Source organism: Choloepus didactylus, chromosome 2, assembly GCF_015220235.1.
Source record: "Choloepus didactylus isolate mChoDid1 chromosome 2, mChoDid1.pri, whole genome shotgun sequence".
Taxonomy (NCBI): Eukaryota; Metazoa; Chordata; class Mammalia; order Pilosa; family Megalonychidae; genus Choloepus; species Choloepus didactylus.
Genome location: NC_051308.1, coordinates 123,966,650 through 124,110,828, shown reverse-complemented (window position 1 = coordinate 124,110,828; position 144,179 = coordinate 123,966,650). Strand labels below are relative to the sequence as shown.

At 41.6% G+C, this 144,179-nt stretch overlaps 1 protein-coding gene and 1 pseudogene across 2 annotated transcripts; one reads left to right on the top strand and one right to left on the bottom strand.

Annotated features, from left to right (window-relative positions):
• Nucleotides 1-30,525: 30,525 nt before the first annotated feature.
• On the bottom strand, nt 30,526-31,274 carry LOC119513205 (annotated as a pseudogene).
• A 63,071-nt stretch (nt 31,275-94,345) lies between these two features.
• Nucleotides 94,346-141,983, top strand: VANGL1 (VANGL planar cell polarity protein 1). 2 transcript variants are annotated; one of them, XM_037826289.1, is made up of 8 exons: nt 94,346-94,442; nt 104,451-104,654; nt 111,690-111,822; nt 115,665-116,272; nt 132,531-132,664; nt 134,109-134,241; nt 135,157-135,391; nt 139,338-141,983. In XM_037826289.1, the coding sequence occupies exons 2-8, from the start codon at nt 104,584-104,586 to the stop codon at nt 139,596-139,598; spliced, it is 1,575 nt and encodes a 524-aa protein (XP_037682217.1). In that variant the 5' UTR covers nt 94,346-94,442; nt 104,451-104,583; the 3' UTR covers nt 139,599-141,983. The 2 variants fall into 2 exon arrangements, with proteins under 2 accessions (XP_037682217.1, XP_037682218.1); XM_037826290.1 differs by lacking the exon at nt 94,346-94,442 and adding an exon at nt 94,959-95,144.
• The last annotated feature ends 2,196 nt before the right edge of the window (nt 141,984-144,179 follow it).

Here is a 144,179-nt window from a genome sequence, read left to right as displayed (position 1 = left end):
CAACTCCTGTATCTCATTTGAAGTGTAAGTTTATTCCTTTGACCAGGCCATATCTTCATTTTTTCTAGTGTGATTCATAACTTTTTGTTGTCTAGGCATCTGGTTTCCTTGATTACCCCAATCAGATTTTCCCAGACCAGACATGCCCAGGTCTCAGGAAGAGGGTGTAATCAGTATCAGGTTTCACTGAGGATGAGACCCAGAAGATTGTCAGACTTTCCTGTGAGGTCTCTAGATCCTCACTGTGCTTTTGCTATCCTGCCCAGCAGGTGGTGCTTGTCAGCCTGCAGCTCCCCCTCAGTATAAAGAGGTGCATTGCCTTTAATTCTCAGTAGACCCTGTCCCTGCCAGGGGCTGAGAGTGTCAGAAGTCAAGCTTAAGCTATTTCTCACCCCCCTTTCCCTGGGCCCTACAGTTTAAGTTCTCTGACGGAGGACAGCCAATTGAACTGGGCCCCACCTCCCCCTTTTCTTAGGGAAGATAAGCCCTTTAGGGATTTGTCTCCTATACTTGACTTCTTCCTTTGCCTCTCTAACTATCTTAACTCCACCCTTGCCTGGGTCAGCAATGACAATTGAAAATGCCTGAGCCTTTCTCAAATGAGAGGAAAAAAAGGAAAAATGAAAGAAATCCCCTTTTCAGAGCCAGTCCCCAGTCCCCCAGTTACCATTCAAGAACCAGAGTTGGTGCCTGGTTCTATGTGCCCCCTTTCTTGGGGAACAGCCCTTTTCCAGTATTCTGAGCTCAGCTGATTCCAAAAGCCTCTGTTTTTATTTACTTATGTTTTTTTTTCCATCAACCCCACCTCCTTTCTGACAGGAGAAACCTCCTTGTTCCAGATTTATCTGTGCTCATAGCTTGTATTCAGCAGTCCAAATTTGTTAATTAAAACCACAATTGGAGCTTGGTTGAGCTACCTTCCCTTCCTCCTAGTAGACTGCTTCTTTTTCCCCCAGGGAAGACTTCCAACTCAGCCTGCCATGCCAGTGGGGGAGGGGTGCCAGCTCCACAGTTTGGAAAGTTTTACCTACAGTTCTTAATACTGCAAACTCAGCCATTCTGTCCATTCCAGACTGGTGTACAATGTTTGTCTGGTCACAGAGTCCCCCAACATTTGTTCCAGACTATTTACTAGTTGTTCCTCTTCTCTTCTCTTTATAATCACCACATGATCCTCCAAAAGTGACTTTCTCACAGAAGATTTAACCCCCCTCCTTGGTGCTCCAGTGATACTACTGACGTACATCTATTGTTGTATATTCATTGTGTCCTTTGTTGATTTATTTGCTGGTCTCATCCGCTATCTGTAAACTTCTTAAGAGGAGAGATTATGTGTTATTGAACTATGACTCTCTAGTACTGAATATGCTTTTATTGAATGAATGAATGAATGAACAGCAACAATTAAGCAGTATTATAATTGAATAATTGAGTGTTTAAGGATGCACGCTTCAGGATCAATATATTTCAGTTCAAATCCAGTTCAACTGTTATTTACATGACCTTGGGCAAAGTTCTTAAAGCCCTCCTGCTCAGTTTCCTCTTCTGTACAATTAGGGTAATAAGAGAACTCCAAAGGTTCAATGTGACAATTAAATGAGATAATCTATATAAATCAATTAGCAAGTTACCTAGCACATAGTAAATACATAAATGTTTACTATCACTAACATTTTAAAACTAGGAATCAATTGCTTTTAAGATGTTCTAAAGTACTTTGTTAAAATGTAGATTGAATATTCTCCCTGAAAAAAATTTGTTAATTTACAGTACTTTCAATGCATTTTATTAATTATATTCAGTGTTGCTTACCTGAGGAGTTAAAACTTCATGTACAGCTGGAGAAAGTTCAGTTCAACCCTGGAATTATCACAACTTCCAAAGAAGAAGAGGTGAATTCATGAGAGGACCCTAGCCTGTTGGAGGTTCCAGATTCTGATGGCTGGAGATATCATCTTTCATTCAAGGAACTGATAGGAGGTGGGAGTGTTGCCACTTACTTACGTTTTATGCCATTTGCTGGGTCAAAAGCAAGATGATCAAAGTACACATTTAACTGCCCTTCAGAGCCCCACTAAATGTTTCAACCCTTGCTCCCCAGCACATTTCTGGGAACACCTCTCTTTCATTTATTGGAAAGGCAATGAAGAATGCAAAGTATTTTAATATTCATGAAAGCAACACAATGAATGCTTCAGAACACTCAAATAAAGCAGAGTATACTGTAAGACTAAACACAAATAATTTCTGACCTAGCCATATTTGGAACATCCAGGTAAAGAATACCCACCTTGAGCAAAAAGGAAAACTGGCTATTGAATTTTGAAAACCTGTTTTAGTCCCGGAAAGCTCATTTCAACAGATGATTAAACAATGTCACAAACTGAGTTGACAAACCACTGATCAGTTCAATTTCTTCTATTAATATCTTCACCTGCATGAACATTTACATTTGGACACAATCCAGCTGTTGTTGCTACCAGATGGTTTATAGATGCATGCTGAGACACTTCTGAAAAGTAACATCTGGAAATATTTGAATCACATTCTTCTTGCTATATTATCCTAGGGGAGTGTGGGTCTGAAAAAGAGAAAAATTCAAACCTTTAATTGATATTATGAAGGATGTGACATATGAAAGTTTTTCTGTTTCAATTAAAACTTCCAGAAGACAAAACAGAAATAAACCTATTTGAAGAAGTATTAATGCTGTGGATAAAAGAGTATCACCTTGAGAAACTGTATTATGAAAATATCATTCATGAGGATGTCATCTTTAAAACAAGTTTATGAAAATTCCCAACCACCTGTAAGGTATGCATTCAAAATTGTTTGTCCAGTAGTGATGACAGATTTGCACCAAACCTCTACATGTGTGTTTGCTCCAAGAGGCCTGCCTCCCTCCTGAGTTGTTTCAAGGTTTAAGGAGATAATATAATTCAAAGTGCTTTGTTTAATGAAGAGCACTTTCTAAACCATAAAGGGATACACTAGCACATGATTAGTACCTGCTAAAGACAAACTGCTTGGCCATAACTAACGAGGCAGCAAATAAAGAAAAGCAAAAGTAACTGGTATTTGCGATGTGACAGGAAAGCCAAGGTACCCAAGGTTTGCTGGCCAGACAGAACACTCTGAATCCCAGGAGCAAGCAAGCCTTACAGCCTCTGAAGCTGTAAACTGATAAGTTCCTATTGTTAAGCCTACCCATTGTGTGGTATTTGTCTTAGCAACCTGGCAAACTAAGACAATGCCCAAAATAGAATCTCGTTTATTACCTACCCTGGTGATATCCTAGAATTCCCATTTCAATAAATGATATTTGCTTAATAAAGCCAGAAACACATACACACAAAAGTGATTGGTCCATGCAGGTACGAAACAGCAACCCACTCTTTATCTTCAGACCAGTGCTCAAACCACCAAAGTTAAAAGTATTGGCTTGCATTAAAGACCTAAGGGTGGGGGCATTTTAGTTTTCTTCTGACTTTGAAATTATTCTATATAGAATGTTATCCTAATTCAGAGCTTCTTTCTCTATTTTTGGATTTCAGACTTTCTTAGGCCACAGATTATTACAGAGTCCATAGTTCTTTATGCAGAGCCAGCCATGAGGGTAGACTAGACATTTGCGTTTACTAAGTCCTGGAAAAACATTTATGAAATGAGTGAATGAATAATCCATCTCATTCATTTGTGTACTACCATACCTCAAATTATGTAAATGCCATTGTATTTCAGTTATCTATTGCTGAGTAACAAACCACTCCAAAACTTAATGGCTTTAAGAGACAGTATTTTATTATTTCTCAGACTCGTGTATATTGGTTGGGGCATTCTGCTGGATATGCCTGAGATTTATGCAATTCATCAGCTAGCAGGAGACTCAGATAGATCAGCTGGGATTGGGGTCCCTCAGCCCACGTGGTCTTTCATCCTCAAGAAGCCTAGACCAACTTCCTCACATCACAGTAGCCAGGTTCCAAGAAAGCAAACCCCTGTGAGCAAATGCTTACCAACTGCTACTTGTGTCAAGTTTATTGATGTCCCCTTGGTCAATGCAGGTCATACAGTCAAGCCCAGCATCACTGTGGAAAGGAAGTACACAAGGAGGTGTGATTCTTTGGGGACCAATCATGTAACAATCTGTAACATTGTGATTAATTAATTGTAAATTCATCTAAAAGCATTATTGAATCCATAATAGTGTTTGGTCATAATGTTTTCTCAATTGTTAGAATGTTCATTAAAACTTCCTACTCTTATGACACTCCATTGAACAGTTTGACATTTTAAAGGGATCCTTGTACTCAAAAGAGATTGGAACCTCTGCTAACTAAATGCACCATCTGCCAAGAATTTAAGATACATGGTGCTACTGATATGTTTGGGATGGGATTTGACATATTTGGGAAATATTGCTTTAATGTTTATTATGTTTTCCACTATACTGGGAGCATGAGTATTAAATGAGGAGTGTTTAAAAAGTGAATTCATTACTGCACCTTTGCTAGAGGAATAATAAAGATGGAGGAGTCTGTTCCTTCTCGCCCAGGGCAGACCATGTCTCCTAAATGCCTTAAGTCCAAACCTGGCTCCTATGGCTCTAATGTGGCAGAAATTAAGGATAAAGTACCAAAAGTCAGTCTTTGAAAAAAAGAGTGCATCATTGTGAAAAGCTGCAAATGACAAATATAAAACCTCTATGTTAGATTTTTTGACCGGGAAGAGAAGAGATCAAAGCTCAATTGGAGAAAGTTCTATGGTAGCCATGCACAGGCAGGCTGAAGCCTAAGAGTGGCAACAGCCCCAAACAAAGGTGGGAGTGCAGTTTTATAGCTTTTTGGGAGGGGCATTGGGGGAATAATTGTTGGTGGGTAAGATAGAGAAGTAAGGAGTTGAGTCAGGGGATTGGTTTGCTCAGGGTAGGATAAGGAGTTGACATCAGGGAGGTTATTATGTTCTGGAGAGTTTTTGTTTTTGTCCTTGCTCAGACTATTACGTTAGCTAAGAGTGGGTTTTATGTAAACAGTCATGTCCGTTGTGGGAGAGCTTCCTGGAATATTTGCTAGGGGTGTGTTGTGTATATGTTGAGGGTGGGGAGTTTTGCCTAACACTCTACTCAAAAATAATAGCTTTAATTATGAAAACAAGAATGTAAAATAATGTAATATAAAGTTTATTTATTTTAAATTCTAGATAATCTATAAAGAGCCAGAGAAGGACTATAAAATAAGAAAGGCATTAACCAGTAACAGAACAGGCAGGCAAAATAGTAGGTGAGTAAATGAGCACATTGACAAAGAGAATCTAGAGATCAGTTCATCCTGTTGATGGAGTGAATTCAAAATCAGAAACAAGTTTCTTGATGAGTTGGATTTTTTTCCATAATCACTGGTCATAATGAATTGATATTTTCTTGGAACAATCAACTAGCTGTGTAAGGAAACTCAGAAGGAATAGACCCAGAAGTAGGAGACCCTGTTTCTTTCCATGGGGGCCTCCCTACGGGGATCCACATAACATTGTGGTTAGAAGTCAATTCATTGGTTTGTGACCCACCTGCAACCAGGAAAGGCTGAATTTTGGCATGCTTCCACCAGAAAAGCAAAGTGGAGATCATTTCCTCAGTTTCTCCTTTATGGCTTAGCAAGCCTCTCTAGTCACCTCTTTGGCTCATAGTTCTTTTCATTAGTTTACAGAACATGTATTGAAAGGCAACTGTGTTCAAAGCTCTATGCTAGTTACTGGAGTCATACAGTGAAAACACATTTGGTTACAGGGGAAATATCCCCAAATAGCCACAGGACAAGTAGAAAGTAATGATAAATTTCACAAGTGGTAGAATAAAGGCCATGGTTGCCCAAAGGAAGGAGCTGTTCCACTCTCTCCTATATGCATGACCACTGCTTTCCAGCTTTCCTCAGGTGCCCCTTTTCCTCTTTTTCAGGATTCACCCTCCACCCCCTTCTCACTCACTATGCAATGTATCCATTCCTTTGTCTTTGACACCGCATTCCAGCTTGACCATTCATCTGAACTCCCAACCATATTTTCAACTACCTATGAGAGGTCATCGTTGAAGACTTCTAGGACTTCTCTCACTCAGTATGTCTAAAACTGAACTCATCATCCTTTCAACTTACTGCTCCTCCTATATACCCAGACTCCAAAAATAGCTATAAACTAGAAACCTTAAAATAATCTTTAATGCATCCTATCTCTGGATTACCAAATCAATACCTTGCCAAGTCCTATTGGTTTTATCCCTGAAACACCTCGTCTAATCCTCTTACCATCTAATGTCCTCATTATTCTTTCCCAGGACGTTTACACCAACCTCCTAACTGGATTCTTCCATCTCTTTCCAACGTTTCTTTTCTCTCTAAACCATCCTCCAGTGATTATGGAGTGGTTTTTAAATATATAAATCCAATCATGTCACTTCCCTACTTCAAAATATTCCATGGCTCATAATTGTTTCCAGAATAGAGTCCATATTTCTTAGTATGGCAGTGAAGACTTTCACGATTTGGTCTCCTTGCTGATACATTAACATGCCCCCACCACTCTCTCTCTCTCTTTCACACACACACACACACACACACACACACACACACACACACACCTCCACTCCTCCAAAAATCCTGACTTACGTCAAAGACTTGTAAATGGACAAAAGAGATCACTAGGTGTGTCTTCAGCGAAGTGCTGGCATTGCCTCCTGGGCCCTTCAAGCATGATGTGACTCTCTGGGGCTGTCTGTACACCTTTGACTGCCTTTGACTGACCAGGTTATTTTTACAACTTCTAAAGAATTAGAAGTTAAGTTGTGGGAAACTTATAGTAATGCAAATGTTTTCTTCCATGGCAATGCAAATTATTCGTCTCCATAGCTATGCAAATGAATTTTGTCCCATAGAGACTATAAACCTCTGTAAGTCTAATTCTGGATTTAAACTGATTTTAATATCTTACTGGTTCCCTCAGGAAATAAAGAGTTACAGAAAATCTTGGATATGTGTTCATTTTCAATTTCTCTGAGCATGATGAATTTGTCATTTGGAAAATACTATACAGTTTTGGAGGTTTTCTAATATGCTCATATAAGAAGACAGTTCTCTATTACCTACTTCCCAGTTTTCTCTATAAAACAGAAATTAATTACTTTATTTTAAACTAATAATAATATGGTTGGTTAAAACTATACTAAGAAGAGTAGTGAAGAAGAAAAACAACTCTTATGTGTTTTTGTTTCCAAGGAAAACAGAATATTTTTGTCCTAAAGTGTCTGTCTTTTCCAGTTAGTATAAGAAAGAACATAATAAAGGACAAAAGTTGAGGAAAGTGAATTTTATTTGCCTTGGTTTAAAACGTCAGAGTAGAAAAGAAATTAAGAAGTTTGTTAAAATTTTGGGAAATTTTGGTCAGTTTTGATTGGGCTTATTTTCTTGGTTTATTGATTAATGCCTTCATCTACAAAGTGAAAAGTTATTTTTTACCATCTATGTAATCTGCCTAGAGATCAAAGATTCTATACTTAGCAGAATAATTGTTTTCTGTGCTTTATGGTGACTTTATGATGTTCTCAATTATTAAAAAAAGAAGAGGAAGAAAGTTTCCTCACTTGTGAAAGCACTAAGGTTTCCAAAGAATTGTATTATTTTCTTCTTTGTTTATTTTTAAATATTGTATTGTAATTAGACTAAGATGGTAACCAAGTGCTGTTTCTCAAGCACCCACAAGCCTATCTTAATCAAGTGATCAAATCTCCTCTGACAACTCTTTTGGTTTTGCCTTCCCAAGATCACGTCCCAAGTTTAGAAAAAAATAAGATAAAATTTCCAGGATATTATTTAAACCTAAAACCATCTTTGCAATAACCCAGAGGGCCCATGAAATTTTTTAGAAACAATTAGGTTTGTATAGTACATGCCATATTTCTTAACTAGCTCATCATTATTGTAAGAGCTGCATATGAAGAATTACCAAATCAAAAAAACACTCAGCTTTTCCTGAATTGTCTGAATAGGTAAAATATTATTAATATAAATATTTCAAAAATGGTATGCTTTATGTGAAGACCCTGAAGACTTTTCAATGTTCTCACTGTCTATAATATGTTTTTACCCTTAAGGAACACATTTATCATACTCTGAATATACAGTTATGTACGCACCCAATAGAAAATATTATTTTTCTACATTCTGATATTGTTGGTTACTGTAATAAATTAACCTCAGCCTTTCAATCTTCATCATCTACAAATAATTTTTGTTTCACTCTGATGCTTGCCTGAAGGCTCTTCAATAAGCCATGAGCTAGAGTTTATGTTTTCAACCAAGAAGGGAGTCTCAGAGTTTCACAGAAAAGATTGAATCAGGCACTTTTAACTATTGACACTTCACAGAATAGATTCTTGAGTACAGTCTTTCAAGCTGCTATTGCTTAGAAAACTTTCAGACCATACCAGTGAAATGAGGAAAATTTAGTCTGGAAACAAACAGCCCCGTGAAGGCAAAACTGCTGATGGAAAACCCAGCAGAATAAAAACCAATTACATTGAACTAAGTAACCTTGATGGGAGAAATTTGATTGAGGCCTTTTGTTTGGAATGTCAGTGATGGTGTTTTAATTTTTTTCTTTTATCTTTAATGGATATTTAAGGAAGCCCTTTCTCTTCCTTCTTTCGCTATTCTAACTCAGTTTAGTAGATGTCATGTAAATGTAGTCATAACAAACCAAAAGCAGATCGAAACGGAAATTAAATTGAACTCCTGAAAGTAAACCCCATGGGACACTAGTTTGAATGCTCAATACAATTTATTTGCTTGCTTAATTGCAAGCTGCCAATACAACCAATGCACAAAAGTTAGTTCAAGGGCACTGTTCTGGTTTGCTAATGCTGCCGGAATGCAAAACACCAGAAATGGATTGTCTTTTATAAAGGGGGTTTATTTGGTTACAAAGTTACAGTCTTAAGGCCATGAAGTGTCCAAGGCAACAGGGTACCTTCACTGAAGGATGGCTGATGGTGTCCATAAACCTCTGTTAGCTGAGAAAGCACGTGGCTGTCGTCTGCTGTCTCTCAGGTTGCATTTCAAAATGGCGTTTTCCAAAATGTCAGTGTCAGCTTCCAACAGCTGTCTTCAAAATGTGTCTCTCAGCTGCAGCTAGCTATGAGCTCCTTCTGTCTGAGCTTTTATAGGGCTTCAGTGAACTAATCAAGGCCCACACTGAATGGGCAGAGCCACACCTCCATGGAAACATTCAATCAGAGGTCACACCCTAAACAAAGGTGTCACTCACAGTTGAGTGGCTTACATCTCCATGCAAACAATCAAAAAGTTCCAACCAAATCAACTATAATACATCTGCCCCCACAAGATTGCATTAAAGAATATAGCTTTATACATCCAAATTGGCACAGGCACCCAACACATTTAAAGACGGAGAATATCAGAGCCTCAAAAGTCCATCAGTCCCAGGCCATGGAGGAGAGGAGTGGGAAGAGATGGAAAAAGTAGGTGGTACTTTAACGAGTCAGGTCCAATGTGGCATTCCATGGAGGTTCCAAAGCCCAGAGTAGGAGGCTCTAGTCTGGTTGTAGTGCATCAGCTAGAATGGCAGCAAATCTCTCAGCAATCTATGGGCATTGGAACTGGAAGTGAGAACTAACAGGGGGTCAACTTGTCTCTTCCCTGAAGCTCACCAAAGCTGCATCTGCAATGGGTTTTATAGGAAATGCCCTTCTGACTAACATCAAGCCAGTCCATATCATACGCCGGCATAAATGTCTGGTGATCACTTGTTACAAAAACATGTTTTCTCAATTTGTATACATTCTGATTGTGGTCAACATGTTTACAACATTTTCGGGGATTCAACGTCATTAATAGTTCAACACATAACAGTAGTCTCAGCTTTTTTACTCAAAATGAAACAAACGCTGGCCAGTTCTCACTGGCGTTGCCCCTCATACCCTACTTCAGAAGCTTTTACTGAGTCTCATAACTTTCCTTAAACAATATGGTTATTTTCATGGTTAAGTAAAAATCTCTTTTTTTACCAGGAAATAAATGAAAAAATCAACTGTACAACCAAGGCCATAGCTGGAGTGCCATATTTGAGGAAGATGCTCATTTAATCAGATATTAGAAAAGGAACATATGTGAAGTTAATATCCTCTAGCAGGGAAATTTTGAAAGACTTTGAAAGGAGCAAGGAAGATTACTTGGTGTCCTTTGGTGTTTCATTCTCTTTGAGCTATTTTACAATTTTGTATGCTATAGAAAATTATTAATAATACAAACTATTCTTGTCTATGGAAATGCAAATTGTTTGGTGGAGATGCAATTGATTATTTCTCTGTGGATATTGATCAGTTTCTTATAAAGCAAATTTATTTCAGCATTCCAGATAGCCTATATTTGTATCTGTTCTTTGTCTTCTTCTTTGAAAAAGTTGTCTGTTTCTCTCATTTTGACTTTACATTTTATATAAAAAACAAGTTTATCTTTTAACAGTTTGGGAGGTTACCCACCAAGTTACCCAGATATACTGTATTCCCAGATAAGTGCCCCTCTTGGGCACCTTAAGCCCAGGTATATCTTTTCTTGGCTCCCAGAGGTGAATCCCAAACAGCAATAGAAATTTAACTTTCTAAGCCTCCATTTCTCTAGTCTTTTTCTTTTTTCCATTCATATATATATATATATATATATATATATATATATATATATACACACACACACACATATATTTGGTTTGGTTTTGCTTGTGGTCAACAAGTTATTCCCCATTGGAGGCAGCAGTGAATGGGAATTTGGTTCTGATTCACAATTTGGGTGATTTCCCTTGATGGATAATAGAAATCTATTCCCTGTTGGGACAGACAACAAATAATCTGGTTAGTCTTTTAGATATATATATATATATATTTTTTTTTTTTTAATTTACTTCTTCACTTTGATCTCAAATCAATTAAGCAGTTAGGGCACACTGGGAAGAACAATTCTTTGATATCTGGACTGTTGAATGTTTGTGTTTCTGCATTATTCTTGACTTGTAGCTGTTGTAGTCTAAAGCTAAAGTTCTCTGTGTGCCTGCATGTGTAAGTGTTTATAATTCAGAAAGGCCTTTATCTCTCATTATAGGAATGAGAAATGCTTTCCTTTCTTTGGAGGGAATTAATAAATTGAATATTAAAAAGTTTTAAATTAAAGGAACTCTGTTCTGATTGGCTTGTATAACTGGCTTAAAAAATTATATAAAAGTGGTTATATAAATCAAATATTCCTGAAATTCCCAGAAATAAGGAAATTGAACTTTTAATACTTAAAATATGCTAGACTAAGTTCTTCTTATAGAACTTAACTCAGAAACATTTTAAAAATGCAAGTTCACATAATTAAGCTGTAACTGGCAAATGAGACTAGTTTAAAAATTTGGGCTTAATAAAAAAGCTGTGTATTTCTTTAATATATCAGTGTTAGATATAATATCAGCATACATTTTATTCTACTTGAGTTTGTTTTTCCTAGTCTTATACAGATTTTGTGATCAAATAAGCTAACATTACTCCCATATAATATTTAAGACTATAAAAAGTACAAATTTGTGTTCAATTAAATTGAATCATTAACCTGACAAATTTGTTATTTCAACAATAATTATGTTTTGTAATATTAAGCTTGAAGAAAGTTTCCAAGAGCTTTAGGTAATTTAAAACTTTGGACTGTTAATTAAATTGAGTTAATCACTGGATAGGTAGATAATTGGTAGGTGAGAATATGGAAACATTGATTTTAAGCATGATTTTAAGTTTGTATATTTTTGCTTCTTATTTTTATATGCTATAGAGAGGGACATCTATGGGTCATATAAAGAAATTAGATGAGTTTGGCCTTTTTAAGAAGGTACAAAAGGGATGTGTATAGCTATAGAAAGATGAATTAGGCCTATTTTATGTTCATGAGCTAGGCTAATCCTCTAAAATGCTTTGTGTGATGGATAGTTCTCAGTTAACCACCTTGCCCATCACCACCACCACCAACCCCAGTTTTGTCAGTTACTTTGTTTATAGTAATAGATTTAACATGAATGAATGAAATTATATCAGGAGCAGTAGGGCTAGAGAAATACAACTGTATATGTACCTTTTATTTTCAAGGAAAAATCATGTTTTTGTCCTAAAGCATAGGTTTTTGGGTTTTTTTGGTCTCCAGACACTTTACACTTTTAGGATCCATTGAAAAAACACATACAAACATTTTAGTATAGCATAACAAGTTACCTCAAAACATAGTGGCTTAAAACAACAAACTTGTAGTATCTCACAGTTTTTGTGGGTCAGGAATTCTAGCAGAGCTTAGCATGATGCCTCTGACTCAAGGTCAAGCTGTAGGCCAGATGCTGCAGTCTTATATGAAGTCTCTACTAGGGAAGCATCTGCTTCCAAGCTCACTCACGTGGTTTTCAGATGGACTAAGTTCATCATGGACTGTTGGACAGAGGGCCTCAGTTTCTCACTGGCTGTTGGCCAAAAGCCTCCCTCAGCTTCCTGCCACATGGGCCTTTCCAAAGGGCAGCTCACAGCATAGCAGCTGGCTTCCTTCAGAGTGAGTGAGCCGGAGAGTGACCTGATCTTGGAAATGACATCCAATCACTTCTGCCATATTTTATTCATTGGAAGCAAGTCAATAAATCCTGCCCACACTCGAGGAGACGAGATTACAGGAAGGTGTGACTATCAAAACGCCTTAGAGGCTGTCTACCACAGAACTCGCGTGGGTTATAACTTTCAATATTATCCGTATTGCAAATTGATGGTGAGACATTTCTAATGCATTTATTTATTAATTGATTCATCTGAAGACAGCAATGATAAATGCATTTCAGCTTAATGTAAATAACATCTTAGTATTTTTATGAAAATAGTTTTGACCTCCTGGTCCCCTGAGAAAGATCTGTCTAAAAGAAAAATGCTAGTTTGTTCTAGAATATAAAAGAGTCGAATGAAGGACAAAACTTGGATAGTTAAATTTACTTAGTTCGGTTTAATATACACACATCTGAAAGCAAACTAAGAAATTTGTCAAAATTACAGCAAAATTCATTCAATGTTGATGGACTTCCTTCTTGGTTTCCTGATTAATGCGTTTGCCTACAATTTGAAAGATGATTCTTTAATCTGATTACTGTATTATCTATCTGGATAATAGACACCCAGTGTCTTACTAGAATCATTTTCTGAACTTTATGTTCACTTTATTAAAATCTTTATTATTTAAGAAATAACAAAACATAAAAGGTTCTATGCCTGCAAAAGAACTAAAGTTCTTTTTGATCCATATTACCTTCTATGTTTACTTTTAAATGCCTTATTGTAATTTTGATTAAATAGGTAACCAAGTACTGTTTCCCAGTTACCCATGATCCTATCTTAATCAAGTGTACACATCTCCTTTTACAACTTTTTAAAAAAATTTCACCTACTAAAAATTGGAGCCTAAATACAGGAAAAAATAAAACAAAACTTTCAGGATCTATTTCACAACTAAAAGTATCTTTCAAATTCCCTGGAAAATCACAAAGATTTGTTCTTTTACATTATAAAAGAGAGGTACTATAAATAATCAGGTTTATTTGGTATGCTTTTATTGTATGAGTTACACAAGAAGAGTTGTCAAATCAGAAAAGACACTCAGCTCCCCTAGGTTAAATTTGCATAGGTAAAACATTATTAATATAAATATTTCAGGAATTGTATATTTATGGGAAGTCAATGCCTTTGCTGCCTGTAATATGACTTTTCCCTAAGAGATAACACTGATCAAATCATGTATTGCCGAAGACATGCAGTGAGAAAATGTCACATGCAGTGAGACACTGTTTCAATGTACAGATTTTCGTAGAAAACCAGGAATATAGAATAAATAAAAAGCAACAAAAAAATTTTTTTTAAAAACTCTAATGTAATAGTTCTTCCTTTTCCTGTATGTATCAGAGTCCTGGAGATGCTTTGTCTGATATTAAGCGACAATAGTATCTGGTTATCAGTTACAATTTCACATATATTAAAATGTTTAATTGGCTACAACCTTACTTCTTTAATTTGCATATAGCATCTTCTAGGCCAGTAGTTTTCAAGTAGAGAGGCATATCAGACTCACTGAATTTTATAAAAATACAGCTATCTAGGCCTTACATCAGACTTACTAAGTCTTTTTACTTAATATTCTTGGAAAAAAATAGGTCTTGGAATTATTATATGGTAACCTCAAGACTTTTAATCTTTGCTTTATTTGTCATTGAAACAACCAGATTCCGTTGACAGTTGCATTTTTCATCTTACGAACCTTCATCAGACCAGGCACATTTGGAAATTAGCAGTTATTAATTAACTACAATCATTAGGTCTCTGTCATCTACATAGCTTTTTTTTTTTTTCCACTCAGAAACTTGCTTGAAGTCCCCGCTATAGCTTTTGGCAAGAATTTGTGCATTCAACCAAGAAAAGTCTCAGAGCCTTGCTTGTGGAAAGGATTGTACCAGGTACTACAAACTATTGACACCCAATGAATATTCCCTTAGGTATGTAACTGTGTAGCCATCCTGTCACCAATTAGCCCATTTCCCTTTACAGGATTTAATTGTAAATGTAATTTTAGCTCATTTGCACTCACTCACTTGTTATCTTACGTTTTATATCACTGCTGTAACCTGTAATAATCTATTTACCCCAGCTGGTTTTTTTTAGCTTAGTCTCTTTACTCTTTATCTTATGTTAATTAAATTATTTTCAACACTAATGTCAACTGTAACCTAATGCTTAAACTTCTTAGAACTATACTTACTCTTAAGGTAATTGAAAGATTTACAATCCTGTTGTAAACTCTAACATAATGTTTACACCAGCTCTTGTCAGTCTTCAGGCCTGTGCTTACACACTTCCAATTAACCATAACCAATCAATCAAAATCTGTCAATTTCACTATCTCCACCTCTCTTCACCTAAATCCCATAAAAACCCTAAACCCTTTTGGGTTAGGGAGACAGATCCGAGGCCTTATTTTGCCTCCTGTTTCCTTACACAGCACTCTGAAATAAACTGTCTCTTTGAAACCCCAGTGTTTTATGCACATCAGGCAGCAAACTCAGATCAGCAACAACTTGGCCACTCGGGTGCAACTGGAGAGTCTGACCACCCAAAGCACTGGCGCCCCGGCTGGACAGGTGAGCACGTAATCGAGTCTACGCGGCCACCTAGACCTGCTAGTCTACAGCTCAGAGCCAGGTCTGTCCTGCCCTGCCAGTGCCCCAGGCTCACTGGTGCTTTGAAGTCTGGACATATCACTGGGTGAGTAGGTCAAGGCAAAAGTAGATCAGGAAGATAGTTTGAGGTTTGAGGTTCCCAGATCAGGGTTCAAGACCCTAGGTCCTACTTCCAGAATGATCTCCCTTGCCCTGACCATTATACCTTTCTGTTTGCTGGGTACTGTTCTGACTCTGTTTTGGGATTAAACTTGTAATTTGCATATAGTTTATCTCTCGCAGACAGATACTTACTTAACAGTCTTTAAGTCTTTTGCTAGTTTGAAAATAATTGCCATATTTGAGTTAAAAAAATTGCCATATTTGAGTTAAATCTGTTACTGTAAATTAATATTTGATAATTATAAAAATGGGAGATGCTAGTAAGCATTCCATAGTCCAGCTCACTAGGTTACATTATTTAAAAAAATGGGAATTATTTGGGTACAAGACTATGAAAAAGAACCAAAAGATATTTTTTAAATACAGTATGGCCACAATATGATTTGGATTCATAAGAAAAGCAGCCTAAGAATGGTTCTATAAGTCATAAGACTATACTAAGTTAGTCATTTTGTAAAAGAGAGGAAAAATGGGGTGAAGTTACTTATGTTCAGTCATTTATCTCCCTCTCACAACACAAGGTGCTATAGAGAAAATGTTAAAATTCTTGCCTTAAAAGAGAAAAAGAAAGTCCTCCTCCCTGACTCAAATTTGGAAGACCAGCTAGACACCCTAATGAATTGCCCTTCTGCACCACTGCCTTACGTTCAACGGGCTGCAGGGGCCCCTGTTGAGGAGGTGTCCCCTGCACCTTGTCTACATCCCCCTTGACCAGAGGTAAAGGGGCAAGAAATAGAAATGGTCTCTCCTTCCTGCACCTGCCAGGGAACCCAATTCAGCTGGGCAAGCTCTCCTGCCCCAACATCAGTACCATCTTTGTCAAGCGCCTATTGGACCAGATGAACAGGGGGGCCCTCTGGGATGTCTGTGGGTCCACACCCTGTTCTCAACATCAGATCTGTTTAATTGGAAAAACAATAATCCTTCCTATAAAGGGATTCCAAGAAAACGGAGAATCTGGTTGCCTCAATATTTGCAACTCATAATCCCCACTGTGCTGATATACAAGCCCTGCTGAATCCCTTCCTAACAGGGGAAGAGAGAAGGATGATAATAGAAAAGGTGAAACAAGAAGCCTGTAAAGAACAAGAGGATCATCTCAATAATCGGATATATACCGGGGCAAACTTAGCAGTGCCTGTAGCAGACTTGGACTGGAACCCAAATAAGGTAGGGGACTGGGCCATTGGACCATTATAAAGAATGTATTATTAGAGGTCTGCAGAATGGAGTCCCTAAGCCAAGAAATTTACAAGTCTAGGATATAAAACAGGAAGCTAAAGAGAGCCCTTCAGCTTTTCTTAAAAGGGTATTCAATGTCTATCGGCAATATACAGATGTAGATCTTGAAAATCAAGAAAATACACACCTAATAAACATGGCATTTATAAGCCAGAGTTCCTCAGATATATGAAAGAAATTGCAGAAGTTAGACAGGGGCTCGGGCTGCCCACCTAGAAGTTAGCTGAGAGTGCCTTTAAAGCCTACAACGAAAGGACCAAGCCAAAGAAGACAGATACCTGAAGAGACAGGTAGTGTGCATTGGGGCCATGTTGGGCTGAAGGAATCCAGAATGGAGCATTGAGAAGGTAAGATCCTATGGCCCCCTACATGGGACAAAAAGCACTCCCCACCAGTTGGGAACACCAACCAGTGTACATACTGCAAGGATGGAAGAGGGGTTGTCCCAGCAACCTGGGGGTCTACCTATGCAGGAGGTTGTGCAGCCCAAGTTCCAAATGCCTCAATGACCTTGTGGACAATGACCTGGAATGGGGGTGGGAGGCAGAGACTCTTCTAGGAGAGACATCTCTCCTTCTGATCTCACCAGGAGCCTCAGGTAACCACACAGGTGGGAAAGCAGTTAATTGACTTTTGTGTTGATATAGGAGCAACATACTCGGTGCTAAATGAAAAGCCCAAGGCAATCATTAACCAATCAGTCACTATAACTGGAGTATCAGGTGAGAATACACACAAAATCTCTCTTAAAGCCTCTAGAATATTTAATTGGCACAAAAGATTTAAAACACAGCTTCCTGTATGTAACTGAATGCCCGGTTCCCCTACTGGGAAGGGATTTACTAACCAAATTGAATACACAGATAACTTTCTCCCCAGAGTGTCTGTCAGTAGAGGTGCCTCCTGGATGCCTGGGCCCTACAAGCTGCACTGTTGTTCATGGGAAAGACTGAAGAAGCCACCCCCATCCTGGAGGAAATCCTGAAAGCAGTAAAACCAGAAGCCTGGGCAGATGGAAAGCCAGGTCGGGCAAGAACAGCCAAGCTAGTTCACACAAAGCTGTGACAACCAGGCACAATTTGTCATGCCAAACAATATCCATTCAAACTAGAATCTAGGGAAGGAATTGAGCCACTAATTAAAATCTTCTTGAAATATAAATTAATACAGCCTTTTCAATGTCCATATAATATTCCAATATTGCCAGTGTGAAAGCCAGGAACTTTAAATGAATACTGATTTGTGCAAGATCTCCAAGTTATTAACCAAATTGTAGAATGTAGAACTACATTCATCCTATAGTTCCATATCCGTATACTTTACTCTACCCTATCTAGACATCTTTGCTGGTTCACAGCCTTAAATTTAAAAGATGCCTTTTATTGCATATCCCTCAGTCTAGAATCTCAAGGACTCCTCTCTTTTGAATGGGAAGATTCAGTTACCAATATAAAGCAACAATATTATTGGGCTGTTCTACCACAAGGATTTAAAAAGTCTCCCACAGATGAATCTGGACCCCGCATCGTGGGATTGAGAATATCTTCTTGACCAAAAGGGGGATGCAAAATGAAACAAAATAAAGTTTCAGTGGCTGAGAGATTTCAAATGGAGTCAAGAGGTCACTCTGGTGGACATTCTTATGCACTATATAGATAACACCTCTTAGGTTTTAATGTACTGGAATAGCTAGAAGTAAATACTTGAAACTATCAAATTCCAACTCAGTAGTCTGGACTCCTGAAGATGATTGTATAACAATGTAGTTTACAAGGGGTGACAGTGTGATTATGAAAACCTTGTGGATCACACTCCCTTTATGTAGTGTATGGATGGATGAGTAGGAAAATGGGGACAAAAACTAAATGAAAAATAGGGTGAGATGGGGGCGGTGATTTGGGTGTTCTTTTTTACTTTTATTTTTTATTCTTATTCTTTTTGATGCAGGGAAAATGTTCAGAAATAGATTGTAGTGATGAATGCATAACTATATGATGGTACTATGAACAGTTGATTGTACACCAGGGATGACTGTATGGTATGTGAATATATTTCAATAAAACTGAAAAAAAAAAAACCACTCCCACAATTTTTGGAGAGACCTTGGCTAGAGACTTAAGAGAACTACACCTACAAGAAAGGGTTTTGTTACAATATGTAGATGACACTTTAATTGCAAGTTTAATGAAAGAATCTGCAGATAAAAATAGAATTCAAACTTAAAACTTCTTCGCAGATTGGGGATATAAGGTTTCTAAAAAGAAGCCCCAGATTTCACAATCATCAGTAAAGTACTTAGGCTTTGAACTGTCAAAAGGACAAAGAAATTTATTACCTGATGGAAGAGAGGCCCTGGCGAGAAGGGTGGAGCCAGCCACTTAGAAAACAACTTAGGTAATTTCTAGGAATGGCAGGGCTTTGCCAAATTTGGATTCCAAACTTTGGGCTCATAGCTAAGCCATTACATGAGGCTCTGAAGGGATTAGATCAAGAGCCTTTAAATTGGACTGCTGAATGTAAAAATGTCTTCCAAATTATAAAGGACAAACTCGTGGCAGCTCCAACCTTTGGACTCTCGGACCTAAGAAAGCCCTTTGATCTTATTGCTCATGAAAGACAGGGAATCGGACCTGGTGTTCTCACCCAGAAATTAGGAAACACCAGGCATCCAGTAGCTTACTTTTCCAAACAGCTAGACAACACTGCCCGATACTACCCAAGGTTGGCCAGTATGCCTAAAGCAGTGGTGGCTACCTGTGATATTCTTAAAGAAGCTGAGAAATTCACCCTAGGACAGCCCACCACCATCCACACTCTGTGTTGTGTCTTACCACTGTTAACAACAGAAGGGTAGATACTGGTTTACAGCTGGCTGATTAGGAAAATACCAAGCTATCCTATTAGATAAGCCAAACATCACCTTAAGAGCTTCTTCCTGCTTAAATCCAGCCCCCTTACTCCCAAGCAGAGAAGGTGAACCCATACATGACTGCATTCAAATAATTGATGAAGTCTATTCCAGCTGTCCAGACCTCTTGGATCAGCCCCTGGAAAATCTGGACCTGGAGATGTATACTGAGGGAAGCAGCTTCATGGAACAAGGACTCTGGAGAGCTGGATATGAACTGGTAACTCTCCAGAGGTTGCTACAAAGTGAAGCTCTTCCATCAGGTACATCAGCACAACAAGCAGAACTTATGGCACTCACCAGGGCTTTACATTTAGGAAAGAAGCAGGGAATAAATATATATACGGACTCTAAATATGCATTATTATAGTTCATGCTCATGGAGCCATTTGGAAAGAAAAGGTATTGTTAACATCTGAAAGAAAAAAAATTAGGCATGCAGATATAATTCTGGCATGCAGATATAATAATATTACCTGAGGAAGTAGATATTATACACTGTTTGGTCATCAGAAGGGAGAGATGGACTTAATAGAGGAAAATTAGACATGCAGATACAATAATGTTACCTGAGGAAGTAGCTATAATGCACTATTTGGGTCATCAGAAGGGAGAGATGGACTTATTAAAGGGAAATAAGATTGCAGATCTTGTAGCTAAAGCAGTGGACAGGAAAGACTCCAAAGTTATCTTTTTCATTAGCTCTTTTACCACACATAGAATTTTAAAACTTTCCCTCCCCAATATTCGATGTATAATCTACTAAGAGCAAATGAATGGGGCTTTGCCTTAGAAGAGACAGAAGCCAATTATCAGTCTGACTTTCCTTATAATGAAACCAAGGAAGGATGGATTCATCATAAAGATGGTGTTATACTAATCCCAGAACACTTAATGCAAAGGGTCCTCACTTAGTTACATCAGAGCACACATTATGGAAGAGATGCTACCTATCAATGGCTAAAAATCTACATTATAGGACGAAAAATGCAGCGAACCATTCATAAGGTAAAGCAAAGTTGCTTAACCTGTGCCAAAAACAATCCTAAAATAGGCCTGCCTCCACCCACAAAAGGAGTCCAAGCAAAGAGGCATAACTCCTGGTGAGGACTGGCAAATAAACTTTACTAAGTCTAAGGGTCATGTAAACTACAAATATCTTCTAGTGTTTGTAGACACATTTACAGGATGGGTAGAAGCCATCCAGTGTAGAACAGAAAAAGCCTCTGAGGTAGCCAAAGTTCTCCTCATATTAATAATTTCCATATTTGGACTTCCATTCTCAGTACAAAGTGATAATGGTGGAGCATTTGTATAAAGGTTTCACAGGAATTACCAGGAGCTTTAGGCATCAACTGGAAACTACATGCATCTTGGAGGCCATAATCTATAGGCAAAACAGAGAAAATGAATCACACCTTAAAGAAAACCATAGCTAAGCTTTGCCAGGAAACAAAGCTCTCATGGGATAAGGTAATGCCGGTAGCTCTGATGGAGGAACGAGTAGCCCCCAGAAGTAAGCTCCTTTTGAGCCCCTTTGAAATGTTTTATGGGGGACTATTCCTTAAACAAGGAGGTATGCATTCCAGGACTGAAGAAGTCCAAGAGTTAGGAACAAAGACGTGCTCAGTCCTTAGGGGCCACTTGAGAGGCAATTCACCAATCTTTCTCGCTGATGTACACCCTACATCTCTTAAAACCTGGGGACTAGTTTCTTTTAAAGAAATGGCAATATCGACATCCATTAGATCAATTAGAAATCAGATGGGAGAGTCCATATGCAGTATTGCTGACAATTAACTCCTCAGTTTAAGCAATTGGGAGAAAAACCATGGGTGCACCATACCAGGATTAAATTAGCCCCTACTAACCCTCCTTCTGTTCCCAGACCTTTTTGCAGAAACACTACAGGAAACCAGATTGCCAAGAACAACTAAGAAAAATCTGATGAACCACTGGGAGACAAGTACCAACGTGAACTGTTAGAAGACTTAAAGCTCATCTTCCAGAAAACAGATAAGGGATAACTTGAAATAATTATAGTGATTGACCACCATATATATAGTATATTGCTATACCATACTTTAATAGCCTTAAATCTTTTACAAGTCAGGTAAAAGCATATATTACGCTGCTAAATATTTGGAATAATTACTTATTCCTTACTATCCTGTATTCCATTTTTTCTATTTTTTATATTCTTCTCTAACCAGCCAGATATTATTCCATCACAAGATAGTAACATCTTTCTTCAATGGACACATTCCTATGCTTCCTCAGTGAATCAGTCTAACTGTTGGGTATGTGGTTTGTCCTCACTATCTAGTTCTTCTGGCCTGCTCTGGTGGGTTTCACCACAACAGGAAATAGACAGGATAGCCTTAAAAATTTTACTCAAAGGATAACAAGTACATAACTCAATTCTCAGCACTACAGATATAACTAAAGCAGATCCAGGCACCTGGTCAGTTAATATGCACGTCCCAGAACACAGAATTAATCTTTCTTATGATGCAACTGTACAGATGGCTACTCAGCAAGCAGAATGCCTATTTGAATTTTCAAATTTAACTAGAAGGGAGAGGGAAGGACATTTACAACTATGAGGTGGCATGATATGGTTACCCCCTGGATATGGCCATTGAAGTCAGAAGGCTTCCTCTGCTGGGAGCAAAGAAATCATTCCCAACAACATAATCTGGGTAACACCAGGAAAATAGGCAGGATACCCTCTGAACTATTACACAAGAAAGTAATTGGTTTGGAACTGATTTGTTCAGGTGACCTGGCATTTACTGGGTAGCTCCAAATTGAACTCAATGGATATGTGGTACTAATCTGTGGCTGTGGTTGACCCCAGCTTGGATATGATGATGTACATTAGGTTTGCCATGGACCCAGGGAACCATTCACAGTAGTTCAGCCGCCATTGCCAACTTACCTTATTAAAAGCCAGGTGGGCACGATCAATATTTCATTGTTATGATCATCTTGCAGCCCTATTCGTTCCATTACTAGGCATTGAAGACATCATTAGTTGCCTTAAAGCCCTTAATAAATTTACTAGGCAATCCCTAAACAGTGGCCTCCATAGTATTTCTCTATTACACACAGAAGTTACTCTTATTTGAAAAGCTGTCCTCCAAAATCAAATGGCTTTAGATTTACTCACTGCTTCTCACAGAGGAACATGTGTTATAATAAAAACTGAATGCTGTACTTACATTCGAGATAAACCTGCTAACCTCACAATGATCTTAACACATATGAAAAAACAAATTAGTGCCATAGACACTTCCCTTCTTTCATTTAATTTCTTTGATTTATTCAGTTGGCTTCCTTTGGGAATTGGCTCTGGGTTCAGAACAATATTACAAATAGGGTTATCTATTCCCTTCTTAGTAATCAGTAGTATTCTTGTTTTTAAACTTTTTCTCTATATTTTATCTAAACTTTGTCAAAGTAAAAGGCCTAATATGATAACGTTGTCACAACTAATATCTGAACCGAAAGAACATGTACAATTACAAGCAAAGCAGGTTCATTCCTCTACCCCATAATGTCTACAACCCTTCTCAGCTTGAAGCAGTCAGAACAGTCCTCGCCTGAATCTCTCAAGATTGAGGAATGAGCAAGAATAATGGGGGATTGTAACCATGTAGCCACCATTGCCACTATTCACCCCATTTCCCTTCACAAGATTTTAATTGTAAATGTAATTTTAGTTTACTACCACCTGCTTACTTGTTATCGTATGTTTTATAACACTGCTGTAACCTGTAATGATCTAGTTGTCCCAGCTGGTTTTTGTTAGCTTAGTCTCTTTACTTGTTATCTTATGATAATTAAATTATTTTCAATACTACTGTACACTGTAACCTATCTCATGTTAATTAAATTATTTTCAACACTACCGTAAACTGTAACCTAATGCTTAAACTTCTTAGAACTATGCTTACTCTTAAGGTAATTGAATGATTTACAATCCTGTTGTAAACTGTAACATATGTTTACCCCAGCTCTTGTCAGGCTTCAGGCCTGTGCTTACACACTTCCAATTAACCATAAACAGTCAATCAATATCTGTCAATGTCACTAGCTCCACCTCCCTTTGACTAAGTCCCATAAAAACCCTAAACCCTTTTCACTTGGGGAGACAGATCTGAGGCCTTTTTTGCCTCCTTTTTCCTTACAGAGCACCCTGTAATGAACTCTTTTTTTGAAGCCGGTGGCATAGATTGGCTTTCTGCACATCAGGCAGTGAACTGGGATTGGCAATAGGTGCAAGTTTCTGTGCTGACATTGCTTAGATGACTTTCAGACCATAGCAGTGGACTAAGTCAGGGTTTCCAGGACTCATTTTCAGTCAGGAAACAAATGATCCAAGATCCAGCAGAACAAGAATTAATTCCATAGGACCAAACAGACTAAGGAAAGATATTTTATTGTGGTTAATTATTTGGAATATTGCTGATACTGTTTTAATGGTCAATTTGCCCTATATATAAGGAAGTTCTTTTGCTTCCTTCTTAAGCTATCTGTAATCCAAAACAATTTAATAAACTCTACTTTTATAAACCAAAGTAAAACATTTAAAAATGTTATCTGATTATCCCTGAGCCCTGAAGCAGAAATTCTGAATTCTGAGTCTCTTTATTTCTCATGACAATATTCTTATTTGCATTGGTTCTTACCAGGATATAACTTGACAAAGGATTGTGCAACCAAGGCCACAGCTGTAGTATCACATTTGAGAATGATCCTCATTGAATTAAGGAACAAGGACCCACTTTACTTACGGAGCTCTGTAACAACCCAGCTTAGCCCTGGGACCAAGAACACACCAGGCACAGAGTCAGACATGAGTTTAATAGGACTGATTTATAGGAGACAATTTGTTTCATGGCGGTGGTGGGCTGGGAAAGATGGAAGTTAGCCCTCTGCAAAAGCCAGGGGTGCTGGGGTGGTTTATAAAGGTTAGGACAAGGAGAGTGTGAAAACAGAGTTTCAGCAAGGGCTTATGACACAGGGTGTGGAGATTTGTTATCAACAGTGATCAGGGGAGGGGAGTTTCAATGCTTTGTTAACAATACATTTTCCCTTCCCTGGGGAAGTCTCATGACTTGTAACATCTGTCCAGGTCAAGTACACCACTACATGAAATCACTAAGGGAGAGAGCGGGCCTGAGCCCTGGGTCCCCACAAGCTCTTGCCTACAAAGACCTACCTGAAAAATGAGTCTGGTTCCTGGCTTATAGCATCCCATTCTCACGGGTGGAAAGGAAGGTCACTTCCTGGAAGGCCAGGAACCTTAGTAAATTCCAGAAACCTTGTAAAGAGAGGGATTTACTCAAATTATCCATCAGAAGAATCCCCTCACCAAACCCAAACATCCTTGCCAGCCCCACTCAAATACCTCCTCCTCAGGGCAGCTTTCTCCGACTCTGCCTCCAGACAAAACTCCCCTTCCAGGTTCTCAAACCACTCACAGGTCTTAATTATTCCAGCAGGCTGGGATAAAGCACTTGGCACAACACAGAAGCTAAAAACATTGTGACTGAATGAATAAATGAATGAATGAATGAAGAGATGCCTTATAGCTAAGAGGAGACAGTGTTTGAACTGAGATGTAAAGGGAAATCATATTTCAAAATCAGGGGTGTAGGTGGTCAGTTTGAGGCTCTTGACAATGCTACCTCTTATCCACAGTGGCCTTCTCTGGGGTCTGCTGCCAAGACCCTCTCTCCCCAGCCCCTCCCACCCCATACTCACCCGGTGTTTCCCTCAGGAAACGGGAATCTGAAACCCTGGTGTTAAAATCTTGGAAGACATCTGTCTGGAATCATCTACCCCTAATTCTAGTGTGAGCCAGCAAGTTACCTAACCTCTCTTGACCCTTCGTTTCCTTACCTATGGAGTGAGCAAAACAATATCCAAATTCTAGGGTGGCTGTTAGGCGTTAAGCAGATGATGTCTGTGAAACACAGCCCAGTTACTGGCACAAAGTAAATGGTAGCTATTATACTGTTATCATCATCACTTCCTCCCTCCAGGATTCCCAGTGTGCCTTACATTAGCAAGTTAATAAGCTGCCTGACCTAATGGTTCTCCCTTAATACATTTTTAATCCTTGATAGACGGCTGCATTTACAGGCCAAGGCTTTCGCCTCTGGAGATCAGGGTCCGCAGTTTGTAACTCCTCCCTAACTGGGTTTGTATGTTTCGGGGACTTTGAGGCTCTCCACATCTGAGGTCACTGCACCCAGCTGGGAGCTTGTTCCCTGAGAAGGTCTCTGCAGCGTCCCATTCATGTCCCGTGTTTGTGTGTTTTGGCAGCTACTGCTCAGGCCGGAGGAGCTGGGCTGTGAGGTCCGGCCCCCCATGGGTGGACCTCAGCCTCAGCCCTGTTAGTGAGGGAAGAGCTGGCCCACCCACCTAGAGGAAGCAGAGAGAAAGCTGGGCAGCCCCAAGCCTGAGGCCTAGGAGAGCAAACTCTGCTTCATGGCCAAACCAGAATTTACTTTATAGGCTTCTCCTAATCCAAGGAGTTCCCTTGGAGGGGAGGACAAGAGAGGGGATAAGAGGTAAAACATACACACACCAAGCACCTACTTCATTTTTAAATACTCTATGAACCTCTTGAGCAGAATTTGAGAAAGGCTTAGTCCCCTTACATTTTGGGAATCTTCTGCTATATTTTTAAGAAATGGGTAAATTTCAAAATGGGACTGTGGGAGCCTCGGGCCCCCAAGTGTCTTGAAGACTGCACACAGCAGTTTGCTTGACCCAGGACAGTTAAGGCTTGACCTATTATCCTTGTAATATCAGTCGCTAAATGTAATCTATGCCCGAAACTACCTCTTCCCTGAGACTCCCTGAGATACTGTTATCTGCAAGATAATCTATAATCCTCCCCTCCTCCCTGTTAATTACAATCAATCCCTCCCTACAATGCATGACCCAGCTCCCCACCTTATGCTCTCACACCCCTTGGAATGTCGAGCCCTTATAACCAGCTGATTCAGCCCCCCAAAGTGCAGAAATAGTCTCTGTGCTCTGAACACGCCACCATTCAGAGCAGCTCCTGAATCCACTCAGAGAAGCTCCTGAATTCAGGGCAACATGACTCGACTTCCCTACTCTATAGGTAAGCCTCATAATAAAAGCTCATGTCTCAGAACATGTCCGGGGCTTTCTTTAGTCCTTTGGCTACAAAAGCCCTCTTGGGCTGTGACAGGAACTTAAAAAAGGACAATTTGTAAATTTTGCATCAGTGCTTTCAACAATTAAAGAAGTATAACTGAACAACTACATCTGGAGATAAAATTGGAATAACATTTCAGGCTTTTTGTGACTTAGAGATCCAGGCCAACAGCCCCACCCCTACCCCCCGACTCTGCCACCCTCACTCCTTGCTCTTCCTGTGTAGTCTTCTCCAAGCAGGTTGGGTGAGGTGGGATGTATGCTTTGTGTCTGAGGGGAGCAGACTGTGATCATGTAAGGAAGTGAATGAGTTGTAGAAACTCAAGCTTGATGCTGGACAGGGAGAACACGGTTTCCTCCTGATGTGGGTGGACAGAGGACCAGCAAACTTGAGTCCTTCTTTCAACAGCCCTACCCAGCCTTGGAGCCAATCCAACCCATCTCCTGTTTTTCTGTAACTGGTCATTTCTTTGACCCTGAGACTACAGCCAAGTCTCCTCCTGAAGAGCAGATTTCTGTGCTTGGCCCTGTGCCCAGGAGTAGGGTCAGGTCCTGCCTGGGCTTGCTGGGGTACTCATTGGGCCCTGAGAATGTAAGGAGTGGGTCTGAGGAATGGGAAGGCACAGCAGAGAGGGAGAATGGATAGAACAACCATGAAGATCATTAAACAGACAATGAGGCTTCCCATTTCTGGAAGGGCAGAATTGAGGGCAAATGGTCTTTGTTTTAGAGGGAAGAGCTGGGGGCAACTTGGTTGGCCCAGCCCAATCTGGCCAGGCCAGAGCTGAGCTGTTGCTTCTCAGTTCCTGCAGCTGTCTTGGTCCAGAGAATACATCAAGGACCCTTGTTCATGTCCTGGGGCCTAGAGACCAGGCTGAGGGCTAGTTGGGTCAGCTCCAGACTAATCTCTGGCAGATCCTCCATTCCTGGGCATATAATGAGGACAACACAAGGAGAAGGACTCTTTGCCCAGGGTCTCCATGTCCCTCCTGGCTGAGACCAGGGTAACAGTGTCACTCATTAATTCATTTATCAAATTATCAGTGAGCATCTCTTCTGGGCAGTGGTTTGTATTTGGCACTTGCTCAGAAAGGCCACTCCCAGATTGAGAGAGACATGGAAGAAGAGCTCGGACTTTGCTGCCCAGTTTTCCTCTTCCATGCATAGCAAAAAGAAACTGGTTCCCCCCTCAGCATCATGTCGTCTGCATCCTATTTATCAAAACAGAGCAGGAAGGTGGAGCTCACTGGGGTCCAGCTGGAGGCTGAGGTATGAGAGACACCCATTTTTTCCCTTAGATTGGCAAGGCATGGAATGGCTAGGCCAGGCTCCCAGACTTCTAAGTCACAGAACCAAACAGGGAAACAAGGAAAGGGAAGAGAGGGAGAGATGCCTAACATGAATTAACACCTCTTATTCACTATACGAAATGGCTCTTTTGGTAGACCAAAAGAAATTAAATATCAGCAATTGCATATGGCACAATCTAACAAGTACTAAACACATTATTTCCTTGAATCTGCACAAACCCTGGGCATTAAGGAACCTTCCCAAAGTGTCTACAGTGAAGTAAATTTTAGAGCTGGGTATAGACCTTTCTGGCTCCAAAAGTCCAGTGCTTATCCATTACATCAATGATGAATTAACTGTGAAGGACTGAACATCAAAGTTAATCTTTCATGGCCCCAGCTTCTTATGCTGGATATTCTCTTCTTATTCTTCCAGGTTCCCTGTTCTGCCTTCCTCACCCTGCCTTCTGTCCCATGTCAAACTTCAAGACAGCATCAAAGGGCTCCCTCTCCCTCTGGATTCCCATTGGGTTTGGTGAATGGGAAGTATCATGGGAGATCCACGGAAACAGAGACAGATCAGAGGAAGCAGAGAGCATCCGAGGAAGGTAAGGTCACGATATTTATACTCCTGGCTCCCTCCTACAGCCACAGCTCTTCCTCCACTTGACCTTTTGGCCCAAGGCTGGTAATGGCTCTCTTCTCCCCTGTTGCTGGCACTACTGTGATTCATCAGCTCCTGTTGGTTTTCCCTAATCCTGCCCATTCCCTATTCCTTGTTCCTTGATGAAACTGCTCAGCTGTCTCATTTGGGTGTGCCCTCTCTTTCCTACTGGTCATGACCCATACACTCTCCATTTTCCCCCCTTTCTTCATCTTGTGGTGTTTCTGTCTTCCCTTTTCAGGTGCCCAGTGGCCTCCCAGGTCTTGTCTTCACCAGCCAAATCCCTTCCACCAACACTCCTCTGAGATAAGGAGCTCCGTCGGTCTTATACTGAAGGGCCCAGAAGATAAGGGTCCTTGACTGTTGAGACTTTTGAACAGTAGTGTTTTAAGAAGCTCTAACAGCTGAATGTGAACAGATGGGAGGGAGATCAAGGAGTCTGGAGGTGGAGGTGCAAGTTAAAGGCTGTGGACATGGTTCAAGTGTGAGGCACTGAAGGCCTAGGATGATGGTGGGGGAGTGGAAAGGATGGGAAGATTTCTTAGTGTGACTGTTAGTGCGAACGTTGACATTTTAGTCAGCTTCCTGTCTGTCTTTCCTTCCATGTGAGGAGGGGCTGGCAGAAATCCTCTGAGCCTTTTACAAGTGCAGTTCTACTCTAGAGGAGGAAACAGCAAAACTGGAGAATCAGTGCGAATCTGGCACCATCTAGTGGCTCTGATCCACCTGTCACCCTGTCCAATTCGTCCCTCTCCTCAGGCTGCCAGTTTGCCTTTGTAATAATGTGCACAGGTCCTCAGACTTTTTTGTGCATGAAAACCACCTGGAAGGCATGTTAAAAAATAAGGATAAATGAGCTCCAGACACTGAGGTATTAATTTCGTTTGTCTGAGGAGGAGATCCAGGAACGTGTTTTTCTAACCAGCCTCTCAGGTGATTGTGAGGTGGGGCTCTGGAGCACACCTTGAGAGACTATGAAGGATCGTATCTTCTAGGTGTCCTGTTCTGCATGGATAATTATGTACATGTGCATGGTTTTGAGAACCATGCTGACCACTCCTGAATCTTCATTTTCAGGCCAAATCTTCCAAGTTTCAGTCTGGATTTTTGACTTGTTGGTTGATACCTCTGGAAACAGACATGACAGATTCAACATGGTGTCTTCTGAATCCTTCATCTTAACACCTCATCTCCAAACCCAAATAAACATTGATTTCCTCTTTCAATTCTATTAGGCACAAAAACCTTCCCACTTACCAAACCAGATACCTGGGAATTACCCTTGAGTCTGCCTTCATCCATTCATTTATCCCTCACAAATCTGTAAGTCTGCCTCATAAATTTATGTCCTCTGTCCCTATTACTACTGTTAGTATTTAGGCTCCTACCCACTCTTTCACAAACAATTTGATAACCTCCTAACTGGTTTTACTGGTTCCCTCTTGCCCCTTCTTAAATCCATTCTTGATAGACCCACCATAGCGATACATTTGTTGTTTCTCTGTTTAAAACCCCTCAATAGTTTTCCATTTCCTAGAACAGAGGTTGGCAAAATTTTCTGTAAAAAGATACACAGTAAATATTTGGGCTTTGCGAGCCATATGATCTTTGTCACAGTTTCTCAATTCTGCCATTTCAGTGAAAGGAGGAAGGTACCAAATTACTTTATTTGAAGAATGGTGCAAGTGAGAGAACTTAGTGGATGTTGATGCAGCTCATAGAAAAGGTAAAGGTAAATCCAACTTGCATGCATGGTTGTGGTGACCACAGAAGCCTGAGGCTTAGCTTTCATCATCACTGTTTCCCAGGGTGTGCCTGTCAAATTGATATTCTGCCACACCAGAATCTGGGGCCCCCAACTTGCGCAAGTTGATTTCGTAGTCACATAATCCTTCGATGGATTTCACCTGCTCATTCAGGTAATAAGTTTCAATAAAGTCACCAAGTCGGGGCTCATTTCTGTCAGTGGCCAGTTTGTGTAGTTCCAGTGACCGATTCAGCCTTTTATCCAAGTATAATGCACACTCCATTGCTTTCAGCCTGCTCTCCCCATTATCACGTTCTGGTTTCCTGGTATCCTGAAGGAAGATTTGGCCACCTCATTAGTTCTGCAGCTTCATAAGCTTCTCTGCATGGTCTCTCTCTTCGTGGGATTGGTGAAGAAAATATTTGGCAAAGTTCTTCAAAGCCACATCATCACAGTCAAGGCAGTAAGACATGGACAGATGGATGTAAGGAGCATTGAGCTCCAGGTTGATCTGGCAGTTGATGGGGCTTCTCAGTCCTGGTGGTAGCTCTGGCATCCCTGTAAGGAGAGTGTGGTCATCATGGCAGGCGACTGAGGAGAGGCAACGGCATCTGGGTGGTGCTGGAGTGGCAGCAGGGGCATTGTGTGGTTAAAGGGTGATGTGAGGAGATGGTGAAGGGCTGGCTCAGAGCGACTGGCAGTCAGGGCAAGCACTGGGTTCTGTTCAAGCACTGGTGAAGCAGGAAACCACAGTGACTCTCCGAGATGTCTGGCCTCTGCCATTTTAGAACTAATAAATACAGTATTTGAAATAGCAAAACTCATTGAGTGGGCTTCTTTTGGTTTGGTAATGCTGCCAAATGCAATATACCAGAAATGGACTGGCTTTAACAATAGAGATTTATTAGCTTTCATATTTATAGTTCTAAGACTGTGAAAATGTCCCAGTTAAGGCATCAATAGGATGAGACCTTCTCTGAAGACTGGTTACCCATGAGCTTGGGCTCCTCTGTCAGATAGCAAGGCACATGACAACATCTACTAGTCCTTCTCTCTCAGGTTTCATTGCTTCCAGTTTCTGGCTTTAGTGGCTTTTCTCTCAGCTTCTCTGGGGCTTTTTCTGTGTGCTTCACTTAATTTCATGTCATTGTGTTTTATCCTCTTATAAATGACTCCCATAAGAGGATTAAGATCCACTCTGGCGCGTGTCTCACTGCAATAGCCTAATCCAAAGGTCCCACTTACAATAGATCTGTACCCACAGGAATATACTAAATATACTAAAAGAATATGATCTTTTCTGGGGTACACATAGCCTTCAAACTACCACAGGGCTTAATAAGAGAATGGAGATATCAGAGGAAAGAATCAGTGAATTTGAAGAAATTATCCAATCTGAAGAACACAGAGTAACAGTTTTATAAAATGAATAGGCCTCATCTACTTTTGTAACAAAAATCATAGAAGGTCTAACATTTGTGTCATTGCAGTGGCTAAAAACTTTCCAAATCTGGTGAAAGACAAAATACTCAGTGATTCCAAAACTGGATAAACTCAATAAAAACCTGCCCAGACACCTCATTATCAAGTTACTGAAAAATAAAGTTAAATAAACAAACTTGAAAACAACCAGGTGAAAATGACACATTATATATAGGGGGACAATGACAAATTTCTATGAATTTTTTCATCAAAAACCTTGAAGGTAAAAGTCTATGGAGAGGAGGTGGGGCAAGATGGTGGCATGGGGAGGTGTGTAATTTCGTTAGTCCTCCAGAGCAGCTAGTAAACAGCCAGGCACAACTAGTAAATAGTCTGGAACAACTGTTTGGGGGACATCTGTGACTGGACACACATCATACACCAGTTTGGAATGGGTGAAAGGGTATAGAAGTGTAAGTAAAGTCCCCAAACTGCAGAGGCTGGCACTCACCCCCCTGCACCCCCTCCCCACACACACACCCACTGGCATGGCAGGCTGAGCTGGAGCACTTCCCTGTAGGAAAAAGAAGCGGTATCTGCTGGGAGCAAGGGAAGGTACCTCAATCTTTTAATCACAATTTTAATTATCAAATTTGGACTACTGAAAACGAGCTCTGAGCACAGATAAACCTTCTAATTGCAATTTTTTTTTTTTTTTAGGATCTCATTGACTTTATTATTGAATGTTATAAATTTGAATTTATAAATGGATATGTCTGTTTTGTGTGTTGGGCTTTTACATAATATTTTCTTTGAAAAAAGTTCTGCTAAAAATGACTGAAAGGAAGCATAAAACAAACAAAATCCTAGGACACTGATAGGCTATAATTCTTGTCTGTTCCAGAATTACACTAGCTGACAAGAGTAGGACAGTATATTGAGACTTTCTGTTTGAATCCATTCCACAAATATTTGTTGAACATAGAGGAATAGCATGTGATGCTCAAGGTAAGATAACAAATAGCTTTCAAAAAATTTAAAGTTCAGTCAAGCATGAGGGTATGACAGTGGGAGAAGGAGAACAAAGAGGGTAGTAATATTAAAACTATGTTTCACCTTTAGTTAAGGCAACATAGATAAGATTTTTTTTGGACACAGTGCTCATGAATCAAATAAAAATGACTTTCATTTGAATTTGTATTGTGCGATATGCAGAATATGACAAAGGAAACCATTTTTCTTTAAATATCACAGAATAATTTACATATAATAAAATATCCATTTTAACTGTTCAGTTTGATGAATTTGACATATTTGTGCATAAATGCAGCCATCACTGCAATCAAGATATAGAACTTTTTCATCACCCCAAAATGTTCCCTTGTGCCCCTTTCCTGTCAGTCACCCATATCCAGGCAACCATTGGTCTGGTCTCTGTCACTGTAGATTAGTTTTGTATATTTCAGAATTTCATATAAATGGAATCATACAACATGTTTTCCTTTGTGTTTGGTTTCTTGATCTTGGTATAATGTTTTTGAGATTCATTCATGCTATTGTGGTTATTAGTAGTGCATTCTTTTTTTATTGCTGAGTAGTATTCCATTGCAGAAATAATATAATTGTCTTATCCATTTATTCATTGACACTGAGTTGTATCCTGTTTTGGGTTCTTATGAATAAAACTGCTATAAACATTCACGTGTAGTTCTTTATGTAGATATATGTTTTTGTTTCAAATATCTAGCAATGCGATTGTTGAGGAATTGCTAAATCATTTTCCAAAGTGGTTAACCCATTTTATATTCCCACCAGCAGTTTATGAGAGTTTCAGTTGCTTCACATCCTTGTCAACACTTGATATGGTCAGTCTTTTTAATTTTTGCTAAATGGAGGGATAACAGTATCTTGTGATTTTAATTTGCATTTCCCTAATGCTTAAAAATATTGAATATCTTTTCAGGTATTTGTTGGCCATTGGTATATCTTCTTTGGTGAAGTGTCTCTTCATATTTTTGCCCATCCTAAAAATTGGATTATCTAGTTATAATTGAGTTTTGAGTGTTTTTTATGTATTCTTGAACAAGTCCTTTATCATGTACATGTATTGAAAGTGTTTCCTTATAGTTTGCAGCTTTTATTTTTAATTTCTTCATGGTGTTAAGTTTTAAATTTTGATGAATTCCAGTTTATCAGTTTCTTGTGTCTTATGTAAGAAATTTTTGTCTACCCCAAAGACAAGAAGATTTTCCTCCTATATTTTCTTCTAGATATTTTATATGTCTAACTTCTTTGTATAAGTCCATGATCCATTTTGAGGAAATTTTTATGAATAGTGTGAGGTGAGGGTTTAGGTTCATATTTTTTTATTTTATTTTATTTTGAAATAAATTCAAAGTTATAGGAACAGTTGCAAAAACAATACTAACCCCATACAAAGAATTCCATCATACCCTGACCCCCTTCCCCCAATAGCTCAATCCACCAACCTTAACATGCTGTCACATCGCTATTTCTTTCCCTCCCTCCCTATCATCCATCATCTATTGCTCTGTCTTCTGAACATATGAGAGCTAGCTGCACACATCCTTGAACATACACTATAATTCATGTATACACTTCCCATGAACAAGAACATTCTTTTATGCAATCCCATTAAGCGCAGCTAAGAAGTACAACAGGTTCAACAATGATAACAAAGATTACATTCTATATTTCCTTTACCTTATGTCTCACTGTGACCCTTTGAGCCACCTGTCCTCTATCCTCTAATTCCATCCAAGTTCATCCTTGGCATTCAATCATCTATTTAGACTGTCTCTTTTTTTTTTCAGTTGTGGGAACATATATACAACCTAAATCTTCCCATTCCACCCCCTCCCTAGCCTTCCATTAGTGGGATTAATCACCTTTAGAATGTTGTAATGCTCTTTCTCACCATCCATTACTAGAAATTTCCCTTCACCTCAAACAGCAACTCCACCCTCATTTCTTAACTCCCCATTGCACCGTCCCCCATTTCTCTTAACCCGAACTTTACAATTCATCTCTATGGTAACATTTCTGATGGTTTCTTTGTGTTTGCTGTGGGGGTTAAAATTAACCTCTTACATCCATAACAATCTTGTTTTTATTTGATACCACCTCCACTTCAATAGGACACATAAACTATGTTCCTATACTCCTCCATTCCCCTACCTTTAAATAGTTGTCTAAAATTACATATTTTACATTGAGTTCAAAACCACTGATTTGTCATTAGGGTTTGTGTAATTTATATCATGTAAGAAGCAAATGGAGTTACAGTTCAAAAATTATTGACTTCTATTTGTATTCCATTGTGGTTGGAGAATGTGCTTTGAGTATATTCAATTTTTTTTTTTTTTTAATTTCTTGAGGCTTGTTTTATGTCCCAGCTTATGGTCCCTTCTGGAGAAAGATCCATGATCACTAGAGAAAAATGAGTGTCCTGGTGCTTTGGGATGTAAGGTACTATATATTTCTGTTAAAATTCTCTACATCTCTTTCTTCTTTCTGTTGTTTCTCTGTTGGTAGGGTTCCCTTTAGAATCTGAAGTAGGGCAGGGCTTTTACTGGCAAACTCTCTCAGGATTTGTTTGTCTGTGAAAAATTTAAGCTCTCCCCCGAATTTGAAGGAGTTTTGCTGGATAAAGTATTCTTGGTTGGAAATTTTTCTCTCTCAGTATTTTAAATATGTCATGCCACTGCCTTCTCATCTCCATGGTGGCCGCTGAGTAGTCACAACTTAGTCTTATGTTGTTTCCTTTGTATGTGGTGAATTGCTTTTCTCTTGCTCCTTGTCTTCAGTATTTGAGAGTCTGATCAGAATATGTCTTGCAGTGGGTTTATTTGGATTTATTCTATTTGGAGTTCGCTGGGCATTTATGCTTTGTGTATTTATATTGTGTAGAAGTTTGGGGAAGTTTTCCCCAACAATTTCTTTGAATACTCTTTCTAGACCTTTACCCTTCTCTTCCCCTTCTGGGACACCAATGAGTCTTAAGTTTGGACATTTTATTTTATCTATAGTTTCCCAGAGACCCATTTCAATTTTTTCAATTTTTTTCTCCATTCTTTCTTTTGTTCTTTCATTTTCTGTTCTGTGGACTTCTAGGACACTGAGATGTTGTTTAGCTTCCTCTAGTCTTGTATTGTGAATATCCAGAGTCTTTTTAATTTGGCCAATAGTTTCTTTTATTTCCATAAGATCTTCTATTTTTTTATTTAGCCTTGTAATGTCTTCTTTATGCTCTTCTAGGGTCTTCTTTATGTAGCTTATATCCTGGGCCATGGTCTTCTTGATGTCCTTTAAATCCTTTGCCATGCTTTCGTTCCTCAATTGTAATTCTTTGATTAATTCTGCGACGAACTTCATTTCTTCTGATAACTTGATTTGTGTGTTTGGAGTTGGATTCTCCATATCATCTGGTTTTATTATATGCATTGAGATTTTCTGTTGTTTTTGGCCTCTTGGCATTTGCTCTGCTTGACAGGGTTCTTTTAATTTGTAAAAAAAAAAAAGAAAAAAACCTATCTAATTTTTCAGAAACAATGTTTGGTGACATACACTTTCTCTAACTAACCAGCAGATGGCGTCTGTGAGTCACCTATACCTCTCAAGTCAGTTCTCCACCTTGTCCCCGCATTATATGGGGAAACGATTCTTGTGGGGTCCAGCCAGAGAACTCAGCCTGGGTGTGTTGCTGGAGCCATCCACCCTGAATGCAGGGTGCTTGTATGGGTGGCCAGGGAGGAAGGACAGCCTCAATATTCAAATAACCCCGGTTCCTGGAGATTCAAGGCCGCTGCAAGAGTCCAAGCCTTCATTTCATTTCAGCCCCAGCCCCTCTCTCTCGATGTCCCACAAACCACCGGACTTGGCGTAGTGTCTCCAGGATCTCCGAGCAGGTCCCACCACCCAGCCACGATCCTCCAGGACCTCTGCTGAGGTAATGCTGCGCTACATCATCAGTGCATGCTGTCCCTCAAGGGAAGCCCTGGGCCACCGAGCCCAGCCAGCTCGCTTTCAGCCTTGTGCAAAAATGGCCGAACGGGGCGTCTTCATACCCCTCTCCTCGCACAGTTCCTTCTTCCCAGCTCTGGGACAACTGGCGGGGCTCTGGGCTGTGGGCACGGCCCCAGGCAGGAGTTTATCCAGCCCTCCTGGGAGAGAGCTGCTAGCCGCAGGGATTCTTTCAGCTTCTGGCTCTCCGCTCCGTTCCCGCGGCCCCAGGGATATCTGCAGTGGGCTATCTTCCAGGCCAGTCACCAAGAGGCTGGCCCAGCCCCCTCTTGCTGTGTTTTACTGCGTGTTTCCAATGATCGCACCTGCAGCTGATCGCACCTGCAGCCGCTCCTGGGTTTTCCCCTTTTTTCTTTTTTTTTTTTTAATTAAAAGAGCCCGTTGGTCTCCAGATGCCAAACCCTGGCTTCCCCAGATCACCACGCAGCTGTGGGACTTCCATCCAGCTTACTCACTCGTTTCAGAATGCAGACTCTCAGTTTCACCAAGGATACAGCCCCTGGGAACTAGCAGATCTCGTCCAGCTGGCACATCGCTGTAACCGGTATTCTGGGTCACTCTCTGGTCCTTATCTAGTGTTGTCCACGGAGGTGTTCCTTAGCCCTGTCTCACCTAGCCTCCATCTTGGTTTCTCTGTCCTAATTGCAATTTTAATTAACAAATTTGGACTACTGAATACAAACTCTAGCACAGATACACCTGGAGCAAGCAGGAAAGGAAGCCTGAGGTCTCTCTCAGCAGAGAGGAGGCAAGATTGATGGAAAAAAAATAACTAAATAAAAACAGAGGAGTTTGGAGTCAGTTGAGCCCTGAAAAAGTGCTATGCCCAAGAAAAGGGACACATAGATGCGGTACCAACTCCAGTTCTTGACCGGTGAAACTGGGAGGCTGGGGATTGGCTCTGAAAGGGGATTTTTTTCTTCTCTCTTTTTTTAAACCATTCTAAGTCACTCATTAAAGAAAGCCTCAGACATTTTCATTTGTCAGCGATTATCCAGGCAAGGGTAGAGTTAACATAGGTCTGAGAGACAAAGTAAGGAGCCAAGTGAAGGAGATAATTCCTTGAAGGGCTTACAAACAGACTGAGAGAGTTTGTGAACAAGAGACCTACTCTACAAGAAATACTAAAGGGAGCACTACAGACAGATACGAAAAGACAGGAGAGTGAGGTTTGGAGAAGAATATAGAAATGAATATTATCAGTAAGGATAAAAAGAGAGAGAGAGGGAAAAAAATAAAATAACATCGAACATAGGGGGCAGGGCAAGATGGCAGAGTGGTGAGGTGTGGGTTTTAGTTACTCCTCTGGGTCAGCTGTTAGACAGCCAGGAACTGTGTGGAACAGATACCTCAGGGGAACTGGAGTTTGGACATGCATCATACAACACTCTCCAGTGCGTGGAACAGCTGAAATCAGTGAAATCTGTAAGTTCTCATGGCCCGGGGGCCTGCACCCCTCCCTGCCAGGCACAAAAGAGTGTTTTGCTGCTGGTTTCCCAAGGGAAAAGGGGCCGTCATCGGTGCTGGGACCCAGGAGGGAGAACTGCAGTTGCAGAACTGATTAACAAACTCAGACTGCTGAACAAAAATTCCAGCCATAGATAAACTGATACCAGACACTAGAGAATCTGGGAGCAGTCACCCTGGCAGAGAGGAGATAGGGCTAGCAAAAACAGCAAAAAACAAAAACAAAAACAGAGACTTTGGAGTTGGGGGTGAACATAATATGGAAAAGGGCTGGGCTTACACAGAATCAGGCACATATACAAACCTAGGGGCCAGGGCCCTTCTATGAAAAGTCAATTTTTCAGGGTTTTTTTTTTTTGCACCTCAATTGCTCTGCAACTCCTTATCTTTTTGCATTTGAATAGACCATCAGAACTGCAAGACTGGAATTAAAGGGCTTTTCTTTAAATAGTCTATACTGGGCCTTTCTTTTTCTTTTTTCTTTTTCTCTTTTTTAAAATATAACTATTCTAATCAGCCCATTACAGAAAGCATCTGCAAGAGGAGAGCTAAGATAGCTCTGAGAGACAAAACAATAAGTCTAGTGGGGGAGACAATTCACTAAAGTCCATAATTTCCTCAAGAGAAGGGAGGTATGGTCCAGCTCCAGTAGCAGCCCCCCTTCAGGGAGCTCAGACCCCAGGGGCTGGAATTCAGAAACCAACTTCAGCCAACCATGCCCCCAACAGGGTCGGGGTCACCATGAGAACTAAAGGCTCCAGACCTACTTACACTGGTGGGGGAGCTGCAGGTTGGCAAGTGCCACCTGCTGGACAGGATAGGAAAAGCACAGAATCTAAAGGCTTCACAGGAGGGTCTCATTCTCAAGGAAACTCCATACCCTCCTCCTGAAACCTGGGTCTCTCTGGACTTGGAAAACCTGACTGGGGTTGACCATATCTGTGGAGACCCTCACATAAAAAGGCTACATAGAGGCAGGGCAAGAAACAGAAAAACAAGAGGTAAAAAACTCAGATCAACTAAATAGAACCTAAGTTAGAGGCCTAGAATAAGCTGAAATGAACACCAAAGATTGGAGAACAAAGATAGCCAACAAGAAAACCCTAGGCAAAAGAGTGAAAACAAGCTTCAGAATAAACTAATCAAGAAAGTCAGATGCCTAGACAGCTTAAGATAATGAGACATACTAGGAAACACAAAAATATGGACCAATCAAAGGAACAAACTAATATTTCAACTGAGATACAGGAGTTGAGGCAACTAATGCTAAATCAATTCAATCAACTGAAGGAAGATCAAACAAATCTTCTAAATCAACTCAAAAATCAAGTCAATGAACTGAGGAAAGATATAACAAAAAGGTGAAGGATATAAGGAAGACACTGGATGACCATAAAGAAGAATTCATAAAGTTGACAAAACAAATGACAGAACTTATGGGAATGCAGGGCATAATGGAGGCGATGAAGAAGACAATAAAGGGATACAACAGTATATTTGAACAAACAGAAGAAAGGATCAGTGAATTGGAAGACAAGACATTTGAATTCATACACACAAAAGAACAGATGATAAAAAGAATGGAAAAATACAAGCAGGGTCTTAGGGACCTGAGTAACAACATGAAGTACACAAATATTTGTGTTATGGGTGTCCCAGAGGGAGAAGAGAGGTGAAAAGGGAAAGAAAGAATAATAGAAGAAATAGTAACTGAAAATTTCCCAACTCTTATGAAAGACAGAAAATTGCAGATTCAAGAAGTACAGCATACCCCAAACAGAATGGATTCCAATAGACCTATTCCAAGACACTTACTGATCAGACTGTCCAAAGTCAAAGACAAAGAAAGAATTCTGAAAGCAGCAAGAGAAAAGCAATCCATCACATACAAGGGAAGCTTCATAAGACTATGTACAGATTTCTTCACAGAAACCAAGGGGCAAGAAGATAGTGGCATGATATATTTAAGAAACTGAAAGAAAAAAACTGCCAACCAAGAATTCTATATCCAGCAAAACTGTCCTTCAAAAATGAGGAAGAGATTAAAATATTTTCAGACAAACAGACACTGAGAGATTTTGTGAATAAGAGACCAGCACTACAAGAAATACTAAAGGGAGTGCTACAGGCTGACAGGAAAAGACAGGAGAGAGAGGTTTGGAGAAGTGTGCAGATATGAAGAATATCAGGAAGGGTAAAAGGTGACAGAGGAAAAAATGAGACACAGCTTATAAAATCCAAAAGACAAAATGGTAGAAGAAAGTACTGCTCTTACAGTAATAACACTAAATGTTAATGGATTAAACTCCCCAATAAAAAGACATAGATTGGCAGAATAGATTAAAATACAGGATCCATCTATATGCTGTCTACAAGAAACTCACTTTAGACACAAGGACAAAAATAGGCTGAAAGTGAAAGGTTGGAAAAAGATATTTCATGCAAACAGCAACCAGAAAAAAAGCAGGAGTAGCTATAATAATATCAGACTAATTAGACTTCAAAAGCAAAACAATTAAAAGAGACAAAGGACACTATATATTAATAAAAGAGTCAATTCATCAAGAAAACATAAAAATAATAAATATTTATGCATCAAGCCAGAGTGCCCCAAAATTTATGAGGCAAACACTGAGAACACTGAAAGAAGAAGTAGATCCCTCTACAATAATAGTTGAAGACTTCAATACACTGCTCTCATCAATGGATAGAACATCTAGACTGAGGATCAATAAGGAAATGGAGTTGTTGAATTGTATAATAAGTGAACTAGATGTAACAGACATTTATAGAATACTACACCCCACAACAGCAGGATACACATTTTTCTCAAGTGTTTATGGAACATTCTCTAGGATAGACCACATGTTGGGTTACAAAGCAAGTCTCAACAAATTTAAACATATTGGTATTATAAAAAACACTTCTGGGATCATAAAGGAACAAAGTTGGAAATAAATAACAGGCAGAGGATTGTAAAATTCACAAAGAAATGGAGGCTAAACAACACACTGTTAGAAAACCAGTGGTAAAGGAAGAAATTACAAAAGAAATTAGTAAATACCTCAAGGCAAATGACGATGAACACACAACATGTCAAAACTTATGGGATGCAGCAAAGGCAGTGCTGAGAGGGAAATTTATTGTCCTAAACACCTATATTAAAAGTGAAGAGAGAGCAAAAACTGAGGACATAACTGTCCACCTGGAGGAACTAGAGAAAGAACAGCGAACTAACCCCAAAGCAAACAGAAGGAAAGAAATAACAAAGATTAGAGCAGAAATAAAATGAAATTGAGAACAGGAAAACAATAGAGAATCAACAAAATCAGAAGTTGGCTCTTTGAGATAATCAACAAAATTAATGGACCCCTAGCTAAGCTGAGAGAGAGAGAGACAGAGAGAGACAGAGAGAGACAGAGAGAGACAGAGAGAGCGAGAGCAAAAATACAAATAAATGCAATTCGAAATGGGAAAGGAATCATAACTACTGACCCAGCAAAAATAAAGGAGATAATCAGAAGATACCACAAACAACTATATGCTAATAAACCAGACAACTTAGATGAAATGGACAACTTCCTAGAAAAGCATAAACAACCAACATTGACTTGAGAAGAAATAGACAACTTCAACAAACCAATCACAAGTAAAGAGACTGAGTCAGTCATCAAAAAGCTCCCAAAAAAGAAAAGCCCAGGACCAGATGACTTCACATGTGAATTCTACCAAGCATTCAAGAAAGAATTAGTACCAGTCCTGCTCAAACTCTTCAAAAAAATTGAAGAGGAGGGAAAGCTACCCAACTCATTCTATGAAGCCAACATCACCTTAATACCAAAATCAGACAAAGGTACTACAAAAAAAGAAAATTATAGACCAATCTCTTTAATGAATATAGATGCAAAAATCCTCAATAAAATACTCGCAAATGGAATCCAGCAGCACATTAAAAGAATTATACACTATGACCAGGTGGGATTTATTCCAGGTGTGCAAGGCTGGTTCAACACAAGAAAATCAATTAATATAATACATGACATTAATAAATCAAAGCAGAAGAACAACATGATCATCTCGATTGATGCAGAACAGGCATTTGACAAAATTCAACATCCTTTTTTGAGGAAAACAATTCAAAGGATAAGAACAGAAGGGAATTTTATCGATATTATAAAGGCAATATATGAAAAACCCACAGCTAACATCTTACTCAATGGGGAGAGACTGAAAACTTTCCCTCTAAGATCAGGAACAAGACAGGGATGCCCACTGTCACCATTGTTATTCGACATTGTTCTGGAAGTTCTAGCTAGAGTAATTTGGCAAGAAAAAGAAATAAAAGGCATCCAAATTGCAGAGGAAGAAGTAAAACTTTCACTCTTTGTAGATGACATGATTCTATATGTAGAAAATCCAGAAAAATCTACAACAAAGCTTTTAGAACTAATCAACCAGTACAGCAAAAAGGCAGGCTACAAGATCAGCATGAAAATCTGTAGTGTTCTTATACACAAGTAATGTGCAACAAGAGGAAGAAATCAAGGAAAGAATTCCATTTACAATAGCAACCAAAAGAATCAAGTATTTAGGAATAAACTTAACAAAGGCCACAAAAGACCTGTACAAAGAAAACTATGAAACTGCTAAAAGAAATCAAACAGGACCTAAAAAAAAAAAAAAAAAAAAATGGAAGAGCATACCGTGTTCATTGATTGGAAGACTAGATATAATTAAAATGTCAATTCTACCTAAACTGATTTATAGATTCAATGCAATACATATCAAAATCTCAACAACTCACTTTGCAGAAACTGAAAAACCAATAACCAAATTTATTTGGAAGGGCAAGGTGCCCAGAATAGCCAAAAATATCTTGAGAAAGAGGAATAAAGTGGGAGGTCTCATACTACCTGACTCTGAAGCATATTACAAAGTTACAGAGCTCAAAACAGCATGATACTGGCTTTAGATATACTGACCAATGGAATAGAATTGAGTGTTCAGAAATAGACTCTCAAATCTATGGACAATTGATTTTTGATAAGGCAGTTAAGTCAAAACAACTGGGACAGAGCAGCCTCTTCAATAAATGGTGTTTGGAGAACTGGATATCCATTTCCAAAGGAATGAAAGAGGACCCATATCTCACACCTTATACAAAAATTAACTCAAAATGGATTAAAGACTTAAACATTAGCACTAAGACCATAAGACTTAGAAGAAAACGTAGGGCAATTTCTTAAAGATCTTGTGATAGGAGGTGGTTTCCTAGACCTTACACCCAAAGTGCGAGCAACCAAGAACAAATAGACAAATGGGATCTCTTCAAAATTAAACACTTTTGTACATCAAAGGACTTTGTCAGAAAGGTGAAAAGGCAGCGTACACAATGAGAGACAGTATTTGGGAGCCACATATCACATAAGGGTTTAATATCCCAAATATATAAAGCAATCCTACAACTCAACAACAGAATGACAAACAACCCAATTTAAAAATGGACAAAAGACATGAACAGACACTTTTCTGTAGAGGAAATACAAATGGCTCAAAAACATATGAAAAAAATGCTCAACTTCGCTGGCTATTAAGGAAATGCAAATCCAAAGCACAATGAGATATCATCTCACACCTACCAGAATGGTCATCATCCAAAAAACAGAAAATTACAAGTGCTGGAGAGGATGTGGAGAAAGAGGCACACTTATTCACTGTCGGTGGGAATGTAGAATGGTGCAACCACTCTGGAAGGCAGTGTGGCAGTTCCTCAGGAATCTAAGTATAGATTTGCCATATAACCCAGCTATTCCATTACCAGGTATATACTCAGAGGAACTGAAAGTTAAGACACAAACGGACATTTGTAAACCAATGTTTATCAAGGCATTATTCACAATAGCCAAGAAATGGAAACAGCCCAAATGCCCATAATGGACAAGTGGATAAACAAACTGCAGTTTCCACATGATGGAATATTACACAGTTATAAGACAGAACAAAGACACAAAACATAAAATAATGTGGATGAACCTTGAGGACATTACACTGAGTGAAGTTAGTCAGAAACAAAGGGACAAATACCGTATAGTCTCACTAATATGATCTAACACTAATGCGCAAACTTTGAGAGTTAAAAGCTGATAACACCAGCTACCAGGAGCTAGAAAGAGAGTAGAAATTGGGCATTTGATGCTGAAGGACTACAGAATGTTCAGCAAGATTGATTGCTTAGATCCAGAAATAGATAGCATAATACTGTGTGATGGTAGCACAATATTGTAACTACACTGAACAAAGATGTCCATGAGTAAAGCTGAAAGAGGTGGGCTAGAGGCATGAATGACACCTGAGGTAAAGATTGAAGATAAAGACTGGGACTCTTTAACTTAGCAAAAACTGGAATGGTCAACGATTGTGGCTAAATGTGCAAATATAAAACTGTCCTTGCATGTGGGAAAACAAGGAATGTCAACCATGCAGAGTGTTGGAAAGGGGATGGTATTGGGGCAAAAATATAATCAAAGCAAACTGGAGTCTATGGTCAATAGTAACTGTAATATGCTTCTATTAAATGTAACAAAGGCAATATACCAAAGCTAAATGTGTATGAGAGGGGTGAGGGATATGGGATTCTTGGTAGTGGTGTTTTTGTCTGACCCTACTATTGTATTGCATGATATTTTATTTTTCTTTTTATTATCTTTTTTTTTATTCATTAAAAAAATCTTTTTTTTTCCCATAGTAATCAGTATGTTCAAATGCTGACTGGTGATAATCGCACAACTGTATGATGATACCGTGAACAACTGATTGTACACTGTGGATAATTAAATGGTATGTGAATATAGCTCTACAAAATTGTATGGAAAAATATAAACAGGGATAAAGTCCTGGAGAAAACATGGAGAAAGGGATGTATATATTTACTATTGGTTAGGAGGCAGAATGGTATAGCCTTTCTGGAGGACAGTGGGGTGGTTCCACATGAAGCTAAGTAAGTGGGTGCCTTAAGGTCCTGCAACATCATTAGGGGGCATTTACTTGGAGGATCTGAGAGCAGGGACATGAATGGACATTGCACACTGGTGTTTATGGAAAGAGTATGCATGATTTACAATGGGTGGAGGTGGCCTAAAGGTACATCGACTGAGAAACAGAGTGGTGGACTGTTGTGTGTGCACACAGTGGAATACTGAGGAACTGTGAGAAGGAGTGAAGCTGTAAGGCATGCAGCGAGGTGAATGGAAGCCATAGATAGCACTTTAAGTGAACTAGGCCAGAAACAAAGGCAAACACTGTAATGCCTCACCAATATGGACTAACTACAATGTGAAAATTCAGAATTGAACCTTAGAGCACAGCTTATCAGGGGATCACTTATTGTAATGGTCCCTAGATTGTAAGCTCTTACAGCAGTCACATCTATTCCCGAATTGTAATGGTTACTTCCAAACTTTGAGATGCTGAACCCTTACTGTATAACCTGTTTGGTCTCTGGAACATTGGGTATCTCTGTGACATCTGAAACTCAGAGCTAGAGCTCGGCAGATATGAATGTCAGCATTAGTGCATACAGCAACTGTTAAAAAAGCTGAAAAAGAGTCCAGACTTCAACTGGAGATATGAATGAAGCAGATGTGATTGGGACTGGGGCAATTGGGCCAAAGGGTAAGGGACAATATTGACTGGTGTTTTAAAACTTCAAATCCCATGTGAGACCAAGGGCAGAGATGTTTGGTTGGTGCAAGATCTACATTTCCTAAACAATTTAACTCATACAGTTTGTTCAAATACTATAATTACATGGAACTTTTAACACAAAGTGAGACCTGGTAGGTTTGCACAGGTTAGTGTGAAATAGTGACACTTCCCAAGTAATTTGGACAGAGAATAAAAATATACATATGCAGGACCCCCCTGAGGAGCTGGGGGGAAAAGCAGACGTATTTGGCTTCCTAGCCTGGAATGTTGATGATGTTCTCACAAACACTGAGGACTGGTGGTTTGATGTACCAAACCCTCTATCATGGGACTTGCCCTTATGAAGCTCATGACTGCAAAGGAGAGGCTAAACCTGCTTATAATTGTGCCTAAGAGTCTCCCCCTGAGTGCCTCTTTGTTGCTCAGATGTGGCCCTCTCTCTCTAGCTAAGCCAACTCTCAGGTGAACTCGCTGCCGTCCTAACTACATGGGATCTGACACCCAGTGTTGTAAATCTCCTGGCAATGTGGGATACGACTCTTGAGGATGAATCTGAACCCAACATCATGGGATTGAGAACATCTTTTTGACCAAAACGGGGATGTGAAATGAAATGAAGTTTCAGTGGCTGAGAGATTCCAAATGGAGTGGAGAGGTCACTCTGGTGGACGTTCTTATGCACTATATAGACAACCCTTTTTAGGTTTTAATGGATTGGAATAGCTAGAAGTAAATACCTGAAACTATTAAACTGCAACCCAGTAGCCTTGACTCTTGAAGACAATCATATAGTAACGTAGCTTACAAGGGGTGACAGTGTGATTGTGAAAGCCTTGTGGATCACACTCCCTTTATCCAGTGTATGGATGTATGAATAGAAAAAATGGGGATGAAAAACTAAATGAAAAATAGGGTGAGGGGCATGATTTGGGTGTTCTTTTTTACTTTTTTTTTTTTATTCTTATTTTCACTTTTTCTGGTGTAAGGAAAAATGTTCAAAAAATAGATTGGGGTGATGAATGCACAACTATATGATGGTATGGTGAACAATCAATTGTACTCTTCGGATGATTGCATGGTATATGGATATATCTCAATAAAATTGAATTAAAAAAATAACATAGGACATATAAAATCCAAAAGACAAAATGGTAAATGGTAGCACAATATTGTAAGTAAACTGAACAAAGCTGAGTGTGAGTAGGGTTGGAAGAGGAAGGCTAGGGATATGTATGACACCAGAAGGAAAGACAGACAATAAGGACTGGGACTATATAACTTAGCAAAACCTAGAGTGGACAATGATGGTGATTAAATGTACAAATAATAGTATGTTTTTACATGAAGAAGAACAAATTAATGTCAACATTGTAATGTGTTAAAAAGGGATGATGTATGGGAAAATATAATCAATGCAAATTAGTCTATAGTTAACAGTAAACATTGTAATAGACTTCCATGAAATGTAACAAAGGCAATATACAAAAACTAGATATCAGTAAGAGGGGGATATAAGGTAGGGGTATGGGATTCTCAGTGTTATTGATGCTGTTTCTTCTTTTTATTTTATTTATTTATTTTTTTGTTGTTGTTCAACGTTTTCTTTTCCTCTTCTTCTTTCTTTTCAGAAGAAATGGAAATGTTCCTCATATAGATTGTGGTGGTGAATGCATAACCATGTGATTATACTAGAAACCATTGATTGCTTACTTAGGATGGATTGTATGGTGTGTGAATAAAGTTGTTTAAAAAATAAACAGAAAGATACAAGTGCTGGAGAAAATGTAGAGAGAGGGATGTACCTATTCATTGTTGGTAGGGAAGTAGAACAGTGCAGCCTCTCTGGAGGGCAGTGTGGTGGTTCCACAGGAGGCCAAGTATAGGTTTGCCATATGATCCTGAAATCCCATTATTAGGTATACATTTGAAGAACTGTAAACTGTAAACGAACAGACATTTGCATGTTGCTGTTTATGGCAGCAGTATTCACAATTTGCAATGGATGGAGGTGTCCTAAGGGACACTGATGAATGGAATGACGAACCGTGGTGTATACATACAATGGAATATTGAGTGGCTGCAAGAAGGAATGAAGTTCTGAGGAATGCAACTAGATGAATGAAACTTGAGGATATTATGTGGAGTGAAATAAGCAGAAATGAAAGGACAAATATTGTAAGGTCTCACTAATATAAACTAACTATAATGAGCAAATGCGGACAATTGAATTAGAGAGCATAGGTTATCAGGAGATAGAACATGGACAGAGATCGGGCAACTGTTGATGCAGGAGTACAGAGTGTTCAATAAGGCTTACTGTAAAGGTTCCTAGATTGTAAGCTCTTACAACAGTCACACCTATACCTGAGTTTAACTGTTATTTAAGAGATGTTGGAGGTGGGGCAAGATGGCGGACTGGTGAGCTGTATGTTTTAGTTACTCCTCCAGGAAAGTAGGTAGAAAGCCAGGAACTGCATGGACTGGACACCACAGAGCAATCTGACTTTGGGCATACTTCATACAACACTCATGAAAACGTGGAACTGCTGAGAGCAACGAAATCTGTAAGTTTTTGCGGCCAGGGGAACCTGCGCCCCTCCCTGCCAGGCTCAGTCCCGTGGGAGGAGGGGCTGTCAGCTCCGGGAAGGAGAAGGGAGAACTGCAGTGGCAGCCCTTATCAGAAACTCATTCTACTGATCCAAACTCCAACCATATATAGACTGAGACCAGACACCAGAGAATCTGAGAGCAGCCAGCCCAGCAGAGAGGAGACAGGCATAGAAAAAAAACAACACGAAAAACTCCAAAATAAAAGCGGAGGATTTTTGGAGTTCTGGTGAACATAGAAAGGGGAACGGCAGAGCTCAGGCCCTGAGGTGCATATGCAAATCCTGAAGAAAAGCTGATCTCTCTGCCCTGTGGACCTTTCCTTAATGGCCCTGGTTGCTTTGTCTCTTAGCATTTCAATAACCCATTAGATCTCTGAGGAGGGCCCTTTTTTTTTTTTTTTTTTAATCCTTTTTTCTTTTTCTAAAACAATTACTCCAAGAAGCCCAATACAGAAAGCTTCAAAGACTTGCAATTTGGGCAGGTCAAGTCAAGAGCAGAACTAAGAGAGCTCTGAGACAAAAGGCAATAATCCAGTGGCAGAGAAAATTCACTAAACACCACAACTTCCCAAGAAAAGGGCGGTGTCCGCTCACAGCTATCATCCTGGTGGACAGGAAACACTCCTGCCCATTGCCAGCCCCATAGCCCAGAGCTGCCCCACACAACCCAGTGTGACGGAAGTGCTTCAAATAACAGGCACACACCACAAAACTGGGCGTGGACATTAGCCTTCCCTGCAACCTCAGCTGATTGTCCCAGAGTTGGGAAGGTGGAGCAGTGTGAATTAACAAAGCCCCATTCAGCCATCATTTCAGCACACTGGGAGCCTCCCTACACAGCCCAGCAGCCCAGAACCGCCCTGGGGGGACGGCACTCACCTGTGACATAGCACAGTCATCCCTCAACAGAGGACCCAGGGTGCACAGCCTGGAAGAGGGGCCCACTTGCAAGTCTCAGGAGCCATACGCCAATACCAAGGACTTGTGGGTCAGTGGCAGAGACAAACTGTGGCAGGACTGAACTGAAGGATTAGACTATTGCAGCAGCTTTAAAACTCTAGGATCACCAGGGAGATTTGATTGTTAGGGCCAACCCCCCTCCCTGACTGCCCAGAAACACGCCCCATATACAGGGCAGGCAACACCAACTACACACGCAAGCTTGGTACACCAATTGGACCCCACAAGACTCACTCTCCCACTCACCAAAAAGGCTAAGCAAGGGAGAACTGGCTTGTGGAGAACAGGTGGCTCGTGGACGCCACCTGCTGGTTAGTTAGAGAAAGTGTACTCCACAAAGCTGTAGATCTGATAAATTAGAGATAAGGACTCCAATTGGTCTACAAATCCTAAAAGAACCCTATCAAGTTCAGCAAATGCCACGAGGCCAAAAACAACAGAAAATTATAAAGCATATGAAAAAACCAGACGATATGGATAACCCAAGCCCAAGCACCCAAATGAAAAGACCAGAAGAGACACAGCACCTAGAGCAGCTACTCAAAGAACTAAAGATGAACAATGAGACCATAGTACGGGATACAAAGGAAATCAAGAAGACCCTAGAAGAGCATAAAGAAGACATTGCAAGACTAAATTAAAAAATGGATGATCTTATGGAAATTAAAGAAACTGTTGACCAAATTAAAAAGATTCTGGACACTCATAGTACAAGACTAGAGGAAGTTGAACAACGAATCAGTGACCTGGAAGATGACAGAATGGAAAATGAAAGCATAAAAGAAAGAATGGGGAAAAAAATTGAAAAAATCAAAATGGACCTCAGGGATATGATAGATAATATGAAACGTCCGAATATAAGACTCACTGGTGTCCCAGAAGGGGAAGAAAAGGGTAAAGGTCTAGGAAGAGTATTCAAAGAAATTGTTGGGGAAAACTTCCCAAATCTTCTAAACAACAAAAAATCCACAAATCATAAATGCTCAGTGAACTCCAAATAGAATAAATCCAAATAAACCCACTCTGAGACATATACTGATCAAACTGTCAAACACAGAAGAGAAGGAGCAAGTTCTGAAAGCAGCAAGAGAAAAGCAATTCACCACATACAAAGGAAACAGCATAAGACTAAGTAGTGACTACTCAGCAGCCACCATGGAGGCAAGAAGGCAGTGGCACGATATATTTAAAATTCTGAGTGAGAAAAATTTCCAGCCAAGAATACTTTATCCAGCAAAGCTCTCCTTCAAATTTGAGGGAGACCTTAAATTTTTCACAGACAAGCAAATGCTGAGAAAATTTGCTAACAAGAGACCTGCCCTACTGGAGATACTCAAGGGAGCCCTACAGACAGAGAAACAAAGAAAGGACAGAGAGACTTGGAGAAAGGTTCAGTACTAAAGAGATTTGGTATGGGTACAATAAAGGATATTAATAGACAGAGGGGAAAAATATGACAAACATAAACCAAAGGATAAGATGGCTGATTCAAGAAATGCCTTCACGGTTATAACGTTGAATGTAAATGGATTAAACTCCCCAATTAAAAGATATAGACTCGCAGAATGGATCAAAAAAAAATGAACCATCAATATGTTGCATACAAGAGACTCATCTTAGACACAGGGACACAAAGAAACTGAAAGTGAAAGGATGGAAAAAAATATTTCATGCAAGCTACAGCCAAAAGAAAGCAGGTGTAGCAATATTAATCTCAGATAAAATAGACTTCAAATGCAGGGATGTTTTGAGAGACAAAGAAGGCCACTACATACTAATAAAAGGGGCAATTCAGCAAGAAGAAATAACAATCGTAAATGTCTATGCACCCAATCAAGGTGCCACAAAATACATGAGAGAAACACTGGCAAAACTAAAGGAAGCAATTGATGTTTCCACAATAATTGTGGGAGACTTCAACACAGCACTCTCTCCAATAGATAGATCAACCAGACAGAAGACCAATAAGGAAATTGAAAACCTAAACAATCCGATAAATGAATTAGATTTAACAGACATATACAGGACATTACATCCCAAATCACCAGGATACACATACTTTTCTAGTGCTCACGGAACTTTCTCCAGAATAGATCATATGCTGGGACATAAAACAAGCCTCAATAAATTTAAAAAGATTGAAATTATTCAAAGCACATTCTCTGACCACAATGGAATACAATTAGAAGTCAATAACCATCAGAGACTTAGAAAATTCACAAATACCTGGAGGTTAAACAACACACTCGTAAACAATCAGTGGGTTAAAGAAGAAATAGCAAGAGAAATTGCTAAATATATAGAGACGAATGAAAATGAGAACACAACATACCAAAACCTATGGGATTCAGCAAAAGCAGTGCTAAGGGGGAAATTTATAGCACTAAATGCATATATTAAAAAGGAAGAAAGAGCCAAAATCAAAGAACTAATGGATCAACTGAAGAAGCTAGAAAATGAACAGCAAACCAATCCTAAACCAAGTAGAAGAAAAGAAATAACAAGGATTAAAGCAGTAATAAATGACATAGAGAACAAAAAAACAATAGAGAGGATAAATATCACCAAAAGTTGGTTCTTTGAGAAGATCAACAAGATTGACAAGTCCCTAGCTAGACTGACAAAATCAAAAAGACAGAAGACCCATATAAACAAAATAATGAATGCAAAAGGTGACATAATTGCAGATCCTGAAGAAATTAAAAAAATTATAAGAGGATATTATGAACAACTGTATGGCAACAAACTGGATAATGTAGAAGAAATGGACAATTTCCTGGAAACATATGAACAACCTAGGCTGACCAGAGAAGAAATAGAAGACCTCAACCAACCCATCACAAGCAAAGAGATCCAATCAGTCATCAAAAATCTTCCCACAAATAAATGCCCAGGGCCAGATGGCTTCACAGGGGAATTCTACCAAACTTTCCAGAAAGAACTGACACCAATCTTACTCAAACTCTTTCAAAACATTGAAGAAAATGGAACACTACCTAACTCATTTTATGAAGCTAACATCAATCTAATACCAAAACCAGGCAAAGATGCTACAAAAAAGGAAAACTACCGGCCAATCTCCCTAATGAATATAGATGCAAAAATCCTCAACAAAATACTTGCAAATCGAATCCAAAGACACATTAAAAAAATCATACACCATGACCAAGTGGGGTTCATTCCAGGCATGCAAAGATGATTCAACATAAGAAAATCAATCAATGTATTACAACACATTAACAAGTCAAAAGGGAAAAATCAATTGATCATCTCAATAGATGCTGAAAAGGCATTTGACAAAATCCAACATCTGTTTTTGATAAAAACACTTCAAAAGGTAGGAATTGAAGGAAACTGCCTCAATATGATAAAGAGCATATATGAAAAACCCACAGCCACCATAGTACTCAATGGTGAGAGACTGAAAGCCTTCCCTCCAAGATCAGGAACAAGACAAGGATGCCCACTGTCACCACTGTTATTCAACATTGTGCTGGAAGTGCTAGCCAGGGCAATCCGGCAAGACAAAGAAATAAAAGGCATCCAAATTGGAAAAGAAGAAGTAAAACTGTCATTGTTTGCAGATGATATGATCTTATATCTGGAAAACCCTGAGAAATCGACGATACAGCTACTAGAGCTAATAAACAAATTTAGCAAAGTAGCGGGATACAAGGTTAATGCACATAAGTCAGTAATGTTTCTATATGCTAGAAATGAACAAACTGAAGAGACACTCAAGAAAAAGATACCATTTTCAATAGCAACTAAAAAAATCAAGTACCTAGGAATAAACTTAACCAAAGATGTAAAAGACCTATACAAAGAAAACTACATAACTCTACTAAAAGAAATAGAAGGGGACCTTAAAAGATGGAAAAATATTCCATGTTCATGGATAGGAAGACTAAATGTCATTAAGATGTCAATTCTACCCAAACTCATCTACAGATTCAATGCAATCCCAATCAAAATTCCAACAACCTACTTTGCAGACTTGGAAAAGCTAGTTATCAAATTTATTTGGAAAGGGAAGATGCCTCGAATTGCCAAAGACACTCTAAAAAAGAAAAACGTAGTGGGAGGACTTACACTCCCTGACTTTGAAGCTTATTACAAAGCCACAGTTGCCAAAACAGCATGGTACTGGCACAAAGATAGACATATAGATCAATGGAATCGAATTGAGAATTCAGAGATAGACCCTCAGATCTATGGCCGACTGATCTTTGATAAGGCCCCCAAAGTCACTGAACTGAGTCATAATGATCTTTTCAACAAATGGGGCTGGGAGAGTTGGATATCCATATCCAAAAGAATGAAAGAGGACCCCTACCTCACCCCCTACACAAAAATTAACTCAAAATGGACCAAAGATCTCAATATAAAAGAAAGTACCATAAAACTCCTAGAAGATAATGTAGGAAAACATCTTCAAGACCTTGTATTAGGCGGCCACTTCCTAGACTTTACACCCAAAGCACAAGCAACAAAAGAAAAAACAGATAAATGGGAACTCCTCAAGCTTAGAAGTTTCTGCACCTCAAAGGAATTTCTCAAAAAGGTAAAGAGGCAGCCAACTCAATGGGAAAAAATTTTTGGAAACCATGTATCTGACAAAAGACTGATCTCTTGCATATATAAAGAAATCCTACAACTCAATGACAATAGTACAGACAGCCCAATTATAAAATGGGCAAAAGATATGAAAAGACAGTTCTCTGAAGAGGAAATACAAATGGCCAAGAAACACATGAAAAAATGTTCAGCTTCACTAGCTATTAGAGAGATGCAAATTAAGACCACAATGAGATACCATCTAACACTGGTTAGAATGGCTGCCATTAAACAAACAGGAAACTACAAATGCTGGAGGGGATGTGGAGAAATTGGAACTCTTATTCATTGTTGGTGGGACTGTATAATGGTTCAGCCACTCTGGAAGTCAGTCTGGCAGTTCCTTAGAAAACTAGATATAGAGTTACCATTCGATCCAGCGATTGTATATACCCGGAAGATCGGAAAGCAGTGACACGAACAGATATCTGCACGCCAATATTCATAGCAGCATTATTCACAATTGCCAAGAGATGGAAACAACCCAAATGTCCTTCAACAGATGAGTGGATAAATAAAATGTGGTATATACACACGATGGAATACTACGCGGCAGTAAGAAGGAACGATCTCGTGAAACATATGACAACATGGATGAACCTTGAAGACATAATGCTGAGCGAAATAAGCCAGGCACAAAAAGAGAAATATTATATGCTACCACTAATGTGAACTTTGAAAAATGTAAAACAAATAGTTTATAATGTAGAATGTAGGGGAACTAGCAGTAGAGAGCAATTAAAGAAGGGGGAACAATAATCCAAGAAGAACAGATAAGCTATTTAATGTTCTGGGGATGCCCAGGAATGACTATGGTCTGTTAATTTCTGATGGATATAGTAGGAACAAGTTCACAGAAATGTTGCTATATTATGTAACTTTCTTGAGGTAAAGTAGGAACATGTTGGAAGTTAAGCAGTTATCTTAGGTTAGTTGTCTTTTTCTTACTCCCTTGTTATGGTCTCTTTGAAATGTTCTTTTATTGTATGTTTGTTTTCTTTTTAACTTTTTTTTCATACAGTTGATTTAAAAAAAGAAGGGAAAATTAAAAAAAGAAAAAGAAAAACAAGGAAAAAAAAGATGTAGTGCCCCCTTGAGGAGCCTGTGGAGAATGCAGGGGTATTCGCCTACCCCACCTCGATGATTGCTAACATGACCACAGACATAGAGGACTGGTGGTTTGATGGGCTGAGTCCTCTACCATAGGTTTTACCCTTGGGAAGACGGTTGCTGCAAAGGAGAGGCTAGGCCTCCCTATGGTTGTGCCTAAGAGCCTCCTCCCGAATGCCTCTTTGTTGCTCAGATGTGGCCCTCTCTCTCTGGCTAAGCCAACTTGAAAGGTGAAATCACTGCCCTCCCCCCTACGCGGGATCAGACACCCAGGGGAGTGAATCTCCCTGGCAACGTGGAATATGACTCCCGGGGAGGAATGTAGACCCGGCATCGTGGGACGGAGAACATCTTCTTGACCAAAAGGGCGATGTGAAAGGAAATGAAATAAGCTTCAGTGGCAGAGAGATTCCAAAACGAGCCGAGAGGTCACTCTGGTGGGCACTCTTACGCACACTTTAGACAAGCCTTTTTAGGTTCTAAAGAATTGGGGTAGCTGGTGGTGGATACCTGAAACTATCAAACTACAACCCAGAACCCATGAATCTCGAAGACAGTTGTATAAAAATGTAGCTTATGAGGGGTGACAATGGGATTGGGAAAGCCATAAGGACCACACTCCACTTTGTCTAGTTTATGGATGGATGAGTAGAAAAATAGGGGAAGGAAACAAACAGACAAAGGTACACAGTGTTCTTTCTTACTTCAATTGCTCTTTTTCACTCTAATTATTACTCTTGTTATTTTTGTGTGTGTGCTAATGAAGGTGTCAGGGATTGATTTAGGTGATGAATGTACAACTATGTAATGGTACTGTAAACAATTGAAAGTACGATTTGTTTTGTATGACTGCGTGGTATGTGAATATATCTCAATAAAATGAAGATAAAAAAATTAAAAAAAAAGGGATGTTTATTTGGTGCAAAATTTTTATTCTCTGTAGCACACTAATTTTACCTGTATGGTCATTTAAACAACATAATTACATGGAACCTAGAATAGGGACTGAAAACTTGTTATTCTGTACAGGTTAATGTAATATCCTGATGCATCCTAGAGTATTCTGAGCAGAAAATAAAAAAATGTATTTGCAAAGTCCCATTGAGGGACTGGGGAAAAATGTGGAAATACTAAACTTCTCCACCAGGGGAGTTACTGATATTCTCACAAGCATTAGGGACTCCCGATTTAGCAAGTCAAGCCCTCAATCTTGAGGCTTGCCCTTATGAAATGTATTTCTGCAATGACACAGCAAAGCCAACTTATAATTATGCCTAACAGTCACCCCCAGAGAACCTCTTTTGTTGCTTAGATGTGGCCTCTCTCTCTGTCAGCCTACTCTGCAAATAAATTCACTACCCTCCCTGTGACATGGGACATGACTCCCAGGGGTGAGCCTGGACCCAGCATCCTGTGATTGACAATGCCTTCTTTTTTTTTTTAACAAGAACATTCTTTTATGCAATCCCATTAAGTGCAGCTAAGAAGTACAACCGGTTCAACAATGATACAAAGATTACATTCTATATTTCCTTTACCTTATGTCTCAACTGTGTCCCTTTGAGCCACCTGTCCTCTATCCTCTAATTCCATCCAAGTTCATCCTTGGTATTCAATCATCTATTTAGACTGTCTTTTTTTTTTTTTTTTTTTTGTGGGAACATATATACAGCCTAAATCTTCCCATTCCATCCCCTCCCTAGCCTTCCATTACTGGGATTAATCACCTTTAGAATGTTGTAATGCTCTTTCCCACCATCCCTTACTAGAAATTTCCCTTCACCTCAAACAGCAACTCCACCCTCATTTCTTACCTCCCCATTGCCCCTTCCTCCATTTCTCTTAACCCGAACTCTACAATTCATCTCTATGGTTACATTCTCTGATAGTTTCTTTGTGTTTGCTGTGGGGGTTAAAATTAACCTCTTAAATCCGTATCAATCTTGTTTTTCTTTGATACCACCTCCACTTCAATAGGACACATAAACTATGTTCCTATACTCCTCCATTCCCCTACCTTTATATAGTTGTCTAAAATTACATATTTTACATTGAGTTCAAAACCACTGATTTGTCATTAGGGTTTGTGTAATTTATATCATGTAGGAAGTAAATAGTGGAGTTACAGTTCAAAAATTATTGACTTCTATTTGTATTCCACTGTGGCCGGAGAACGTGCCCTGAGTATATTCAATTTTTCTTTTTTTTTTTTAATTTCTTCAGGCTTATTTTATGTCCCAGCTTATGCTCCCTTCTGGAGAAAGATCTGTGATCACTAGAGAAAAATGAGTGTCCTGGTGCTTTGGGATGTAAGGTACTATATATTTCTGTTAAAATTCTCTACATCTCTTTCTTCTTTCTGTTGTTTCTCTGTTGGTAGGGTTCCCTTTAGAATCTGAAGTAGGGCAGGTCTTTTATTGGCAAAGTCTCTCAGGATTTGTTTGTCTGTGAAAAATTTAAGCTCTCCCTCAAATTTGAAGGAGAGTTTTGCTGGATAAAGTATTCTTGGTTGGAAATTTTTCTCTCTCAGTATTTTAAATATGTCATGCCACTGCCTTCTCATCTCCATGTTGGCCGCTGAGTAGTCACAACTTAGTCTTATGTTGTTTCCTTTGTATGTGGTGAATTGCTTTTCTCTTGCTGCTTTCAGAACTTGTTCTTTCTCTTCAGTATTTGAGAGTCTGATCAGAATATGTCTCAGAGTGGGTTTATTTGGATTTATCCTATTTGGAGTTCGATGGGCATTTATGCTTTGTGTATTTATATTGTGTAGAAGTTTGGGGAAGTTTTCCCCAACAATTTCTTTGAATACTCTTTCTAGACCTTTACCCTTCTCTTCCCCTTCTGGGACACCAATGAGTCTTAAGTTTGGACGTTTTGTTTTATCTATCATTTCCCTGAGATCCATTTCAATTTTTTTTATTTTTTTCTCCATTCTTTCTTTTGCCCTTTCATTTTCTGTTTTGTGGACTTCTAGGACACTGAGATGTTGTTCAGCATCCTCTAGTCTTGTATTGTGATTATCCAGAGTCTTTTTAATTTGGCCAACAGTTTCTTTTCTTTCCATAAGATCTTCTAATTTTTTATTTAGCCTTGCAATGTCTTCTTTATGCTCTTCTAGGGTCTTCTTTATGTAGCTTATATCCTGGGCCATGGTCTTCTTGATGTCCTTTAAATCCTTTGCCAAGCTTTCGTTCCTCGATTGTGTTTCTTTAATTCTGCGAGGAACTTTGTTTCTTCAAATAACTTGATTTGTGTGTTTGGAGTTGGATTCTCCATATCATCTGGTTTTATCATATGCATTGAGATTTTCTGTTGTTTTTGGCCTCTTGGCATTTGCTCTGCTTGACAGGGTTCTTTTAATTTGTTAAAAAAAAAAAAAAACCTATCTAATTTTTCAGAAACACTGTTTGGTGACATACACTTTCTCTAACTAACCAGCAGATGGCGTCTGTGAGACACTTACACCTCTCAAGTCAGTTCTCCACCTCTCGTGGAGTCCAGCCAGAGAACTCAGCCTGGGTGTGTTGCTGGAGCCGTCCGCCCTGAATGTGGGGCGCTTGTACGGGTGGTCAGGGAGGAAGGACAGCCTCAATATTTAAATCCCCCCGGTTCCTGGAGATTCAAGGCCACCGCAAGAGACCAAGCCTTCATTTTATTTCTGCCCCAGCCCCTGCCCCTCTTTCTCGATGTCCCACAAACTTGGCGTAGTGTCTCTGGGATCTCCGAGCAGGTCCCCCTGCCCAGCCGCACTCCTCCAGGACCACTGCTGAGAGAATGCTGTGCTACGTCATCAGCGCATGCCGTCCCTCAAGGGAAGCCCTGGGCTGCCGGGCCCAGCCGGCTCGCTTTCAGCCTTATGCACAAATGGCCAAATGGAGCGTCTCCTCACCCTCCTCCTCGCACAGTTCCTCCTTCCCAGCTCTGGGACAACTGGTGGGGCTCTGGGCTGTGGGCAGGGCCCCAGGCAGGGGGTTATCCAGCCCTCCCAGGAGCGAACTGCTAGCCACGGGGATTCTTTCGGTTTCTGGCTCTCCGCTCCGTTCCCCCGGCCCCAGGGATATCTGCAGTGGGCTATCTTCCAGGCCAGTCACCGAGAGGCCAGCCCAGCCCCCTCTTGCTGTGTTTTATTGCATGTTTCCCACGATCGCACCTGCAGCCGCTTGCACCTGCAGCCGCTCCTGGGTTTTCCCCTTTTTTCTTTTTTTTTTTTTTTCCCAGACTCCAAACCCTGGCTTCCCCGGATCGCCGCGCGGCTGCGGGACTTCCAGCCGGCTTACTCACTCATTTCAGAATGCAGACTCTCAGTTTCACCAAGTATACAGCCCCTGGGAACTAGCAAATCTCATTCAGCTGGCACATTGCTGTAATCGGTATTCTGGATCACTCTCTGGTCCTTATCTAGTGTTTTCCACGGAGGTGTTCCTTAGCCCTGTCTCACCTAGCCGCCATCTTCTCTTGGTTCTGACAATGCCTTCTTGACCAAAATGGGAAAAAGAAATGAAACAAACCAAAGTTTTACTGGCTGAGACACTTCAAATATAGTCGAGAGGTCACTCTGGAGGTTATTCTTATGTATTATATAAATATTCCTTTTTAATTTCTAGTGTATTAGAATAGCTAGATGGAAATACCTGAATCTATTGAACTGTAATCCAGTAGACCTGATTCTTGATGATGACTGTATAACTATGTAGCTTTTATCATGTGACCGTGTGATTGTGAAAACCTTGTGACTGACACCCCCTTTGTTCAGTGTATGGCAGATGAATAATAAAATAAAGAAAAAAACATATATAAGTAATAGGGGCAGGGATATGGGGTATGAGATGTTTGGGGAGTTTTATTTTTATTTTTTTCTTTATTTTTGGAGTAATGAAAATGTACTAAAACTGATTGTGGCAATGAATGCACAACTATGTGATGATACTGTGAACCCCTGATTATATACTTTGGATGGATTATATGGTGTGTGACTATTTCTCTGTAAAATTGCATTTAAAAAAAACTTATAGAATTGTAAGGAAAATTGGTAAATCTTCAACATTCCTGTTGGATTGAATAGTGTCGCCCCAAAATTCAATCCACCAGATCCCCAGAATGCAACCTTCTTTGGAAACAGTCACTGCATATAAAATTAAGGTATGGATCAAGATGGGGGTTAGATTAGTTTAGGGTGGGCCCTAAATCAAATGAGTGTGTCCTTAGAAAAGAAGACAAAAGAATGTAAGGAAGAAGGCCACGTGAAGTTACGCTGGTACAAGCCAAATAATGTTAGGAGACATCAGGAGCTGGAAAAGGCCAGGAAGGATCCTCCTTTAGAGGCTCTTGAGGGAGTGAAACCCTACGGATACCTTGATTTTGGACTTCCAGCCTTTAGAATTATAAGAGAATAAATTTCTATTGTCTCAAGCAACCAAGTTTGTGATAATTTGTTATGGTGGCCCTAGGAAACTAATACAACTCCCTCTCAGTAACTGATAGAATAAATAGGAAGAAAATTAGCAAAGATATAGAAAACCTTAATAACTATCAAAACAACTTGAAATCGATTGAAATTTATAGAACACTCCACATAACAAAAGCACAATATACATTCTTTTTAAGTGCATGTGGATGTTCCACCAAGATAGACCATATTCTGGGTCATAAAACATACCTTAGCAAATTAAAAGAAGCAAAATCATGCAAAATATATTCTCTGACAAGAGTGGAATTAAATTAGAAATTAATAACAGAAAGATGTGTTGGAGTGAGTGGCTACCATGGTCTATCATGGGAACACAGGTTCAGGGCATAATGGAAAGTTCAGCAAATGAGTCCTTTATTGTACAGAATAGAGTCCAGTAAGGGAAAATCTCCTTATTACTTTCATAGTATAAAGAGTCCAAAAGAGCAGGGGAGGCTGAAAACGCTCCTCGTTAGGATCAATAGATAGCAGCTCTGCACAACCCACTTTGTATTGGAGAAGAGAGACCAATCTATACTGCTTGAGTGTGGTTTTTATTCACTTGCGGGGGAGGGGACCCTGCGACTGAGAATTCCTGTTCTCATAAGCATCTGAAGCTGCTTGTTTCCATTTCAGGTTTAAGATCTGGCCTGGCCTTATCATTAGATTTAACATCTCTCCCAGTCTGTGGAATGGCACACAATAGAAAACAATGTGGGGACAGCAGAAAACCAGATAATGGCCACTTAGCCCGTGTTTGTGACTTCCCTAGAGAAGGAAGTGACGGTAGGTGAGGTCTGGGCGAAAGCCCCTTAACAGATGACTGTGACTACCCTAACAGATATTGAGAAAATCTCCAAATATTTGTAAATTAAGTGACAAATTTCCAGATAACCCATGTATCATAGAGGAAGTCACAAGAGAAATTAATTAGAAAATATTTTGAACTAAATTAATATGAAATTACAACATAACAAATTTGTGGGATCCAGCTAAAGGAGTCCTCAGAGGGCAAGTAATTGCATTCCAAGTTTATATTAGATAAGAAGAAAGGTTTCAGATTTGAAGCTTTCACTTCAAAATATTAGAAAATGAAGAGCAAATTAAATATAAAGCATCAAAGAAACGATATAATAAAGAGCAAAAGGCATTACTAATAACAGGAACAAAAGAGGGGACATCACTATTGACTCTACCTAAATTTAAAAGCGTAATAAGAGAATACTAAAAAGACTTTATGCCAATACATTCTACAAAACTTAGATAAAATGGATCAATTCCTTAGAAGACACAAATTACCAAAGCCTATTCAAGAAGACATACATAACCTAAGTAATCCTATATCAACATAGAAAACACGAGGCCCAGATTGTTTCATTGGCAAGTCTATAAATATTTAAGGAGGTAATAATACCAATTCTATACAATCTCTTTCAGAAAATAGAAGAGAAGGACACACTTTTCAACTCATTTCATGAGGCCAGGATTACTCTGGTCCAAAACTAGATAGTAAGAAAAACAAAATAAAACTATAGACCAATAATAATCCTTATGAAAATGGATGCAAAAATTCTTAACAAAATGTTACCAAATTTAATCCATCCATAAACAAAAAGACAATATATCATGACCTAAATGTTTGAACTAAAACTATAAAACTATGAGAAGAAACCAGTTGTAAATTTTTATGACCTTGGATTAGGCAATGGTTTCTTAGATATGACAACAAAAACACAGCAAAAAGAAAAGAAAAAAAATAGATAAATAGGACTTCATCAAAATTTTAAAATTTTGTGCTTCAAAGTACACTATCAATAAAGTGAAAAGACAAGCCACAGAATGGGACAAAATGTTTGCAAATCATCTGATAAGGTTCTAGTATCCAGAATATATAAAGAACAACCCAACATAAAAGACAATGTAAAAAATGGGCAAAGGATTTGTATACTCCAAAGAAGATATAAGGAATGACCAATAAGCATATGAAAAGATGCTCAACATCATTAGTCAAGAGGAAAATGCAAATCAATCCATGAGATACCACTTTGCACCCACTAGGATGGCTTTAATGAGAGAGAATAGCAAGTGTTACTGAGGATGTAGAGAAATTGGAGCCCTAAAACATTGCTGGTGTAAAATGGTGTAAAATGCTACACTCACTGTGGAAAACAGTTGGGAATTCCTCAATAAATTAAATATGAGTTAGCATATGACCCAGCAATTCCACTCCTAGGTGTATACCCAAGAGAAATTAAAACACATATTCATACAAAAACTTGTAGCACTATTCATAATAGTCAGAAGAGGAAAGAATTCAAATGTCCATCAACCAATGAATGGATAAAAAATGTGGTATATACATGCAATGTAATACGCTACCATAAAAAGAAATGCACTAATACTGCTACAATGTAGATGAACCTTGAAAACATTACGCTAAGTAAAAGAAGCCAGTCACAAAAGACCACATACTGAATGATTCCATTTATATGAAAGTTTCAGAATAGGAAAATCCATAGAAACAGAAAGCAGACTAATGATTATGATGGTTGGGGGGTAAAGGGGAACAGGGAGTGACTGCTAACAGGTATGGGGTTTCTTTTGAGGATGATGAAAATGTTTCTAAATTTGATTGCAATGATGGTTGCAAAACCTTGTGAATGTAATAGAAACCACTGAACAGTTTTTTTTTACTATGTTTCAAAAAAAATCATAATCAAGGAGAGTTTATCCAGGGAATGCCAGGTGGTTGAACATTTGACTATCAATCAACATTATTCACCATTATTAACATACTAAAAATGAGCCATCTCAATAGATACAGTAAAATCATTTGACAATATTCAACATAAATTCATGATTAAAACAATAACCTCTAGGAATAGAAGGAAACTTCCTCAACCTGAAAAGGGCACCTACAAAAATATCCTACCAGTAACATTAAACTTGATGAAAGACTGAATGTTTCCCCCCCAAGACTGAGCAAAAGGCAAAGATGTCCGTTCTTGTCATTCCTAATCAACATCATACTGGACATACTAGCCAGTGCCATAATTCAAAGAAAAGAAATAAAAGCCATATTGTTTAGAAAGAAAGAAAGAAATACAACTGTTTCATGTTTGCCATTGACGTGTTTGTCCACACAGAAAATCCCAAGAAGCCCACAAAAAGTTCATAGAATTAATAAACGATTTTAGCAAGGTTGCAAAATACAAGATCAATGGACAAAAATAAATTTTATTTCCACACACTAGCATTGGATGAGAGGAAAATTTTTAAGTACCATGTACTGTGGCATCAAAAACATGAAATACGTAGATATAAACCTAATAAAATATGTTCAAATTCTGTATGCTGAAAATTTCAAAGCACCAATGGAAATAATCCAAAAAGACTTAAATAAATGGAGAAATATAACATGACCATAGGCTAGAAGGTTCAATATTCTTAAGATTGATGTACGGATTCAATGCAATCCTCAAATTGGTATATGGATTCAATGCAATGTCAATATAAATCCTAGCGTTCTACTTCTCATGGAGAGGCAAGAGAACTAGAGTAGTCAAAATAATTTTGAAAAAGAAGGTTGGAGAACTCACACTACATAATTTCAAGACTTACTGTAAAGCTACAGAAAATAAGTAATGTGGTTTGGCAAAAGGATAGAAACAAATATCAATGGAAGAGAAGCGAGTCCAGAAATAGACCCACACAAATATATAAATTGGTGCTTGACAAATGTAAAAAGACAATTCAAAGGAGAAAGGACTGGCTTCTCAATAATGGTCCTGGAATAACTGGACATCCACATGCAAAAACATAAACCTTGACCTATAACTCATGTCGTATACAAAATTAATTGAAAATCAATATTAAATTTAAATGTGAAACCTAAAAATATAAAACTTTTAGAAAACAGGAGAAAATCTTCATGACCTAGGATTAGGCAAAATGTTCTAAGACATGACCCCAAAATCGCAATCCATTTAAAAAAATTGATAAATTAGACTTCATTGAAATTAAAAATTTTGTTCTGTGAAAGACACTGATAAGAAAATGAGAAATAAGCTACAGACTGGAAGAAAGTATTTGCAATTCACATATCTGGCAAAGTACTTGTAATCCAAAATATATAAAGAGCTATCAAACCTCAATAGTAAGAAAACAAACTACCAGTTTAAAAAAGAATGGAACTTATATTTCTTTCAGTATAGTGATCCATATATCTTGATTGGTCCACCCAATCAAGATATATGGATAAAAAATGTTGGATAAAACTTTTAAAGTCATTGTTAAATGAATCAATGAACTTGGGGGTGAAAGAAGGATAAGAAGTCCTCAAAGCCTCCAAACTAGGTTAAAACCAGGAATCTTGAATTTAGTGAACCACTGAAACTGGTCTTTAAACTGAAGGCATCTGATGGACCAAGGTAAAATAAGCTTTGACTGTCTTTGTATTTTCTTTTCATGGGGGCAAAAGAAAGGAGACAAAACTTAGGGCCCATTTAAGAAAATCTAATAGGAGCCCCTTTATCCTACATAAAGCTGGGGATATAGTGGGCTTTGCCTTCAGTGAATCAGTGAAATAGAAAAAAATTCATCACCCTACTTCACCTGACAAAGGTAAACAAACAAAAAAAATTGTTGCCTTAATATTTGGCGCTTTATAGGAAAAAAGAGAATTTTTAACCACAAGCTGTTCTCTCAGGGGTATGAAGCTCAAATCCATACTTACATCCAGAGAACTTACTGGGGTCTCTAAAAAATCTCAAGCTAAGTATTTAGTTTAAGGTGGTCCTGGGTTGGTAGTACTCTGAGGCACATGATAGAAGCAAATTTATATCTTCTCTGGAGACATTCATTTTTAATTCAAAGATCTCCCAGAGATAAAATACAAGAACAAGTGCAAAAGGAAATCAGTTTCCAAAAAAGTGGGAACTAGCAGAATTAATAAAAGAATTAGAATGTCAGAGCATTCAGATATCATAATTATACAATATAGACATAAAATAAATATGCTTAATGTAGTTAAAGGAATTAAGAAGGGAGTTAAAATTCCAGGAAATAAACAAAAGACTAAAAATTAAAAACAGACCTGAAAAAGAACCAAATATTATTTCTAGAAACAAAAAAATAGCAACAGCAAAAATCTAAAAATTAGTGAAAATACAAAGACTGATTAGAAAGAGTTGATGAATGAATTTATGAACTAGAAGATAGAGTTGAAGAAATTATCCAAAGTGTATCATGAGAGGCAAAACTAAGGAAAATGAAACAAACAGACCAAAAAGCTTACGCATCATGGAAAAGACAGTGAGAAGTTAGACTAACATAAGACTAATTGAAGTTTCTTAAGGAGAGGACAAAGAGAAGCATGGAAGAGTAAAGTTTCTAGATATCTACCATAATGAGGAAAAGAGGGAATAACTTCTAAATAGTAGAGCAAAAATATGGAATAAGAAATTTATTTAATTCATCCCAAAGAAGCCAAGAAAGAAGAAAAAATAATGAAAAGTTGAGATAAACAAAAAGCGAAACATAATACGGCAGAAATAAATCCATCTATCAGTAACCATGAAAAATGTGAATAGCCTTAAAACTCCAGCTAAAAGACAAAAGTTGTGATGCTAGATTTTTTTAAATTAACTTATGTGTTGAGAGACATAGCTGAGAACTAAGGATACTGAAAAACTAAGTGATAAGGATGAAAAAAGTTATGGCAGACAAATATTAACCAAAGAAAGTGATGCCACTATATATCAAAATCAGCAAAATAGACTTTAAGGCAAATACTATTATCAGAGATAAAGAGATTGCCACATAAAGATCAATGGTTTACTTTACCAGACATAAATAAGAAATATAAACTTAGATACATAGTTTCAATCTATGAAAAGAAAAATTGACAAAGCTACAGGGAGAAATCCATTATAAATCCATTTAATGAAGTTTATCACACTTTCTCAGTGACTAATGGATCAGTTCTGATCAAAACTCAGTAAGGACACGGGAAGAGTTGAACAACACAACTAACTGTTAAAGAACACACTCTGTCCTCAAGCATACACACAACCAATTTTTTTAAATGCTGGTTTTTAAAATCCATGTATTTGAAAACTTAGAAACACTTTTCTATAACTCATGAGTCCAAAAAATCATATTGGAAATTACATATTACTTGTGCTCTGGGAGACAAACCTTGTGTGCGTCTCAGTTTCCCCACATCTTTCTTTCTCTTTCTTGGTCCGTGGCCCACTCACACCGATTAATGAAGTAACTCCCTGTGGATTACGGGGTCTGGCTCCCAGAGCAACCAGTGAAGGACCTGATGAAACACCCTGGAAATGTAGGGTAATGAGTTTCCCCTGGGGTGAATCTTGACTAATGGAAAACGGAAGTTGAAAGAGTACTCCTTCTTTCTCTCTCCTGCAGACTACACTGAGGTGAGGTTCCTCCTTGCAACATTTCTGGAGAAATCCAACACACGGAGTGCTCAGAGCTGCTGAACGAGTGCCTTTTCATGACCACTGGGAAGAAGTACATGGCATAATAAGGCATTGAATCACATTTCATTGTTTGTTCCTTTTCCTCACTTCTTTTTCTCTCACCTTCACAATTCTGGGCTTTTACTTTTCAGGTTACACGTTAACATCTTAATCTTTGCCTCGGGTTTTGCTTTATATAGGATTTGGGCTAAGGCAACTTAAAAGTGAATAATAATGAAAACATACATATAAAAACTTTTGGAATGCAGCTAAAACTATTTAAGAGGGAACATTATGCTTTAAATATTTATGTCAGAAAATAAGAAAGCCTGAAAATTAATACATTAACTATCTAATTAACAAGTTAGAGAAAGAATAATAGAATAAATCCAAATAAAATAGAAGGAAGGATATAATGAAGTTAGAGAAGATGTTAAATGATAAGCAAAGATATAGACCAAAAAATTCAAAAATCAGTTCTTTGAAAATCAAATACTTCAGAAAAACCTATGATAGAATGATCAAGGAAAAAATAGAAAAGGCACAAATAACCCAAATTAGTAATGAAGAGAGGGGAAAACTATAGCAAAGAATTTTTTTAATAACCAAATACTTTTAATAAACTCTATGCCAATAAATTTGAAAGCTTAGGTAAAAAGGACAATTTCCTAGCTACAACTTCAAAACTGACTGAAAAAGAAATAGGAAACCTGAATAGACGTTAAGTTAGTACACTTGGTTCCCACAGGATAATGGCAGCCACCCAAAGCCAAATCTTTACAGACATTCTCCAAAAGCAATACAGAACAATAAGAGTAAGATTTCCCTAACCCACACCTATCCCAGAAGACAATTTACATATGAGGGAGTAAACATATGCAGTGAACAGAGCCAGCTTTAGAACCCACTCTGGAGTCAAGAATCAAGCAGAAATTTGTGGAAGCGATGTGCAAAAAGATCCTAGCAGTGGCAGAAGACAGATAACCTCAACCAGAGTACAGCAGCAGAACAAGAGGTTTCCATCCTGAGTACAGAAATGCTAACAATTAGTTTGAGACCAAGTAGATCAAAGAAAGCAAAACAAAGAGGTTTAGAAATTATGTGAGCCTTGAAGTAGCAGATTTAGGAAGGTACCACTTCAGGGGAAGAAGGAGGTAAACTGGAAAGAGAAAGCACCCCTTGGAGGCTTGATAATGAAAGCAAAGAAGGAAGAAAGCATCTAAAATTTGATACCCTCAGAAACAGTATCAGAATCAGAATGCTTGCCAGTGTGCACATGCACACATGCGTACACACACATTTATTAAAGAAACTGAACTTCATTGTAACAACAGAAGAGGGCACTGTTGATTCAAGAAATCCAGTAACCAGAGGTCTTAGCCTGGGTTCTCAGGAAAGCAGAGCCTGAGACAGGGCTTGCCAGCAAATGATTTTGAGAAGTGATCTCAAGGAACAGGAATGAGGAACTGACAAAAGGTTAAGAGGTGGGAGGGAAAACCAAACCAAGGGTGCATTAGTGAGCTGATTATTGCAGTGGGCAACTGGGATTGCACCTTGCTGGAGACCTTCTATAGAACCATGTAGAATGCAGAATTGTCTGCCCTAGGGTTAGAAGAGGGTAGTATTTAAACCACTGGCTCCCTCTCCCATTTGTTAATGTGCCAGCCATGGTGGTGTGCTGCTCAGATCTCCCTTCAAGAAAGAACTTGCCATTTCACTGCAAGGAGTGCACTTAGCCGAAAGCCTCTGGCTGTGCTTCCTTCTGGACCCTGCCTCAGCTTTCCAGACTAAGTTATGCTCGTTTGGGGCAGCACCCAGTAAGCCAGGGAGTATGGTGGGGGTCCTGGGGCCTTGCCATTTCTGCCAAACATGGGACTCTCCTCTCTTTGTTCCAGAGATTCCTGTTGGGTCAAGACTGTCAGGTCTGCGTGGCCATCCCAGGCGCTCCCTCCCTGTCCAATCCTGTTTTTCTTCTTTCTTTTCACAGGTGTCAAATCTGCATTGTGGTTTGAAGGTTTTTCCTACTCAGTTCGGTTCCTCCCTTTTTATCTTTCATAGCAGTTATTCTCCCAATAAACCACTTACACACCTAATTCCATCTCAGCATCTGCTTTCTGGAGGGCTAGTTCCCCTGCCCTTCCAGGCTGGCGCATGCCTCAGAATGGCTGAGTGGGTTCATGCAGGTGTATCCCATCGCAGGGCCACAGAAACCCCAGGGAAGAAAGCTAGAGATGTGCAATGCCACTGAGGCAAGATGCCGTCAGTTTATACCTGTGCCCAGCTGGATGCCACAGCAATGTCTAGAGTAAAACGGTAAGCTAAGATGTGATGCCAGATTTAAGAGTTATCTGATAGAACCAACCACCCATTGCACTACTCAGATTCATGCCTGACAGTAATTCCAAACAGTTTCAGAGCCTTCAAGGTTGTGGTCAAACTTCATGCTCAAGATTTAGCAAAATAAACTGGAGCAACTGGTCCCAAAGCTAGACTTTCCAGTCAACCATGTCCCTCCTGTTCAGCCAGCACTGCAGTGGGTCTAGATTGCTTGCCTGGTGGGGTGATTCGGACCATCATCTCAGAGGGGTCAGAGCCCTTATTGGGCCATGGTTATCACTAGGCATGAATAAGATACCTCAGGAAATCCCCTGGGTTCCAGATGCACATCCTTCCACCTCCACTGTGTAGCAGCAACCCTAGTACCTCATGCTTACGAAGGCTAATCATCCCTATCATATTGCAACTCCTCTCTTTGCCTTCTGCTCCACTGGCATGAGGATGCCAAGATGACCAGGCCATAGCTATAGCTTCATTTTCAAATGAACCCTTCCAATGTTCCCTGGTAGAATACACAAACCCTCACCCACTCTCCTCTAGGCAGAATAGTAAAATGTCCGTCACCCCTTTTTGCAAATAGAATATATCCCCTATTTTCTAAAAGAGGCATTCTGTAGTCTTCTCATATTTGGCTTGGAAGCAAGGGATCCCTCTATATGGGGGAGAGGAGGAGAAACCTTGCAACTTTCTCCACACCTATTGCTTCCCTTTTATGATCTCCCTCCTTCTCCACAGACTCACTCTTTCCCTTTATAGGTTGGAGGTGAGTGGGGATCTCTGGACCAGTTCGGCCACCTCTTAGCAAGTCCCATGGGGATGTGTCCAGTGCCTTTTTTTAGAATGTGGTGGTATTTTTCACCTATCCTTTTTAGCTTTGAGCCTTCAACAGAAATTCTGAGACCACCAGAAATGTCCAACTCAAAATGAAAAGATGTTCAAACTCACTGTGGTCATAGAAATGGAAATTAAAGCAATCATGAAACGACACTTTTCACTGGCAAATTTGGCAGAAACTAAAAAGCAATAATAATCAATGTTGGCCAAGACCTGGAACAACTCTGCAGAGGACTATGATCATGTGGTTGTAATATTTTTCTTTTCTTTTTTGTCATATGGGGAATGGAGGCTTTTGCACAAGGAAAACACTAATTACAGTTAATTCTGTTTTTAAAAACCTAACACGAAATATATTAAAGTTGTAATTTTTAAAAGTTTATTTTAGCCTTTAAGTTCAATCTACAAATCTTTTTGTTCTGTTTACAAATCTAGCAATTAAAAAGAATTTAAAACCTCACTTCTACTTTCTCTTTGATCAACGTTTAAAGTTTAGCAGATTAAATCCTTCTTAAACATTTACACTACTTGTTTTATAATTAATCATATTCCTTAGACATTTGAACCTACAATCACATATTTAATATATCGGATTCTTTCAGACAATTCAAAGTCCTGTTGTGACAGACTTAACAAGCAAAATTATTTTCAGTAATTAAGCTACTTGTGTAAATCAATAAATCAAACTTGTCAATGCTGTAAATCAAATTCTCTTACCCATTTCAAATATCATTAAAATAGAAAAGTAGACAAAGCACACACAAAGCAGTGCAATGATGTCAAGACTTGTAACAACTTAAATAAACACAGCCCACCCAAAAGAACCAATTTGGCATTCATTTTTTCACCCCCTCTATACTTATTTGTATACCTGTCTCAGGTTATAAATTGCTTCCCCAACCAGGGGAAATCAAATTACCATCTCACAGAATAATCCTATCCAAGACACAGGTTGAAAAGTTGCCTAATTTTACTGCCTGCCCCTTCTCTCTCTGGTACCTGCTTGCCTGTCTCATCACTCACCTTTGCTATGATCCTGTGTGGACACAGGTGGGGGTGATGAGCAAGGGGCAATCACACACGTAACCAGGCCTATTCCCAACCACAGGCTGATGAAACTAGGGCCCTTAGGTTTACATATCCTCATAGTTATAATCTCACCTCCCCTCCACACCAAAGGCTCTGGGAAAACGCCCTGCCAGCCCCTTTCTCTAGAATGCATCTTCACACTTAGATTGACACACTTCCATGGCAGGTTTCCTCTTTATAAAATTTCACTTGGTTCAAAAATAAGTCCTGGATGGCTTGACATGCTGAGCCCTCTGTCTTGGGGCTTGCCCCTATGAACCTTGTTACTGCAAAGGAGAGGCTAAACCTGCTTATAATTGTGCCTAAGAGTCTCCCCCTGAGCGCCTCTTTGTTGCTCAGATGTGGCCCTCTCTCTCTAGCTAAGCCACCTTGACAGGTGATCTCACTGCCCTCCCACTCGCATCCCCCATGTGCAACCTGACTCCCAGGGCGGTAAATCTCCCTGGCAATGCAGGATATGACTCCCAGGGATGAATCTGGACCTGACATTGTGGGATTGAGAACATCTTCTTGACCAAAAGGGAGAGGCTAAATGAAATGAAATAAAGCTTCAGTGGCTGAGAGATTTCAAATGGAGTTGAGAGGTCACTCTGGTGAACATTTTTACACACTATATAGATAACAGTTTTTAGGTTTTAATGTATTAGAACAGCTAGAAGTAAATACCTGAAACTACCAAACTCCAACCCAGTAGACTGGACTCTTGAAGACGATTGTATAACAATGTAGATTACAAGGGGTGACAGTGTGATTGTGAAAACTTTGTGGATTACACTCCCTTTGTCTAGTATATGGATGGATGAGTAAAAAATGGGGACAAAAACTAAATGAAAAATAGGGTGGAATGGAGGGGATGATTTGGGTGTTCTTTTTTACTTTTATTTTTTATTCTTATTCTTTCTGGTGTAAAGAAAATGTTCAAAAATAGATTGGGGTGATGAATGCACAACTATATGATGGTACTGTGAACAGTTGATTGTATACCATGGATGATTGTATGGTATGTGAATACATCTCAATAAAACTGAATTAAAAAAAAAAAGAACCAAGTCCTTTTAGGCTTAGCCAGAGAATACCAGGGTAGTGATAGCACTTCCATTAATGAACTTCTGGGAAGATTCACTTCAAAGTTGGCCATGTTTAAAATGCTTGCCCTTACCCCCACCCCCCACAACCCTCATAAATTTTTGTCATATCATATAGCACAGCAGTCAATTGCCCTCTTTTCCCTGTTCACCCCAGGTGGAGTCACAGATACCCTCCTAGTTCCCCCACTCTCCTGCCTGCCATCTGGGGGGCCGGGAGTATATCTTATTTACGTGGACCCAAATCTTGGCCACCAGGCATGGGCCTACACAGACTCAATGAACAACATGATGCTACTGCTGCCCTCTGGTCCATCCACAGATCTTCACTGTCACCAAAACATTCCCCTAAAACACTGAAACCCTCCCCTAACCCCAAGCCTCCTTAGCTGGGACCCTCCCCACCTACATCAGTGTTTCTTCAAGGGTGGCTCATGGATCACTTGAGATGCTTGTGAAAATGCAGAGCCCCAGGTCACAACCCAGAACTACTGAGTCTCTGGGGATGGATATAGGAATCTGCAAGCTTAGTAGGGGATCCTTAGGCCCACTAGAGTTTGAGAACTTGCCCTCTACCATGCTTGTCTGTGCCTTCCCTTGGAACAATGGAGGCTGCATCCTTTTCCCTGCTGTGAATGGACTGGAGCTAGGGCTCTCTTGACCTGCTGATTATGGGCTTCACCTCTTGTCTGCATGATCTTGCAGTGAGCCACCCATGGATATAATGCCCAAGCAGTCCTACTTAATCCCAGCATGCCCTGTATCCATGCCTTGACTTACATGTTTGCTTAATTTGTCTAAGGAATATGATTACTTAAAAAACAAGTAGCTCTCTGCCCCTCAGCTCCTATCCCTTTCACTAATAACAAGGCTGCTGAAATGCCGGGGTTGACTATAGGCTTGGCAGGTCCTACTGCTGAGATCTGAGATCTCTACCCAGCATCATGCTTATACCCAACCCCAAGGTGATGAGAGCCGTTGGGCCTGAGAGTGGCTCTGTCTGTCCAGGCCTGAAGAGAAGCATGGCTGCAGGCCAGTGTCTGACCCAACTGGGGAGATGGTCCACAGGCCACGGCTGCTTGTTCAAGGCCCTCCATGGGCTCAGAGCCTTTACACAGGGCAGCTTTGTTTACACAAACTACATTTCCAAGCCCGGGCAAAATGATTTAATAGAAAATCCCACCTTTTCTACTGCTTTTTGAAATTTTAACTTGAAGATCCCACCCTCATTTCAAACTCAGCTCACCAAAAGACAAATATTTTCAGACATAGAAGAGACTTTTTTCTTTGTTACTGGTTTTGAGCAATTTAATTTTGATGGTCTTGGTGTAGTTTTCTTCATGATTCTTATGCTTGGAATTCATTGAGTTTCTTGGATCTCGGTCATTTTTTTAATTTAATGATCACTGTGTTCCATAAGTCCCCCTTTTGACAACTTGAAATGCTAATGACACTCTTGAATATCTCTCTTGGATAAGTGAAGTTTCCACCTTATTAGGACAGTCTCTGAGGGACCATGAATCATAGACTAGTTGGTTTCTGGCCAAAGAACCACTTCTACAGTTAGCTGTAGAATGGAAGCATTTGCTGAATTGTACAGCTGTGACTGTGATGCTTTTACAGGTAGGGAGACAGCCCCCCTTAGGAAAGGCAGTGGATTCTCTCAGGAGCTGAAGTGTTTGGGTTTGAACTGCAAAATGAACAGGCTAGAGGAGGGGCAAGATGGTGGCATAGAGAGGAGTGGAATTTAGTTAATCCCCTGGATCAACTAATAAACAACCAGGAACAACTAGTAAATAATTTGGAATAACTGCTGGAAGACAACTGTGAGTGTCCACAGATTGTATAACAACCTGGATTGGGAGAAATGCCTGAGACTGCAGCATAAAATCTAAGTAAAATCTGTGGAACTGCACCAAGAGCCCCTCTCTCACAGCAGTCTGAGCTGAAAAACCTCGCTGTGGTAGAAACTAGCAGCACTCTCCGAGCGGAGTGAGCGAATACAGCTCAGCTGAGCTCCAACTGGGGTTTTAATTAACTAATGCTGAATACAAGCTACAAACCCCCAACAAGCAGACAGAGGCTTTTAGTGACAACTGACCTCAAAAAACCAGAAGACTCATCTGACCAGGGAGGGGGGGCTCAGAAGACCAGGTGTTACCTCTGGCTGACACATGAATCTGGAGGGCTGTATACTGGCTCCAAAAGGGGGCTTTCTGTCCCTTTTTCTCTCTCTCAACCTGAGGGGCTCAAAAGAGAGAGAGAGCCACAGCCATTTTCAGTTTGCAGCACTCTGACCCAGACAGGGGAGGAGATAACAGAATGAGAGCAATGACAATTCAAATGCAGATGAAAACTCCCAAGGGGGTTTATCTTCTCTAAGAATAAGGAGGTGGGGCCCAGCTTTCCCTTCAGAACCAGACTCCAGAGCCTGGGAGGAAACAGCCAAAACAGAATCTGAAGTGTCCCATCTCCTTACACCAGTTGGAAGTGACAGGCTGACAGGTGCCACCTGCTAGGCAGGTTAGGAAAAACACGGTAACTGGAAACCTCACAGGAAAGTCTGTCATTCCTCTAAGATACACCCTGAATATAACCCCATTCTGAGACCTGAACCCTTTCTGATCTGGGAAAATCTGACTGGGGTAACCAAAGAAACTAGATGCCTAGACAACAGAAAACTACAATCTATACTAGGAAAAACAAAGATATGGCCCAGACAAAGGAACAAACTTACACCTCAATCAAGATAGAGTTGAGATATTGTTTCACTTTAATGAAACAATCTAGTAAAGATTTTCAAAGAAATATGCTAAATGAAATAAAAAACCAAATCAATGAGTTCAGGGAAGATATAACAAAAGAGATGAAGGCTATAAAGAAAACACTGAGAGAACATAAGGTAGAAATTGAAAGTTTGAAAAAACAACAGGCAGAATCTATGGAAATGAAAGCCACAACACAAGAAATGAAAAACATAAAGGAAACATATAACAGCAGCTCTCAAGAGGCAGAAGAAAACACTCAGGAACTGGAGAACAAGACAGCTGAAATCCTACACACAAAAGAACAGATACGGAAAAGAATGGAAAAATATGAACAACATCTCAGTGAATTGAAGGATAACATGAAAGACATGAATGTACATGTCATGGGTATCCCAGAAGGAGAAGAGAAGGGAAAGGGGGCAGAAGCAATAATAGAGGAAATAATCAATTAAAATTTCCCATCTCTTATGAAAGACATAAAATTACAGATCCAAGAAGCACAGCGTACCCCAAACAGAATAGATAGTGTGCCGGTTTGAGTGTATTGTGTCCCCCAAATGCCATTATCTTTGTGGTTTTGTGTGGGGCAGGCGTTTTGGTGATGGTTGGATTTGCTTGGAATGTGCCCCACCCAGCTGTGGGCAATGATTCTGATGAGATGTTCTCATGGAGGTGTGGCCCCGCCCATTCAGGGTGGGCCTTGATCGGTGGAGCTACATAAATGAGCTGACTCGGGGGAGGAAGAGAGTGCAGCTGGGAGTGATGTTTTGAAGAGGAGCAAGCTTGCTAGAGAGGAACGTCCTGGGAGAAAGCCGTTTTGAGGCCGGAGCTTTGGAGCAGATGCCAGCTGCCTTCCTAGCTAACAGAGGTTTTCCGGAGGCCATTGGCCATCCTCCGGTGAGGGTACCCGATTGCTGATGTGTTGCCTTGGACGCTTTGTGGCCTTAAGACTGTAACTGTGTAGCGAAATAAATCCCCGTTTTATAAAAGCCAATCCATCTCTGGTGTTTTGCATTCTGCAGCATTAGCAAACTAAGACAGATAGGAATAGACCTACGCCAAGACACTTAATAATCAGATTATCAAACATCAAAGACAAAGAGAATCCTGAAAGCAGCAAGATAAAAGCAATCCATAACATAAAAAGGAAGCTTGATAAGACTATGTGTGGATTTCTCAGTAGAAACCATGGAAGCAAGAAGGCAGTGGTGTGATATATTTAAGATACTGAAAGAGAAAAACCACCAACCAAGAATCCTATATTTGGCAAAACTGTCCTTCAAATATAAGGGAGAATTTAAAATATTCTCTGACAAACAATGAGAGAGTTTGTGAACAAGATACCTGCTCTATAGGAAACACTAAAGGGAGCACAACAGACAGATAGGAAAAGACAGGAGTGAGAGGTTTGGAACACAATTTGGGCAATGGTAGCACAGCAATATAAGTACACTGAACAAAGATGACTGTGAGTCTGGTTGAAAGAGGAAGGTTAGGAGCATGTGGTACACCAGAAGGAAAGAGGAAAGATAAAGACTGGGACTTTACAATTCAATGAAACCTAGCATGCTCAACAATTGTGACAAAATGTACAAATATGTTTTTGCATAAGGGAGAACAAATGAATGTCAACCTTGCAAGGTGTTAAAAATGGGGTAGTATTGGGGAAAAAATACAATCAATGCAAACTAGAGACTATAATTAACAGAAACTTTGTATTATGTTTCCTTTAATGTAACAAAGGCAATATACCAAAGCTAAATGCTTATAAGAGGGTGACATAAGGGAGGGGTATAGGACTCCTGGTATTGGTGATGTTGTCTGACTCTTATTCTACTTTAGTTTAATTCTGTCTTTCCTTTCATTGCTTTTTAGCTGTCATGTTTTTTTCTTTCTTTATTTTTCTTTTGTCTCTCTACCTTCTTTGACTCTTCCTCCTTCTTTGTGGAAGAAATAGAGATGTCCTTATATAGACAGTGGTGATGGTGGTGAATGGACAAACATGAAACTATACCGGGAATCACTGATTGTTTACTTAGGATGGAAAGTATGGTGGGTGAACAAAACTGTCTTAAAAAAAAAAAAATGAGTTGATGAAGAAACCTTGAGGGCACTATATTGAGTGAAATAAGTCAGACATATAAGGACAAATATTGCATGGCCTCACTGATATGAACTAGTTATAACATGACATGAAATATAAGTTAACAGGATATAGAATGAGGCTAAAGAATGGGGAGCAGTTGCTTATCATGAGCAAAATGTTCAACTAGGTTGAACCTAAGTATTTGGAAGTGGACAGAGGTGATGATAGCACATTATTGTGAAAATAACTAACAACGCTGAATGGTGCGTGAATGTGGTGGAAAGGGTAAACTCAGAGTCACATATGTCACCAGAAGGAAAGTTGTAGTTTAAAAGATGGGAATGTATAAAACAGTGAATCTTGTGGTGGACAATGTCCATGATTAACTGTACAAATATTAGAAATCTTTTTCATGAACTAGAACAAGTATATGACACTATAACTAGAAGCTAACAATAGAGGGGTATACAAACTATGTACTGCAGTTCACGGTATTTTAAAATTCTTTCATCAATAGTAACAAATGTACTCTACCGATACTATGAGCCAATAATGGAGGGGGGGTGGTTAGGGGTAGGGGAGGAATTGAGTTTTCTTTTTTGTCTTTATTTCTTTTCTGGAGTAATGAAAATGTCCTAAAAATTGAAAAAAATTGTGGTGATGGATGCACAGCTGTATGATTGTACTGTGTGCAACTTATTGTGCACTTTGGGTCTTTAGATAATTGTATGGTATGTGAACAATCTCAATAAAATTAAATTAGAAAAAATAAATAAGCATCTTAATCTAAAATCTTTAATTATCTGTAGAATCATACTGAATTTCTCACTTTCCAGCTCATAGATCTATACATCTCATCCTCCAGATATCTTATTCTGTTCTCTTCACCTAGCCCAGAGTTTGTCCACATGTGACTCAACCTACTATTGCCCTTGCTGTGTCTCTGGTTTCAACTCTCTCTTGGATGGACAAATTACCGTAGGCATTCATAGCTCACACAGACTCTTTCTCCTACGTTCTCAATGCTGTTTGCCACATCATTCTCCACTGCTTAACTCAAAACGAAAGAAAGGCCAAATATGGAATTCAAAAATTACTGCGTGGATTTGATCTCTTCTTCTTTATCTAGAAAAGGGCATCACAGAAGCATCAAAAACAAATAGACCGCGAAAGACCTTACCTTAATAAAACTATTCATCAGTGTGACTCACAGAGCTCATTTTTCTGGTTTCTGAAGATTACTCTTGGGGTTCAAGACAGATTCATAAAGAAATATGTACAAACTGAGATAGACTATCTTGGCGTGAATAATCACGCAGATGCACTTCAGCTTATATTAAAATGGAAATAACATTGTCCTACCTAGCAGAAACAGTTTATAAATTTTTCTGTCTTTGAAGTCTAAAATGTTAATCTCTAAAATATAGACAGATAAGGGTATCTGGATAGGTGTAGACTAGTTTCTTCTTTCATGGAATCAATAATTTCTGCTATGAAAAAACTTGAATGAACCCAATGCTAAGCCGCGCCATGGCCTTTCTTGAACCATTTCAGAACATTGTCAAGGGCTCACACTACTTCCTAGAATCCTAATTAATGTCTTTCTATGGTTTTAGTTTTTCATTGTAGTGTTTGATGACATTTTAATTGTTTTTGTATAACTTTTGAAAATTTTATCTCACTGTCTATTCATTGTTACCCTTTTTATTACTAGTATTTTTATCTTCATTTTCATAGTTTTTCATTGCAATTTTTACTCAATATTTTTAATCTATAAATCTTATTCTCATTTTAAAATCCTACCTACATAAATATTTGTAACATTTTATGAGATATATTTTTCTTGCATGTTCTCAAAGGACATCCCAAGGACACCAGCCTGATTTATGTGGCAGGTGTATCTCCATAGTGAAGGTGTAGCATTGGGTACCATGGCTTAAGGAGACATTAAAACTATCCAACAAAATCTCTGTGTTTTCCAAAAAAACACAAAAATGAATAGGCTACACAGCTGCTGGGTTGTTGGCTGGGCTCCTGCAGAGTGAGTCTGGGAAGCCAACTCTCGGAGTGGCCCTGGGCAGTGCTGTGAAGCCCATTTTTGCCCTCTTCCCTTCTGAAAGGCAGAGTCCCACAACCACCCCCTTTATTATCTGCCTTCATGACTTCTAAACCTCAGGATCTTACCACTACTTCCCGAGGTGGACAACTGATAGGTGAACTCACACAAGTTATTAATAGTTTGACCTGTTACCTCTTCTTCTAAGCTTACCTGAATCTTCTAAGTATATCTGAACCTGACAGAACCATAGTATGTCAGGGCTGGAAAGACCTTAGACTATCTAGTCCAACTCATTCCCTTTGTGGACAAAGAAACAAGCTCAAAACAGGAGAGTGGCCTGCAAAAGAAGCATGCTGGGAGGTGGTGGAAACTGTTCAGAGCCAGATTCCTTATTTCCAGAGCCTTCTCTACACCATCCTAAAACCATACCTAACAGAAAAAGAATTAAAGTCCTCACACATTGCCCTAACTCACTCCATCCATTTTTACCCCCAACCTTCACCTATCCCCTGCATGCCACACTCATGTCCATCTGTCTGCTTGACAGCTCCTCTGGGTGTCAAACCTAACATGTCCGAAACTAACTGGAATCCCACCCCCTCTCCAAACTTGCTCTTCTCACAGTCTTCTTTACATCACTAAATGATGAGTCTGTCCTTCCATTTGCTCATGTCAAACAATTTGGTCATCCTTGCCCTTTCTTTCTAGCAGCACATCCTGGAAGCTCCATTTTCAATCCACAATCTGACCTCTTCTTGCCAGGCCCACGCTGTTACAAGTATGAGCAAAGCCAGCTTTTCCTTATATTGCAATTGCTTTCTAAACAGTTTCCCTGCTTCTAAGCTTGCCCTCCCTGCAGTTTGTACTGCCCAGGGCACCCAGGGTGGAAGTGAGACCACGCCAGTCCTCCCTCACAGGTCTCTGAGCCATCTCAGGGTTAAAGCCGTGGTTCTCGCCATGGCCTACGAGGCCTGCAGGACATGCTCCAGACCCATCTTCCAACCCTCAGCTCCCACCTCCTCCCAGTCACTCCCTGCTTCCACTCAGCTCCAGCCACCCTGGCCTCAACACCTACCCTCGCTGTTCTTCATACTAGTCAAGCACGCTACAGGCTTACGATCTTTGCATTCACGCTTGGCTCTTCCACAAACTCTCAACCCCCAGATCTCTAATGCTCCATATTCCTTGCTTCCTACAGGTCCCTGCTTGAACATCACTTCATGAAAGAGGCCATCTTGACCACCCGCATAAAATTGTAATGGTGACTCTTCCCCCATGTTCCCTTCCCTTGCTTTTTCGTTCTCCAGAACACTTACCATCTGATACACTCTGTATTTACTTCTTTAGTTATTCATTTTCTATCACTCTGCTTTAGCATATGAGCTCCATGAAGGTGGGAGATTTGCTTTGTTCCCCACTGAATCTCCAGCATGGGGAACAGCACCTGGCACCTAGTAGCTGCTCAATAAGTATCTGGCGAATGAACAAACAGATGAATGGTTCTTGTGTAGACACCGCAAGAGACATTTCACATGCATTAGCTCATTTAATCCTCAAAACAGACCTTTAAGATGAGTATCATGAGCCTCATTTTGTGGATGAGGAAATGAAAGTTCAGAAGGTTTAAAAACTAAAATCAATAGGTTCACAGTGCTCATGGCAGGATTTTGAAAGCAATTTTAACTGACTCTAAGGCCGTGCTAGTAACATAAAACCGATCCAAAGGAATCAGACAGACTACCCTTCTTAGACAAATTTGCACTTGCATTTTAAAAGACACAAGATGAAGAACATGATAACTGTATCCCTGACGGTGGACTTCCACAAGCTCTGACACTAGATTTTCCCCAGGCCTTGCACATCACATAGGTGCCTCTATCCTCTCTCTGCTCACTCTGTCTGCAGCCTTTGGAGCCTCATTATGCCCCGTCTGTCCAGCCAGCCCGGGAGAGCATTCCTCTCAACTCCTGGCCACACGTTCCTGGCCGATTCCTGTACTACATTACAGGCATCCTGGGGCAGTGAGAAGTGCTCTTGATCTGTACTGGGAACACCTGGATTCGAGGCTGTGCTCTCCCACGTACTCACGGGACTCACCAGGTGACTGGTCAAGACAAGCGATTCCTGTATGCTTGGCCTTGCTCAGCCCATCTCACAGTGGTGATGAGGTGCCAAGAAGGACACCTGGGCAAATGCATGGCCAAGGGTGTCCCCATGGGTGCAGTTATCACCTGCTTTGGTAATTCTGTCTCACTTGTAGCTAGACACTTGCATCATACCTGAAACATCAGTGCTGATAGACACGGCGTGTGTTAGACACGGCGTGTCTCTCCAGGGTTGCTCTCAAACTGTCATAAAATTAGCAATTTGATTTTTGTCTGCCTGGCTTCCCCTTTGAGTGCCCTCTGGGGTTGTCTCACACCCTCCTGCCACTCACACCCGCACCCCTTCTTTCATTTCACACACACTAAGCATGCAGTCATTCACTCTACCTCCCTCCTTTTCTCAGTCTCGTACTAAGTTTTTCTAGTTACTTTTTTCAGTTCATTTACATGCTTCTGTCTCTCAGTCACACACACACACACACACACACACACACACACACACACAAATCTGCAGCTTTTTTCCCCACCCTCAACTTTGAACAGGCATAACTGTCGGGGAGAGGACAGCCTTCTTGGGGCAAAGCAGGGCATTACAGGTTAGGGGGATGCCCTGAATAAGGCCACCCTGGCAAGGTCCATAGGACCAGATGCTGGAGACAAGACATTAGTCCTTGGTCCTGTGTGCAATGGGGAGCAGCGGCAGAGGCTCTCATCATGGTCAATTTATAGGCTGTCCTTTCCCCATCGTGTGGGTAAATTCCTGGCCAGTGATCTTTCAGAAAGTGACACAGTCAGGTTTTTTGCTCTTGGTAGATCCCCAGATCCTTTCCTCTGACAGAGGTGTGAATGATTGTGACCCTCACCCCCACCCCCGGAAGTCTCCATCTCCCATGCTCTCTCACCTCCCAGGACCCCCAGGCTTTCTGCCTGACTCTTTCACTGCCCCCATTCCAATTAAGACCTCGAGTCTTTCCTATAGCTTGGGGTCCCAGTTTCACCATCTACCAGTTGAGGAATGCAATCTCTCTAAGATCTTAGTTTCTTGAGTGTAAAATGGGAAACTCACCTCTCTGTCACTGAGAAAAAAAGAGATTTCAATGATAAGAAAATGGGGCTTCCTTTTAGGATGAAGAAAGCTGGAAAGAATGCTGTTCCCACCCTAACAATGAGTAAAAGCTGGATAAGCTACAAAATTATAACTTTTATGGAGCCCATGAGAGATCTGAGGTCACAAGGCAACCAAGTGAACCAAATTACAAAGAAGGACAAGGCTATCCAAGGCAAGATGGAATACACAAACCGTCTCTCCTTTGGCACAGCATGGAAGAAATGGCTGCCAAACAAGCAAGAAGAAACAAACTAAAATGTTAAATTAAGGCCAAGTGTGAGCTAGCACGTCAGTTTGTAACAGCTGGGGGTCCAAACATAGGAATTTGTCAAGGTTTTTTCTTTCAGTACTTTAAAGATGGTACTCTGCTGTCTTCATGCTTGCATTGTTTCTGGCCAAAAAAAAATTGCTGTTTTTCTCATCTTTGTTCCTCTAGATGTAATGTGTCTTTTCACTGGCTGCTTTTAAGATTTTTTTTTCTTTGTTACAGGTTTTGAGCAATTTAATTTTGATGGGTCTTCGTGTAGTTTTCTTCATGATTCTTGTGCTTGGAATTCATTGAGTTTCTTGGATCTGAGGGTTTATAGTTTCTACCATATTTGGAAGATTGGGAGACATTATTTATTCATTTTTTCTGTCCCCCCTCACTCCCCGCCCTTCCAGGAGACTCATAGGACATTTACAGTCTGCTTGAAGTTGCCCACAGTTCACTAATGTTCTGTTCACTTTTTGTTTTTCTTTTTACTCTTTGTGTTTCAGTTGGATACTCTATCTATCTTGCCCATGTCTTCAAGTTCACTATTTTTTTTCTTCTGCAATGTCTAATCCTTTGTTAATTGTATCTGGTGGATTTTTTTTATTTCAAACATTGTAATTTTCATCTCTAGAATCTTGATCTGGAGTTGTTTTACATCTTTCATTGCTCTATTTAACATGTTTAATCTTTCCTCTAGCTTTGTAAACATACGAATAGAGTTAAATTGCTGTTTAATGTCTTATTTTTACTAATTCTATCATCTGTATCAGTTCAATTGATAGATTTTTCTCCTTCTTATACATCATATTTTCTTTCATATTTTCTTTCTTCTTTATATGCCTAACAATTTTTTATTAGATGCCAGTCATTGTACATTTACTTTGTTGGATCTTGGATATTTTTGTATTCTATAAATATTCTTGAGCCTTGTTCTAGAACACAAAGTACAGTTTGACACTTGCAGGCCTTGCTTTTCAGCTTTATTTGGCATGACCAGAGAAGTGTTTAATCTAGGGCTTTTTTTTTTTTTTTCCTGACCCATTACTGAGACAAACCCTTTCTGATTACACCATCCCATGGATTATGAGATTTTCCAATCTGGTTTGTTGTAACAGGTATTAATAACTTCCTTGTGTAAGTTATAGATATTGTTCCTCTAATCGATTCAGATAATTCTTTATTTACACATATGCACTGAGCAGTACTCAGCTGAATACTTGAGGAGGAACCTCTGTAGAATTCTAGAGTTCTTTTTACCTGCAGCTCCCTCACCTGTAGTACCCAGCCCTGCAAACTCTACTCTTCTTTACCTCCCTGAACCCGTAACTCTATCTCTCATCAATGCAAGGAGACTTCCAGGCTCTACTTGGGTTCCCCTTCCCTGCACCACAGACTGAAATCTCTCTCAAGGCAGTAAGCTGGAGCAACTGTAGGGCTCACATAATGTTTCCTGTCTTCTGTTGCCTGACGTCCAATTTCTTGAATCATGTGGTTTCATGTATCTTGTCCTAATTTTAATTATTGCAGGTGGGAGAGTAAATCCTGCCCTGTGACTCTATTTTAGTCCTGGGGTTTTTAAAAAGCATTTAAAACAAAGTACATGTTTGAATATTTTATTATGGAACTTAAAATGTAAAAATCATTCTAAGTTCAGAACTTAAAGACACTTTTCTTTATAATTAAAAGATGGAATTTTATGTCCTGAAATTTGTAATTTATTTGTCTTTCAAATTTTCACATGGCAGAGGGAACACAACATTGCAAAGAAATAATTTTTTGAAGAAAGAGAATGGTAGGAAAAAAAAGAAAAGAAAAGAGGCAGGGAAGCAAAGTAGAAATAAAGAAGCAATATAAACAAATCCATCTTGGTTATCTATGGCCAACGTGGTAGAAAAGTTCCAGGCTAGGAAGCAGAAAATCTGGGTTTAGCCTCAGTTTCATGACCTTGGGAAAATCACTTAACCTTTTTGAGTTTCTATTAAATATCTACTTCATAGTGTTACCAGGAAAATAGCATTCAATAAGATAATAGATAAAAAATGAGTATCACAATGCCTGACACATACTAAGAACACAATAAATAGTTTCTTCTCTCTGGCCATTTATATAGTTCACGTATAAATGTAATAGAGAGGCTGATCCCTAAGTTGGGTTAACGGTGTTGCCCTACTATGCCCAGGCTTGGCCCAGCCACCACTGCAACAACCCTTCCACAGCATCTATAGAGACTGCTAATGCCTCGAGAGAGGGGGTGGATCTGCTCATGGGCCAGAAGCCAAGGCCTTCTTTCCAAGCCAGAAACAGCCTGAGCCCAGATGAGCAGCGCCAGAGGCTGGTTTACCCTTGGGAAATAATGCCACCTGGTGTTAGTCCAAGTAATTAGTTTAACGCTGTATGTGGTGTGTTATTCAAGTGTTTCTCATAAATAGTTAATGAATTACTGATGACGGCTCAACAGATTAAAAAAACAACATTAAAGAAGAAACTTCCAGGTCCCAGAAGGTATTATTAACCTAGTACGTCCCCGCCCATGAGCGGCCCCAAGTGGGATCCTTTGCACTGCCCAGGCTAGTGCAATCAAAATGACCTAGAAGTTTCAAGGCCATGTGTACTGGCCATTGTCTTCATCAGGCTCTCTGCCCCTCAGCTTCTATCCCTTTCACTGATAACAAGGCTGCCAAAATGCCGGGGTTGACTGTAGGCTTGGCAGGCCCTACTCTTGAGACCTGAGATCTCTACCTGGCGTTATGCTTGATGAGAGCCGTTGGGCCTGAGAGTGGCTCTGTCTGTCCAGGCCTGCAGAGAAGCATGGCTGGAGGCCAGTGTCTGACTCAACTGGGGAGATGGTCCACAGGCCACGGCTGCATGTTCAGGCCCTCCATGCGCTCAGGGCTTTTACACAGAGTAGCTTTGTTTACACAAACTACATTTCCAAGCTCGGGCAAAATGATTTAATACAAAACCTCACCTTTTCTACTGCTTTTTGAAATTTTAACTTTTAGATCCCACCCTCATTTCAAACTCAGCTCACCAAAAGATATTTTCAGACATAGAACAGACTTACGGAGATCACTATGTCTAGCATCTGTAAAAGGGCTTCAGGGTCTGTGAACTCATTCAAACCGTAAGCAAAAAAATGGGGGAATATGAAAGTTTTGTGGTTTCTATCCCAGCTGCAATTAGATTTTCAAAGGGTCCCCCTGAGAAGCCATCAGGGTAGCCACCTCTTCCTCTCCCTTGTCTGACTCCATTTCCTGGCCTCCCAATTTCTGCCAGAGGCTCTTACCTCCTACTTTACAGAGAGTGTTCTAGTTTGCTAATGCTGCCATTAAGCAAAACACCAGAGATGGATTGGCTTTTATAAAAGGGGGTTTATTTGGTTACACAGTTACAGTCTTAAGGCCATAAAGTGTCCAAGGTAACACATCAGCAATCGGTACCTTCACTGGAGGATGGCCACTGGCGTCCGGAAAACCTCTGTTAGCTGGGAAGGCATGTGGCTGGCATCTGCTCCAAAGTTCTGGTTTCAAAATGGCTTTCTCCCAGGATGTTGCTCTCTAGGCTGCAGTTCCTCAAAAATGTCACTCTTAGTTGCTCTTGGGGTGTTTTGTCCTCTCTTAGCTTCTCCAGAGCAAGAGTCTGCTTTCAATGGCCATCTTCAAACTGTCTCTCATCTACAGCTACTCTCTCATCTACTGTGCATTCTTCAAAGTGTCCCTCTTGGCTGTAGCTCCTCTTCAAAATGTCACTCACAGCTGCACTGAGTTCCTTCTGTTTGTCAGCTTATTTATATGGCTCCGGTGATTTAATTTAGACCCACCCTGAATGGGTGGGGCACACCGCCATGGAAATTATCCAATCAGAGTCATCACCCACAGTTGGGTGGGGCTCTTCTGCACGAAAACACTCAAAGAATTACAATTTAATCAACACTGATACGTCTGCCCACACAAGATTACATCGAAGATAATGGCATTTGGGGGGACATAATACATTCAAACCAGCACAGAGAGTAAGATTTTCAAGAACACCCTAGACCCCTCATGACTCCCTCTGCCCATACCTATGCTTACTCTTCCACCTGTGTTCTTGATTACCCTTCTCCTTGTCCTCCAAATAATCCCTTCTTTTGAACTTCTCTCCTTCCGGTTTCTTCTCCCTGATCTATAAACAGGCTTAAGGGTTTCGTATGTCAAAACAAAATGTTGGCAGCTATCTTACCTCTGTATGTCCCTGTCTTATCTCCTTGTCTCACACAGTCTGCATTTCTCTCCTACTCTTGCTCTGTTTTCTACTGCATCGTCAGCTATATGCAAACTCCCCAAACTATATTTACCGTAATTGTCTATTTCCCCCTGGGTTCTAGACCTGCACTTCCAAAAAGCAGTATCGTTTATGGATTAAAGATGTGGAATCTGTGGTCAGCCAACCTGTGTTCAAAGCCTGGCCCCATTGCTAGTGTATAGAATCCCAATTGTTTTGTGTGTGTCGATTTTATACCCTGCCACTTTGCTAAATTCATTTATGAGCTCTAATAGCTTTCTTGTGGATTCCTTCGGATTCTTTCTATATAAAATCATGTCCTCTGCAAATATAGTTTTATTTCTTCCTTTCCAATTTGGATACATTTTGTTTCTTTTTCTTGCCTAATTTCTCTGGCAAGAACTTCTAGTACAATGTTGAATAGCAGTGGTCAACGCAAGCATCCTTGACTTGTTCCAGATCTTAAAATCTCTAAGTCTTTCACATTGAGTATGATGTTAGCTGTGGATTTTTCATAAATAGCCTTTATCATGTTAAGAAAGTTCCCTTCTATTCCTACTTTTCTGAGTATTTTTATTTTTATCAAGAAAGCCTGCTGGATTTTGTTGAATGCTTCTTTTGCATCTCTTGAAATAAGGATGTGGTTTTTATTCCTTTGTTCTATTTATTTAATGTATTACATTGATTGACTTTCATATGTTGAAACACCCTCGCATTCCTGAGATGAATCCCACTTGGTCATGGTGTATAATATTCTTAATATGCCATTGGATTAGGTTTGCAAGTATTTTGTTAAGGATTTTTCCATCTATATTCATAAGGGAAATTGATCTGGAATTTCTTTATTGGTGATGTCTCCACCAGGCTTTGGTATCAGAGGAATACTGTCCTCACTGAATACATTTGGAAGTGTTCCCTCCTCATGAAGTCTTTGGAGGAGTTTGAGAGGGCTTGGTTTTCTTCTTTAAATATTTGGGAGAATTCCCAGTAAAGCCATCTGGTCCTGGACTTTCCTCTGATAGAAGATTTTTCATTATTGATTCAATCCCTGTACTTGTCATAGGTTTCTTGATGTTTTCTATTTCTTCTTGAGTCAATTTGGGTAATTACTGTATTTCTATGAATTTTTCCATTTCTTCTAGCTTATCTGGTTTGCTGGTGTATAGTTGTTCATAATATTCTCTTATAATCCTTTTTATTTCTGTAAGGTCAGTAGTGATATCATCATTTTCCTTTCTGATTTTATTATTTGCATCTTTCCTCTTTTTTCTTTGTCAGTCTAGCTAAAGGTTTATCATTTTTTTTCTTTTTTTCAAGAACAAAATTTTTATTTTGCTTATCCTCTCAAATGGTTTTCTATTCTCTATTTCATTTTTCTCTGTTCTAATCTTAATTATTTATTTGCTTCTGATAACTTTGGATTTACTTGGCTGTTGTTTTTCTAGTTCCTGGCACATACAGGAGCTCAATAAATGTGGACTATGATTGTCTTCACCTGCATGACCCACAGGTACTGTTATAGTCTAAAGTGTCAACTTAGTCAGGCTGTAATACCTGGTCATTTAATCATACACTAACCTAGGTGTTGCTGTGCGGGTATTTTGAGGGTGTGGTTAATATCTACAATCAGTTGACTTTAAGCAAAGGAGATTACCCTTGATAATATGGGCGGACATTATACAATCAGTTGAAGGCTGAAAGAACAAAATCTGAGGTTTCCTAAAGAAGAGGAAATTCTTCCTCAAGATAGAAGCATAAAATCCTGTCTGAGTATCCAGCCTGCTAGCCTGCCCTAGAGATTTTGGACTTGCCAGCCCCCACAATCACGTGCCAATCACTTAAAATAAATTTCTTTATATTTCTCCTATTTGCTCTGTTTCTCTGGAGAACCCTGACTGATACGGTAACTTATACTCAAAGTACCTAAAACTGAACCTACCTTTCCTCCTTGAACTTCTTCTTCCCCGTGGCTCCCCATTTGAGGGACTGTTTGCCTAGGACAGGTCATCACCTCCGGCTCCCTATGTCTTACCAGCCTCCAGTTTGGTCTCCCTGCCTTTACTCTTTTCTCCCATCAATCTACTCTCCTCACTGCAGTCAGATGGATCTTCAAATCCGTAAGTCTGTTCAACTTATTCCTCCCCATAAAAACCCAGCAGTGGCTCCCCATTGCCTGACAGATGTGATCCAAACTTCTAAGCCTGCCATCTAAGGCCCCCAGGGTTCTGGCCTCTGTTTGCCCTTCTTTTCCATCCCTTTCTCACCCACCCCAGTCCTGCTTCCTCCCTTTATGATTTCTCCATACTAAATTGCCAGCAGGCCTCCAAAGAGCCATCCTGCTTCAACACTCTGTGCCTTGCTTCCTTCCCTTCCTGATAACAACATCATCAGCATTTTAGTCCCCTATCCTTCCCCTCTGCAGTTCTACAGCAGACTCCTGTGTAAAACTCCGCCTCCCCCAGATCAGCAGTACTGCACACCACCATCAGATCCGCCTTCCTGGACATACTTGGTCACACTTCTGGGCCTTTGCACAGAATGCTTCCTCCCACTTTGCCAGCCAAGCATCCATCCTTCAAGTTCTGGTGTCAGGGTCATGGCCCAGGTGAAGCTATGCGCTTCCCAAGGCAGAGCTGGCCCTGCTTTCCGTGCTCCCAGGGTGTTCCCTTCCTGCCTCTGGTCTCTGTCACAGAGCTCTCACATTCGCAGGGCTTTGTTTTCATAGCTGTCTCGGCCAGCAGCGCTAGAGCTCCTCTACACCTCCCTCCCCTCCCTGCACTCCCTATCTCCTTTCCTGCTGTATTTTCTCCATAGCTCTCCTCATCATCTGACACACTATACATGCCACTCATTTGTCCATTTCCCCACTAGAATATAAACTCTACGAGGGTGGAAACTTTTGCCTGTTTTGATGTATCCCCAGACCCTGGAATAGTGGCTGGCACATGGTAAGTGCTCAATAAATATTTGTTGAGTAAATTGTTGAATCACCAATGAATGCTACATTATCTAGCTTTTATTCCTAGTAGCTAGCACATTGCCTGGCAGGTAGTTGCCCCAATTATATGTTTTTGAATGAATGAGTCATGTTGCTAGCCTGTTCAAAAAAGGTTCAAACACCAGTGGTGGATTCATCATCCCCTCCCTCCTGATCCAAATCACTCAATTTTGAGTCTCCCATGTCTTGGCATGAACCCTTATCTTGAGCCTAACTTTTTTTGTCACTGCCCTTGACCATCCTACCAGGCACTGCTCTCTCCACACCCTTGACCACACTCCAAATGGAAACACTATTTACCCATGCATCCAACACATATTTATTAAAGCACTTGCAAAAGGCTAGTCACTGTTCCAGCTACTGTCCATCTATGCCATTTCCTCAAGGTGAGGACAAGCTGCCCCTCCCTCAGGAAGCTTTTCCTGACTATCCAGGCCTGTGTGAATCTCTCCTTGGGTACCAACAGCCCACATCTTAGCACCTCATCCCTACTTTATTAACCAATACACATACATTACGCATAGGTAGATTTTCTGGAAAGTGACCATTTAAAGAATCAGCACTTTCTAACATTTCAAACATTTTGGATGGAAATCTTTCTAACATGTATTTCACATTCCCCCTGTCTTCTTAAATAAGAGTACTGTATACAGAATATCTACCTAACCTTGAACAACACAGGATCATCCTTATGGACAGTATTATTCTGTGCTGTGACAGCATGCACAGGAATTAATCCTCACAATAACCCATCCCCTTGGCAGTCCCTGAGGTCTCCCTGAGCAAACTTATCTCTTTGAATGTGTTTTTTCCAGTCTGGAGTGCGTTTAGGAGTCAGACGATGAAGCTTATTAGAACTGTATGTAAACTAAGAGTGAACAGTGAAAGTGAGAACCTGAGAGATTCTCTTATTTTAAAAACCTGTAAACTTCAAAGACTGGACTTTGTACAATCTATTTTGTTGATCAGAGGCCTTTTTCACTTAACTCCTTTTGTTTTTTGGGTGTATCAGAATTCTTGAGACTGGATAAGTGACTTCTTAAAAAGTGTGCCCTTAGAACATTTTTTTTTAATTCATTTTTATTGAGATATATTCACATACCATGCAGTCAAATATTCAGTTGTTCACAGTACCATTATATAGTTGTGTGATCATCACCAAAATTAATTTTTGAACATTTTCATTACCTCACACACAAAAATAATAAGAATAAAAATTAAAGTGAAAAAGAACAATTAAAGTAAAAAAACACTGGGACACTGGGTGCCTCCCCCTCCCCCATTTTTCTACTCATTCATCCATACACTGGACAAAGGGGAGTGTCATCCATACGGCTTTCCCAATCACACTGTCACCCCTCATAAGCTACATTTTTATACAATCGTCTTCAAGATTCAGCCCTTAGTACACTTAACATCTTTTATATTGTTTTTTGTTATAGCTAACTTTATATGCATATCTCATATCTTTTCAATTAGATTGTATCTTGCTAATATTATTTACTTCCCAAGGGCAAGAAGTATTTTATAGTCATCCATTCATTTGCTAAGTATTTTCTAAAGAAACTACTATGTGGAAAGTTCTGGGATAGAAAAAAAGATAAATGAGACATATACATGATTGAAGAGAAAGGTACAAATAACCAATACCAGGTAAGAAAGTGAGCAGAAAAATCCAGAGTGCTACAGGAACTCAAATGGAGGGAAGAGACTATTTTCTGATTGGGAAAACTGGGAAGGCTTCACATAAGAGGTGGCATTTGAGTTGGGTCTTGGTAGACAGGAAGAATTTTGGTGCATACCAGCTCAGGATTTGGGAAAGCTGTGAGAGTGGGTAGGGAAAGAGAAACATCTGCATGCATTTATGGAGAGTACAGTCATACTGGAGTCTTGGGAGGACCCAAAACATAGTCTCCCAGTCCCCAAATTCAGTTTGGAACAAATGGGTGAGACAAATGAGTGGCAGATGGAGCCCACAATATTACCTTTATTACTAATCAAGGGTAAGCTGGAGAACTGACTTCATGTGAGAGTCAATGGGGTTTACTAACTGAACCCCAGAATGAGACTGGACACCTCCATGACAGGCAACGTGGCTCAGGGAGGCCTCTAGGTTCTACAGACTGTCATTTAGTTCTTGAGAAGTTTTTCAATGCTTACTTTTTAAGCTTGAATTCTTAACATTGTTGGATAGAAACAAACAGGAAATGGCATTTAAAGGTGAATTTATTATTCTAAAATAGAGTTTATTTTGCACCACCCATCTTTCCCACAATGCGCATGGTAAGGTAGCTATACAAAATAAACTAAAGTGCGTTAGAATCACTTTGCATGAAGAGTCACCAAGGATCATCTGTTCATTACCTTGGAGCTATTCAGCAGCATCATAACTAGAATTGGAAATCCCTGGCCTATTTTAACTTGGATCTACATTTCAAAGATGAAAGACATGTTTTTGTAAAGCTCTACATTTTTCCATGTTAAGAATCGGTTCCTTGACTCTGTTGGAGAGACAACTGGCTTGATGTGCAGGAAGCTGGGTACCTGCATCAGCAGCATCTGTCCTCTGGATCTGGGCACTTGTGGTCAGCTGAGAGGTCTGGGGATGGGGACAGGGTGGGGCAGAGGGACCTGGGGTGGGGGTCAGGACACCGGCCACATTAAGTATATGAGCATCCTCTGCAGGAAATGTGATATGTGGGGGAGAAAATGGGAGGTAGAAGGAATGAGGAAGAAATGGTGCCAGGGAGTGAAGGCTTCTTGAAGCTGAAGTCCAATGACTAAGACTAGTTCAGGATGGCAATGCCTTTCCCCACCCCAAGTGCCCATAGTATTCCAGTATAAAAACCTAATGAATTCATCATTTCATCATACACAGCCTCCACTGAAGAATTCTGTCATGTAGGCAGCTTTGGGTCCCAGTCAGATTTGAGACTCTCCCTAAGGATCCCTAACTCTACCTACACATGACTCTTAGCAGGGTCTAAACAAAGAAGAGTGCAAATACTCACAAAAATAGTTGCTAATTGTTGAGTGTACCAGGCACGGGCCACTTTCTACAATCCTCACAATTCTGTAAGGCCAGCATTATCATCCTCTCCACTTTACAGACAGGGAAACACAAGTTCAGAGAGGGAAGGGTTATCTGTTTGGGTCAGGATTTGAAACTGCCTTCGGAGACACTGAAACTCAGGGCTACCTGCCTTGACAGGTGCTCTTGCAGCAGCTTCTAGGAAACCGGGGTTGGGAGGGAGTCAGGGGCAAAGCCTGATGGTGATCTGTTGCGGGAGGAAGCGGGAGAGGGTTGACTGTGGTGGTGATACAGGGGGTCGGAGTATGTGTGTGGTTATTTGTGGGGTCACTTCCTGGGCTGTGTGTGAGTCTGCATATTTTTGTGAATGTGTGTGACTGAGTGTGTACACGGTTTGTGTGTGTATTAGTGGGTCGGTTTTTGGACAGTGTGTATATGACTCTATGTGTGTTAGTCCCTGGGCCACGAGAGTATGTGTGTTGTGGCTTCGGTGAGGGTAAACGAACTTGGAGTTTGTGCATGTTCGTGTGTAGCTGTGGGAGCTAGAGTAAGCAAGTATTTGGGGAGGTTGGGTGGGGTAAATCCTGGGCCACATGGGGGGTGGGGGGTGAGTGCGTGTGTATGCGTGTCTGCCAGGAGAGGGTCGGATACTGGACTGTGTGTCTCCGTGTGTGTGCCTAGAAGGGGTGAATGTGTGTGCGTCTTTGCGGAGCGTCCGGGAGGGGTCAGCCCCTGGGCCCCATGTGCACGCGAGTGTGAATGTGCGCGCCTCTCTGTGGGATGGAGTGGAGGGAAGAAGAGGTGAGGTGGGGGATGGGGGGGACGTCGTTCGGACCCCGCCCTCCGCTGCAGGTGGGCCGGGCCGGCGGCGGGGCCGGCAACGCTCGCTGCTCTTGGCTCGCGGCCGCGCCGGGCTCGCAGGGCTGGGCTCGGGCTGCGGGGCGGCGCCGGGACAGGAAGCGGAAAGCAGCAGTGCAGCGGCGGCCGCGGCGGGGCTCTGCCTCTACCCGAGCCCAGCGCAGGCCGCAGACCCCGGGCCGCGGAGCCCGCACGGCCGGCGCGGAAGGTGAGTCCTGCGAGAGGCCGAGCGCAGCGGTGTTGCGGCCACGAGCGGCGGGCGCGGGGTGCAGACCTCCCGCTGGGAGACGCCCTCCCAACCCCGACCTGCGTGCCCATGAGCCCTCCGCAACCCCTCTGTCTCAGATCTCCCAGTTCTACAGCTCTCCCGTCTCCTGCCGGGAGCCTCCTCCGTTCTTACGGACCGCACCCCATCTCTCGATTCCCGGGACCCCACTCCTTTCCCATCCCAGCGAGATTGCGCCCCTCCTGCTCTTACCCCGCGCTCTCTGCCTCACCCCATTTCCCCCGGTCCCGGGATTCCTTCCCTGTGCCTCCAGCGCCTCCTTCTTCCCCGGCCAGATTTTGGGGGTGTGCCCCTTGGGGGTGCGCGTTCTTGGACGCCTAGTAGGCGGTGGGTCGGCCGGCTGGGAGTGGCCGAGTGTTCTTGGAGGACCCGGGCGGCTTTATCGGCCGCTGCTGGGGTGGAGGCGGGCAGTCCCTGCGCTCCCCGGGAACTGGGCGCGCACCGTTGTTCCCACCCCTCTGTGGGGCTCGACCCGGGTAACCGTCAGCGCCCGGGGGCCGCTTGGCCCCTCGCCAGCAACTGGGACAGAGCTAGTCTGTGTTCACACCTCGTTTACAAAATTGATCCGGCTCTGAAGGCCTGGAGGGGCGAGTCCGGTTGCGCTTCGGAGAGCGCAACAGGCAGGTAGGAGTTTACTTTCAAAAACGCCGGGGTGGAGCAGAAAGCGTCCAGCCAGTCTCAGCCCCGACATGTCCCTGTTTGAAGAAACCTCACCATGCCGGGGCAGCGTTAACCACGGGCAGGACCTCATTTCCTCCTGCAGCCTTTGAACTGCCCCCAGCAATGCGCTCAGAGAAGTGTGAAGCGTTATAAAAATTTAAACGCGTGGGTGGTAGAGGCTGGGGTGGGCTGGAGCCGCGGCCTCAGGGCGGGTGAGACTCGGAGCAGTGAGTTCTATTGCTCCGTTTTCACATATCTAAACCAAGTATAATGCCCGCGCCGCGAAAGTGTTGTGAGCTCGTTTAGCTGCTGGTTAGGAGGTGTCAGAGCGCATTATTATGATTGTGCTGCTGACACTTGCGTTTTGTTAAAAACTCTTGAAGCGGCCGTGGTTGGAAATGCGTGTATTTTGGGGCACTTATTCCAGAAGCTAGCAAGCTGTAAAGACGGGCATTTTCACTGACATGTTTATGCATTTTACAGGGTTGCTGAAAAAATATTGTAACTTGTGTCTCCAGTCAACAATGCTAATTAGCATTCTCCTTCCACTGGGTGGGTTTTTTGATTACATGGCTCTTGAAGTGAGATGGCAGAAATTGTCTGAATCGAGGGAGACATAATTAGCCATTTTCTGTAACCATTAATTGGAGTTTTCAGAGTTGCATTATATCAGTGTGATAAAGTTGCAGCTTTGGTTTGTGGGAGGAAACTTTTATTCTACCGTTCATATAAATAACACACTTTACCTATATATGAACATTTAGCATTCACAAATGTGGGTGCCTCTCTGTGTAATTAGTGAAAACACCCAGTATGAAATTTTTACTGTTAGCTGATAACAGTGTTGGAAGCATAACCAGGTTGTGATTTGATTTGTAAGTAAAATGGGAGAAGAATTTTGAGAGTGGCATATTTGCAAGGTCTGCTTGCCAGGTTGTAATTTTTATTGTCTTATGTATTTGAGCAACAGGATGGAAACCAGAAAGGAAATATAAAGTTTCTTCCCAAGCAACAATTCGATATCACCCTTGTCTGTTGAAGGTTAAGCAAGTGTTTGGCAAAGCAGGTATATACCCCGATCCCCGCCCCCCAACACACACACACACACACACACACACACACACACACACACTCACACACATTTGCTTCTCTCCAGTTCAGCAGCTGTTTGGGTCATGTGGGCACTTATCACATTGTATTTTAATTGTCTCCACATTTGAGCTGTGAACTCCTTAGGAGCCACAACTATTTCAGATTCATTTTTTTTCTTCTCCACTCCACACAGTGCTTGGAACACTGAACCTGTGAGTAGGGGTTAAAATTGCAAAATTCTTTGTGTGTTATGATGGTTTGGGACAATTTATGATTGCATCCTACCCTCCTCTATGTAAATAAACTAGTCTGGTAATTGCTACAGGCTATACAATTTTCAAGAGCACAGGAGTTAAACTATCAGAACTCAGGTTCTGGCTCCAGCAATTTATCAGGTGTGTCCCCTTAACTGTAGCGTGAGAATACTATTTTACCTCTTATAATAGCTTGTTCTGAGGATTAAGTGAGATATTGCCTACAGATGACTTAAAACAATGCCTAATACATGCTAAGCACTCAGTGACAATAAACTGCTAGATTATCATTACCATCATCTCTTAAAGTGAAGTAGATATGGATAGGATGACTAGCTTTATATGGCATGTGATTTGGGTATCATGCTATGCCATTCTTCCATTAGAAGGACAAAGTAGAATTTAGTGGTCTTGGGGCTGGACCATTTTTCTACCAGCTTTCTTGGTCTCACTGAAGCCTGATTGAAAGGCACGTGCATGTTGGGCTGTTGTCTGCATCATTGTCCTTAATCCCACTTCCTGACGAGCCATCATTGAACTCGGCACCATGGGATTTTCAGGGGAAGTGGTGCTCATGAAAAACATTTTTTTCTGAAGCTTAAAAATCCAGCAGAGGAGAAGGGGGTCATTTGAAAACAGATACACATCATAGACCTCCAAACATGTTAACCATTCACAGCTCTTCATAATCTGTGCCCAGCCACTGGGGGTGCTTCAGGGGTAATTAATGACTTAGGCCAAGAGCAGTTACTATGGGAAGGTGATTTGAAATCATTGACAACACAGGTAAAATGAAGCTGACATTTTCTTTCCTTGTGAATAGTGGCCCAGAATCATTCATTTTTGTGAGCTGTTGTAGTGAAAGAATCACGGGCTTTGTCACAGATGCCACAACCCTGCTGATCCCTACATCAGTGACCTGGATGAGTCTTTTATGGTTTACAGACCACAGGTTCAGTGAAACATTTTGGAGACCTTGCCATACTTCTCTGCACCCTCCCTTCTAACCCCATTGCCCTCCAAGTAAATCCATTAAAACCTACACACAGTGTTCTCTGATTTTCCTGACATACACTTGCAACCTCGGAATAGTCAAATAGGGCACTGCAAGGAAGAAATGGAAATCACTGGTTACTTAGCTATAGTTAATCATATCTGTTAAAGGTAGAATAGAAAATTAACCAGTGTAGATAAAAAGTTTACATAAGTTCCATGAAAACGATACATAAGTCATGTCTACACAAAATATTATTCCTAAGTTAAGGAATTTCACTTTACAAAATAATGATCATGGCTCTCAGTTGTAGTAAGAAAAAATGTTGACTCTAAACGAAATTATTTAAATTGTCATTTTCCCCTTGAATGCCACATAATTAAAAATGGGTGTCTTGAGAAAAATGTTATCTTCAGGATGTAATAGAAATAATACTTAATGGAGTAAACCCTTTACAATTCTACATATGATAAAAATCAAATACTCAAAGTAATGTACCTGGTACAAATCATAGATAAACACCTTGGTACCAGAAACTTCTTTCTCTTGGAAATACATCCACCAGAGAAGGAGAGGAATGGCTCTTTAAGTTCACTGTGTTTCCACACCCCTCTCAAGATAACTTTGCACCCTCCAAACTAGAGCTCCCTTAATCACTTAATAGCTCTAGGCAGAGCTGATGTTTTTATAATTTCCTTCTCTTGAAGGTTAGCTGATGTTTACCACTATCATTACCATAACATATTATTTCTCTCATATGATTTTCTGAACACTGTATTTTTCTTTTAAGTACTAGTCAGGTATATTTTATATGAGTGAACTTGACTTTAGGGGAAAACTCCATTTGAGGCCACTGATTTTCACTTTACTTTAATAAAGTGTGGTGAAGGAGATTCTTTCTGATGTTTTTGCCTGGAAATTCCAGAATGCTGGTGCTGATGCTGTCACTCAGACAAAAATATATTGTGCACCTGTCTGAACAGGGGTCTCCTTGGCTTCATGCGATATGGTGTGATGAGCTCGAGCCTCTATCCTGATTTTTGGCTCCAGCCCTATCCAAGCAGGGCAAGTAACTCTTAAGAGATAGCTGACAGGAGGGGGAAGATGGAGGTAAACAGACAGGGTACCCTTGGGCAGTGTCTGCAAGGAGCTGTTGCAGATTTTGACTTAGTATCTCTGGAATATGAACTTGTGCTGCTGAGTGAGACTGTTCATGCAAGCCAGCAGTCAGTTCCACTGCTGCATCTAATCTCTCTGCATCCCCTTTTCCTCACCTATAAAGACTTGAATAGTTAATCTCTGGTTTCTTCCAGGGTGAACCTAAGGTCTCCAGCCCTGAGGTCTGCCCCCAAACTGGAGGGGCAGTAATGAACATGGTCCCTGTCCTCATGGAGCTTGCAAGCTATTGCAGGACACCAACATTAAGTAATCATGCAAGTAAATGTATTATTGGGAACTGAGATAGAGGAAAAAGTAAAGGGTGCTGAGAGAGGGTCTAATTGAGATTGGGGGATCAACAAAGACCACTGTTCAAAAAAAGCAGTATTTATTGAGGGATTTTTTTTAAATTCAGTTTTATTGAGATATAGTCACATACCATACAATCATCCAAAGTGTACCATCAGTTGTTCACAGTACCATTATGTAGTTGTGCATTCATCACTGCAATTAGTTTTTTAACATTTTTGTTACCTCAAAAAAATAGATAAAAAGAATAAGAATAAAAATTAAAGTAAAAAAGAATACCCAATACATCCCACCCACCCACCCCCATCCCTCCCTATTACTCATTTACTTTTTGTCCCTGTTTTTCTACTCATCTTTCCATACACTGGATAAAAGGAGTGGGAGCACCAAGGTTTTCACAATCAGTCACACTGTATAAGCTATATAGTTATACACACATCTTCAAGAATCAAGGCTACTGGGTTGCAGTTCAACAGTTTCAGTTATTTCCTTCTAGCTATTCCAATACACTGAAAACTAAAAAGGGGTATCTATGCAACACGTAAGAATGCCCTCCAGAGTGACCTCTCAACTCCATTTGAAATCTCTCAGCCACCAAAACTTTATTTTGTTTCATTTCTCTTCCCCTTTTGGTCAAGAAGCCTTTCTCAACCCCACAATGCTGGGTCCAGGCTCATCCCTGGGAGTCATGTCCCACGTTGCCAGGGAGATTTACACTCCTGGGAGTCATGTCCCACATAGGGGAGAGGGCAGTGAGTTCACCTGCCGAGTGGGCTTAGAGAGAGAGGCCACATCTGAGCAAAGAAAGAGGTTCTCTGGGGGAGACTTTTGGGTACGATTATAAGTAGCCTTAGCCGCTCTGCCGTAACAAGCTTCATAAGGGCAAGTCCCAAGATCAGGGGCTCAGCCTTCTAAATTGGTGGTCCTTAATGCTTGAGAGAATATTGGTAGTTTAATATTTCCACATTGTTCCACAATCTGTTGGGAGATTTTTGAGGGAATAGTGGGGAATAGGTGAAACAGGGCATGTGTAGAGTGAGCATGGGCTGTGCAAAGGCCATGAGGCTGGAAAGAGCTTTTTGTCTTAGAAGAATTAGGAGTGGAGAAGGAGGAGGGAATTGGAGAGGTGGGCAGGGCCTCAAAGATCAAGTGAGAGAGATTTTGTATTTTATTCTAAGTGCAGAGGGAGAAAATGGAAGGGTTTTAAGCAGGGAAGTGACATACGCATTGTGATTTAAAAAGCTCACTTTGGCTGCTGTGCATCCTGGGCAATATAGCAGCGAGTCTTGTCAGTGGTCTGTATGATAGACAGTGCCAGCTTTGAGGTTCTGTATTTACACCTTTAACTTCGTCCCGTTCAGGCCAATGCAGCAGCCTGTAGGTTTATTGCCCAGGGAACCTGGCTCCTTTTCATTACTTTATTATCTTTCCAGATAAGGAATGCCTTCTGACCTTATCTGAGTTCCCTTAATTTCCTCTGCATATAATCAAACTATCTTGTAAATATTTCACTGCAGTGATAAGCTTCAGAGTGAGTATGTTTTCTATTAACTATATGGAAGCTGTCACCTCCTTGGCTCAAACTCTTTTAAAATGAGTTCATCCTGGATTTTATTAGTTTGTCTCCTGTTGCTGCTCCTTAATCTTCAGTCAATCTTGGACAAAAGTTGAAGGCTATGATAGAAGTGGTGTGAGTTAGAGGAAGGGGCCTTGAGCTCTGTGTAGACTGAATTCGATTAGGGAAGCCTGGAGGCTTTTGTAACATGGTGCAGCCCTGTGTTGATTTGTGAGCCTGGAGGAAGTGTGTGGCTGGAAGCTGGGAGAGTGAGGGGAAGATCCCAGAGACCAGGCAGGACCTAGTGACAGTCAGATGTGTGAGAGCAGAGTAGTAAAAACTGGCACAGCATTGGATCTATAGGATAGAAAGGATGATTGTATCGACCTAGAGCAGGGAATTGGAAAGGATAGGCCTGGACACAATTAGGGAGCAGTTGTGGTGGGCCGTGATGATCCCAAGTGGAGCAGGAGGCATCTAAGGAGGAGATACACATCTGGGGTTTATCCTTTCAGTAGGTATTTGTTGGGTACCTGTTATGTTCAGAGTATTCTGGGGGTGAGTAAACCATAGTTCCTGTCTCCAAGGAGCTTATGATTTAGTACATCCACAGATGGAGAAGAATAGCAGGGTGAGTTTTGAGTCTTGAGTCTTAAGGGACAACTTGATGGGAGCAAGGAGGAGGCAGTATTGGAAGAGAAGTAGCATGAGGTGTTCTCAGACAGGAGTCTCTGTGAGAGCAGGCAGTGTGCCTTCACCCTTACTTAGCACGGTCTCACAAATGTGCTTATTAAACACGTATGTGGATGAATGAATAAATGGAGTAAGAGTCTGGGGGAAGGAAGACAGGGATGTGACTCTCAGTGGAGTGTTGGGGATGGAGGATCCAAGGTCATCGATGAATCAAGAGGGAGGGAACGGCAGCGGGTACAGACCACTCATTTGGTAAGACTAGGCAGGAACTGTGAGAGAAACCGGAGAACGGTGGTTGGCAGAGTTAGGTAAAGCCTTTCCCCAAAGGGCACTTGGGAGCCCATGACTCTCCTTTGAGGGACATGCCTGGAGTTGCCTTAATGGAGGCCCAGAGGTTTTAATGAGGGCAAGGAATGACGTCCTGTTGCAGAGAGGAAAGGGGAATGAAACTTTGGTTACTATGTGCCAGAGGGTTTACCTGGGAGTCTTGTTTGATCTTCACCACAACCCTAGGAAAAGATAATATTAAATGGCTTCCTTTTACAGGGGAAGAAACAGAAGCTCAGAGAGGTAAATATCTGCCCCAAGGTCTCAGAGCAAGGGAGCTATGAAGCTGGGATCAGTCTGCCCAGGTCTCTAGGCTGCCTGCTTCTGAGGCGTCCCTCCCACATTTAGCCAGAGGTGCAGAAGTAAAGGAATTGGCTACGAATGGGGTAGAAAAGAGAATCCAAGTTATGGGGCGGAAGGCAGGAAAAAGTGTAGGAGGTGTGGAGGGTTAATTATGAATCGAGAAGCGGGCCATCAGTTATCTGGGCCAAGGAGCTGAGCTTCAGAATCTGCAGGTCAGCAGAGAGCTGAGAGAGGGACTGTCAGGGAAAGAGGCTTTGTTCAGGGCAATCTGGAGATCTTGACTTCCCTCCTGATATTGCCGTATGCCAGGTATGAAGCAGATGAAAAGGCAGCAAAGCCCAGAGCAGAAAGGAGGTGAGAATTTAAGGTGTTGAAAGCCCATTGGTATCCTTCCTGACGTTGCTAGTGCAAATGATGGGAGACAGAATGGGGAGGCAGGGTAGTGGGAGATGAGCCAGCTCTTGAAGACTTCTAGGAAAGCAAAGGTAAATCCAAGAATAAAACTGACATTTAAAAATGCCAACTATGTTTGTTTTCCCAATTAATCTTTACAGTTAGTCTGCAGTGCGGGTTGCCTTTATTCCATTTTACAGATGAGAAAACTGAGGCTCCAAGGGGGTAACCAACAGCTAGTTAGTGGGCCTTGGACTGACATGTGAGCCCAGTGCAAGAAGCCTGTGGGTCAACCAACCTCAGATGGTGGGAAGGTGACCACAGACACTGGCTCTCTGCCCCACTCATTTCCAAACTTTTATCTTCCTGAGAAATGCAGGGAGAGCATCAGTTTTTGGATCAGGTAAAGTGAGTGCTGATAGCCACAACTTCCATTTATCCAGAGGTTAAAACATGAAGCATTTGCAAAGGTGCCCTTATGTCTGGAGCCAGTGCTGGTGCTTCCACAATTATCAGCTTATTTGCTCCTCACAGCAACCCCATTACCCACATTTTGCAGGTGAGGGTTCTGAGGGGCCTAATAATAATTTGACTGAGGTCACGTAGCTAATGAGTGAGTAAAAATGGGATTGGAACCAATTCTGGATTCCATATCTACCTATATCTCTAGATAATCCTGGGAGGACAGTGGCCGGTTGATTTATCCCCAGTTTACAGATGAGGAAACAGAGGCTCCAGAAGATGGTGCCTTATCCATGGTTGCCAAGACAGTGGCAGATCTCTGGCTGGAACCCATGTCTTCCCACTTAGCCTTGGGCTCCCACCAGCAGAGGGGAAATGAGATGAGTGAGGCATCCACGACAAGAGAAGGTAGCCCTAGGTCACACACACCTTTTAGGTGAATGTGCCTCACTTTGAGGCAGAATGAGTGTTAATGGGCAAAGGTACCCTAATCAGTGTTTGGAATTTTGGCAGCTGTGTTGATGTGTGATTTGCCAACATGATCAGTGTCCTGGCCCAGCACCTTGCTGCTGGGGTCAGGCAAACTTGACCTCCAACCTGTAGGGGTAGGCAGGGCCTTTGCAGCTCCTTTGTTTTCTCTTCACACTTCCTTTACTGGCTGTTTGCAGTTTCAGCTTCTAGAGGCTGGGGAAGGAGGCCCTGCTGGGTGGAGACTATTTCTGGGGCTGGAGTGCAGGGAGAGACACAACTGGTGAATCTCAGTTTTCTAGAAGTAAAGATTTAGCATGTGGGGCTCAGGTGAAAGGAATGCACTTGGAAAAGTTTCCAATTTATTTTTATTGCAAAGCAAGCAATAGCCAATAAAAATGGGGGAAAAGACCCAGGACTAATAAATCACCGTTTTTCATTCTCTGATGTTCCCTTTAATACACTTCCTTACATAAGTGATTTTTTATGGTTGTAACTGTAACTTATATTCATTGTGTCTCTGCAATCTTTTATCCTGCTTTTTTAAATTTACCATTATATCATAGAAATCTTTGTTCTTTGTAATTATCACTTTAAACAGCTACATAGTATTTCTTTGGGTGCATAAACCATGTTTTCCTTACCTGTTCCTCTGGTTTGGGGGCATTTCGTTTCCAGCAATTTCTCTATCACAGACAATATGATGATAGTTTTTGTTTTGTTTTGTTTTGTTTTTAAAAAAAATTAGTTCCCTAAAATAAATTCTTAAAAGTTACTATTCCTGGACCAAACACACTCAGAACTTTTGTTTTTAAATTGACGTTTGGAAACTGACCAAATTCCTCAAAAGCTACTGCCCTAAGTATTTTTTGATAACCCGCAAGCTGACAGAGGGTGGCTGGACTCTGGGTCTAGGGCTGTCTGTGTGGGAAGCCACTTCCCACAGCTTAAACCTAGTGGGGACGAGGCTGTGCCCAGGAAATGTGCAGGTTCCCAGGAGCTGCCTCCACCTCCCATTTTCCTCCTGCTGCAACAGGGGATTAGCTTTCTTAACACCCAGCCTGTCTCCCTCCCAGAACCTGGGAAGCTTGTCACTGCAGGAGTGGGGCATTTATAGTTCAGATGCTTCTCTCTTGCAGTCATTGTTCCATAACAGAAACCTCAGAGTTGGCTGCTTAGGGATGCTTCTGCTGTCATTTATCTTCCAGCCCCTTTTCGGTTGACTTTGAAGGTTGATATCTGTTTTTTAACTGTCTTCCCAGAATCTGTTCCTGTTGAAGAGTGGATCTTCTGATTCCCAGCTCCTTGAGGCTTTAGAAGTCCAGTAGGTCAAGTTCTCTACCTCTAAGGAGAAGCAGTGCCTGCTCTTTCATCAAGAGCTAGCCCTCCTTTGCTATGGATACCGAATCTACATATTCTGGATATTCTTATTATTCAGGTCATTCGAAAAAATCTCACAGACAAGGGTATGTAAGCTTTTGATTCTACTTTTCGTTTGGGGGAAACTTGCAGGTTGGCAGGGCTTTCTAAACCTAGTTTTCAAACAGTGATTCCAGGTTGCAGTGCTGGAGGTTGGAGTCCACTGGTGCATGAGAAGCTGAGCTTTAAGAGCATTTAACACGCATTGGGAGTGACTGTGCCACCAATTTACATTTTATAGCTGCCTTTACAGTTGATGATCTTAATTTCTCACAATTGATTTTAAATTAAGTTTCTCCCTACAGTTGAAATGTTTTTCATGTCGAAGTACTACGAAAGATGACAGCTCTCCCAGAGCTTTACCAAGAATGTAAACGAAAGTTTAAAAAAGATTGTTCCTCTGTTGCTTTTGCCCTGAGCTGATGGGATTGGCCTGGTGCCTTCTTCCCTCTGACTCGGCTTCCTGGTCAATGGGCCTGGGTTTTGAAAAGGTTGTCCTGGGGGCCGGGGGCCATCTCTAGCTTTGGAGCCACATTCCTCCTCTGTGAAATGAACAGGTCTGCATGGGTATTCATAGTTCCTGCTGTATTACATGCCTACAGAATGTCTGCTGCAGAGGGGAGTGCGTGAATGAATGAAGGAATGAATGAATAGATGGTACTGTACTGGCTAAGAATGCAGCTGGTGAAATTGCTGCGACTTACCTAGTCTTCTCATCCGTGAAATGGGTACAATGGTAGGCACCCTCCTTATGGGGTTCTGGGGAGGATTAGCAAGTTTATGCACGTAAAGCGTTTAATACCACTTGTAGTAGGAGGTCCCTGAACAGTGGCTGTACTAAGGCTTTTAATGGCCTCGGCACTTTAGCACCCTGTTTGGAGGCCCCAGCCCAAAGGGTCAGTGGCCTACCTGTGCCCACAACCCAGCACAGGCTTGGGAATGGAGATTGCAGTGGTGCTCCCCTGATGGAGCAGTTCCTTATACAAGCAGCTGACCGCAGAGTGGGATTTTGTTTTGTAAAACTGCAGTAAGATGCATGTGTGTGCATCCATCCATCCATATGGACATAGATATACACAAATACACATATATATAAGTATATATATATATTATGTATATATATATTGATGAATGTAATTTGCTTGCTCATTTATTTGTGTGTCCATACGGATGGACACACACAGAAAGAGGTCTAGGAAGGGCATTCTCCAGCTGCTGGGAGTTTGGCTCACAGGAAGGGGGCTCAGCTGAAGATGGTGACTGATGGGAACTTTCACTTCGGACGTTATGTTTCTGTACTGGTTCAATGTTTTACAAGTATGTATTCTGTCATTTAAAAAAATGAATGACTTAGAAGAGTATAAAGGAAGGAGTTTCAAAGATTATGTAATAACATGAGAAAATATTCATGAGACCCTGTTATAAAACCAGGACTCCACAGTTTGCATATTATAATAGGTACCTACACACATATAAGTGGTTTTTTTTTTTTTTTAGCTTTCACTGTTTTCTAAATTTTCATGTGTTGTACTTAAAGTCATAAATTTTGGAAAAAGATATAAATGAGGAAAAAGGCCCAGGTAAGCCTTTCTTGTTAGAATCGGAAATGGAAAGAAGTGTTGGTTTAGGCAACGCTGAAAGTGCCATGCCAGAGGGCCTCAGGGACGGTGTCAGAGCCTAGGTTCTGAGAAAGTCACAAACCCTCTGGTGATCATTTAGCTGCTAATTTAAACCAATGGGTAAACATATCAGACTAATTATAGAGTACCAGAAACAGCTGTTTTAAAATACCAACTCTTGGGACATAACTGGTGAAAGCAGCTACCCTGTCAATGTGCCAAGCTTCCCTCTTCCACACCAAAGTGACGGAAGTCGGAATTCAGGATATGATTGGTGCCTGGGGGTTAACCGTGGAGGATGGCTTGGAGGATTCCGGAGAGGAACCGTCTCTGGCCCTTTATCTACACTCAAGGGACTGTCACGCTTCAAGGCCCATTGCTGTGCTCTCCTGTTTCCTCAGGCCTCTCGGGGGCCCCAGAAATTGATACTCCAGTGCTTTTGTGGTAACTTTAAGAGACTGTAACTTTCAGTTAAAACAACATGCAGAACTCTGAGTGCCTTCTTAGACCCACGCAGAAAATATTTGGCAAATGATAATACAAGCTGAGACTTTTAATAAATCAAGGAATATTGCTGAATTGGGCCTGCTCTGAGCAAAACTCTGGGCAAGGGGATGGGCATTAGAGATTTATAGGTGTCCTCCCTGGGTTCTTTAAAAGAAAACAGCTACATGCATATGTGATGAAATCTGGCTGAAGGGTGTGACCCAGGCAATGTAGGATGTAGCAGTTGTGGGGCAAAGGATGTAGTCTGTAGGTAGTATGTTCTATGGAGTACTTTGTCAGGGTCACGAGAGTATTAAGCAGTAATAGTACCTGTCTGCACACTTGTGAGCAGGTCCCTAGACCCAGCCAAGTGTATTTATCACCCAGTGAAAGCAGCTTTCCTTAATGTTTTGTCAGAGATCTGAAGAGAGGTAGGAAGAAGGGTGGGGCATGCTTTTTAGTAATTTTACTAGGAATCCATACTCAGCGAACAATAATAAATTACACCAAATCTGATATGCCTGTCCACACTGTGATCGTCTTTGGAGGTGCAAGGCAGATGACAGCAGACTCTTTTCCAAACAAAGAGGTCAGTGGCCTGGTTTTGTGATGCCTGCAGTCTCCAGGGAGGGTCCAGTTAGCTTGCTGGGAGACTGGTGCAGACGCCAGAAGACCTCTCCTAACCTTTGGGGGTTGAGCACGAGTTCCCTGATTTCAGTAGAGCAGCTGCCAGCAAGGTGAAGTGACAGAGAACTTCATAGCACCTGCTGGGTCCCTCCTGGCAGTTCTCTCCTCTCCTCACTGCAGTCCTAGATCAGTGGTGGGACACCCATTTTACTGTTCCATTTGCCTCAAGTTACAAGGCTAGTAGGCACCCCAGGCAGGGTTCAGCTCAGACTTGTTGCCCCTTTGGAAGTCCATGTTTTTTCTCCTGGCTGTGTGAGATGGAAAACAGAGGGAGTAATGGTGGGGGAAGGAAAAAAGGGAAATGAAGAGTAATACATGTGACTGTACTAAAATGCCTTGTGCAAAAGGGCCTCCTGCAGAGTTGAGGAATCTGTGCTTTTGTTCAGAGGTCTGTTCCCCATGGGAGACCTTGCTGTGCCCGACCCTCCCACCCCAGGCAATGCAGAGAGGAAGCCGCCAGCCAGGCCCCCAGCAGCAGAGAGAAAGCAGAGGTGGTGGGCGGTGGTAGAGGAGGAAAGGGTGGAGTAACCGGTGGGGCCAGCTTTCCCCAGATAGAAATAGACCAACAACAGAAGCAGGACTAAATAGTCTTCCCTGGAAATGCTGACCTTCTGTGGGAACAGCATGGGAATTGATGGGGATTCTGGCATGCCGAGGGGATTTAAAGCAGCCCCTAAGGACTTGGCTCTAGAGTCGCCTAAATAGGATGTGTTTACACATACATATGCAGGTACAGACACATGCCCAGGCCACCTACGCACTGCCTCTGGCTCTTCCCACTTCTCTTGCATGCACACACATGCGCATGAACAGATATATATAGGCAGATGTTAGGTGGGGACAGATATAGAAATATGGATAAGATTTCCATGCCCAACACACAATTTCCAAGCAAAGACAGAATTGATCCAGACCACTTAGGCAGAGTTGTTAAAAACACAAGTGTGGTTGTGTTTCTAATACCTGCTGCACCAGGTTGGTAACCAAGTTGCTCTTCTGGCCTCCTATTTCCATGCTCTTAGATAACAAGGACTGATTGTCTTCATCACCAAGGAACCCTCTTACTGAGGGCACTGTGAATTACAACATCTGGAGCTACAGGGATATGCATTTGGGCACCTGTTGCAGCCAAGTGACCATATGATGACTTGTAGCTCTACAAACTGGAAAGCACTGAACAGCAGTATTTTTATTGGAGTTCACTCATAATTGCTGGCTTGGCTCAAAGACCTTTCTGGAGCAGTAATTCAGGACCCATGATTTTTATAAAAGCTGTATTACTGGTCTGGCTCCCTTGATAACAAGCAATACAACAAGCCGCCCACATGGTGTTGGCACTGAGTTGATAGGACATGCCTGACATCTGCCTCTCACTAAACAGTATGTGGAAGGCTCCAGGTTCTGAGCATCACTCAGTCATGATTGTACATTGAGTCTCCCAACCTCATCCACTTAGTATTTTTATAAAAGAGCCATGTAACATTGCTCGTGGCTCCTGTTATTGAGTCCCTGCTGTGTATAGGGTATGACACTGCGTTTTGCAAGCAGGCTAACTTCTCAGGCAACAACTCCAGCAGTCCCCTGGGGAAGGTTCCTTGACCTCTTATATCCTAATCACCTGGAGTACTGGCAGGAAAATGCAGATTCCTGATCAATTCTTTGTAGAATCTGCTCTTGAATCATAACCCAGGTGGTTTTTCTGCACACTCAGGTTTGCAGTTAAGCCAAAGCACTGGCTTAGGGTTTCACAGAAAATGACAAACCTTTGGTTATCAGATCATGGATCTTACCTGGTTTCTTTCAGATGTCACTAGGAAAATTATTAGACAGTTGTTTCTTATTGGGTGCTGTTGGGCCCCATGAGAGCCAGTTCTGGGTTGATTGGGGTTTGGGAACGATGGCCGGTGCTGCAGAGCCGTTGTTTCCAGTCTGGGGTGGGTCACCACGTGAGCTGCTGCCCTGGTAGTGTTCAGGCTCAGGGAATTGGCACTGGGAAAATTTTGATTTCCAGTGGAATTTTTACTATCACAAGATTTGTCCTCATGGGACTAATGAACAGATAGACGGTTAGGTGAACATGTGACTTGGTGATGGCCCAGAGTGATAAATGTGGGAGTGGTTGGGGCAAGTGGAAACACAATGGTATCTCATTCAGGGGACAGGCCTCTTCTGTCTGGCAGAAGGAAACTTAGTCTAATGCTCATTCTGAAGATTGACTGAACACATGGGAAATCGCTCCAAAATTGATTGCTTCACGCAGTGAATGCAACCCAGAGTGTCGGGCACGCAGCTTTGTGCTACCTAAAATCACAGCCCAAACATGACTCCTACTAGTAGTTCAAAACCATATCTCATAGCTGTAATAGCTGTCAAGTTTAGTGGTGTAAGGGTGAACCTAATTAGGAATGTTTATGCTATAAAATCTTCCAGTTACTCTTCAGATCAGTGTGACATGGTGGTTATTGAATTGAGGCTGTGGCAACAGACCTGAGTTCAAATCCTGCTTTGCCACTTCCTGTGCCTTTGGGAAGCCACTTAACCTCTGTGAGCCTTGGTTTTCTCAGCTGTAAAATGGGACAGTAATAGCGGCCTCAGAGGGTTATTGTTAGGATTGAATGAAATTAATGTAGGAAAGCACTTTAGCAAACTGCTCTATAAATTGAGGTGGGGAGTAGGGCAATGGGAATCATAAAGTGAGTCTGGGAAACTTGGCCAAATTCTCTTTGGCTGTTTTCAAAGTTGACAAGAACACATCTATTTCTAGACTCTCACTTAGCATAGATTGTAATGATAAACTCTGATTCAGGGACAGAGGTGTTGTCACTGGAAGATTCTCAGGGGCGGTGGAAGCCTCCCTTTTTTTGAAGAAGTTAGGCTGTGCTTATCCTAGGGAGGAATGATAAGGTAACATTTGGACAACAGAAAATCTGCATGTGGTTTTGTTCCCCAGGGAGTAAGTAAGTAGTAAGTTAACAGGAGCTATGGGTATGGAGGAGGAGGAGGTTTGATTGTATGCTATTAGTTCTATTTTAAATCTTTCCCAAGGTATACTCTCTCTGCTTCACACTGTAAAATAAGCAAAACCATCCTTCTTTGCTGTTGGCCAATAGTAATAGCAATAATAATGACTACTATGTTTTGAGCACTTACTCCACACCCCTGTGCTGAACACTTCATCCATCATCTATGTGGTGTTATCATTAACCCCATTTCACAGAAGAGGAAACTGAGGTTCTCAGAAGTTGAATAACTTTCCCAAGGTCTCACCTTATTAGGCAGGACAGAGCCAAAATTTGACTATTTGTCTCCAAAGTCTGCATGTGAAATGCTTCTTCCACCCTGCCTGGGAGACCCTGGGAATGAAAGCAAGTGGTTGTGGGAAGGATATCAAAATAGCGGGTGAGGACAGCCAAGGGCACTGACTAACTCCTGGTGGCCGAGGGACTCCTGGAATCAGTGTTGGCAGCTGGGGCAGGGGTGTTTAATCCCCAGGTTGTGGCCTCTGAGCTTTGTCACCGTGATTGATTCCTTTTGTAATTTCAAGATTGGCCCATGCTAGGGTGCTTTACATTTACCTGAGAACACTACTCAGAAAGTTCATCTGGGGTAAAACAAATGCAGCCGTCTGCTTTCTTTAGGAGGTGTGAAAACACACACACACCTATTTTAGTGTCATTTGTCCTACCTTTGTTGCTTTCCATGAGTGTCTTTGAGTTCAGCTAGAACCCTATAGGGATGACTTTCAGTTTTGAATTTGTGGGAATGAAAAGTAAATGATTCTCTGTACTGGTTTAGAATTTCCTTTCTTTTCTTCCTGTCCAAAAGTGTAGAGTACCAGTGTGTCCCAGATTTTTTTGGACAAGCCAAAGCTTAAGCATTCTACAGCATTGTCCCAGTAAAAAAGTCCTAGAAGATTAGTTTGGGCAGATGATAACCAAATCAAGTCAATAATTGTTACAATAAAATGTGCCTTAGTTACAGAAAATTAACATTCATGATTTTAGACTTTGTTTTGGGTATTGAAATGGCAGGAAGAAAATACTAAGTAGGGAATGAGATCAACTTACTCTTTGCAGAGGGTTGGTGGCAGGTAGGTGTTGGCGTGGTGTGCGTGTGTGTGTGTGTGTGTGTGTAGAATTTTTATACATTCATAAATTTCATAGAATTTTCATGTGCTTCATAAAATTTCATAAATCCAAAACAAAATTTATAATGTATTTTGATGAACCAGAGCCAATTAATGTGGCATAAATGTGTTAGCTGATTATCTTTTCTATTCCTCTCCCCCAGGGAGAGAAATAGAGAGAGACACAAATCACCCCGGAGTAAAGATGGCAGAGGGTCAGAAAAATCTGTCACGATCCAAGCTCCCACCGGAGAGCCCCTGTTGGCAAATGATTCTACTCGGACAGAGGAAGTTCAGGTAAGGATCAGACGCCGTCTGGAGCACACTGTGCCACTTGATCAAGGCTCCTTTCAGCCAAATGTTTTCCTAAGTCTTGTTGCCATAGGTTCTCTTGGGTTTTTATCTTTATTTTTCTAACATGTTAATTAGTTTATCTATGTCCTGTGGTTTCTTGTTGGCTTAAGGACAGCCTGTCCTGCCATGGGCTAGCTTGGGGATTCTTCTGCAGTATGATTGGTTGGCCCGTTCGAATGGAATTGGAAAAAAAGCATGAGGTTGATGACAGGGCAGGGGAAGGGCAAACTTACAGGCTGGAGTCTCTGGAGACTCATTCCAAAACGGATCAGTGTAAGAGAGGGAAGCAAACTCCCTCTCCAGAGAACCTAAGTTTGTGTTGGGAAGAAGAGGAAAGAGGCTGGGACAGCCCAGACCAAGCATCAGTAATAGATACATGAAATAAATCAGAGGCTGCAATCCAGATGGCTGGGAGGGAAACAAATGAATTAAAGGCCCTGGGTTAAAAAAAGAGGAAAAAATACAGCAAGCAAGCTTGAGGATGAATAGCAATCCTGCTGCAACTCAGTATCAGGGATGTGGTGGTGGTGAGTGATGGGGTCTGTGGCAAACTTGAGAATGCGTTTCCTCTGTAAGGAGGGCAGCAGCAACCCAGCCCCAGACACTTGTTATCCATTTAGGAATGAGGCACAGTGTTACTGGGCCTTGCAGTTTTTAAGAAAGACTAGAAACCACGCCAACTTTTAAATATTGTCAGTTTATGAATTTTTTAAAAACACCATGTGAGTTCTTCTCTCTGAGCCCCAACTGTCTGCCAGCCCACCAGATTTAAATAAACATCTGAGCTAGACTCAGGAACAAGTTTGCACAGCTGCTGAAATACATGCATGTCCAGCCTTGCCCCCCCAATAAACAAAGTGATGTATGCACACACAGCTGTGAAGATACAAGACCACAGATACGCATATATCCAAACGCACCCAAAGGTACACAGAGATAGGCATTTATAAGTAGGTATGTGCACTGAGATGGGAATTTCTCAGACAGATTGCTCTTCAAATCCAGATCTGCAGTTGTGGGTTGAATGTAGGGTTCATTCATCATTTAGCAAATGCTTTTAGAATTATTGCACTTCCTTGCCTTGCCTTGTCTTGGGGAGGGAGGGAGGGAGGGATGGATGGATGGATGGATGGATGAGGCTAATACTAGGATTGTGTGTTCAGACTATAGGTCTTTAAGTGGTCTGTAGGTGCTGCAGGAGGTCAGCTTCCTCTTAGATGTAGATTCAGAGGTGCTCTTAGCCCACTGGGAAGGCATTTCTTTCCTTGCAGCTTCTGTATAGCTTGTAGCTCTCTGAGAAGTAATTGTTGGTGTTACACTAGCATGATGTGGTAGGAAAAGCATTAAATGGGCATTTGGAGGCTGTACTTCTCAGTAGCCATGGGCAGTCACAACCTTCGTGGGCCTGTTTCTTTCTCAAAAAACCAGTGTTGGATATTAGATTAGAATATCTTAGATTCTTCTGTTCTAAGATCTTCAATCTTAAGAGGACCCTCTGGGCATCTACATTTTTAGGTATACAGATGTGCACACATTCTTAAAATGGGCAGGGGATTTAGTTAGCAGTTCTTTGGGCAGAAAAAAAGGGTGAATGGATAGATCAGAGCAGTGTGGTAGTCAACAAAATGACCCCAAGATACTAGTAGTAATTATTTCAACATTGATTATCAGGTGGATGCTAGGCCCAATACAAAACATGGGGTCCAAAATTGCCTTCATTGAGAGTGTTACAAAATAAATATTATATAGTTTGTAAATTCACTATATATTAAACTGTTATATATCTTTGAGCTTTCTCCACTGATAATTGTTTTTCCTTTAAAAAAAAAAAATTGAAAGCCTTTGGCACTATTTAAATATGAACTTTCTTGTACAAGTAAATTTCCACACAGGGAAATGACACTTGCTGAGTATAGACTTCGATGGGTTTTGACAAATGCATATGCCCATATAACCCACACCCCTATCAAGGTACACATTACCTTCACCTGAAAAAGCTCTCTTATGCCCTCCCAGGCAATCCTTGTTCTCAATCCTACCTCTTCAAGGTACCCACTGTTCTGATTTCTATCACAGTAGATTAGTTTTGCCTGTTTTAGAACTTAATATAATTGTGATATTATTCTTTTGTGTTGGGTTTTGTTCGTACAAAAGAATATTTTTGATTTGGAGATTTGTCCATGTTTTGGCAGATATCAGCAGTTCACTCTTTTTTTATTTTTGCTGAGTAGTGTTCCATTGCATGCATATTCCACAATTTGTTATCCTTTCTCCTGATGATGGACATTTGGGTTGCACAGCAGTTGGCTATTATGAATAAAGCTGTTATGAACATTCTCATACAAGTCTTTTTGGGGACATGTTTTCATTTCTTTAGGGTAAACACCTAGATGCGGAATTACTAAGCCATCCTGTTAATGCATGTTTAAACTTACATGAAACTTTCGGATAGTTTTCCAAAGTGGTTGTACCATTTTACACTTCTGCCAGCAAGCTATGAGTGCCCTTGTTGCTTCTGGCTATTGTCATAAAACAGTAATTTCTTTCTTGATATGTGAAAGTTGTAACTTTCCAAGTGAAGAACTATTTATTCATATGTCAGGATCTTCACCGACACCCCTTGCCATAGCCTATGTGTTCCAAAATCTGATTGTTTCCATCATTATCTGATTGAAGGATATTTTTCTGTCATATCTCTGTCTTGCTGATACATCTGTTAACTTACACTAGATTTCTCTAAATTGGTGATGCTACACATTAACTTCACCAATCTTGTCATTGCCTCTGGTTGTTTTTTCCTAGTTAAATCTCTGAGGGAAAACCTCTTGGGACCTATGTAGCTTTTTAGTGTCTTCCTGCTCTGTGATACATTGGGACAGAGTCATGGTTGTCAATGTATGAATAGCAAAATGGTTTAAAATCATAACAAATGTATCTTGTGAAATGAGCTGACTGGCTGCTTCAACCAGGAAGAGGGAGAGAAAGAAAAACAGCCAGCCAGCCACATATTAAAATAATCCTGATTATTTCTATGCCCTTAATGTTTAGTTTGCAATGATAACATGTGTTTTAGGGAGGATTTTTGAGCAGTTCTGGCCACAGGTCAGTTCTTGAATTCTCTTATCTTGCTGGGTGAGAAATGTTGTCAAAGAGTGTTTGATACTAGTACTTTGTAAGTGGGTCTTGAAAATATCATGTGGGGATTTAAAAAGAAAGTACAGACTAGCAGCAGGTACATTTTGTGTGTATATAGGATACAAGTTCTCTGGTTATGGCATTAGCTCTTCTGAACTACTGGAGGGTACACTAATACTCCCCACTTAACAGAAGTTGGACTTTGTAACCCTTTATGACCCAGCCAGGAATTGAGAAGGAAACGCAGAGGGTTGTCTTCCTCCTGCAGAGGGGATCTCTCACGTGGTTGCTCTAACAACAGGAATATTTATTGCAGGGCAGACAGCCCCAGGACCCTCAGAGTTTTTCAGGGGATTTCAGCACAGAGGGGTGATAATCAACCTTACAGGAGTGAATTGCCAAAAAAAATAAATAAATAAATTTAACTGAAAGGTTAAATTATGTTTTCTCTGTTTAAACACGTAACTATATAAAACATTTTGAAAATTTTCAGTGACCTTATTAAAGTCCAACAATTCTCCTATTTAAGGGTGCAGCTTCCCTTTTCTAGAAAGCCCACGAATGTGGGTTGGTTAAAGGAGGGTCCCTACGGGTTCCCCGAGTTCAACCTGTCACATGCTGCTCGTCACCCTCCGTTTTCTCCCCACCAGGATGACAACTGGGGAGAGACCACCACGGCCATCACAGGCACCTCGGAGCACAGCATATCCCAAGAGGACATTGCCAGGATCAGCAAGGACATGGAGGACAGTGTGGGGCTGGACTGCAGGCGCTACCTGGGCATCACAGTGGCCTCGGTTCTTGGACTTCTAGTTTTCCTCACCCCCATTGCCTTCATCCTGTTACCCCCGATCCTGTGGAGGGAAGAGCTGGAGCCTTGCGGCACAATTTGTGAGGGACTCTTTATTTCAGTGACATTCAAACTCCTCATTCTGCTCATCGGGACCTGGGCACTTTTTTTCCGCAAGCCAAGAGCCGACGTGCCACGGGTGTTTGTGTTCCGTGCCCTTTTGTTGGTCCTCATCTTTCTTTTTGTGGTTTCCTATTGGCTTTTTTACGGGGTCCGCATTTTGGACTCTCGGGACCGAAACTACCAGGGCATCGTGCAATACGCAGTCTCCCTCGTGGACGCCCTCCTCTTCATCCATTACCTGGCCATCGTCCTGCTGGAGCTCAGACAGCTGCAGCCCATGTTCACGCTGCAGGTAGTCCGCTCCACCGATGGCGAGTCACGCTTTTACAGCTTGGGACACCTGAGGTAAGGGGACCCAGGTGGGAGGTGGTAAAGGACCATGTACACCTTGTTAGAAGAAAGCTGAGGGGTGATGACTCACACCAAGTGCCAGGACAAGGGTCTGATTCTTTCCCTTCTGGTGCCAGGAGTTGCTGTGTGAGTCCGGGTATGGGGTGTGTGCTGGTAGGAGTGTCGGTGCACAGCGGTGACCTTCCTGACTTCTGAATGGGGTAGAGCAGTTGCTGGCTGTCACCCAGATTGAGGTTTTGCTGGCCCCATTCTTGAAGCCATTGGCAGCTCCCAAACATGATGGATAGGGTGCACATGGTGACAGCTCCTGACTTCGCCCCTGAAATTGGCTGGTGGACAATGAGTATGGAGATCAGTGGTTCCATTTTGCCCAATACCTGCTATGCCCTTTTGTCCTAGTGTCATTATTAATTGCTCCCTTTTTTCCCCACTGTCAGAGGTTTCTTAGTTTAGGCAGTAAATTATACGGTCATCTTAGTAGTCCTCTAGTAAAGAATCAAGTGTAGATTAGAGACTCAAAGTGTAAAGGATGAGTGTTTTGAAAATATATGCATGCAAAAATGTTAGATTATGGTGTAGTACTTTAAATGTATGCATAAAATGTAATTGTTTTATGGTTAAGAGTGAGAATCAACTTTTTTTCTTATTTGTCTTATGCACTTTGTGTAGATTAGTTTTCACAGAACCCTGTGATATAGATATTATTAATCCCCATGTTACAGATGAGGAAACGGAGCCTTGGGGGTTTTAAGTAATACATACACAGTAAAATGGCTAGCCTCATTTAGGATTCACTTAGATGTCGAGAAGCTATGGCTGAGTTAAGTGCTCCCATTATAGCATCTTTCACTTTGTATCTGTTGGCCCATTTTTTCACCTGTTTTCCTCCACACACTGTGAGCTGCCTGGGGATAGGGGCTGTGTCTTACTCCTCATTGCATCCTCCGTGCCTAGCATGGCACAGAGTTGGCACTTCACCCAGGTGGTCACGGGTGAAGGAATAAGCTGGCATGTCTGACTTCTAGGCCTTTGCCCTTCTCTCTAGGCTGTTCTGCCTCCTTAGACAATATGTCCTGTTAGTGTAACGTGCTTGGCACACAGTGAGTGCTTAGCAAATTGTAGCTATCACTGCTGTGATATTGTAGCTGGCAAAGCAGCCAAGATCAGCCAGGGCACCTTGGTGGGTATCAGAACAATCGGCTGTGTCATGTTTTTGGCTGGGACCCAGGGAGGTGGCCCAACCCCCAGTTTGGAAACTGAAGTCACACTGCCAAACCAGCACAGGCCATCTTGCATTCCTCTGGCTGAGCTTGTACCACTTGAGAACTGGATACTTTATTGTTCAAGGGAGTGGCCACCCTGACAGATCCACACAGGGGATAAGTTTCTGACTAGCATGCTCTTTGCTGCAAAATCTGGTGTTTCAAGTCTTTTACAGATGTCTGCAGCGCTCTGAAGGCAAGTGAGTCACTGACATTTAGCAATCTCAGACAGTTTTCTTTCCAACCACGTTTTACGTTGGAAAACGACCAAGCAGACTTGGATTAAACATGCACCATGTGCAGAGCTCGGGGCCTGGGTTGTAGGGACAGAGGGATGGCTGCCCCTAAAGTTCTGTGTCTGAGCTTGCAGTCAGTAGGAAAGAAGAGCAGCACAGCATAGACAAATGGGATAATTGCTGAGGTCGGCCTGGGAACAACATATGGGAACACGGGAGTAGATTTTAGGCAGTGGCAGTGATAAAGTGCAGTGGGAAATAATCTCCCCTAGGACAGAAGTTGCTGAAGTTGAGGGCAGTGGAGGAAAATCCAGCTCTGGTCATAGCAGAGATAAGTGATACTCAGGACTCTGTAAATGTGAGTAGCCAGGACGCTGGCCAGTCTGGAGGTCTGCTTTGGTGTGTGTGTGTGTGTGCGCGCACGTTTTGAGCTTCAGCCTTAGCCAGTGTGAATGGAGGCTGTGGAGGTGGGAGAGGGAAGGGTAGTCTTCTCATCTGGTAGTCTAGGGATGGCAGGTCCGACTTCCCTTCCAAGGGCCCCCACTTTGGTGGGATGAGAACTCTGCTCCTCCCTCAAGACCGGTTGCTCTGCACACAAGATGGGGGGTGGGGTGCAAGGGGGAACAAACAAAGCAGCCCCAGGAAAGTATGCCTGTGGTATGTTCAGAAAACTTGGCAGCAACCCTGGGATCTCACATCACTCTGCTGGTTAGGGTTAGAACTGAGTGGGAGAAGCAGGACTGATTGTGCTGCATTCCTTGCAGGCTTGTTGCAGAATTCTTAGTCTGTCCTCACCATGACTGGCAACTGCCAAGTCTAGCTAGTACTTCCAGCTCCCCCAGGGAGACCCAGAGAGTGGCAAGTGGGCAGCAGCCCTAAGAGGAGAGAGCATTTTGAGGTGGTCCCCGTATCTTAATTCAGCTCCTCTTTGGGGCTGTCTGTTTTCTTCCTCCCCTGCCCTGTAATAAGGCCCCCTTTGTCCTCCATATCGAAACCCTGGGTTATGTGGCAAAAGAATGGCTGGGGAAGGGGAAACATCTTCACTCACAAGTAGAGACCTCAGAAAGGCCTGGGTTCCCGTGTGGCAGCTCGTCTGTGAAAGCTGGAGCAGCCTTGGCACCTGTCCCTCCCGGCATTGTATGTGCTTGGTCACCCGCAGCTCCTTGGGCTAATTTTGATCCAAACCTGGCAGTGACTGGAAGAGTTGCTGGGCAAGAAATATAACTTTTAAGCGCCTTTTGTACACTGTAGAAACAGACAGGAGGGATGGGGGAATAGGACTAGACAGAGTCCCAGGGATCCGAATAGCAGGTCTCTGTCAGACCCAGCCAGAATCACAAGCCCTTCCCTACTGCCCTTCAGGAGAAGCCTTCCCTATAGCAGTGACCTATTGTGCTGAGGTGCTGAGTTCTTTTTTTTTTTTTCTGTCTTCAAAGATGAGTTTATTGAACTTACAAGCTATTTTTGAGAGTTGTCAGAAGGATGCCTGCTTTTAAGTTCCTTGAAAATATGCTTCTCGTTAGCTCTAATAATGGGTACTTTCTGGGACCTGGAGTTTGGGGTTTATTTGAAAACTTTCAAAAATATAAAGGCCGTTGTGGAAAATGAGATACCATAAATAGATTGATATTTCCTAACCTTTGCACAGTGCCTTAGGGATTACAAAAGGCTTTTCATGTGTTCCATCTCATATGCTCCCCCTTGCCTGGCACCTGGCAAGCACCTGTGAAGAACGGGGCAGATGGTGTCATGGTGTCCCCATTTACAGTTGAGAGTCCCAAACTGTAGCTTATGGGACCTGCTCAAGGTCACAAGGACCCGGCACCTTCCTGTATGTTACTCCCCTTGCCCCACTGTGCTTCCGATGGCGTCTGGTGTGTAATTCTCCACACACCCTCACTTGTCGCTTTTCTTGGCCCCCTTCTCATATTGAGTTGCTGACTTTTCCAGGATTCCATGTAGGACTAGTGATTTGCACCAATATTAGAAATCTGACTCTATCCAGTGCTCAAAAAACCCAAAAAAAAACAGAGAGAAGAGACTAAAAAAGTAGCATTTAATTATCCTAATTAATAATTTCTCAGTTCTTAAATCTTTAAAGGGGAGTACTGTGACTATTGGAGCATGGAAAACAGAATTCGGGATGTAGAACAAGAATAACAATGAAAACCGTAAAAACTGAGAATGACACCACCCTGTGTCCCGGGTATCTTCTCAGCTTTTGACATGTAACTCATTTAACCTTCACAACCATCCTTGTGGATTAGATACTAGTATACCCATTTTCAGATGAAGATGAGACACAGCAAAGTTAAATAAGTTGTCTAAGGCCTCGTGGTTTGTGGAGTGGGAGCCACGATTTGATTCTAGAATGATCTTAACCATTTCACCATACTTACTGCCTCTGAATTGATGTGTTCTGCAAGAATTCATGAACAAACATGTAAGTGTTTTTTGAGTGTTTGCCATCCATGTGCCAGGCTGGGTACTAGCTAATGTTGCATATGTTACTGTATTTTACCTAATCTCTCAGCTTCAGTGCTAGAAAGAAGGGACCATTCCTTAGCTCTGTAGGTTCTTTTATCCAGTCAGTCAGCAAACAAAGCCTATTACTTATAACCACGGGAGTGGGTTTGATCTTTTGCTCAATGACCTTAGTCCTCCAGCCTTTTTAACTTTATATAGGTCCTGTGTCTTACAGCAGGCCTCTGTTACCTACTGCTGTATAATAACCACTCTAAAATTAGTGGCTTTAAACAGCCATCATTTTATTATTCCTCCCAGTACTGTCATCTGGGCTGGGCTCAGCTGGGAGTTTCCTTTGCTGGCCCTGCCTGTGGTCTCTGTGTGGTTGTACTCACCTATTAAGTCATCCAGGGGCTGGGCAGCTTTCTCTTCTTGTGTGTCCTGGGGTTCTCTCCCTCCCCGCATACAGCCTCTCCTCCTGGCTCCTTTATTAGGTCAATTAGACCTCTCACATGATGACTCAGGGGCTCCTAAGAACACAAAAATACCTCCAACCCTTTTTTAAGGATTTAAGGAGAGGGAATGGCCCAGGATGGGAATACTGTCCATTTGGGACATCATCATGTAACAGACTGCTGTATCCTCCTTGGGCTCTCATTCTCAGGGTCTCTTTCTTTTTACTTTGCCTAAAGTTCTAACAGGTTTAATTACTTCCATACCTCAAAAAAGTCCAGAAAGGGGTGGGGGAAAGGAGGTGGTGGGACTGCTGTAAGGAGGCACATGAGCATCAGTGAAAAGTGATAGCTGATAGTTGTCAGCAAGGAGAAAGACAGAACAGGACAAAAGCAGGTAAAACTGTCAGCCCTCTGGGAAATTTGTCTATGAACAATGTCCTGTTCCATAAGACGTTCATATTGCTAAAGCTCCATTGTTTCAAATTCATCCAGCAGATTTTAACTATTTGGTTTTAACTAGTTGGTTGGTTTTTAAACATACTTTATTCGTTGAGACTAAGAATATCTTACAAATTGGCGCTGGCCATGGACCTTTTTATCAGAGGTCTGGTTACTGATCACAGACTCCCTGTGCTTTTGACGAAGTGATTCTTGGAATGCTTTTCAAACAGTGGAAGTTTATGAGTGCATGATTGTCGCATTGTGTTGAAAAGAAGCACTATGCATGCTGTAATTTTGGTCCCAAGGCCCCAGGAAACCAGGGGGTCAATAAGCCCAGCTCGAGCCTGATGAAACAAAGCTCATACTGTCCCTCCTTCGGTTCATGCATGCATCCTCCCATCTTGAATGGAGGGATTTGCTTCTCTCTGTCGCAGTCTGGTTTTCTAGTTAGAAATGAGAAAGGTTTTCTAGTTAGAAACGAGAAAGAGAGCATCTCTTGGGCAAGTTAAAGTTATCCCAGTGATTCTAGGATACCCCCCACTCGCCTTGAAATTTTGCATCTGTCATTCTGGATCCAGTAATGACCAAGCCCGTGAGATGACACTGCTGGTCAGACTCAGCAGCCACATCGGGCTGTGGGCCCCTCCCTGCTATGGTCAAGACCATCACCCATGGCCTTGGGAGGGTCCGGGGCCAGGGACCACTTTTGGTTCATGTTTTGGTTCAAGTTATTTGCTATCATGATTTTAATATCTCATTTTTAGAAATGTACATTTTTACTTGTATAACTGCTTTTCAGTAAAGATATTTAATGAACCACTCCCCCTCCCCCTACTCCCTTCAAAAGCAAAGGATAAAAAACCCGTAAGAGCTAAAAAGTACTCAGAGTATTAAGATTTGTGCTCAGACTCTGCTTTGCTGTGGGAGACTTTCTAAAGCAGGCACGGAGCGGCCGTTTGTGGTTTGGTCCTGTGGTGCTTGTTAAAAGTGGCTTTAATGAGAGTGTAAGGTGCTGGACACTGAGCCGTTGTATTTGTACAGCTGCCTGCTGGCAGCAGCGGTGGCTGGGAAGGTTGCCTGCGCACAGCCCCTGCCCACAGGCCTCTCCCTGAGGCTGAGAGGAGTCGCTGCTCTCAGAGCGTGGGTGGTGAAGGGGAGCAGCCAGTTAGAAGAAAGTGGTTTAGGTCGCCCTGCCCAGGGGCAGGCAGGCTCCGGGAGGTGGACTGTGCACCCCAGCGGTGTGCTGTTCCTATCCCCAAAGGACTCACGCTGTGGGCTGGGCCCAGGGTTCCCCGCACACACCCCCAACTCCGTGGATGTGATTTGGTGTAGAACATGGTAAGGTGCTCACACTTGCCTGAGGAAGCACATGGACAGTGGCCCCTTTCCGTGTCCCTTGATCCATCTCTGCTCTGCATCTGGCCTGACTCTGTGTCCCTAAGCAGAGATCCGGTCAGACTGGCCGGCCAAGAAGGTTGCCCTCAGACTACAGACCCCTGGTTGTGTGCTCTTGTAGGTTTTCCCAAGGGCGGAAGTACCGATGTTGAGGGATATGAGGCAGGATAAGAGACGTCAGTTGAGCATTCTGGGTAGTCTAGAAGATGCCCTTAGTCCCTATAAATAGACTTCTTAGAGAATCCACATCATTCAACATCAAGAGCAGGTGGTTGTCTTTGATACTTGTCTGTGATATTTATCTTCGTGGGAGTCTACTTAGTAATTTAAAACTTTGAGCAAGCTAAGTTCCCATCCGGACTGGGGAGGTGCAGCCCTGTTTGGACCGTGCAAGGAGTTGGCAGCATGGTGGAGGTCTGGGCTGTGGCCTGGAAGCAGGGTTGTGCATTCTCCAGACAGGCTGGCCACAGACAGACCTGTGGACTCTGAGGAGAAGCATCTCTTGTGGGTACCCCAGTGGGGAGAGAGGTCTGCCGGCTCCCAGTGGATCATCTGCTCGGAAAGAGCCTGCCATGTCAGTGTTGCCTGTTAGGACAGACAGCACCTGCCGAGCCGTCCTGGTGGATCACGGTGTTACGCCTGAGAGAGGGAGGTACACATCTGACAGTTTTTGTTTAGTACCTGAGGCCGAAAGGACCAGGTCATTGCAAGTAGCAGCTAGCCTCTTCCAGTCGCACGACTCCTCCCAGTGTTGGTAGAGTGGTCTCCTCTGGGCACACCCAGCGTGTGGTTTTAGGGTTTTTTCCAGAGTGTTCTTTATTATCAGAGACTTAGGCGTGGAGAAGAGCTATGAGACACAGGTTTTTCCCTAGACTGCACTTTGGAGGCCATTCCATGATGACCAAGTCCTGTTGATCCTTCCTCCTTCACACTTTGGAATTAGGTGTACTGGGGTTCCAGTCTCCGTTTGCTCATCTTTCAGTGGGGATACCCTGCAGAGCTGTCCGCAGCCTGATATTCATAGGGACACTTTCCAGCTTGTGAAAATTGATTAAAGGAACTTGGTCGCGGAAGCCTCCAAGTACGTAAGAAGCCAGCCTCCCACCCAGGCCAGGCTCAACGGCACATGCATTCCCGTACACAGCCGGACTTGTGTGGAGAGACCAGCAGCACCAGAGAAGGGCCTTCCTGCAGCCCTCACCACCATCCCATCCTGGTTGAGCGGGACGGACGCTGAGGTGTTTCTCCTCTCTGATGATGGTCAGTCTGCCTTACATCTCGAGCAGCAACTTGTGTCCCTCCTGCTCTACAGTGAGAAAGTCCCAGAAAATCCAGTGTTTTTCTGTAGATCTTTTGCAGTTTAACCCAAACCTGTCAGTAAATACCAGCTAATTCCAATGTTTGTCCCTCCTCCTCCTCCTCAAGGTGATCATCACCTGGGTGGGACTTGTGTCAGCTGACTTCCCAATTGCAGCTGTAGGACAAACATTTTAATTAAAAGGCAAGCTGATCAGAAGATAGAAACACTTATGTACCTGGTTGTTGGCATCCAGGGGATAATTATATTTGCTTCTCTGCTCACATGAGTATTGCTGCAAATGGCTAATTCTGTAATCAGACGGAAGTCAGTTTATCTTCAAGTCCAGGGAATGGTGACGCCCATACATCCAGGTAGATTGAGCTCTTTGAGCCCTCTTGGGAGAGCTTGCAGTCAGGTTAAACTTGGGTCGGCACCAGTCTCTCACTGGTTGGGCGTTCTCACAAAAAGCTGACTTTCATTTTGGGTCCTGCATTTTAGAGTTTTCTCCAAGACCCAGCCCCCTAGCACATAGCCACCTGTGCAAGCACACGGTATAGGGGGTTGGCGAAGGTTGGGAGAGGGGTGACCTTTGTATCCAGGAGACTTTTTATCAGCATCCTTTGGGTCTTCCCTGCCTGCTCACCCTCTCATCCTTCTCACACCCACCAAGCCCTGAACCCATCCTCTCCCTCCTCCCACTTGCTTGCCTTCTCTCTTTCCTCACCCTCACTCATCTTTACCATTAACCTGGAGCACCAGTTTCTGTTGCCTTTAGCCCAGCTTTGCCCTTACTTACCTCCGTTCCTTCCCGGAGAATGGGTTTCTCAAATCTGTAACCCCACGCTCTTACCCTAGAAGTTTAGGAGGGTTCTTTTAACATCAGACTGTTTCTGCTCACGCTGCTTCCTCTGCCTGGAATCATTACCTTTACAGCCGGTTGTCCCAGTGCAACCATCATTCACCTTTTAAGGACTTAACTCAGAAACTCCTTTATGGATCCGTAGCTGAAACTCTGCCACACACACTCCACCCTCGGGACGTGTTCCGTCACGTGCTCTACCGCAGCTCCAGACTGGAGGTCATTATTTGGGCAGCTGTCACCACAGATTGACGTGTAGCTCCCTGAAGGTCTTGGTCACATTCATAGCCCAGCACTTAGGACTTAGCAGGTGCTCATAATTCATAATTGCCTGTGGGTGGAGTTGGGGTGGCCGGTTACTAGGACTTTTTACGAATGTCAGTATCCCTAGTTGGATCACAGAATAATGAGTACATACCCTAAAATGACATCTTTGCAGATTTTACCATGACTAGGTAATCAGAATCATGACCACTGGCTTATAGGTGGGACATTAGCATGTAAAATTTATTTTTGTATATTTTGCCCATGAAGAAAGCCATGTTTCTTGATAGAGAGAAAGGGATTAAATTAATATTTGAAAACTATAGCTAAAACTTGAAAAAGGCTTCTTTCTCTCGTCTCTGGGAGAAGTTAAAGACTATTAAGTGTGAGGGCATGGGACTGAATTTTAATAGCATGCGCTAGTTTGATTGCAGAAACCACAGGCAAATCAGGGGAAAGTGAGTGACTAGGAAGTAGAGAACTCTGTGCGTGTGTGTTTGTGTGCACACATGCACACATGCACTCACATGGTGTGGCAGAAGGAGCCCTGGGCCGAGGGCCTAGCAAGTCTGCTCTCTGACAGTTGTGACCTCAGGCAGATCCCCTGCCTCTCTGGGCCTCAGTGCTCTTACCTGCAAAATAAGGGAATTGAAAGGGAGGAAGTTTACAGCTACGATTGTTTTCTTCAAGTATTTATTTAACTGGCTTTCTCGAGAAAGAGGGACATTTTGAGTCCAGAAAGAGCTAGTTAGTGGACTAATGGGATGAACTTTCTTTTCAAGCAGAGGCTGGATGTGTGGGATGTTAAAAAAACGTATCACTGTATGGATTGGGGGTTTGGAATAGTTGGACTCTAATTTTTCAATTTTTGAGTCTATGCTTGTGTGACCACTCATATTCCCTCCATTTCTGAAATTTTGTGATTCAGTGTAAGTGGAAATTGGGACATACTTTTATGCTCAGGGACTAAATATTATAGCAAGCAACAAATTCTGTTCCCCACTATCAATGCTCCATATTGGTAATATGATAATTTTATATTTGTAAGTGCCTCAGTTTATAAATGCTTTCGCTGACATCATTTCATTTGCACCTCTCAATAAGTACATGCAGTAGTTGGTGTTCTCTCTCTATCACAGGCCAAGACAAGGGAAATGACTTGTACAGGGTCACACCGCTTGTAAGTAGCTGGATCAGATATGGAATCCTGACCTTCTGACTCGAAGGCCAATGCTTTTTACTTTGTGAAGCACAGATGCGTCCCTACAGCTAGTTTTGATTTTCAGGAGCCTGATAGTTGACCGTAAATACTTCATAAAGAGCAGTATAACATTATAGTCCAAGTCCCTAAGGAAAACTTTGCAGAGAGGGTCCCATCTTGGCTCATTTCCTGTGGTGATACCTTTGTGTGTGGGCCCTTGGTAGGGAGATTAGTGGAGGTGTACATAGGGGACAGACTGGCATGTGAGGGAGCTGCCTTCCCAACATATGTGCACTTACAGCTTCACAGTAGGTACCATTTATCTACCATTAACTTTGGACCAGACACTTTAAAATATATTATCTCACTTAATCTTTAAAATAAACCTAAATCAGGCAGTGAACCAAGTACACAACCCCTTATGAAGCAGAAAAGTAGAGGAAGGGTTTTCCAAGTCTCCAGTATTTTTCCTGGCCTAAATGGCCAACTAACCTTGAAATCTCAATGTCACAGGACTCAGAATCACCCCCATTGATAATTAAGCCAGTGAGACAGCTGCAGCAGAACTTGGATATGTTTGGATCTTATAGTCTGTCACTAGAACTTCTGACAGCTACCTAAGGGGCAAGCCCTAATCTTCTCATTAACTTTTCAATGGTACGTATTATACAACTGAGTATTTTTGAGCCCACTTACCTTGTTATAGCAGGGTTTTCTGTATTGTTACTCCCATCCTACAGATGAAGAACCCAAGGGGTGGAGAAATGTGTAATTTGTTCAGGGTCACAGAAAAAATGACAGAGCCAGGAGTTGTATGGGCTGGGGCCAAAGACTGGACCAATTTGTAGTGTGCATACATCTTCCCACAGTCTTTGTAAATAGACTCAGGAATGCGTAGAACATAGATATATAGGTATGAATATGTAGGGCATTAAATTTTCTTTTCAGAATTTATCTTCCAAAAATATCTTTCAAATTTCTGTGAACAAAAATTTGAACTCTGTTTGAAGGTGCTTCTCTCCATTTTTTTTACACTATGTAGCACAAGGGTGGTCCCCTCTTCTCTGTTGCCATGGCAGCGATATAACACTTGTCAGTGACAGTGGAACTGGTTTTGTGGCCGATTGGACACCAAAGACCACAGCATTTCATATTCACCCTCTTTGTCCTGAAAATAAAATAGGTCAATAAGACAGCATGGTCAACAGTGAGTTTCATATTATAATGAGGCTGTTGAATTCCCTCAGTCATTTGCTGTCCAATCCTTCATGAGTTCAAGCTTTGATTGGCCTGGGCACATGCAGAGTTTAGGTGTTGATTTCCTGTCTGTGACATCAGCTTCTTTTCATCCTGAATATCCATTATCCATGTTGTCTTGTTATATGTCTGTCTGGGATACCTGTATTTGTTTTTTTAAGGGCGGTCTCAAGGAGATTTCTATTACAGCTATGCTTGGGAGGGTGTATTGGAATGCAGTATTAATTGAGTTCAGGGTTTCTCTATCTTGGGAGAGTGTTCCTTGCCATGTGTTTTCAGCAGGCCATGTCCGCAGTCTACACCTCAGGGTTTCTGCATAAGGACAGTTCGGTGAGGTTACTGCCCTTTGTCTTTGATAATGAGTGTGGTAAAAGAAGTGGCAAGTTTGTCATTAACTTGGTTTTTCTTGCCTGCCTCCTTCCCCAGAGATCCTCTGGTATAGAGAGTTGCGACCAGTTGAAGGGTTTGCTTTTGTTTGTCTTGAGGCCCTTTTTGCCTCTGAAATTCCATGGTTTTATGAAATATATACTCAGGACTGATCCTTCACCAATGGGAATTCTAAGGTTTCTAGAGTGAACACGTGAAGCCAGCAAGTGTATGCACCTGTGGGGGAATCAAAGGAGAGGTGTCACTTGCATGAGAGGAACTTGACACTGACGAGCTTGGTGAAGTCAAGACTAGCACACTTGACATCCCAGGAAGAAAACATCATGAAGTCAAGTGTGGTGGCTGTTGGTGCTCTGGCTTTAGGGAGAAATCAGTGGGGACTGAAGAGTTGGAACAGGCTTTCTAAAAATGAAGTTAAGTTCTGGTTTGCACCTCATTGGGATGCAAAGGAATAGAGGCAAGATGATTACTGAACCCTGACATGAGCCGAGGGAAAGGGGACTCCCTGCATCCATGTACTGGGGGGCTATGAATGAGGCCAGTGTCAGAGTGCCCTGCACAGGATGTCACCCCAGTAGGTGCCAAATTGTTCTTTCTTCTACTGAGAATTCAAGGCATATGTTAGTAGTATATTATTTTATCCTAAGTCAGTTTATCCAATAGACTCAACTAATCCAGAGTTTGAATCAGGAGCCAGAAAAGAAATGAAAAAGACCTCAGACTGTGGATTGAAAAAGACATCAGACCCCTATGCTAAAGCTGGAATCACTTAGGCAGAGCAGTGATGTTCTCTCATCACTCATGAAGCCCATGTTCTCTGTTTTTACCCAAATTGAGGATGTATGAGAACAGGAAGAAGATTGCCAGAGGTAGGTAGGTTGACAGCAATTAGGAATGACTTTGATAACCAATAATAAGGGAGAATATAGTGAAAAAATTAAAAACAGACTTGAATATTTCATTCTGCACTGCACCCTGGGGCACTGAGCACGGGAACATAGTCTTCTGCCTCCTAAGTGGGTCAGATGTCTTTGTTATAAACACAGCAGAGCTCAGTAATTAAGGTGTGTAATAATCATCCCGCATCATCAACCAAGAGTTGAATCCCATTTTGTTCATTCACTTTAAAAAGGCGAAGAAAGGTATGTTGGATTTTAATCCAAAATATCACAACCATTTTTTTTAATTAGACATTTCACTTATGTGTTATGTTCCCTTATGCAGAACCTCTCATTCCATGATTCTGCTGGATATGTCGAGTGTTAACTATACCATTTTCTGTAGGCAATCGTGTGAACGGCTCTTAGAGGCATTTATAAACTTCACCCTGAGAGCCCTCCAGCTCCGCTGTTAGCTCGTCAGCCTGGGAGGCTGGCCAGGTCCATTGCTATTCCTGAGTCCTTCCGATGCCTCTGTTGAGATGACCGTGCTGGAGGAAAAGAAGTACATCCAGGTTTTCCCTGTTTGGCTCTTCTGAGCAAAGATTCTCGGGCTTTGGGAGGACTGTGAGACCCTCACCTGTCACATCCACGGTTTCAGCCAATGTGACCCACCTTTTCCCTGAGCACTTGCCAGAGGACACCAGGGCTTTGGGCTGAGCCATGCTATGAGTTGGGCTTAGACTTGCCTGAGGCCCCTGTTGCAGGGTGGGGGGACTGTGGGCTGGGCAACTGCAAAGGGGAAGCCCTGCCAGAGCCGAACGAGAGCAGAAGCTGCCTCTTCAGGCAGTGCAGTGTGCATGCTCATCTCTGGTTGTGAGGGTAGAGAGGTTGAGAATTACAGCTGCCAGGCGTGGATCCAGCCATTTGCCAGTCTGCTTCACAGGCCCTGTCTTAGATCCCCTGGCTCCTCCTTGCGGCCTGGCTGGACAGACATGCAGAACCCAACAACCACAAGCCGGTTGTGCTTTGAAGACAGACCTGAATATAACCTCTGAAAATTGCCCTTTTATTTTTAAATTTTGTAAGGGAAATAATTTTCCATTAGAATCCAGTCTCCCTGTTGGAATCCCAGGTTTCCCTGTTGGTATATGAGTGTGGGGTGAAATTGCTTGAACCCCAATGTGTCTGTGTATTTAAACTGAGACCAAAGGCCAGAGACTCCAGAAAAGCAACCCACAGGGCTCGTATGGTCATGGTGGAGGTGTGGCATGCAAGAGAGTACGTGTGTGTGTATTATCAGGGAGAGAGTGATGGCAGATCTCAGGGTGAAGTAGGAGACGAAGTGGCACATGTGCCCCTTCAGAATATACCAGAGAGGAGTAAGGAGGAGATTGGGCCACACTGATAGCTGGGGATCCATTGTTTGAGGACTTCAGAGCTAGCCTAGAGCCAACAAAGACCTGTGAAAGCGCATAAGCCTCAGCTCAAGGGTCACCTCCTCAGGGAATCTGCTTTTGTCCCCGACCCTACCCTTGGTAGTCCCTGTGCTTGGCAGGCGTAGCTGCTTATATATGAGAATTATGAGTGAGCAATAGAGTAAGTGAATGACTGGGACTTTCAAATTGTGGTTTTGATAGGGATCTTATACTTACTTCCATGTACAAGGTTGGCCCACAACATTTCTCCTGACCATGTTGACCAGCTTCACACAAGTGTGCATGTCTAGGTTGATATTAAGCGCCAACTGAATGTGCCTCACTGATAAAGGCACTGTTAGGAATAGCCCTCAGAAAGCTTTGCCGTGACTTTGCTCTCAAGGAGGTTAGCTGACTTACTTCTTGATCATTTTTTAGATGTGTGTTAAACTCTGGGAGCAAAGCCCCAAGGGGACCAGCTGATAATTTAGGGGCTGCTTTGTCTTGGTGCAAAGAGGTCCCAGAGCCACTCTAAGCACTGTGGAAAGCAGCATGGTCATCTGGATATCAAAGGCAGCCCCACATAGGAGCTCAGGTTATTATAAGTCAGCTTTGCAAATAATCTTTATAAGCTCATCTATTTAGCAGGGACTAAGAAGGAAGAAACAGGGCAAGATAAAAATAGATTTGTGGTGCTTTGCACATTGGTGGTGGTGAACAGCTTGGAGAGCTGGGATGTCAGTATGCACAACATACTCTTGCACACACTATTACACAGAGGCCATGGGTTACAGGGGAGAGCACCAGTTGGAGGTTAGTAAATCCAGATTAGCATTCCACCTCTGCTGTTTATTAGATGCATGCTGTTGTACAGATCATAGACTCCAGGGTCTTAGTTTTCTTACCTGTAAAATGGGAATGGTGATATCTACCTTAAATGATTGTGTGGGTCAAATGAGATAATAGATGAAAAAACCCTCATTGTCATTACAAGTTACTTTTTGAAGTGGTGCGTCCAAGACTGAGGTCTGACTGGCCTCATTGCCCTCCACATGTCCACTCTCCTACCAGTTGATGTTAGGTCTTTCCTGCTGACACAGGACCCTCCCCTTATGGTGCTGAATGGAGGCCTCAGCTGCAGGAGGGCAAGCAAGACCCATCTGCATGTGACCTGACGCCAGACTGGGGGCTTCCAAGGTTCAGCTTAAAAGCTGGCTAGCCCTGAAGGCAGCCAGCCATGTATCTGAGCAGTGGACAGGGGGCTGGAGGACAGACATGGGAGTGCCCATCAGAATAAGGTGCGATGTGACTTTGGGGCCATTTGCTATTCTCCGTTTTGAGCATCTTGGCTCCAGGCTCCTGTTACTCCTCACCTCCTCAGTTCTCCAGATGAGCAGCTCCTTTATCATCTCTTCCCTGCGTTTACTCTCTAGAACACGATATGGAGGGAAACACTCTCTGATAGTTGTTCTCCATTGGAATTGACAAGCATCTGCATCCAGACCAGAGCCACCTGAGGCTGATGGGGGTACATGGACCCCATAGATGAGAGGAGGCAGCATCAGTTGATAAGCATGAAATGTCAGTTTACAAATATGACCCTGTTTGAGCCTTTGGAATGAATGTATCCTGTTTCTGGCTTCTCCCCTGCTCTCCAAGGGTCCAAGCAGGTGATGGGGGTGGAGATCACTGGACATTGGGGCAAGAATAGTTCTTTTCAGATACCTCTGCTGAGGGCCAGAGACAGCATTGCAAGGGCAGGAGGCCCTGGAGACAAAGAACAATACAGCAGTAGCGTCTGAAAGCTCAGGGATCTCAGGGGTCTGGAAAGAGGGAGCTCTGGCTGGGCTGGGGATAGAAGGATGGAACAAAGAGGAAGCAGGATTTCACGTCTCAATCCAGCTTCTTTGAAGTGGACTCTGCCCTGTAAGGAATCAATTGTTCTGATCTGTATAAAACCTAAAATCCAGGATTCCTAACACTAAGGGGAAATGAGGTGTAGGGGAGAAAACACTGAACCAGGACCTAAGAAACTTGGAGCTACACTTTGTGCTTTCACTTGTTAGCTCTGGCCTCTTTAGGAGCGTTGGTTTCTTTTTTTATAAACTGGGGGGAAATAGGAGAGTTCTGTGTAATCTATGCAAATGTAACTTATCAGTCACAATTTCTTCCTGTCTTAAACTGTTGGCTAGACATGATATCACTGAAGACACAGACTGAGAAAGGGCACAGAAGACACTTGGCATCAGGACTTAGTTTCACCTTTAAATTCTTATCCTGGAGGCACAGAGGTTTGGTGAAACCCAGAAGCCTTCTGTGTGAAGCCATCCTTGGTGTTTTGTTATTTTACCAGACTCAGAAAGAGGATTTTTGCCTTAGGACCTGCTGATTCAATAAAAAAGCTTTGCATTAATGTTGCCTTCTTTTGTTCAGTATCCAGCGAGCAGCATTGGTTGTCCTGGAAAATTACTACAAAGACTTCACCATCTATAACCCCAATCTTCTAACAGCCTCCAAATTCCGTGCAGCCAAGCACATGGCTGGACTGAAAGTCTACAACGTGGATGGTATGTGCCTTACAACGGTTGCTGTGGCAGATGTAGAGGGCATGCTTTGGGTGACTCTTCAGCTTAAATTTCATGGTCTGTTTGGTTCTCCCTCCTCTCAGTGCTGGTCTTGAGGGTACATTCTCATGTCAGAGCAATTTTGGTTTTTGTCGGCAAACATATTTGCAGAGGAAAGCTGATGTACAGCCTACCTGTGTGGGAGGTTCATGTATTTGGGATTTTATGATTGAAAACAGTGGCAGTGTGTGTTTCCTGCCTTCTGCTGGGAACATCTTATAAGGATAGCAATCAGAAAAGGGCTGCTTTTCAAAATCTGGATACATTACCCGAAGACTCAGAAAGCTACCCAAATCAGTGAAGGCTAGAAATCTCAGTAGTTGAGGCATCTGGTGAGGTGCTCACAGGCATTTCTCAATCCTGGCTAGGAGCTGCAGCAAGTGGATGACATGAGACCCAAGGCCAAGCCAGGGAAGGCAGAGCTGGGTTTCAGGGTATCAGATGGCTAAGTGCAAGAAACAGGATACGGTGTCATGTCTTACTGGGCACCTCGGGTCAAGGTGAGAGCTTTGCAAACCCTAGAAGAGGATCATGTTGTCAGCAGGGGCAAGTGATTTATAGACAGTGTCAGTTTTTGGAGGCGATATCCTCATCTATTTTTGGGGGGATGGGAGGGCCATGCGAGATACACAGTCCCTCATGAATCCTGAAAGACTGGTAAATTCCACCTGTATTCTGAAAACTTAGCAAAAATTCCCACTATCAAAGCCAAGTCACCAACCGAGTAGGTGGTACATAAGAAAGCATGAAGTCTGCCTTTTCCTGCTGAAAAGTTAAGATGGTCAGTGTTCAGGGGAATGCAGCCAGGAGTTAAAAGTCTGTGTGAATAAACAGACCATTTTGCCTGTCCTCAGGTTTTGGTGCTCTCTGTAAAAGCAGTGGCTGCCATGACATTCCAGCATAGCCTGTGTTCCTGTGCATACAGTGATTCCATGTCCCTTGACATTCTTTTTTCCCTGCGTGTCCTCATCCTCCCCACCCATCACTGCCTCTCATTGCCTTGTTGCTGAAATGTGATGTTCCAGCTGCCCTTGTGGCCAAACTGAAACTTTACGTAACAGATGGTAAGTAACATCTCCAGCACACACCATGTGTTATTTTTGGCCAACATTTTAACTGTGGAGCATTCTTCATCCCCTTCCAAGTTCCTTTTCCATTTCCACTGATCCATTTGGGGTTTAGGAAGATTTCCTTGCTCTTATGCCTTGACACATTGATTGAGGAGCCAGGGCACTGTTCCTTCTCCTGGGAAGTTACTTTTGGTATTTGTGTTTGCTTCATAGAGGGTGAATGGAAGGTAGTGACAGACTATGGTACTAGTTTTCTGCTCTGTTTATCAGCCCAGTAGCACTAAACCTGTTCTTCCTCCACTGTCCTGTCCCCACAGGCCCCAGTAACAATGCCACTGGGCAGTCCCGGGCAATGATCGCTGCTGCTGCTCGGCGCAGGGACTCAAGCCACAACGAGTTGTATTACGAAGAAGCAGAACATGAGCGCCGGGTTAAAAAGCGGAGAGCAAGGTATATTGCCCTCTGCCTCCTTGACACCAACACCCACTTATAGTATACTTTTTTTTTTTTAACTACATGAATGAAACATCAGTTTGCAAACTTGATATGTTTGCATCTTTGGTGGCTCTTCTCCAGTGTTTCTTAAACTTTAGCATACATAAGCATCACCTGGAGGGGTTGGTATAACACAGATCACAGGTTCCAGGACCTCATCCTCAAAGATTATTTATTCAGTAGGTCAGGGGTTGGGCCAAAGAATTTGCATTTCTAACAAATTCCCAGCTCCACTGAAGCTGCCGGCCCATGGCTCATACTTTAGTAGCCCCATTCCATAACCCCAAGACCTTGCTGGTCTTCAAGATCTGAGCATATTAGCTGAAGTACTGTGCCCCTTTCTTTGTTTCCCCCAGGGACTGGTGGTACGGGTGGCTGGGTGAAGGGGAATGCATCTCTGGTTCTTTATAAGGCTGCTTTTGCACCACCAACCACCTGTCATTGAGTGCAGAGCTTTTTTAGCATCCATAGTCTTGGAGCCTGCCAGAGATTGAAGTACCTTATAACTCTTCGTCTAACCGCTTCATTGTAGAGCTGGAAAAAGGGATTGAAATGAATGGCCCAAGCTCCCTAGTGGCATAACCGAGACCAGAGTTCATCTCCGTAGTCCCAGGGCTTCTTCTCCATCACCCCTGGAGTTCCCATTCCAAATGTTACTTTTGCCGCTACCTTCCCTTGTCTCCTCACTCCCCTCTTGGCCATCGGCAGTGACAGCTAAAGTGGTGAGCTGTGTGATGGGGCCTTGGGTGAGTGGTTGACAGGCTGGGAGGCAGCAGGGTGACCAGGATCATTCCAGGCCCCTTAGGACCTTGTTCTCAAGCCCTGCCATAGACACCATCCTGATCACCGTGTTGCCTGTCACTTTCCCAGGCTGGCAGTTGCTGTAGAAGAGGCCTTCATCCACATCCAGCGTCTCCAGGCCGAGGAGCAACAGAAAGCCCCAGGGGAGGTGATGGACCCCAGGGAGGCCGCCCAGGCCATCTTCCCCTCCATGGCCAGGGCCTTGCAGAAGTACCTGCGCACCACCCGGCAGCAGCACTACCACAGCATGGAGAGCATCCTGCAGCACCTGGCCTTCTGCATCACCAACAACATGACCCCAAAGGTGCGTGCTGCCAGCTGGCTGTGCCAGCCTTGGCCGGACTTGCCATGGAGCTCAGCAAGTCACTTTGTAGGGGGAGAAAACTAGAGGCTCCTCTAAAACACCATTTAATAAGCATTAGTAACTTCACTTATGTTACGTATCTTGGTACAGGTTTTTTTCAGTGTGCCTTTCAGACACCTCCAGATTCCAGCAGAGGAATGTATTTCACTTAGAGGCTGTATGAGTAGTGGTTAGGCGTACTCTGCAGATTCTGGAGCCAGGTTGACTGAACCAACTAACTGTGTAATCCCGGGAAGATAGCTTAATGGCTCTGTGCCTCAGTTTCCTAATCTAGAAAATGAAGATAATGCTCATATCTACCTCATTGCATGGTTGTGGGAACTTAAAGAGTTAATTCAGGTGAAGTGCTTAAAACAGCACCCGACACCTGGTAGGAGCTCAATACATGACTGTTAGTCTTAGTGGTAGAAATAATCTCAGCATTTTGAATGTTGTGGAATTCGTTTTACTGAATGTTCCTTTGTGTTATGGTATTAGCACACTTGCAGAGATACTAGGAACAGCCATGCACCCATGGAGGGGTGTGGACAGAGAGGCAGATAGAATAAGGATTTAGCAAACAACCTCTCTTCAGGCTCAGAAGGGTTCAGATCCTAGCTCACCACCACTTAATTGGTTTATGACTTTGAACAAGTTACTCTATATTTCCTTCCTCTTCTAGAATAGTATCTGCCTGTTAGGGTTGTTGTGTGAGAATTATATCAACTATGGCAACTTGCCATGTAAATCACACACAAGAGAGTGAATGAACTTGGCATGTAGTGCACATGTGGCACTTGTTAGCTATTCTTATTTCAAGGGCTGTGTTCATAGGTAGCACCATGCTGGCAAGGTTGCGTCCTCAATTCTAACAACCCCTTAGGACAATGATACAGAAATAATAAGAAAGCACAAGGATTTCTGTATTCTTTGACTTAGTAGAATCCCATTCCTGGGACTCATTCTAAGGCAAGTATTCAGCACAATCAAATACATGCATAAATATGCACAGAGGTGTTTTTTGTTTTGTTTTTTTTGTTTTTTTGCAAAATAATCTGTAATAACCCCAAAATGGATATAACCTTAGGGCAGTGGCCTATAAATCATGGTATATCACCTGTTAAAAGGTGGAAAAGTACTTGTCAGAATATTAAACTGAAAACAGCAAAATTCAAAATAGAATAAACAGTGTGGTCGCCAGTAAGGAAAATACATGTGCACATGCAGAGGGCTGGCAGGCATGTGCAGAACTGAAGCATTTTCCTTTTTTCCAGATTTTTAAAGTTTCTTGGCATTTAAATAATTTATCCTTTTCTAAGTTAAACATAATAGATACTCATGGTATAAAAATCTCAACATTAAAGAAAAGTAAAATGTAGAAAGTAAAGGAATTCTTACTAATAAGGAATTGGTGTGTGTTCTTTCAGGTGAGCAGTACATGCATTTTTTTTTTTTTTAACCATGAAAAAAGTGGGATTGTATTCTATATGTTATTTGGGAACTTGTTTTTTTCACTTAAAAATATCTCTCAGCTATCTTTCTATGCTAGTACAAGTAGTCTAACTCATTCTCTCTAATAGCTGCATGTTTTCCCACTGAATACCATGATTTGTTTAATTCCTATTAGTGGACCTTTGGAGCGTTTAGTTAAGATTTTTCATTAGTCTAAACTGTGGGTCGCCAAACCAAGGCCCTCATGGCCTGTTTTTGTTAATCCACTTTCATTGTAACACAGCCATTTATTTACATACAGTCCACGGCTGCTTTTCTGCTCCACACGCAGAGCTGGGTAGGTGTGGCTGAGACCATATGGCATGCACAGCCTAGAATAGTTACTATCTGCCCATTTGTAGAAAAGTTTGCAACCTGTGGTCTAAACAGTATCACAGTGAATATCTTTTTTATGTTTACCTTAGTGCACTTGTTCTAGTATTTCCTAAGGATAAATTTCTAGCAGAGGAATTATTGACTCAAAGGTATAGAATCTGCCAAATTGTCCTTCTAAGGATGTCTGTCACCTTTCTATACTTTTGCCCCCAGGGTACAAGACTTTACTTCCCCACACCCCTGGCAGCATTTGGGTGTCAGCATTCTTTTTAATCATTGCCCATCTGATAGGAGGAAAATAGGGGTTTTTTAATTTTTAATTTATATTTCTTCAATTTTTAACATGGTGGAACATCTTTTCATGTGTTTATTTGCCATCAGTATTTATCCTTCTGTAAATTATTAATCTCATCTCTTTCTCTGAATTCTTTTTCTCATTGGTTTGTAAGAGTTATTCTTATATTAGAAATGTGTTTCGTTATTAAAGACTTGGCTCTACTTTCTGCCTTAGAATATATACCCTGCAGATCAAAAATGGTACACCTGGACGTAGCAGTGAGGTGTGGCTGGAAGGAGATACCACTTAAAAACAGGTCCTTGACCTGTGTCTAGGACCAAACTGATATATCCCAGTGTTTTTCTATCTATCTTCCTGGCTTATTCTTTCTTCATTTTCTCACAGCTGAATCACATACTATTGTGATTGTGTTCCTACTATGTTCTGGGCACTTTGGAAATGCAAAACAAAACAAAAAAATCTATGCAGTTCTGCTCTCCAAAAGAATAAAATCTAGTGTTGGAGGCAGCCAAGCAAATAAGCCATAATTATTCAGAAAGGAAAATGTCACCCTAGAGTCCTTCCCAATAATTACAGGAGCTTAGAGGAGATTCATGGAGGTGGTTTGAGTAAAGATTTTTAGGAGTTTGCTAAACAATGATGTTTAGCAGGAGGAACAGAAGTGAAGGCCCAAGGAAATCAGAGAACTCCAAGGGGCTAAGTGCTACTGGGGCAAAGAACTCACTAGAGGGAAGATGGACATTGCATTTGGTCATCCCTTGTACTTGCAGTGTGTGTCCTCACGGGCATTGACTATACACTTACTATGTGCCATGCATTGATGTGAGTGCTTTATAACCGTTCCCCCATTTAATCCTCACAGCAGCCCACTGAACTAGGTAGGTATTATTTCCACTTACTGATGAGGAAACCAAGGTACAGAGAAATTAAACAATTTGTCCAAAGTCACACAACCAGTGTGGTTGAGTGTGCCCTTCTGTGTATGCGGGTACATTCATTCATTTCCTCGGCTAGTATTCACCCAGTGCTCCTCTGTGCCAGGCACGTGCCCTTGCCTTGCTCCAAGGAACTTTAAAGTTAGTAGAGGAGATAGATCTACAAACACATAAAAGCAGCGATGTGTCCGGTGGGGCCCACACCCTTGGAGTGGGCTGGTGGATCAGACATGGCTCCCAGGCAAACATTGATACCAGCTGTCCACCTTCCCTCACTTCTGTGGTTAGCACCACCTCCAACCTCGGCTTGGCAATTGGTAGGAGAGAATGAGCAAGTCCAAGAAGTCTTCCCTTCCCAGTCATGACTCCCGTGGTCAATGTGAAGAAAATTCCATTCATTGTACTCTCTGAACAGAGTTCATAGATCCCAAATCGTGTAAATTTGTCCTTCGCTTACAATCTGAGACATCAGTTTAAAAGTTCTATATTGTGGCTTTATATATATATATATATATATATATATAAGAATCTATAGAGATATATGTGTATATCAGAGGGGTGTCTTTTTTTTATTCCTTACTGACTGAAACTGGCAGGTGATAGACCAGTACCCTTTGACCATCTGCACTTTATTTGGAAGGAAGCAGGGGACGTCTGCCCTGAAAATGACTTATGAGGGTCTGATGGGAATTCAGTGTGATGAGCTGGGCTGTGGTATCAAGCCGTGGTTTATTTGAACACATTTTTCATGGGCATGGGAATGGATGGCCGCTGGAAGAGGCTGCGGCAGGATTCCCCTAGGAGCTGCGTGTTTCTTCCCCTAACTGCCGTCCTCCTCTGCTTTCAGGCCTTCCTCGAACGTTACCTCAGCACGGGCCCCACCCTGCAGTACGACAAGGACCGCTGGCTGTCTATGCAGTGGAGACTTGTCAGTGACGAGGCAGTGACTAACGGATTAAGGGATGGAGTCGTTTTCGTCCTTAAATGCTTGGACTTCAGCCTCGTGGTCAATGTGAAGAAAATTCCATTCATTGTACTCTCTGAAGAGTTCATAGATCCCAAATCGCATAAATTTGTCCTTCGCTTACAATCTGAGACATCAGTTTAAAAGTTCTATATTGTGGCTTTATATATATATATATAAAAGAATCTATAGAGATATATGTGTATATCAGAGGGGTGTCTTTTTTTTTTTATTCCTTACTGACTGAAACTGGCAGGTGATAGACCAGTACCCTTTGACCATCTGCACTTTATTTGGAAGGAAGCAGGGGACGTCTGCCCTGAAAATGACTTACGACGTCTGACTCTTGTAGATGGGACTTCTTGAGAAGCTGTTCCTGGAGTTTCTTTGACAGCTGTAAACCAAATCGGAGTTGGTGCATTCTTGGGAACCTTGCCTTACAACTAGTCCCTGACTTTCTTCCATTACCACATCCTCCCGTTGCTTCTGTTTGACCCACCCATAGACTTCGAGGGGACTCGGCTTCATTGTATCAGGAAACCAGACACTACATGCCTTCATGTGTATTTGTGCGTGTAAACGTCAAGCATCACATCATCCTTACAGAGCCATGGGCAAAGTTCAGGAAATACCTTCATTCATCTTTCTTCATTGTTGCCTAGGTTCTTCAGAGGAATGTCACGACCAAAAAAAAAAAAAAGTGTACTATCAGTTTACTGATAGTGATTTGATTTGATTATATCACTAATATGTAATATATATATTCTCTTCTCCAAAGAGGAAACCTCCTTGCCCTGCTCCTTACCCCACTTCCCTAAGGCTTGAAGCAAGTGGCCCTTCCCTAACCTTGAGACAGTCCACCACACCCCTGCTCCGTCCCACCCTCCCTCACGCACACACTCCACACACCCCCACCCCCACCTTTCTGGCAGCTGCGAACATGAAACCGTCTTTCAGAGCTGCTTGGACCTGGCTTGCTATTTGTACCTTGAGCACTTTGCACCAATGGATTGTTTCCACAAGGGAAGCTAAGGAGTGCTCACCAGGTAGATCCCAGTGACAGCAACCCAGCAGGAATGCCAGTTCTAGGCTGAGGCAGGAGCTCCACCCCTCCCAAACCTCCTCAGTGCTCTGCACCAACCAGGGTGAAAAGACTAACACTGTGATTGGCAGGTGCAGCTTAGTGCTGTCTTATTTCCCGGGGAGATAAATTCTCACAAAGCTTTATCCCAAGCTGCCCTGCCAAGAGAGACCAAGCAGTGCCTACCACGTGGCAACTACTTATGTCCGGTCTCTGTATTTTCTGACCAACATCACTGTGCAACTCATAACCTCTCCCAGTTACCACCAGTGAAGGACTTGTTTAGCCCCCGATGTTGAAAAATCACTTTCAGTAGTTGGTAAAGCAGGGAGAAAAAAAACAGATGTCCAAGTTGTAGTGTTTGAAGAAGGAAATGTAGGGAGCCAATCTTTTGGTCCAAAATTATCCACATAGGATCTGTTTCTTAAACACCCTGGTTTCAGTGGACTTTCCCCTGGTGCTGGGGGCACAGATGTCGCCCAGGTTGTGGGCAGAGAGGCCGTCCTGCTGGAGCCCTGCTGCAGGGGGCTGCTTTCAGAGCCTCCGTCTGCCCTCCCATATCCACCACAAACCTCTAGAAAGTATTCACAGTCTTGCTTTTGCCAGATATTAAGATAATCAATTACCTTGCTTTAGTAAAGGGTGACACCTTCAAAATGCTGTGTGTGTGTGTGTGTGTGTGTGTGTGTGTGTGTACCCTTACTGTTTTGTGCATTCTGGAAGTGGGACAGTATTTTGTATACCACTTTTTAAGTCAAAATTGGCTCTGGATATCTGTCATACACCTGTACCTGAAAAAGTAAACAGTGTTCTTGAATCAGCAGCCTTCAGCTCTAAAAGGAGAAAGCAGTGGCTATGGCATGGAGCCAAGATGTACCACTGACATGGTTCCATTTATGAAAACGCATGCCATCTAGCCATGGTGTTTTTGTTCTTAGTTTTTGCCTTTAGGTCCCTTCAAACTCGAAATCCCTGATGATGATGTCTTTCTCAGGAAATACATTTGGGTTGATGGGGTAGAAGATGGTAAATGCATATGAGACTTTGGCTGCATAAAGATTTTAATGTCCCGGACTATAGAATGTGTCGTTAGCTGCAATTGGAAGTGCCATAAATGTATATACATGCAGTTAATAATGACACTATTGTTCAGTATTCTAAAGTACTGTACTTCCATCCCTGTCTGAAATTACAGTCCGGAAGGAGTTAAGTTGGGTTCATTTGCTTTCACTGCTGACATGTGCATTCCCAGCATGGTGAAGAAAGGTTTAAATTAAGGGATTTATTTTCTCTCGTCCCCTCTCTCTCTTTCTCAGTGTTTGCATAGAAGAATGTCAGACTTTCTAAAATTATTGGTTTTATTTTAAATTGTTTCGATTTTTTTTACACTGACTTTGTATTGAGTCCTTTTTGAAAGAATAACAAAATAAAATGCAGGATCTTTTTAATGCTTTTGCACTTTCAAACTTTTAATAGTCTAAGTTACTGGTGCAGTGGAAACAATATAAATGGCATTACAAAATTGAAGGTTTCAGAAAGCTTCACACAAACACAATGCATTTTTAATTCATTTTTTGGAACCAATAGGCTCTTTTTTTTTAAAAGGGTAAATTGTGCCCTAAGGCCAATAGAATATACATCCACATTACAGGAGACAGGATTTCATTTGCCATAAATGTTCATAGATTTTCTGTAACGTTCAGCTTAAGTTATTAAGGTATGAACGTTAAGTGTTCAAGAGTAAAGGAGTGTGTGTCTGAGATTGATCTCTTCCTGGGCAGTGTTTTAACCAGTAGATAACTTTTTTGTTCTTAAGTGTATTTTTAAAGATGTGACCATTGAACTGAGTGTTAAAAAAAAGTCTGCGGTCTTAAGAGTTGGAAGGGATTTTTTTAAAATTATTCAGTTCATCCACCAGTTCTGCGTTCTCAGTTAAACCGAAATGCATACTTTTGCTAAACTTTAAAAAGTGAGCCCCAGAGAAAAATTAAAAGCCGTTAACCAGTGTTGCTTGACTACCAAGCTTTTACCCAACTGTTATGTCCCTTTATCTCTGTCCTTCCTTTTTTTAAATCTGTGTACAAGACAAATTCTGTACAGCAAATGCTAAGAGGTAGTTGACTCTGGTTGTGTCTGTGGTCGCAGCTCAGTGCCTGGAGCTCAGAAATCCTTTCTAATGGGGAGATCTTGGCTGTGCTAATGTGTGTTGGACAGGGGTCCTAGGTGCTGGACCTTTCTCTACCAGAGTTCCTTGTGGTCGAGTACTCTGAATTTTTAGGTCTCATCTTCACTTTCAAGTGCATGCATTAGATATAGCAGGAGCTCTGTAGGATACCACAAGCTTGCTGGGCTGACTGAAATTGATTACCTACCCCTTTCCAACCCCAAAATCACAGGCTGAGTGAGTGTTCCAGTCATTCAACAAAACTGACAAAATCGGGTCCTTGTTATATTCAGTCAGAATTCTGCTTTGTACAGCTCTCTAGAAGATGTATATTGTTTATGGGTATTTGTTTCCATATATGTGAATATTTTTCTGAGTGTGTATTACCAGATGGATGGCACATTTATATGAGACACCCTAACATCCGTGTTATCTATAGTAGATGGGGGTGTATCAGCAGGTATTTGTTTGGGTGAGTGTGTGAGAGTTTATGTTTGTGTTTCTGAGTGTGTCCCTAAGTTTATGAGTTTCCCAGTAGACCTGTCTTGGGAGATTAAAGCCAGTTACTCCTGCTTCCCCTCCTTTTTCCTTTCCCTCTGTTACACTGACTTCTCCCCAGGAATAAGTGGCCTTAGCACGGAATTGTTTTCTGACAAGCCTACACATCCATTATATGGTCTTGCTTCAAGACCCTATGACACCGAAACATAAAGAAAGGTCAAGTTCTATGATAATTACTGCTCAAACTGCACCACCCTAGAAGCCTTACTATATAATATCTTGCATGTAACGTAACAATTGGGCTTCATTAAAAAAACAAAAAAAAAGCGGTTACTAAAAGTAGCACAGAAATGTAAATGTATTTAGTTAAATAGTCCTGTGCAGGAGCCCCATGATTATAAAGTGATTTATTTCCGGGTAGTGTTTGTGCTTTAATGTATCTTGCTATGAAAAATAAGTCACTACTGTGAATTTACTACGTGAACTCGTGGCCATATCCCAATATAAATACAAATTGTTCTTAAGCCCATGTGCAGTTTTTGAATGGTATTCGGTGCAGTAGTGAATTGAGTTTAGACACTCTGTTGAAATTCACTGTATTGAGCTTTAAATGGATGCTCAGAAAATTAAATTTGAGGTCACGTTTTTGACAAAACGTTATATTTTGCTAAAGGAAGGAGGGGGGAAAGCACTGACATTTATCAGTTATCACATGTCGGGTACTGCTAGCCTCACGGCCCTTTAAGGCCCGGGTTATCACGGTTTTGCATGTGAGAGAAAGAAAGATCAGAGCGGGGGGGGGGGGGGGGCTTGCTCCAGATTTCATGGCTAGTAAGTGGCATTGCAGATCTCCGTGTTTAATTTCAGACCCTCAGTCCACAGTACCTTGAGGTATGAATGAAAGGATCTAAAGGATTTGGCATTTTTTGATGAGGAGTAGGGACCTCGGGACACTGCCCGTGCATTGAAACCTAGGTTG

Excerpts from the sequence above, each read along its gene's own strand:
- VANGL1 (XM_037826289.1), top strand. The coding sequence starts at position 104,584 with ATGGATACCGAATCTACATATTCTGGATATTCTTATTATTCAGGTCAT. Across the intron at positions 111,823-115,664 it reads CTCGGACAGAGGAAGTTCAG|GATGACAACTGGGGAGAGAC; the intron begins GTAAGGATCAGA and ends TCTCCCCACCAG. Across the intron at positions 132,665-134,108 it reads GAAAGTCTACAACGTGGATG|GCCCCAGTAACAATGCCACT; the intron begins GTATGTGCCTTA and ends CTGTCCCCACAG.